The 144,179-nt window shown below is 38.8% G+C and overlaps 1 protein-coding gene across 1 annotated transcript; it reads left to right on the top strand.

The window, feature by feature from the left end:
• The first annotated feature begins 36,126 nt into the window (after positions 1-36,126).
• LOC149297769 (neuronal acetylcholine receptor subunit alpha-7-like) lies at positions 36,127-125,427 on the top strand. Its single transcript, XM_089488263.1, has 10 exons — positions 36,127-36,142; positions 42,822-42,964; positions 98,273-98,317; positions 100,194-100,303; positions 111,530-111,609; positions 117,865-118,032; positions 119,144-119,338; positions 122,661-122,747; positions 122,957-123,066; positions 124,909-125,427. The coding sequence occupies exons 2-10, from the start codon at positions 42,947-42,949 to the stop codon at positions 125,425-125,427; spliced, it is 1,332 nt and encodes a 443-aa protein (XP_089344389.1). The 5' UTR covers positions 36,127-36,142; positions 42,822-42,946.
• The last annotated feature ends 18,752 nt before the right edge of the window (positions 125,428-144,179 follow it).

Here is a 144,179-nt window from a genome sequence, read left to right as displayed (position 1 = left end):
CCCATGATCCCTTTGATCATGGGGTTAAATTTAGCCAACGGTAGAGGGAGGCAATTTTTGAAATCCTGATGAACTGCAAATATTATTAAAATCAGCCATTTAGCCTGTGCGGTACGTGAGTAACCATCTCATCCCTGGAGCTCCTTGCATTTTTACTGCAAAACTTATTTTTGCTGTAAAAGTGATTTTTTTTTCTCCCTTTATTATCATTTCTTTGGGATTGTAAGGGGAAAGAATGGTGTGTGTCCTTCTGTGAGTGAATGTATGGAAAGTATGGTGTGTGCTTCTGTGAGTGAATGGAAATATGAAAGGTGTGTGAATGATCAGTAATTAGGGTTGAAGCCTTGACGTGGCATTACTGCTCATGTAGGAAGTTAAATTATGGCACAAAAAGTACACATTTGCAAGAACTACACCCCTTGGCGCATCAAATGAGGGGCTGTATGTGTTTCTAGTACAAACCTGGAGTGCGCTAGACACAAATGAACATGTCGCTATGGATAGAAAAAATATATTTTCTAGCCAAACGACATATTCCATCATTATTTGTGCACTCAACTTTTGTCCTCGAAATACATGTAGCCCCTCATTTGAAGCTCCAAGGGGCGTAGTTTTTTAAAATGGATGAATTGTCTGAATGAGGGAGAGCATGAGTTAATGTGTGGATGAATTGTCTGAATGAGGGAGAGCATGAGTTAATGTGTTTGTGTGTATCAAAGATGTATAATTGTGGAAGGGCAAAGATGGCACTAGCAGGATGTTTGAGCCATGGGGACCGAGATGGCACAGGCAGGGTGTATATGGGACAAAGATGGCAAATCGTATTTGTGTTATCTGGGTGCTGGCCAGGTTCTATGTGGACAGTGTGGACGCCAGGGCTTGCTTTGGGGTGTGCAACCTGTGATCTATGCCTGTAATTTAGGGGGTTTTAAATATACCTTTAATGCTGTGTTTTTATGTGAATTCCAATTGATCTGTACCTGCAAAGCTGGGTTTCTGTGTTATTCTGTAGATCCATATCTGCTATGCTATGTTTCCATGCATTATTTATGTATACCTGCAAATACAGTGTTTGTATGTCTTGTTCAGTTGATTAATACCTGCAATGCTGTTTCCATGTATTTATTTGATCTATACCTGCGATGCTACGTTTCATATATTATTATTGTATACCTGCAAATACAGGATTTGTATGTCTGATTCTATTTATTTGATATATACCTTCAGTGCTGAGATCACAAGTGAATTTCAATTGATCTATACATGCAAAGCTGGGTTTGTGTGTTAATGTGTTGATCTATACCTGTGTAAGGTTTGTCTTACCAGAAGGAATCCGATATGCAGGACTGGAACACACTTGCTCAAAAACAGAACACACGCAAGGGGCCTGGTGAGGATAACAGGGCACTTGGTGGTGTAACTGTAAGCACGAGTGGTCAGAGGGCAACCGTTTAGCAGACCAGGGTCGGGACGCCAGAGGTAAACGTAGTCGGGTCGGATAGCCAAGGTCAGGATGCCAGAGGTACACGTAGTCGGGTTGGATAGCCAAGGTCAGGATGCCAGAGGTACACGTAGTAGCAGGGAGAGCCAGTGTCAGGAAACCAGAGAAACACAGGAAGCCGTTTAGCAGACCAGGGTCGGATACCGGGAGAACAGGAACAAGATATATATATATATAGGATACGGGAGGAGCTCACGTAATACGGACAGAACCAGTATAACTGAGCACTGTGGATATTGTGCTCGAGGTTTAAATAGCCCGGGGGGGCGTTCCCCGACGTCCGGGACGTGATCGCGTCCTGCGTCGCCATAGCGACGCAGCGGAATCCAGCCGGCGGTCAGCTTCATGAATATTCATGAAGCAGCCGCGTGCGCGAGCGGCTGCTTCAAGCTCCAGTCTGCGGTGCCGGCGTTTCTGCCGGGGAGGAGAAGAGGACGGCCGGGAGCTGCTTAAGGTAGGTGCCTTACAGGATCCCCCTGCAAGACGCGACCTCCGGGGGCGAGGATGGCCTGGCTTGAGAGGATGCAGTTTATGAAACTTTTGAACACATAATGGAGCATGAACTTGACTTGCCGGTTCCCAGGTCCTTTCTTCTGGGCTATATCCTTTCCATTGTATAAGGTATTCTAGATGCCCTCGACGGATCCTGGAATCTACCACTTTTTGTACCACGTATTCTTCAATCCCGTCGATGACCACTGGTGCAGGAGGAGGAGGTACCCGGTCAGGAAAAGGATTGGCCACCCAAGGTTTGACCAGCGATACATGGAAAACCGGATGAATCCGTCAGGTAGAGGGAAGTTTCAATTGCACTGTCACTGGGTTGATGATTTTCGTGATATTGTATGGGCCAATGAACTTAGGTCCCAGTTTCTTGGAAGGGATCTGTAGGCGCAAATGACTTGTGGACAGCCAGACTTTGTCGCCACAATGGTAAGTAGGGGGACTGGAACGGTGGCGATCTGCATATGATTTGTAGGCCTTTCTGGCCTTGATTAAGTTTTGCTTCAGGACTTGAAATTGTCTTGTTAGCACAGTGACTCGATCCGAGATCCCGGGAATCGTAGGTTCGGTTGGCAGACCTGGAATCATGATAGGATGGTAACCATAGTTTGCGAAGAATGGAGACATCTTTATAGATCGCTGTGTTTGATTGTTGTAGGTGAATTCTGCGGAAGGGAGAAATTGGAGCCAATCATTCTGAAGGTGCGTGGTGTAACATCTTAAGTAATGCTCTAATATTTGATTTAGACGTTCGGTCTGACCGTTGGTTTGCGGATGAAAGGCCGTGGACAAAGTGGGACGAATGTGCAGCTTGCGGCAGAACACCTTCCAGAAACGAGATGTGAATTGCACTCCACGGTCTGAAGTGATAGTTCGTGGTAATCCATGAAGCCGGAACACTGTATCCAGGAACAAGGTGGCTGTGGTGGAAGCGGAAGGAATGCCAATTGTGGGAATAAAATGTGCCATTTTGGTGAATCTATCGATCACCACCATGATTGTGTCGTGTTTCTTGGAGGGTGGTAGATCGACAATAAAGTCCATAGAAATTTTAGACCAGGGAACCGAAAGAATAGGTAATGGGCGGAGAAGGCCCGTTGGTTTTCTACGGAGGGTCTTGGTACGAGCGCAGGTAGTACATGAACGGACAAACTAGGTCACATCTTGGTCTAGCGAAGGCCACCAGAATTGACGTCGAACGAGGTCTGTAGTCTTCTTAATGCCCCCATGTCCGGAGAGGAGAGAATCATGGCATGCTTGTAGAACCTTTAAACGGGCCGGGGTCGGTACAAATATCTTATCACGGTAGTATAATAAGTTTCGGGTACGACGAACCGGAGGATTAGTTCTCGGAACTACGGCTCTGCGGGATAAGGAGCGAATGAAGTCCATGAGAGATGGTTGGTGTGTGAGGAAGAGGCTGGAAGGAAGAATAGTATCCGGTTGAGTCTCGGGACAACTCGATACAGTAGGTAACCGAGACAAGGCGTCTGCTTTGGTATTACGGGATCCAGGGTGATACGTGATATGTAGGTTAAATCTCGTGAAAAAGAGAGCCCACCGAGCCTGTCTGGGGCATAGACACCGTGCGGAGCAAAGATACTCCAGGTTCCGGTGGTCAGTATATACCGTTACTGGATGTTGAGTCCCTTCTAGCAGATGACGCCAGGTGTCCAGAGCCTGTTTGATGGCCAGTAGTTCTCTGTCCCCCACACTATAGTTCATCTCGGCCGGGGTGAGTTTACGCGAGTAGTAGGCCACAGGATGCAAATTTTGTTTCTCCCCATGTCGTTGGGACAGAACTGCTCCTACCGCTAGATCCGAAGCATCCACCTCCAAATGGAACCGTTCCGCCACCATGGGTTGAATAAGGATGGGAGCAGTGGTGAAGTGTTGTTTGAGAGCGTCGAACGCATTCTGTGCTTCCGGTGTCCAGGCAAAACGGGAGTATTGACGAGTCAACTTGGTGATGGGCGCGATAACATGAGAGAAGTTTCTAATAAATTTGCGATAATAGTTTGCAAAGCCAATAAAACGTTGGACCCCTTTTTTATCAGAAGGTACTGGCCACTCCAAGATAGCTGACACCTTTTTAGGATCCATCTGTAGGTTTCCAGGCGTAATGATGAATCCCAGGAATTCTACCTGATCAGCTTCAAATTGGCATTTTTCCAGCTTAGCATAAAGGTGATGTGTGCGTAGACGGTCGAGAACCATTTTGACCTGGTCGTGGTGATCAGATAGGTTTGACGAGAATATGAGAATATCGTCCAGATAGACCACCATAAAGACATCCAGATAGTCCCGAAAGACGTCATTTAAAAAATGTTGGAAGGTAGCAGGGGCATTGCAGAGCCCAAAGGGCATGACAAGATATTCGAAATGTCCATATCGACTTCGGAAGGCGGTCTTCCACTCATCTCCTTTACGTATGCGGACCAAATTATAAGCCCCTCGGAGATCAATCTTGGAAAAGATCCGCGCAGTTTTGAGTCGATCCAGGAGTTCAGGAATAAGAGGTAACGGATATCTGTTTTTAATGGTGATCTTATTTAGTTCCCGATAGTCTACACATGGTCGCAGACTCCCATCTTTCTTTTCTACAAAAAAGATTCCTGCGCCTGCTGGAGAAGTGGAAGGTCGGATGAACCCTTTAGCTATATTTTCTTGGATATAGTCCTTAAGGTGCTGTAATTCCCGAATGGGATGGGAGCGCCAGGGAGGAGATCAATGGGACAGTCATAAGTCCTTTGGGGAGGAAGTGTATCAGCTCCCTTCTTGTCGAAAACATCACGGAACTCTGCATATTGTTTAGGAATACGTGGATCAGGAGGAGGAGGCGAACAATCAGGAAGCAATAGAAGTGTAGGGTGGTCTGTCCGGCATTGATTGCGGCAAAACAGGGATTGGAAGGAGAGGGTCCCCTTGGACCAATCAATTGTAGGATTATGGAGTCTTAGCCAGGGTAGGCCAAGAATTACTGGAAACATGGGTGACGGAATAAGGTCAAAGTTCAAGTATTCCGTATGATTATTCCCCAATAGAGCATGAAGTGGTGATGTTTCGTGTGTAACGGGTCCAGTAGACAGGGGGGACCCGTCGACCACTTGTATATGTATGGGAGCTGGCTTAATTGAAGTTGGTATATGCAGTTGCTTGGCAAAGTCCTGGTCCATGAAGCAACTGCTGGCTCCAGAGTCGATGATAGCAGAAACGGTGGTAGAATTATTGGTCCACTGTAAAAACAGGGAGATGTACAGGTGAGGAGAACCGTCCTTAGGGAAGGAACTTAGGCAAACTTTATCAGGTGCAGGCTTACCCCTGGGAGGGCGTCGCGGACAGGTAGATATCAGATGTCCAGGTTCACCACAGTATAGACACAGATTGTTCCGAGATTCCTTCTCGGCTTCTGATAGTGGGCCACGTGCCACTCCGATCTGCATAGGTTCTTCTGGAGGGGGCATGATCGCTGGAAACTGGAGAGGAGGACCGGTAGGAACCGTAGGAGCAGTATGAACCGTAGGAGGGAAGTGGCGTCTCGGGGTAGGAATGGCTGAAGCTGCGCGTTCCAGGCGTCTTTCCCGAAATCTGCGGTCAAGCTGTATGACCAGGTGTATGAGGTCTTCTAAGGAATCAGGAATGCCCACGCGAGCCAGTTCATCCTTCAATCCTTCGGCCAAACCCAGACGGAACTGATCTAACAGTGCTGGTTCGTTCCACTTGCTTTCCATAGCCAAGCTTCGGAATTCGGTCACGTATTCCTCTACTGGCCTCTTCCCTTGTCGTAAAGCACGTATGGCAGCATGAGCAGAGGTAGTGCGAAAAGGATCGTCAAATAAAGTGTCCATAGCGTGACTGAACTCGGTCCATGAGTTCAGGACTGGATTATTGGTGCGCAGTAGATGGTGAGCCCAGATCTGTGGTTCCCCTGATAATAAAGAAATCACAGTTCGTACCTTCACATGATCAGAGGCGTAGGTTCTGGGTTGGAGAGAGAACAGGATTTGGCAGGACGTCATGAAGGTACGATAACTGGCTCTGTCTCCTGAGAAGCGCTCGGGAAGAATAGCCTTGGGTTCAGGAGTAGCAGCAGCAGCAGAGGCCCCCTCCATTGGTGGAAGCGGAGCGGGAGCAGGAGATGGTGCCCCAGGGCCAGGGGGGTTAGTTTGCAGTTCATGAAGCTGGTGCTGCATATGCGCATGGCTGGCTTGGAGGTCCTGGAAGGAGCGAGTAAGTGCAGTAATCTGTCCAGCGATGGCTGCAAGAGCATCAGAAATTCCTGCGGATTCCATGTCGAGGCTCAGTTATTCTGTAAGGTTTGTCTTACCAGAAGGAATCCGATATGCAGGACTGGAACACACTTGCTCAAAAACAGAACACACGCAAGGGGCCTGGTGAGGATAACAGGGCACTTGGTGGTGTAACTGTAAGCACGAGTGGTCAGAGGGCAACCGTTTAGCAGACCAGGGTCGGGACGCCAGAGGTAAACATAGTCGGGTCGGATAGCCAAGGTCAAGATGCCAGAGGTACACGTAGTCGGGTTGGATAGCCAAGGTCAGGACGCCAGAGGTACACGTAGTAGCAGGGAGAGCCAGGGTCAGGAAACCAGAGAAACACAGGAAGCCGTTTAGCAGACCAGGGTCGGATACCGGGAGAACAGGAACAAGATATATATATATAGGATACGGGAGGAGCTCACGTAATACGGACAGAACCAGTATAACTGAGCACTGTGGATATTGTGCTCGAGGTTTAAATAGCCCGGGGGGGCGTTCCCCGACGTCCGGGACGTGATCGCGTCCTGCGTCGCCATAGCGACACAGCGGAATCCAGCCGGCGGTCAGCTTCATGAATATTCATGAAGCGGCCGCGTGCGCGAGCGGCTGCTTCAAGCTCCAGTCTGCGGTGCCGGCGTTTCTGCCGGGGAGGAGAAGAGGACGGCCGGGAGCTGCTTAAGGTAGGTGCCTTACAACCTGCTACCGGCAGCAGGGTCTAATATTTATATATATATATATTTATATTTATATATATCGGCAGCAGGGACTAATATTAATATATATTGGCAACTGGGGCTAATATTAATATATATGGGCAGCAGGGGCTAATATATATATATATCAGCAGCAGGATCTAATATTAGGCCCTGAAATCATTTAGTGCAAAAGTTAAGGTATTGTGTTGTTTAAAGGATTTCAAGGATTAATCGTACTAAATTGTGGCTTCAGGCTTCCCATGTTGAATGATCAAGTATTGTATTGTCCAATAACAAAAGTATCATTCCATAGCACATTACTTTTGGCTATATATATATATATATATATATATATATATATATATATATATGTTTTTTCAGTGGTATGATTTAATGGTGGGAATTATTAATGCCCCCCCCAGTTTGACTGTGGTATCTTGTGTGCCCCCCTATATACTGTTTCTAGAGTCGCCACTGGTTAGATTCAAGAATGACCTCAAGGCATCGGGCCTGGTTAGTAGGAGAGATAGTCATGTTGTTAATGGTGATAGAGAATTCAGGTAGTGGAGTGGAGATGGAGGGAGGGAAGATAATGAGTTCAGTTTTAGAAAGATTAAGTTTCAGGTAGAGTTGTGACATCCATGAAGAAATAGCAGACAAGCAATTGGTAATACGGGACATGGGAGATGTAGAGAGATCAGGAGAAGAAAGGTAGATTTGGGTATCATCTGCATAATACATACATTCTAATAGTAATACAATTATCTTTGTTTTCTGAAATTTACATTGGTAATACGGTTTTATTGTCTTTATTGAAGGGCAGTAAAGAGTGTGTAGGACAATTCAATTTACCCTATGAATGAGACTATTTCCAAGCCCAGCTTCACTAACAGTCTACATCCAGCTCCACACTGGAAGAAATTCTAGGGAGGCAATACGCTACATTTTAGAAAAAACAGCCCAAAACAGCTTATCTGGTGGCAAACATGTCAGTGTCCCCAAACAGCTGACCTTTGTCAAACAGATTGTCAATGCCGTGAAACAGCTGCCTGTTGCATTTTTGCCACCAAACAGCTTGTCAATGCCCCCAAACAGTCAATCTGTGTCATCTTTGAGAGCAAACAGCCTGCATGTGCCATCTTTGCCGCCAAAACACTAACTCATTCATGCTTACACAGAAATGCTTACACACAAATGCCCACATATACACATTAATTCTCATAAACCCTTACATATATACAGTATATATCCATGCCACATTACAGATCTCTGGTAAGTCCTGACCTAGAATATTGTCTACACTCCTGGGGATCACATATCCAAAAGTGATTTGCAGGATAACATCAGGAAAGTCTAAAATATCTTAATATGTATAGCTTGAAGGATAGAGGAGAGAAAGAGGATATAATGGAAATATTTAAATACTTAAAAGGGATTTAGCAAAGTACAGGAGGGAAGCCTACTTGAAAATTAAAACTAGAGGGTCAGAGGCTTAGATGTTATATAAGAAAGATGTACTTTACAGAAAGGGTGCTAGATCAATGGAACAGTCTCTCCCAGCAGAAGTAGTGGGGCTAATACAGTGAGGGCATTAAACATGCATGGGATAGGCATACAACTATGTGACAGGACCAAGGATTGATTGGGGTTTGAGTCCTTACATGAGGAAAAATGAACAGACTAGATGCACAGAATCTTATCTGACTTAAAATTCTGTTTCTTTGTAATTATATAAAAAATATATCCTTATTTTTGAAAGAAAAGCATTTTTTCCATTAAAACATAAATTGGATCATAAATAGATATTGTTGATGTTGTAAATTATTATTGTAACATGAAACAGCTGATTTTTCTTGGAATATCTTAATTGTGTACAGAAGCAACCATCACTCCTATGTTCCAAGTGGGCTTCGGATAGGGCACCACTGAGCCAGCAGGGTCCTCAGGCAGGGCACATGGCAGGCAGGCCTCAGGCAGAGCACACGGCAGGCTGCCCTCAGGCAGGGCACACATAGTCAGGCAAGCAGGGTCAATACCAGGAAATTACAGGAGTAAAAGCCACATCGGAAGCTGAGAAAAAGGTCAGGATAAGATGGGTCAGCACCAGGAGATCACAAGAGTCACATCAGAAGCCAAGATCAAGGTCAGGACAAGCCGTGTAAAAATGGGTAGATTCCAACAGGGAACAGCACATGAGCATGTAGCAGAGAAACAGTAAATGCCCACATTGAAGGGAAGTGCAGATTTTAAAAGGACAGTGCTAAAATCCAAATAACGTGGCTGAGCTGTCCCAAAGAATAGAAAATGGTGCTCCTGAGAGGGAAGGGTGGCCACTTGTGGCTGCAGGTAGACAAAACAATGCAAAATTATCACATATTTTAGGCTGGCAAGGTGGAACCCTGACATGAACAAAAAAGTTTCTTCTGGAAGTCGTCAGTCTATTCTTGTTTTGAGAAATGAAGGCTATTTCATGCGATAAATTGCCAAGAAACTGAAGATCTCATAAACCGTTGTGTAGTGCTCCCTTCACAGCACTGACAAAACTGTCTCTAACCTGAATAGAAAGCGGAGTGAGAGGCCTGGTGCACAACTAAGCAAGAGGACAAGTATATTAAAGTGCCCTGTTTGAGAAACAGACGCCTCACAGGTTCTTAACTGGCAGCTTAATTAGTACTTAAAATAGTACAAGCAAAACAACGATCTCAACGTCAACCGTGAAGACTGGCCAATAAAAAGAAACAATTAGATGGGCAAAACAACACAGACACTGGACAGAGGTGTCTACGTTTCAGGTGTTCGGATCACAAGGAAGAACATTTGTGAGACGCACATCAAATAAAAAGATGCCATCTGTCAAGCATTGTGGAGGCAATATGATGGTCTGGGGGTGCTTTGGTGGTGGTAAAGTGGGAGATATGTATAGTGTAAAAGGGATCATGAAGAAGAAAGGGTATCACTCCATTTTGCAAGACTATGCCATAACCTGTGAATAGAGCTTGATTGGAGCCAATTTCCTCCTTGCACAGGGGCACAAGACATATCTGGGGTAAAAGATGGGGGGTCAGATGTGCATAACTGGGGGGCAGTTTGGTAAATAAAAGAAAATATAAACAAGGCTTTTTTCTCATAGTTTTTATTGAATATGAAAAATAGTTAACATATTAGTTAATATTTACTAATAAACATAGTTTGAGAAACACTGTATTTGGGTTCTTGTAGCTTTTATTATTATGTCAGTAAAATAAAAAGGTGAATAGAGAAATGCCATTGTGATAAAGAGATGAAAGTGTAAATTGTAAGTTTTTTATAACATTATTTTAAATTAAAAAATTTGCATTTTTTTATCCGATTAATCGATTTTTCAAAAAAAATAATCGGCCAACTTATCAATTATTAAAATATTAGTTAGTTGCAGCCCTATTAATGTGAATATTAAGTACTGAAAGTACAAAAAAGGGAAGGAAGTTGTGTCCATTAAGAAGAGGATGATGGTGTCAGTCCTGTGGGTGTCACATGGTAAATGAACACATTAGGTGCAGCTTAAAAATGTTCTTTGTAATGCCGCAAAAAAGAAAGATGAAACACATGGTGAAGTTTTTGTGAACGTAATAACTTTTTTGGTTTTGTGTTTAGATTCAATGTTTGGTTTCAGCTTATTAGTGATTCAGTAGGCAGGGTTTAGCGTTAGGACCCACCGAATACAGGCAAGGAAACTGAAGCAAAGCAAGGGAACCAGAGATGAGCAACTCCGCAGCCTGAATGGGGCCTGACTTTAGAGCGGCCTTATAGTATGTTAGGGCAGTGTATGTGTATATGTTTGTGAGCAGGTGTGTGTAAGGGCAGTGTATGTGATTATGCGTGTGTATGGGCAGGTGTGTGTAACAGCAGTGTGTAAGGGCAGTTGTGTGTAAGGGGCAGTATATGTATATATGTGTGTTTATGGGTAGGTATGTGTAAGGGCAGTGTCAATAAAATAACCTCTGTAAAAAAATTGCTGAGGGTGCACAATTTTCCAATCTTGTGTCGGGCGTAAAAAGAGCCAGCTACAGATCTGCTCACAGAAACCGCTCTGTCTCTGCACTTTAAACTGCACTGTAAACTATTAAGAAAAGCTTTCGATACTTTTCTTGTCTTTCTCAGGTCTGAAGCAATACCCGAAGAAGACAGATAAACTTTTGACAGCCTAATACAATTTTCTGTTACCTTCAATAATTCAACTTTTAAATATTCCCATTTCTCCTGGACTCCATTTAAGTGGCCTCAGTCTCAGTGACTCCTTTCTAAAATCTAAAACTTTTGTTTGTGCGTGGTATTAAACCACACAGACTGATGATCACTAGATCCCAAACTCTTACCTACAGTAACATCCGTTAACAAATCTCCATTTGTGAAAACTAAATTTTTAAATTAAAAAATTTGCATTTTTTTATCCGATTAATCGAAAAAATAATCGGCCAACTAGTCGATTATTAAAGTAATCGTTAGTTGCAGCCCTATTAATGTGAATGATAACATCCCCAATTTTTGGTTACTTCTGCCTATCAGTCATTGATATGTACCCTCCCACACACAATCCCCCCACTTTACTTAATCAACGAGTGCCTTAATGGCTTGTAATGGCGCCACAACGGCTTGTAACGGCGCTGGCTACATGTCGCGACTGTAGCAATGTTATACAAGCAACCTGCTGAGGGTGCCGGAGAGTTCAGTGTGAGTTTTAGCAACTGGAGTTTGGAGCTAACTAGCTAAGCATGGCATTTGTATGTTATGTGACAAAAAGGCCGGTACAGTAGTGGATGGGCGGTATATACGCCCTACTCTGGCTAATTTTGTGTGTCCTTATGTGTAAAATTAAAGTCCCAGGGAAAGATGTTGTTTGACTACAAACTGCATTACTGGCAGTTTGCAAAACATGGTAAGGGTCCCTGGGGCGGAGCATCTGGAAGAGCAGGGTGGGCCAGTGTTCCAACAGCACTAATTGCTGTATTGATCCAATCCAGAGTCTGCATTCTGGACAGGAGCTCCACAGGTGTGGACTAAGTAGCAGCTCACCTGTGGTTGATTAATTAGCAGGCAGAGGGTAAAAGGAACTGAGCCTGATTCAGAGAGAGAGGCCATTGTTATTCCAGCTGGGAGAGCTGAGGAACTGAGGAGTGGTTTCTCTCTGAAAAGCCATTTTTTATGGAAACTTATGACTTGTTGGAAGGTGAATGTTTGGAGCTGTTTTTTACTAAGTCAGTGCTCAAGCAAAGACTGTTAGCCTGTGCTGCTTATAACTGCTGTTGTTTCTTCATGTAAAATAAACATTGAAACTGAGCTGGATGTATCCTGGGCTTCATTTACCCTAGAAGACTGTGGTAACAACCAAGATCCTTGAAAAATCCCAAGGAAAAGGGAGGCCTGTCGCATATGGTGGAGAATGCAGGCATCCACGTAAGTCTGTGGGTAGAAGCCATTTACAGCTCACCATGGAGGAAGTTATTAAAGCACTGATCCAGTCTACTTCTGCACAGCAGGAAGCTAATAGGAGAGCTGCAGAAAATAGTGCAGCCCTACAGCAGCTGGTGCTGGCTCAAGCAGAGAATGCTATGATAATGGCCAAAGCACAGAAGGAAAGCACTGATACCTTGGTACAGCATATTGTTATGACACAAGCTGAGGCATTCAGAGTGACCCGTGAGGAACAGCAAACCGCTACCCATGCGCTACAGCAGGAGATTCACGCTTTGTCTGAAAAGCTGAACTGGGACTCTGAAGGGACCTATCAAGGACCCAAGGTGATTCGGGCAAGTCACTATCTTCAAAAGATGACTGCAGTAGATGACACTGAGGCATATCTTCTGGCTTTTGAACGCACAGCAGCGAGAGAAGGATGGCCGGCAGCTGAGTGGGCAAGTATACTGGCACCGTTCCTGAGTGGAGAACCCCAGAAGGCCTACTATGACTTGGAGCCAGTACAGGCCAGTGACTACAGCAAGTTGAAGGATGAAATCCTGGCAAGGCTTGGAGTAACCTCAGCAGTACGTGCACAAAGGTTCCATTCATGGTCATATTCCTCTGACAAAGCTGCAAGATCCCAAATGTTTGACCTAATACATCTGGCCAGGAAGTGGTTACAGCCGGAGGTCAACTCAGCTAATCACATTGTGGAACTCTTAGTAATGGACCGTTTTTTGCGGGGCTTGCCTCCCACTCTGCGTAGATGGGTTAGTCAAAGTGACCCTCAGACAGCAGACCAATTAATTGCTTTGGTGGAGAGGTATGTAACTGCAGGAGAACTTGCACGTCCTGTTTCAACTGAGCAATCCCGCAATCAGAAGATCCAAGATCCTGGGAAAGCTGGTAAGACTGTTCATGATTTAAGGGGTACTGAAGAACGGCAGGTATATGCACAAGACACCAGAGACGCTATTCCAGGAGTCAGAGCCGCGTTCAGACATAACAAACCTGGGAAAAGAACTAATTGGGGATATGACTATGTTATCAAATGTTATAAATGTAACGAGGTTGGTCATACAGCCAAGGACTGCCCACTCAACGACGAACGTATGGAATGCAATATGGGGGAAAATCCATGTTCTCTTTATCAATGTGTTGGTTCTGCTAATAATGATAATTCTCATTGGTGTTATGTGAATGTAAATGGGAAAATGTCTAGAGCACTGCTAGATTCAGGGAGCATGGTCACTTTAGTAGCCGAGTCGATAATACCTGAGGTAGAAACAGATCATGTACATAAAATGGGAATTATCTGTGTACACGGTGACAAGCGAGAATATCCCACTGCTGAGGTGCAAATTGAAACTGAGTATGGTAATATAAAATATAGAGTAGGTGTAATGCCCAGTTTAGCACATGATGTGGTGATTGGACGAGACTTCCCCAACTTTCTCCAGCTGTGGGGATCCACAGAAAACTCAGGCCATGCCTCATTAGGAAGCAGTCAAACTGGTGAAGGGTCTGTGTTTCCCTTTTCTGATGTTGATTTGGAAGACGATCTGGATGACATGAGACAAAATAAATGTAAAGCTTTCCACCCTTTACCTGTGTTAGTAGGGGATAATACTGTTGGAAACAGAGAGGAGGCTGGTACTAGCACAGAGAAGGAGGATGATTTCCCAGAGTTAGGGATCAGTCCGGTTAATTTTAAATGTACTCAATGGGAAGATCCTACATTAGTTGCTGCTAGAAATAATATTCAAGTCACAAATGGAGTTGTTAATCAGCCAGAAAACAGATTGCCCAATCCCTACTTTGAAGTAATCAATGATCTGATATATAGAGTAGAAAGAAAGGGTGTAGATACCACTAAACAGTTATTAGTTCCCCAGGCTTTCCGAAAAATTGTACTTAGTCTTGGACATAGCCACATTTTGGGTGGACACCTGGGAGTAGAAAAAACACGAGAGAGAATTCTTAGACGATTTTACTGGCCTGGGGTATTTGCTGCAGTAACAAACTATTGTCCCTCTTGTCCTGAGTGCCAACTCAGAGCCCCTTTCAAGGCTTTTCGTAGCCCACTGATACCTCTACCTATAATTGACATACCCTTTGAAAGGATTGCTATGGACTTAGTGGGGCCATTGGTTAAATCAGCTAGGGGACACCAATATATTTTGGTTGTTATGGACTATGCAACTCGTTATCCGGAAGCAGTTCCCCTACGTAATATGTCTGCAAAGTATATAGCAAAAGAGCTCATGTTAATGTTTAGTAGAGTGGGTATTCCTAAAGAGATACTAACGGATCAAGGAACCCCGTTTATGTCCAAAGTCATGAAAGAGTTGTGCAAATTCCTTCAAGTGAAGCATATTAGGACCTCAGTTTACCATCCCCAGACTGACGGTTTAGTCGAGAGGTTTAATAAAACACTAAAAAGTATGCTACGGAAAGTGGTAGACACTGATGGCAAAAATTGGGACTTTTTGTTACCATACCTAATGTTCTCCATTAGGGAAGTTCCCCAATCCTCCACTGGCTTCTCACCCTTTGAGTTATTATATGGGAGACATCCTCGTGGATTGTTAGACATAGCTAAAGAGACATGGGAGCAGGAAACCACACCTTACCGAAGTGTGATTGAGCATATAGCACAGATGCAGGACCGAATAGCAGCCGTCATGCCTGTAGTCAGAGAACATATGCAGAAAGCTCAGGAAGCACAGAAAAATTGCTATAATCGTAACTCTAGGATCAGGGTATTCCAACCTGGGGACAGAGTACTAGTGTTGGTTCCTACAGTGGAGAATAAGTTTCTTGCAACTTGGCATGGCCCCTATGAGATCATTGAAAAGGTGGGAGAGGTTAACTATAAAGTAAGGCAGCCAGGTAGGAGAAAACCTGAGCAGCTCTATCATATCAATTTGTTAAAACCTTGGAAAGATAGGGAAGTCTTAACCGCTTCGAAGCCCCCAGAGCCTCCCATCCCTGATCCTGAGGTAAATATTCCAGAAACACTCTCAGGGCATCAGAAACAAGAAGTCAGAGATTTTGTCAGGAGAAACAAGGACATTTTCTCTGCAGTCCCTGGAAGGACTAGTATCATCAAACATAATATAATAACAGACCCCGGGAAAAAGGTGAACTTAAAACCATACAGAATTCCCGAAGCTCGGAGGAAAGCTATAACCTTGGAGGTGGAAAAAATGTTAAAGCTGGGGGTAATTGAAGAATCACATAGTGAATGGAACAGTCCTATTGTGCTGGTTCCAAAACCTGACGGCACTATAAGATTCTGTAATGATTATCGTAAGTTAAATTGCATTTCAAAATTTGACACATATCCGATGCCTCGCGTTGATGAATTGATAGAAAGGCTGGGGAAGGCTCGTTACCTGACGACCCTAGATTTAACAAAAGGATACTGGCAGGTCCCACTCACTGAACAGGCAAAGGAAAAAACTGCTTTTTCAACACCAAATGGTCTTTTTCAATATACTGTATTACCATTTGGGTTACATGGGGCCCCTGCCACTTTTCAGAGGATGATGGATAAGATTCTAAGGCCTCACGTCCGTTATGCTGCAGCATACCTCGATGATGTTGTTATCCATAGTACAGACTGGGAATCTCATCTCCCTAAAGTTCAAGCTGTACTTAATTCTATTCGCTCTGCTGGCTTAACTGCCAATCCTGCCAAGTGCACTATTGGCCTTGAAGAGGCAAAGTACTTGGGCTATTCGATAGGGAGAGGGTTGGTTAAGCCTCAGTTGGCAAAAGTGGAATCTATACAAAACTGGCCTCGACCACTCACAAAAAAGCAAGTGAGGGCATTTTTAGGGTTAACTAGTTATTATAGAAGGTTCATTCGTGATTTTGCTACTATTGCAGCCCCTTTAACTGATCTTACAAAAGCAAGATCCCCGGTTTCTGTTAAGTGGTCTCCAGAAGCTGATCAAGCTTTCCATACTTTAAAAGGAGCTCTCTGTGCTCAGCCGGTCTTGGTAACTCCAGACTTTTCTAGAGAATTTATGGTACAAACTGATGCTTCTGAGGTTGGCTTGGGGGCTGTCCTTTCCCAAGAGTACCAAGGTGAGAACATCCTGTTTTTTATTTGAGCAGAAAACTAAACCCACAAGAAAAGAATTACTCCATAGTAGAGAAGGAGTGTCTGGCAATTAAGTGGGCTTTAGAGGCTCTTAGGTACTATCTTCTGGGGAGGAAATTTAGATTAATTACCGACCATGCTCCTCTAACATGGATGTCTCAAAATAAAGAAACAAATGCAAGGGTAACCAGGTGGTTCCTCAGTTTACAACCCTTCAATTTTACCGTGGAACACAGAGCAGGTCTTAAACAAGGGAATGCGGACGGGCTCTCCAGGGTACACTCCTTGATATCCATGGTCGCTCACCCCTGTAGGAATGAGCTGGGGGGGAGGATATGTGACAAAAAGGCCGGTACAGTAGTGGATGGGCGGTATATACGCCCTACTCTGGCTAATTTTGTGTGTCCTTATGTGTAAAATTAAAGTCCCAGGGAAAGATGTTGTTTGACTACAAACTGCATTACTGGCAGTTTGCAAAACATGGTAAGGGTCCCTGGGGCGGAGCATCTGGAAGAGCAGGGTGGGCCAGTGTTCCAACAGCACTAATTGCTGTATTGATCCAATCCAGAGTCTGCATTCTGGACAGGAGCTCCACAGGTGTGGACTAAGTAGCAGCTCACCTGTGGTTGATTAATTAGCAGGCAGAGGGTAAAAGGAACTGAGCCTGATTCAGAGAGAGAGGCCATTGTTATTCCAGCTGGGAGAGCTGAGGAACTGAGGAGTGGTTTCTCTCTGAAAAGCCATTTTTTATGGAAACTTATGACTTGTTGGAAGGTGAATGTTTGGAGCTGTTTTTTACTAAGTCAGTGCTCAAGCAAAGACTGTTAGCCTGTGCTGCTTATAACTGCTGTTGTTTCTTCATGTAAAATAAACATTGAAACTGAGCTGGATGTATCCTGGGCTTCATTTACCCTAGAAGACTGTGGTAACAACCAAGATCCTTGAAAAATCCCAAGGAAAAGGGAGGCCTGTCGCAGTTATAAAGCTATGCATAATAAAGAAGCCTGTTTTACACTTAACTGAGGTAAGAAAACAGCGACCAATTGACAAATCATGATGAATTTTTATAACTTTTCAGTTTCATCAGAGATGGTCGTCGTTTTCATTGCTTTGTACAAACGCACAAAACAGGCAATTTTTGTTAAAAATAACGTTTGTACGAAAAGGAATGCACAAGTCTAGACAACACAACTATATCACCAAATTAAAACAGTTTTTAGAGTTTCTCCGAAAACATGCATTAATTTAAATTGGAAAGAATACATGTAACACAAAAGTTATTGTTACTTCTGCTTTTTTAAATGAAAAATATTGTACTGAAAGTACAAAAAGGGAAGGAAGTTGTGTCCATTAAGAAGAGGATGATGGTGTCAGTCCTGTGGGTGTCACATGGTAAATGAACACATTAGGTGCAGCTTAAAAATTTTCTTTATAATGCCGCAAAAAAGAAAGATGAAACTCATGGTGAAGTTTCTTGTGAACGTAATAACTTTTTTCTTGCTTGATGGATCATTGTATGTCAAAGGTAAGTTTTAATTCTCAAAATGCAACATAATAATATAACATTACACATTGTTTCCGTTGTATTTTAAATTACAATAATGGAAGATGTGTAGGGGCATTAGCTAATGAACCTCCATTTTTGGAGTCGCTTGGCTGCTAAGATATAATTGTAATTGTATTTTCACTGTTCCTCTGTTGTGATGGAATCTGTAGCCACATACATGTATAGTATGTAATATTTAAGCCACTCTTAAGTTTGTTTTTTTCTTGCCACTCCTTTGCTTTGCTGAAACAGTGGTGAATTATGAGCATTTGATAAGAAATTGATGTTAGAACCGAAAGGAAGATTGTTGGGAACATAGAAAGTGGCTGCAGATAAGAACCATTTGGCCCATCTAGTCTGCCCAACATCTGAATACTTTCCTTAGTTCCTGGCCTTATCTTTTATCTAGCTTAGCCTTATGCATATCCCATGCTTGCCTAAACGCCTTCACTATAGTAACATCTACCGCTTCTGCTGTAATAAGCTGAAACCAAACATTGAATCTAAACACAAAACCATGCATCAACTACCCTTTCAGTAAGGTAATATTTCCTGGTATATGTGTATATGTTTGTGTATCTGTAACCAGGTCTGTGTAAGGGCAGTGTATGTATCTGTGTGTGTATGGGAAGGTGTGTGTGTAAGAGCAGTGTAGGTATTTGTGTGTTTGTAAGCTGATGTGTGTATGTGTATATGTGTGTGTGTGTAAAGGCAGGGGTGTGTGAGTGCAGTGTATGTGTATACATGTGTGTGTATGGACAGGCGTATGTGTAAGGGCTGCTCTAAGTCAGGCCCCATTCAGGCTGCGGAGTTGCTCATCTCTGGTTCCCTTGCTTTGCCTCAGTTTCCTTGTCTTGCCTCAGTGTTTTGCTGTAATCCATTCCTGGATTTCCATATGCTCTGGTCTGTGCTTCTGATTCCTTGATTCCAGTTCTGCACATTGCTTTAGCTCTGTTTCCTTTATAAGGTGTGCCCCATCCATTTGTTATGTTTGTCTCAGTCTGCAGTCTAAAGGTATGTCCTTGGTTTTGTGTTGAGATTCAATGTTTGGTTTCAGCTTATTAGTGATTCAATAGGCAGGGTTTAGCATTAGGACCCACTGAATATAGGCAAGGAAACTGAAGCAAAGCAAGGGAACCAGAGATGAGCAACTCCGCAGCCTGAATGGGGCCTGACTTAGAGCGGCCCTTATAGTATGTTAGGGCAGTGTATGCGTATATGTTTGTGTGTTTGTGAGCAGGTGTGTGTAAGGGCAGTGTATGTGAATATGCGTGTGTATGGGCAGGTGTGTGTAAGAGCAGTGTGTAAGGGCAGTTATGTGTAAGGGGCAGTATATGTATATATGTGTGTTTATGGGTGTAAGGGCAGTGTCAATAAAATAACCTCTGTAAAAAAATTGCTGAGGGTGCACAATTTTCCAATCTTGCGTGGAGCGTAAAAAGAGCCAGCTACAGATCTGCTCACAGCCACCGCTCTGTCTCTGCACTTATTTGTAAACTATTAAGAAAAGCTTTCGATACTTTTCTTGTCTGAAGCAATACCCGAAGAAGACAGATAAACTTTTGACAGCCTAATACAATTTTCTGTTACCTTCAATAATTCAACTTTTAAATAATCCCATTTCTCCTGGACTCCATTTAAGTGGCCTCAGTCTCAGTGACTCCTTTCTAAAATCTAAAACTTTTGTTTATGCGTGGTATTAAACCACACAGACTGATGATCACTAGATCCCAAACTCTTACCTACAGTAATATCCGTTAACAAATCTCCATTTGTGAAAACTTATATGGCCTCCTTACTACTTGTTTTACCACTCTGGGCACAACCAGCTACTTTGGTTTTCCTGTTCACATCAGAAAGATTAAAGTCACCCATGATTATAACTTCACTTATAGTCATTTCTTTAATTAGTAGATTATCCAACTCTTCTACTTTCCTGGAGCAATGGGGGATCGGGGGGGGGGGGGGTGTTAGATGCAGGCATGCTCTGGGAGTAGAAATAAATAAGTTCCTGGACATGCCTCTTTATCTCCTTAGTTTCCAAGAGGGTTGAGCGTGGCAGCTCTTCATGTGTGCAAATTGCGTCAAAAATGGTCTGAAGCTTCACAGGGTAAGTGAGCTGCGTGTGTAGCTGCAAAATGGACAACACGAAAATATAAAGGGAACATGCAACTATGGTCCCTTTAACAAAACCATTATCTGGCTGAAATTCTGTGGTTGTAGGTCATTAGTAATAAATAATGGAGGCCCGCCAATTACGAATATACTGAATGTCTTTAAAATGTGCGTTATTGGATATATTCCATCCCATGCTTTTTTGAAAGATAAAAAATTACTGAAAATTTTTTGGTGGCTTGTTACTGGAGCTCGATGGACTCAACACCAAATTCTAAGGCTCAGATGTATAAGGAAATGTCATATCTTTTGAGGAATATATCAGATTGATTTAAGAAAACTTGATTCTATAAAATTTGCTATTCATTATTTCAGAGGTTGGGGAACATGCCTGAGTGGAGATCTATGAGGGGGATAACATAGTTATAGGCATACTATACATACTTTATGGAGATCATAGAAAGGTACAGGCCACCATCACTGTTTTTAAGACTCTTGCACGAGGCCCACAATCATTTCGGATGAATTTTTGGTTTTTGGCTCATTCTTTTTTTATTTATTTTCTAAGTTGGTATTTTGGTTGAGATTTTTAAAGATATAATTAAAAGCTTAGTTTTAGAGTGATTGGAGGTAGGAATTTTTAAGGATAGATATCACAGGCATTGTAGTGGTTAACTGATTATTGTAGTGAGGGCAGTGCTGCACACTTAAAATTAAATCTACATTTAAACATATAATATACTTTTACATTGGTGTTTCATTTTTTTTATGTTGTTAATTTAAATTTGCTCATTTGATAGAACTATGCTTCTGCATACTACACATTATGTGGATGTAGACATTGTTTTTCCCCTTTTTCTTAATGTATCAAACTATAATGTTGGAAAATCAATTAACATTTTATTATAACAAATGTAATGATTGAATGGTTCTGTCTACCTGCCCATCAGTACACATTGGCTGAGGACTGTAGTTATTTATTTATGATGTATTGTTATTCTTTTAGAACAGTTACCTATGCAAAGAGTGACGTCTAGTGGCTATGTTGGGGATCACATGTGTGGTTCTATGATGTGAGTTTACTGACCTAGATTTTGTCAGAATTTAATCATTTTTAATAAAGATTAAACCAATTTTAATTAGAATGTATGTTCTATTGCTAAATATACAATTTTAAATATTACCCCTAAACAGAATATATGTTGTAAAACATGTTGTATCTTATGTTGTATCTTTTGAAATACAGAACAGGGCTTATTCTCTGAAAAGAGGTTAGAAGGAGAGTTTACAGGAATTTTACAGGGAAATTAGAGATTATAATAGCCTTGGTGCATATATAATCTAAATTTTAAGAGAAAGAAATGACATCATTTGGAAATGCGGTGAAAGGAAACTAAAGCCAGAAGCAAAGCAGGTTTGGCTGAAAGCTGTTCCCAGAGAGAGAGGGGATGAGATAATTGAGCCTTGCGAAAAAGACGGTAGACCAGAAGATGCCTACCCAGGGAAGCACCCGAGACCGGAGTGTGAGAAGCCGAGATGGCTGATCTAAGACATTCAGGGTATGGTAAGACGTCCCCTGGGAGAAAAGGTTAGAAAGTTGAGAACAGCAATTACAGGGGCTGAGAACGGATCATCCTGCCATTCCAGACACCAAGACACCCAGGACCTCCAAGCATTACCGTAAGCTCATCTGGTGCTTGGTGCAAGGGTGTCTCGGAAAAGCATGTGATCACCCTCTAAAAGTTGGAACAAATCTCCAGGTCGCTGGAGCGTCTCCACGCTATCAAGGATAAGCGATGTTGAAGGATGGGGGGGGGACCCTGACAGTTTTGGACATATATGTCACCATTGGGGGGTCTTAAGACATGGGCACTAAGTTTGTACTGGACCTCCCTCTCCACCGGGTTCTGGATCCATTTGGCCAAGCAAAATAATGATAATAACGAAAAATCAATAATAGAAACAATCAATATAGGAAAATTGAATGGATAGCTGATCTGACCTATTGGTGGTAGCAGCAGAGAAGAGGAGGAGGAGTGGCTGTCTTCAGGCTTTATAGTCCCTGTTTTATGTTGATTGGTTATACATACCACTCAACATTTCAAAATGTGAAAGAGGGACACTTTTTTTCTCGCGGAACTCACCGATTCAAGCAATTGCACTTTAAAATGTCCACCATAATGCTGGCTGAGCATCATTGGAAGAGTAGTCCATAGCAGCAGAGATTTTTTTTTAATTAAAAAAGGCTAATGTTAGCCTCCCTCCCAGGACCCCTACACACTGCCTTTACACACACCTGCCCATAAACACACATAAAAACATACACTGCCTTTACACACACACATATACACATACACTGCCCTTACACACACATATAGACGTACACTGCCCTTACACACACACATATACATGTACACTGCCCTCACACACACACATATACACGTACTCTGCCCTTACACACATACATACACTGCCCTTAAAGAAAAATATAGACACGTACACTGCCCTTACACACACATATACACTGACACTGCCCTTACACACACACCTACATGTACACTGCCCTTATATACACACACACACACATACTTGTACACTGCCCTTACACACACACACACACACATATACACTGCCCTTACACACACATATACATGAAAACTGCCCTTTGATTTTGGAATCAAAACATTTGCTACTGCAAAAAAATTTAGATGAAAAAGTTCCATTTTATTCAGTGGAACAAAACAGTGATCACATTACCTCTGCCTCCAGAAATGCCTTATACCCTCCTATATGCCACTCTTCCCCATGATATGCCTCCAGAAATGCCTTATACCCCCTATATTCCACTCTGCCTCCGGAAATGCCACTCTGTCCCATGATATGCCTTTTAACCCCCTATATGCCAGAGTTAAAAGGCATATCATGGGACAGAGTGGCATATAGAGGGTATAAGGCATTTCTGGAGGCAGAGTGGCTTATAGAGGGTTAAAAGGCATTTCTAGAAGCAGAGTGGCATATAGGGAGTTAAAATGCATTTCTGGAGGCAGAGGGGCATAAAGGTGGTTAAAAGGCATATCATGGGGCACTCCAGAAAAGCCTTTCTAACAACCCCCCCAATTTACCATTGCTTCTGACTCCCTGGTGTCTGGTGGCGGCAGCAGGTGGAGCGTGGCGTTCATGAAATTAAAGGCTGGCGTGCACGCACCGCGCCACCAAATGGCCGTGCCTCAGCACTTCATTCCACGTTTTAAAAGGGGTGGGACAAAGAGCTGAGGTACGGCCATTGGGCGGCGTGGTGCATGCACTCCAGCCCCTTTAATTTCATTAGGCACCAGTGGCCGGAAGAGGCTTTCAATCCTGCTCACGGCCAATCAATGGCTGTTTTTTAATGTTAGTCTGCCGGCCGCCCGGCCCAAGGACCTGCCGGCCCACAGGGAAATTTCCAGGTATCCCGGTGGGCCAGTCCGGACCTGGCCTCACCCTTCCTCTGCCCCTGCAAAGTGGGACAGAGGAAGGGATAGGCGGGACGGAGGGACAGAGACCCAAAATCGGTACTGTCCCACCTAAATCGGGACAGTTGGGGGACATGGTTATATATTTTGATGTTCATGTTTGTCACTTTGCTGCTATTGGTGGTAGAGTAAAGATGTTATGCAAATTATAAAGCCTCCTGATCCCTTTAACTTTTTTTGTGGTGTTCTTCTTGGAAATGGATACAGAGATTGTACAAAATCCTACCATATGTATTCACCTACGCCAATTTTTCCCCACAACCTTTTTTTCATACAAGCGTTATACTAAAATACTTACGTAATACACTTCCAATCAGTTCCACTGCTTACTCTGTGAATACTGTACGTAGAGATCTGTTCAGATCCTTCTGTTAACGCATTGAAAGCAATTCCATTAACTCCACCAGAGAAACCAAAGCTATTTATAATATTTAATGGCTCTTTTTATAAAAATAAAAATAACTTATTATTAAATGTCAATTAATATAGTGGTAAAGCAGAACAACATGTTTAATTCAAATCTCACCTGTTTTTTTCTCTCTCTAGAAACACTGCATTATTAGTTTAACAATCATTTTTTATTTACAGGGCAGGAATATGCACTATTTCAAGACAACAATAGCATCGAATGCAAATTGTCAGATCAAACAAAAGAATATATTCAGTGTATGGTGTATGGTAAAGAAGGCTTATCTTTTACTAATGTTGAGAATATATCACAAAATTATTGTGTTTTTGCATGTCATCAATATGATCATAAGTCATTAATTAACTACACATGCCATGATATATTCATCGCCCTTTCAATACAAGGTATGTAAACTATTTATATATTATCCACTAATAAATGTTGGTCAACATGTATGTTAAAGTTAAAAATGTGAGCTAAACACTGATATACCGTATTTGCTCGATTATAAGACGACCCTGATTATAAGACGACCCCCCAAAATCTGAATATTAACTTAGGAAAAAAGAAAAAGCCTGAATATAAGACGACCCTAAAGGAAAAAAGTTTTACCAGTAAATGTTAATTCATGTAAACTATTTTTTTTAATAAAAGCTATGATTGAGAAAAATATTTTTTTTGTTTTTATTTCTTGTATTTTCCAGCCTGTCCCCCAGTTACGCACATCTGCCCCCAGGCTTGCCACACCAATATGGCACTGTGGCCCATGATATGCCTTTTAACCCTCTATATGCCACTGTGCCCCATGGTATGCCTTTTGACCCCCTATATGCCACTCTGCCTCCAGAAATGCCTTATACCCCTATATCCCATTCTGGCATTTAGGGGGTTAAAATGCATATTATGGGGCAGAGTGGCATATAGGGAGGTATAAGGCATTTCAGGAGGCAGAGTGGCATTAAGGGAGTTAAAAGGCATTGTATAGAGCACTCTGCCTCCAGAAATGCCTTATACCCCTATATGCCACTCTGGCATTTAGGGGGTTAAAAGGCATATTATGGGGCAGAGTGGCATATAGGGAGGTATAAGGCATTTCAGGAGGCAGAGTGCTCTATTAAATGCCCCCTTAACGCCACTCCAGAAATGCCCTATGCCCCCATTTAACTAACACACACACACACTCTCTCCCCCCCCTCCCCTCCCCTCCCCTCTCCTCTCCTCTCCTCTCTCCTCTCTCCCCTCTCAGCCCTCTCTTACCGGTGCTTCCAGCCGGGGCAGCGGGTTGACGTCGCCTTCTGCTGCAGCCGGAAGGAGGTGGAGTTGGCAGCGGGGGTTTGTATGCGTCCGTCGCGTATACTTTCCCCGGCTGTCAGAGATCAGAGATCTCTGACAGTCGGGGAAGGTCTACGCGACGGACGCAGACAACCCCCGCTGCTAGCCACACCTCCTTCCGGCTGCAGCGGACGTTGTCTACGCGGATCGCGTAGACGTCAACCCGCTGCCCCGGCAATACAGCAGGAAGCACCGGTAAGTGTGTATGATGGGGGGGGGGGGTGAGACAGGAGGATCCAGGTCCCCTGCAGCGGTGCGGGGGATCTGGATCTTAGTCTCCTAATCAGACTCTATTTGAGGTCTGATTAGAAGACGACCCCGATTAGAAGACGAGGGGTATTTTTCAGAGCATTTGCTCTGAAAAAAACCTCGTCTTATAATCGAGCAAATACGGTATTAACAATATGATACCAAGCTGCACTTGAGGGTAACCCACAAATTATCAAAAAGTAGTAGCAAAAGTAATATACCATTAAAATATAATGTACTATTATAAGATAAAAGGGGACCAAAAAAAAATAACAGAAAAAAATCAATAGAATGTATAGTAAACCAAATAAAATGACTGCTTAATGACGCAGTCTAAACACGTCAGATGAGTGACTATAAATGGCATATGGGATTTCTACGCTATCAATTGTTCAACCACTGGTAAAAAATAATAATCTAATGGGTAATCATAGATGTAGTTGAAAAAATGGCAACCCATTGAGTGTAAAAATCCCATTTCCAATTTCCAGTCACAAGTTTGAGCCTGCTATCAGTGAGTAATGCCTCCTAGAAAAAATTCTCACTCATTCACGCAAATCATTTACACATATTCATTAATGCATAGAAGCTATGCAGTTTTAAAGTGTGTGTGTGTGTGTGTGTGTGTGGTTGAGTGTCACATACAGGATCTGCCCCAGGTGCCAAATATTCTAGGTGCGTCCCTGATTATTACTGTATCAGGCAAGAGTTTGCTGCCAGGTTTTATCACCCAGCGTATTAGGACTGTAATAAAGTGCCTTGGCTACACATCCTCTCCCTATGGGCTTCTCCCACAGATAACGAAATGTGAATTCTTGTAAGAAACGGAAGGAAAAACTTTGAATTTCCCCTTAAATTTTTGGACATAGGACTGTATCATCTGGAGATTCCCACAGATAGCTGGAATGATCATGTTAACCTTTTTGATTAAATTGGGTTTTTATAGAGTTTGAGTGGAGCAGATTGTTATCAAAGCCTCCTTAGCTATTTTGAAAACCTTAAATAAAACTTGGCAGTGGCAGCGAATAAAGTTTTGGGGTGGTGGGGTGAAAAGGTTGGGAGAGACAATGTTCTCTAAACAATAATATCTATTGCTTCAAATAAACCGCATATGATTACTTCTTTTTTTTAAAAAAAAATTCTTTACCTGAAAACATGCTGCGTCAGGTGATCTGTATTAAGTAATATTATTGAAGGTGGGGGAGTGGAGTTCCAAATTAGAACTTTTGTAAAATTATCGATTGAGCTTTGCATCTAGCTGAAGTCAGTGGAATGACCTGGCAATTTCAGATGGAGTCTTCATCTTATTACCTAAAGATCAATAAACAAATCACAATATCAGCTGTAAGCCTACAATTCCATGCCTCACTCAACAGGAACTAAAGTAAATACTCTATATTTATTTTGGTGGTTTGATAAAATTCAGAGCTATTGCTAATTTTTATTACAGTAAAAGTATAACCTATTGTTATTATTCATCTTATAGTTTTACTAGTAGAGACTGTAGCCAGGTAAGTGATCAAAATATATGTAAATGTTACTTAGCAGTAACCGGTGTTTGCACTGATTTTATTTGGTATGTTGGTATTTGTCAAATGTTCTTTCCTTTTTTTAACACAGATAAAAATACAAACAAAGCAGAAATATTTACTGGAACAAAATTACTAGAAGAACATGAAAATACAACAATTTCCTGTCACTTTAACAGAGCCAATTTAGACTATGTTTTATTTTGGATTGTTGTGTATCCTAACTGTTCTAATCAGTGTTTAGCATCAGTGGAGCTAGACAATGAGACTTACAACTCTACTCTCAAAAAACTCTGTAATGACAGTCGAAGAAATGTAAATGACAAAAGCAAATCATTCGGTGAACCCACTCACCAATATGAGCTAGAAATTAAGGATCTAAAACCATCTGACAGTGGAAGATATTTGTGTATTATACATATCCTTTCTAAAGGCCAAGGAGAGTGGAAATTGGCAACAAACATGTCACTTACAGTAAACAAAATTAATTCATCTGCCAAAGGAGGTAATTATTTTCACATAAAAAGTAATAATTACACTGCAAAACAGGTAATATTTATAACGTAGAGCAAATGAAAAACATGTATTCTTTTTTAAACAAATGTTAGTAAAACCGGATCTTATACAACTCTATATTGTTCTTTTGTTTTTTTCTGTTTTAGCTTAAGTTTTGTGTTGATCCCCATTGGGTCTTCTCTTTGACTCCTTTTATATATTTCTTAGTTATAGGTAAGACAGGATGGCATGTATTAAAACACGTATGGGGTAAAAAATATTGTAAGCAAGCACCTACTGCATCAAGGGAAATTCAGACCTACCTTTTACACCCTTTGTTTTCATATATTTGTTCTATCGCCTGTCGTTCCATTTATTTGTTTTCATACTCTTTGGAACTGTTTAAACAGTGTTCTTTTGTTCCGGTTTGAACTAAATGCCATTTTGTATTTTGGCCAAATGAAGGTGCATAGCGAACCACACATTTCTTCTGTCTAGCATTTTTTCTCTTTGACTTGTTTTTCATTGGGCAGGCAAAGCATTACAGGGTAGAAAAGTTGATATTCTTTACTGGTAGTTGTGATTTCTTATTATTTGAAAATACAGTGAAAATATTAGTAGTATTATTAGGAAGGGCAACAGAATACCCAATCACTGTTTTCATTAAGCTACACTTAATGACACAGGCAACTTTAACAATAAGCATCTAATTAGGATACTGATCATGAAAGCTTTCAGTTCCAACCAAGATTGATTGATTGATTATTGAGAACATTAAACTAAACTATTCCTTCAAGTGGGCCTGCCTCATCCTTAAGAAAATGCTTTAACATGCTATACTATCAAGATGCTATATAGTGAACAACAATTTTGAAAATTACCCTGTTTTAGAAAATCTATTGAATGGCAGAGTTTTATGGCCTTAAAATGTGTACACTGGAATTCAAAAAGATAACATGAAAAACGTAGAAACACAGAAACATAGAATTTGACGGCAGAGCCGTTCGGCCCACCTAGTCTGCCTGTTTTTTTCCTGCTTTAAAGACCCAAACTTTAATCAGTGCAAATATATTTGTTTTTTGGCATGCTCCTCCGTACATTTCTGACCTCATTAGCAAATACTCTCCTACTCGATCCCTACGTTCCTCCCATGGGCTAAGGCTCTCCTCCTCACTCATCACCTCTTCCTTTTCCCGTCTACAAGATTTCACTCGAGCTGCCCCATATCTCTGGAATCTACTCCCAAGGAACCTTCAGCATTGTCCCTCCCTCCCAACTTTCAAGAAACATCTAAAAACCCACTTCTTCAGAGAAGCATACCATCTTAGCTGCTAGAACTTCCTTGTCATCGATACAACCCCCACAATACCTCTCACCCTTTCTCTATGCCTTATGTTTGTCACCCCATTTCCCTCTAGATTGTAAGCTTGCGAGCAGGGCTCTCTCCACCAAATGTATCGGTTTGTCTTAGTCTGTCAATTCTTGTCTTGTCATATCCCTTGAATTTATGTATTGTATTAAGCGCTGCGTAAACTGTTGGCGCTATATAAATAAAGGATAATAATAATAATAATAATACCCTTGGAATTTTGGAAAAAAAACACTTTTTCAATCATCTAATGTATTAAATATGTATTAAAAAGTCGCGATTACCAAATTTTATATAAAACATGATCATTAAAATGTTACAAACTGATAACATTTTTGTTTATATTTTAACAGGCCAAAACAAATTTATTTATGTAAGAGCTGGAACAGTTGGTGGAATTATTATTTTAATTGCAATAATATTGCTGACTGTATGCTGTATCAAATCAAAAGGTTGGTTGATCAACAAGAAACCTCCATCTTTTCACAAATTTAAATTCTAATGATTTACATTTTATGTCATTTTTAGGAAAGCAGATGGAATCACGTCCTAGGTAAAACACTTTTGAAATGCATTTAATTTGGGCAACAATTTTGACAACATATGGAAATCATGAAAATATTTATGATTGCAATCAGTTTCAAAAATTAAATATTAATAATATTGAACATAATGTACATTGCATGTGTAATATCAGACCTGGCTTTGCACATAGAAGTTACGTATGAACTAAGCTGACTCACCATCAAAAGCACCAACTTAAACAGGGGAAGGAATGCTGCTTATTATCACCTCCTTCCCCCTACCACAGCGGCAAATCAGGTTTCTCCTGCATTGACATCTTTTAATTTTTACAGACAGTCCGATGCTGTAGACCATCCAGATAATGACACATGTAAGTAATATAATTTGTGTGACGGATTGATATACAATCCAGTAAACCATGTTTAATAAATAAATATTTCATTATAAGAAAATGTTAATGTAACTCAAAGTTCATCTTTAAGAAACACTTGTCAAAATAAATCAAATCAATTATTATTCTTATCAAAATGAAAATTAACACATATGAAATAACTAACATTATAGCAAAAAAGATTAAATAAAATTAAAATGTGAGTATCAAACTGAATTTCACTAAAACATATTCTGCTAAATTATGGACTTTTCACACAGGCACACCATATGCAGTGAGTAATAGAGCAGACTTAGAGGAAGACCCAGGAACTCTGTACTCCATTGTACAAAAACCAGAGCAGAAACCAGACCCAGGAACATGTGTGGCCTATTCTGTATTAGAACTACAACACCATTAAAGCGACTTAAACATAGCAAGTGGATCTTGGAAACCCAGCTGTTGAGTAAAGCATCCAACCTATCTTCTTAATGCATTCTGGAAAGAAACCATCTGTTCAACCAACCTCCAAGGTTTCCAGTCCAAGATGTCTCCCAGCTTCTGCCTCATCCCCCCTCAACCTCATAATAGACTGTAAGCTTACAAGAGCAGGACCCTCTCCTCCTTCTATACCAGTATGCCTTATGTGAATTCATGTTATTGTTAATTTTACATTCTCCCCATTTCAATATCTATATAGAACAGGGCTTGGCAAAACCACCTTCAGGTTGCCATGGTGACTAGAAGCCACTTCCTGGCTCCCAAAGTTTTGCAGCTCTGCCATCATGAATCCAGTGTATTGTCACATAATGCACGCTACATGACACCGCTGGGTGCCTCACTTCACTTGCTTTACCGCGCACCCACAGTGTGCTGAATTCATGATGGCAGAAGATAGACACCGATGTGGCAGGCAGGAGGTGGGGTAATGTATGTGAGTGTGTGTATACTATAGGGTCGTTTAATATAGAAAAACTAGGAGACACAATCAGAGTCATATGTAGTATTGGTCAAACAAGGGGATATCAGTTACCAAAGAGAGATCAGGCAGGTAGTTACATGTGCCAGGAGTCTGCAACAGAAACTAAGCAGCGGGTTGAACAGGGCCCGAGACAGGGAGAATATCATCTGTTGATTGGCTGAGATAACAAGACATTGCAATATAATAACACAAAGGGTCTCCTCCTTTGTCAGATTTCACTTATAGATACACACCTAATGCAACCACATTCTAAGCACCATGTTACATTTTATATACACACGTGTAATTGACCACATTGCTAGTTCTTTTTTACAGAACACAGCCATGTCCTCAGAAAGCTGTGCAATGCTCATTAAGTGGAATTGTGTAAATGTTAACAAACAACATCTTATGGTGACAAAACATTATAATTACCTACTGCACAAACCTGCAGAATATGATGGTGCTAAATAAATGGATAAGGAAAAATAGTAATAGCAAAATTCAACTGTTTGTGTATAAATTCCTATAATGTGGCGATCTAAGATTAAAGGACATTAGTATAACTAACTACCAGACAGTAGCAAGATTCCGGACACAAAATGATTCCCTTGGGATTCCAGACTGGTCCCTATAAAGTAACAAGCCTGTAAGCTCGTTTGAGCAGGGCCCTCCTCACCTGTTGTCTCTGTAAGTGAATTTACTATGTCACATACTACTTATTATGTCCTGTCTACCCATTGTACAGTGCTATGGGATTTGATGACGCTATATAAAACAATAAATAAACAATAATTGTATAATGTAATACATATTTTGTGATATAAAGTTAGCCTCTATAAGGTAATTAGTTTCTTTTTAATGGTCAAACAGTAAAAGGAAGGATATTTGTATACAATGCTTCTAGTGTGGAAGGGTAAACTATAGGCTAAAACATGTAGGCATTTGCATAAACTTTGTGTATAAAATACAGTTATCACATAAAGCAAATAAGACTGTTTGAAACAGGCACTAGATGTCAGTATTGAGCTTAGAACTGATCAGTAAGCCAAATGCAGGGCTGCAATCAGGGGGCACAACCAGTACTGTTGTACTGGGCCTGACCACCCTGCTGTTGCAGCTTAGAGAGCAGGGAGACCAGACCCCCATGCTTGACCACAGGGAAGCAAGGCCCCTACAGGCCCCCAGCACCAGCTCCCCCAACCCCCAGGGCACATACTGCTAGGCTGGCACTGGAAGACACTCTTCCTCAGTCCCAACATGAGCGTTGGTAAGTGTAAGGACCTTGAGGGAGCATAAGTGCTGGTACTGGCCTACCCCTTCCTTAGCTAACAAAGTTGTGTGTTTAAGTGTGTTTTAAATGTATGTTGCAGTATGTGTGTGTGTGTTGGTGTGTAAGTAAGGATGTTAGTATATGTAAGTATGTTACTGTGAGTGTCTAAGTGTTATACTGTGTGTAGGTATGTTACTGTATGTGTGTAAGTTAGTGTGTATAAGTGTGTTAGTTCATGTATTGGTATGTGTAAGTAGTTCCTGTGTTTTTGTGAATAGTTTAGTCGTTTGGCTAAGTTTCTATGTCAGAAATGATGAATGGCTTTTTGGCTGCAAAGTCTTCCATGAAGACCACTTCTGACCACACTTCTCCTGGATGATATAGTAAATCCACTAGTATTGAAATATCGAGAGTGCTGATGTACCAAAAGAGACAAACTCCACAGTGGTGTTTTTGAAGAATAGCATTCTGAAAGATTGCAAGCAATTTATTTCTGTGACTATGTCGCTTGTAAAATACACTGGGTCTAAGTATTTGGTAAAAGAAAAACTTCAGATACTCTGTCTAGGAATCCCAGGAATCTCTGTACAAATAAAAACCATGGAGCATCGGTCATGCTGGGCGAGTGCATAATGTAAAGATAAAAAGAACAGCTTCCAATCAGAAGTGGTAGATGCTAATACAGTGAGGGAATGTAAACATACATGGGATGGGCATAAAGCAATCTAAGCAGTGGCGTCGGCAGGGGGGGGCCAGAGGGGGCCATGGCCCCCCCTAAATCATGCTGTGCCCCCCGGTGTGCCCCCCCCAATTGAAACGCCGTCTTTTTTTTTTTTTTTTTTAAATAGATCCGGAGGAGAGAGAGAGAGGCGCCGAGCGGTCGCTGAGGAATAAGGTCTCAGCGACCGTTCGGCGCCTCTCACTCTTTTCCGCGACCGCGAGGCCTCTGCCTTGGTCGCAGTGCCGGCATTTCAAGCCGAGCGCCGGTATATGATGTCATATCCGGCGCTCAGCAATGAAGCCGCGCACACTGCGGCAGAACCAGGAAGACAGAGACCTCGCGATCCCGCCGCTGGACTTCTACAAGCCCAAGGTAAGTGAACTTCAAAGGGGGGGGGAGGAGGGTAGAAAGTTAGGAGGGGGTTAGAGAGTGAAAAGAGGTAGATAGGAAGTGAGAAGAGGTAGATAGGGATACATTGGGAGGGAGAGAGGGGGTAGATAGGATAGATTGGGAGGGAGAGGGGGTAGTTAGGATAGATTGGGAGGGAGAGGGGGTAGTTAGGATAGATTGGGAGGGAGAGGGGGTAGTTAGGATAGATTGGGAGGGAGAGGGGGTAGTTAGGATAGATTGAGAGGGAGAGGGGGTAGTTAGGATAGTTTGGGAGGGAGAGGGAGATATTAACATATATTGGCAGCAGGGGCTAATATTAATATTAATTGGCAGCAGGGTCTAGTATTTATATTCATATTGGCAGCAGGGTCTAGTATTTATATATATATCGGCAGCAGGGGCTAATATTAATATATATTGGCTGCAGGGGCTAAGTTTATATATATATTGGCTGCAGGGACTAATAATATATATTGGCAGTAGGGGCTAATATTAATATATACTGGTAGCAGGGTCAAATATTAATATATATCGGCAGCAGGGTATAATTTTTATGTATATCGGCAGCAGGGTATAATATAAGTATATATCCGCAGCAGGGGCTAATATCAATATATATCCGCAGCAGGGGTTAATATTAATATATATCAGAAGCAGGGTGTAATATTTCTATATATTGTCATCAGCAGGGGCTAATATTAAAGAATGAGAAATAACTGCCTAACGTGTGTGTGTATATATGTGTGTATATATATATATATATATATATAGTGTATATGTACCGTTTTATAATTGGCCCCCATACTTTGGTTCCTGGCCCCCCATGTGCCCCCCCTAAATATGAAAGCTGGAGACGCCACTGAATCTAAGATGAGACCTGTAACATACAGTAAGCATCCCTTTAAGGGAAGAGGACTCTGGACAGGAAACAGGAAGTGGGGAATTGGCTTGCTGGGAGCTGGGACATGGAAGGAGCAATATGGTGATGTTAAGAAAGAAAATAAAGAAAGTTGCTGTTAAAAGTCATCTCTGAGTGTCTGCAGTTTGACAATATTACAAGACCAAGGACTGATGAAGGACAGACAAAATAGGCAAACTGGATGGGCTGAATGAGTCTTATCTGCTGTCAAATTTTGTATTTCTATGTTTTAACACTTATTAATTAACACATGATTTTGTGCGGCCACTTTCCTCATTTGGGTTTCCAGAAACGCATACATTTATTAATAAGTCTCCCAAACCATTAAGCAACATGTCATTGTCGGGGAGTTTGGAGCAGAAAATTGGATAATTATGTGGTTGGTTGAAATACTAATTTAGTAGTTACACAGGCCTAACCCAAATGTCTCAAGCAAGTGCCTGTCTTCCAAAGCAGAAAATATAAAATTTACATAAAACCAATAGATGCTTTTGCTTTTGAGTTAACCTAGAGTATGTCTACAATTAGGCATTTTCTACAGCTGTTGGAATTAATAAATTGTTACTGAGCAGAGAGCACCGTCACTTTATATGTGAAATATCTCTTGACTTGATTTATTGTTAAATAAATGTTAATGAGAAGATTAGCATATTAGATGTTTTAACTGACACCGAAACCGTCATATGCACAAAATGCATATAATCACTGTTCTTTACCTTTACATTACAGCTTTTTCCCATGCAAATTCATGAAAGGATTCATCAGAATCCCGTCTATTTCAATCCAGTCTATTTCCCTGTCCCAGCTCCTAGAGAGAGGCAAGTTTTTATGATGTACGGAGGTTCATTTTAAAGGTTAAATTGGCATAGATTAAAATAAAAATCTGGGCACAAACCAAATGACCTATTTATAACATTTTGGACATTGCTATGCGCCACAGCAAAGTTCTGTCCTTGTACACAGAGACCTGTCCAGTTTTATGTTTCAAATGAACCTACTCACGCGCAACAAAGCAATAGCCTCATGGGGTGAATAATGCATTCATAGGCAGTTTTAGTTCCATTACAAATGTAATGTATCTGTGACAGAATGACCTGTCAGACAGGGCTCCCAAGGTACTGATGGGGCCGCTGTACCGGAAACAGGCTCTAATCACCTGAAACTAAAATCGGACAATATGGTTCCAATAACCCATCAGGTGTAGCTTCCAGAGTCATGGAGCACTCTGCTATCCATCTTCCCACTCCTTGTTTCGTTATACTGTTTTTCCTTGTTTTGGGTTTCTCCGACCCTGAAATGCTAAAGATAGCACAGACAGGAACTCCATTGTATAAACTAATCCCGTTAATAGGATTGCTGCCAGGGGGAGCATCATTAAAACATTTTATATTTCAAGATAAATATGTATTAATTTATCTTATTTGAGTAGGATGAAAAGGAAGTCTGTCTCTGGACTAAAGAATGCCTTGGCCAAAAATGGGAATGGTGAAACATTTGCCTTTACTCCCAAATCAAGAGGATGGGAATCTGGAAGATAGGGTCTCTAAACTCATTGCTCCTTCAGTACTCTTGTAAGCATGCAAGCAGGGCCCTTTTTACCTAATGTATTATTTTCTTTTAATCTGCCAGTTTTAGTTTTGTCCTACCCTATTGCAAGAAGCCATAAATTGTTGGTGCCATATAAATAAAGGATTTTACACCAAACAGCCATAACATTATGACCACCTGCCTAATATTCTGTAGGTCCCCCTTTTATCGCCAAAACACAGCCCTGCCCCGTCAAGGAATAGGCTATACCAGACCTTTAAAGGTGTGCTGTGGTGTCTGGCACCAAGACGTTAGCAGGATATCCTTTAAGTCCTGTAAATTGAGAGGTGGGAATCCATATATGCATCCTGGTACCATGTGTTCTCCAAGCAAATTGGGCTCTCTCTGCTTTGTTTTCATTTGTTTTGTTGGGGGTCCCTCCTTGTTTTTCTCGACATTTGTAGGGATCATTGAATTTTCATTAAAATTTGTGCAAATCTGAATGCAAAAGTCTGATATACACTACCGTCTAAAAGTCTGAAATCAATTAGAAATGTCCTTGTTTTTGAAAGAAGAGCAAATTTTGTTAATTAAAATAACATCAAATGGATCAGAAATACAGCGCACATGTTGTTAATGTTGTGTGTATAGAGGGGTAGTAAAAGTATTATTAAACACTCATCTACAGACACCAGTCAAGCCAGAAGGCTTGTTTTTTCCCTCAGAAATCTCATGGTGCTGCCACAACCATAAGGGATTCTGGGTAGGCGCATGCAAATAAGGTCAACAATGATCACCTTTTGCCTCTATATCCACTTTATACATGGATCCCTTGAAAGTAATTGCCAGCTGTACAAGACGGCCTTTAGACAAAACTCGAGTAAGAGGTGCAGTAGCCAGATCACCACTCATGGACAGCTGTTATTTATAGTCTCTGAAATTCACTCTTTTACCACTAGATGGCAGCACAGTAATCTGCATGAATACCGAGTCATCTGAGGAAAAGCTGGTTGGTGTGTGGATTACCTAAAAAATATGACACATTCACAAAAACGGAGGGTTTATAATGTTGGTGTGTCCTTAAGTTCTACAGTCACAACCACAATTCAATAATTCAAAAGGCTATTTCAGAAAGTGATTTTCAGTACCACAGTAGAAAACCCTTACAAGTAACATCTTAGGAAACAGATGACTCAACTCCAACAGAAAGTCTGAAGAAGAGACATAAGTTACCTTGAACTCTTGCACACTAATTCTACTAGCCAGCAAAGGTATCACCCAGACTCTACTTGGATCTAGCAGTATGTAGAATTCATACACTGTTTTCAATATGTGTGGAGTGTATGAGCTTTACATAACATACCGATGTTTTTTTCAGACCTGTAGAATTTATAGGTGTCGGGTTTTAAATGGCTGAAGTCCAGATGACAAAAAATATTATACATGACTGAGAAACATAAAAACATCACGAGTTAAAAAAATTAGTAAGAACTTATGTCGCAACTAGCATCCTATCCTGCATTGTTTAAGTGGGCCCTTACAGCAATGAGCGTTACAGATCTTTATAGAGTGACCAATATTTTCCAGCATACATATAGTTTAACATATTGCAGACTAGTACAAGTAAAACGCCGCCCTGCCTTGTGTGTGAAATGTTTAACAAAGTAGCTGTGTGAAATGTTTAACAAAGTAGCTGATTCCCTTCTGGGAGTATATAAATCCCACATACTGCAGGGGGAAGCACTTTACACATACTGGTCAGTTATATGTGAAATTGTGTCATGGAAAACATGGCTATTGTGGTCCCACTCTAGTTCATTAGCATGCCCAACACAACATGCCCATTACCGATTACACAAAAATCATACAGTAAAATGATTCACAGAAATGGGGGCAATCATAGGATTAGCATGATGGATCTTCATACATTGTGAACATTGAAACTAGTTTTTCCGTATAAGATGATAGCTTGCCATTTATTTGTACTGGCACATTGTTCACTGGATTGGTAATGTATCTGACACAATAGCAATCACAAAAATAGCATAAGTTCATATTTAAAATAAAAGTTTAGGGCTGTCAGACAAATTGGACAAAAAATACATTGCCATCCTTTACTGAAAAACCAATGCAGTATTATGGATATAAATTAACATAAGTATCACTAATGAAGGCAGTGATAGGACAACCCTGGGTAAGAAGTCTAATTCCTACAATTCAGAGAATTTTCAGGTGTTAATCCATCACAGACAATTTTAAGATACTTTGATCATTTAGCAAAAGCAATGCTTAACACAGGTTGGCAGTCATTATGCCCGCAGGAAGTCGCATGGATTTGCTGAGTCAGATCAAAGTAAGAAGAATTATCCAAAAATAAATATATTCAGTAGTGTGAATGAATTAACCACTTCTTCTTGCCTCCGGCTGCTTATGTATTCACTGAACAAATCACTTTTTCCTCAAAGAATATAATGCAGAGCAGGATTACATTACAAGAAGAAGAAGCAGTGAATCCCTCTGTTGACCTGTTCATAGAAATATAGAAAAGTAGAGTTTAATGGCAAATAAGAGTCTTTTGGCTCATCTACTCTGACCATTATTTCTGACATAGATACTCAGACCTTAATAAGTGCTTGATCTTGTCTTAGATTTAGGATAGCTTTATGTCCATCCCATGCATTTTAAAATTCCTTCCCTGTATTAGCCTCTACCACTTTTAATGGGAGGCTGTTCAACTTGTTCTATAAGTCATTTCAGGTGAAAAATCATGGGTACCAAAGTCTGCAGAGTTGGTATTCTAACTTAAATACAACTTTCCCATATAGACTTATGTTAAGTGTTTTTAATGTCAAAATCCAAAACCTCTGATTTTGCTTTAATGTTACATAAAGCTTTGAATGTTTTTTTGACAAATTAATACAGCTTTAAAAGATTTCAGACAAACACCTCCACAATGGATATTTATCCGCAGAGCTCCTTATTAAGGAATACATGTGTAGAAATATAGGCAATGATGCACTGGTTTCAACTGAAAAATAGAAAAGTCACTACTTTAAAGAAAAAAATAGTACCCGCAATGACTCAACCATGACTAATTCTTTAATCAACTCAAACTTTCTGAAGAGTTTACGATCAAGGAGAAAAAAAGATTTGCAGTTGCTTAGTGGAAGTTAGATGGTAAATTAACATTTCATATATCTAAATGCTGATATAATCGATTCATCTAATGAAAAAAGGCATTTGTTTCGTACCATGAATACATGACACTCAAGAAAATTAAAGTCTTGAGTGTTAGGGTTGGACTTGAAAAAAGCATGCAACTAAACATAGTATATTTCATACTTCAGTACACACAATGGTTAAATAGTTCAGAACCTGTGGTTTTAAAAGTTAAAATGTTGACAGTATATAGTTGAGACTACCTACATCTAAGTCCGAGAGACGAAACGCGTTATTACGGTTTCGCTGACACACCATGCACTATGCGGTATAATCCTGCCGCTGAACATTTAAATGGAAACTAATAAATCTTGGATTGATTTAAGCCAGCTGTTCATGAGCCCGCACTGGCCACTGAGTGGAGGAGGAGTTGGTTTGTTTATTAGTATATAGTTGAGCTCAATATTGATATGTAAAATACTATTGACATGATAATGTATATTAATATATGTGTATGTATTTTGTAATTTCTAAGATCATCATTAAAAAAACTATCTACCTGTGGTATTAAAATGTCTCTAAAGTCAAACAACCCAGTAGAAATGTTTAGTTTTAAAGTTAACTTGGTAGCTGTATGTCAGTGGTAGGATCCTTGGTCTGAGATGGCAAGGCAAGGACTAAGAAAAAGGTTTTATAACAGTTAAGTGTCCCTTTAGTTGAGCCAAACTGGACTAGTTTTTCTAGGAGAAACCAAACTCAATGATCAAGCCAAGCTGAATACCAAACCACGTTAAGGTCCAATAATGCACCCATTCACTCAAAGGATCATCAACAAGGCTCACTACAAGGGCAAAACGTTGAGGGAACAGCTAGGTTTAAATAGGACCAGAGTCACAAACAGTGGCAACATAATGATACTAAGGCACACATAGAGTGGCTCAACAAGACACCACAAAAGCCTGTTTTTTTCCATAAAACTTTAATGAATCGTGTCAGTGTGACAAATGTGATTACTGCTACCGTGTTTCCCCGATAGTAAGACACCCCCGATAGTAAGACGTATCGGGAGTTTCAGAGGGGTCAGCTAATATAAGCCGTACCCCGAAAGTAAGACATATGTCTTACTTTCGGGGAAACACGGGGGATTTGCCTACGGCCTACGGCCGCATTAACGCAGGGCATAAGGGGCGCCTGCCCCTTAGGCCCGCCGCACCTGCGACCGGGTCCGCCACTCTAAGGGGCCGGGAAGTCCCCACCAAGGCCGGCCTTACGTGTCTGCGGCCGCACAGGATTTAAATTAAAACATCGGGGTTTTTTTTTTAACTTTATTTAACATCCTCCATGTTAAATAAAGTTAAAAAAAACTTTATTTAACATGGAGGATGTTAAATAAAGTTTTTTTAACTTTATTTAACATGGAGGATGTTAAATAAAGTTGAAAAAAACCCCCGATGTTTTTATTTAAACCCTGTGCGGCCGCAGACCCCTAAGGCCGGCCCCTTAGAGCAGGGCCGACCTTTGGGGTGTGCGACCGCACAGGGCGCCACACTCCAGGGGGTGCCAACCTGCGGCACCCGGCACCCCTCCAGAGACGGACAGTAATGTCCGCCGCTGGAGGAGCAGGCTCGCAAGGGAGCGGTATCGGAGGTCTTTAACAGACCTCCGGCTCCCTTGAGTGATTTTAAGCCGGGTTCAACCCGGCTTAAAATCACTCAAGGGAGCCGGAGGTCTGTTAATGACCTCCGATACCGCTCCCTTGTGATCTGCGCGGCAACAGCTGTTGTGCGCCGGGGTTTCTTGTCAGATCCCGGCGCACAACACTGAAGCCGCGCCCACCGCTGTCCGTGCCCTCTGACCCGGAAGGAGACAAGAACTGGCGAAGAGGAGGAAAAGAAGCTGAAAGAAGAAAGGAAAGGTAGGAAAGCATTAAATTCGAAAATTTTTTCCCAATATAAGACATACCCCGAAAGTAAGACATAGTGGGGCTTTTAGGGATAAAAAGAAAGTAAGACGCTGTCTTACTTTCGGGGAAACACGGTAGGACAAGATCCAATTCAGTGACAAACACAAGCTCATGTTAACAAGGAAATTAAGTAATTATGACTTAGGGAATAATTTCAGTTTGTAAGTTTCACCCAATCAGGCTTGAACACTGGTCATTGTTTATTTCTTAGGCCACGTTACCTTAACTGCACTAATTCAAGTTTTGGTGCATACCAGAAATGAGGCGATGTACACAACTGTGGTCACCATCTATTGTGTTGTAATTTTTCAGTAAGTAGAATAAAGAAGTAGTAAATGAATAGACATTTAAGAAACATTATCTGTGGATAATTAGCATGTTTTGTGAGTATTCCAAACCATATCATTGTTTAGTCCTACTACAGAAGCAAAGCAGAATGGAAAAAAAGCTGGCGTGCCAAGGATAGGAAATCCGTGAACTTCAGCTCATAGCAAATGAAGTTGCAGAAGACAAATTTTATTACAAGCTCTTAGAAGCTGCATTTGATGATGTTGTAGATCTGCCAGCCTGCATGTGTGTCATTACCATTAATTGGGGTAGCTACATGTCTTGGAATGTTTGGGGTAATTCTATAACCTATCAATTAGCCAGTGTTCTGGAAGACAGGCTAGACAATAATTAAAAAAACCCATCATTATTTTGTTTCTCCTTTTCTTCAACTATCCTTTTGTTAAATTGTAACATTTTGCTCGTACTGGGAATATTCTTAGTTGTTTTTAATCCAATATAAATACTAAATATTTTTTGGCAATATAGTTTTAAAATGCTAAATATTTATTTATTGTTGGGATTTAATTTAAAAAACAAAGTAGTGTGTGTGTGTGTTGCTGCTGATGCCACTGCAGGAATTCTTACTTGTGATACACTACCAGATAAATTATTCATGATTTCATTAAACTACTCATTCACAACCACTGGGATACTGAAAGAGTTAAATAAATCACCCTTTTACAATCTGAAAGCATGGAATGCTGGTGAACACATCTGTAATATGCATTTGCAATCAATACAATGGTTAAAAAAAAATCCAAGCAGTGAAACTGAAATATAAAGCAGTAGAGCATCTCTTCTCCCTCCTCCTAATCGAAGGTGTCGTTTTTGGAATGGTATAAAATGCAAAGCTGGGGTGAGAGAGTGGATCACAAGTCAGCTTCGTGTGTTGAGGATCCGGATGGAGCCATTACCCAGCTGCTGCTGCTGCCAGGACTGAGCACATCAGCTCATGTCTATCTCTCTCTCTGCAACAAGGACTGATAACTAACCATCATCATGGAGCTTCTGGGATATCCCCATTAAAACAGAGGCCACCCCAGCGCTATTATTAACCTGGGTGATCACAGGTTACAAGCTCTGGATTTGTGATCTCCAGCACTTTAAAAGCTAGCTGCCTCTGGACTCACCATACCCCAGCCTGCCTGGCTCTGTACACAGCTGGGAAGCTGCACTGATTTTACAGAATCTTGCTCATATTGTATTATTATTATTATTTGTTGTGATCGGATCATAAACTTTTTTAACCCTCGCTGGGAATTTGAAGATAGGTTGTGTTGAGATCTCCTACGATGGGAGCTGGGGAGTTCAATGTTTGGATGATTATAACAGCCTGCTTCATAAACGGTAAATTGATCATCTCATCACCCTCCTTTCTACCCTAATTAATCAATTTAGGATTTCATAACAACTACCCCATCCAACTCCATAATTTGATATATTTGACACAAGGACATGATATCAGAATGTAGCATGCAATGAGCATCCTGTGATTTATCTCATATAACTTATTTAACGTTGCTTATAATGTAAATTTGTTATTGCAGCATTAAATAATGCTTGTGATTAAATGACCTCATTAACACACTTTTCTGTTGATTTTAAGTGTCCCTGCAGGGAGAATACCAAAGAAGGCTATACAAGGAATTACTAAAGAATTATAATCCCTTGGAGAGACCAGTGGCCAATGATTCCCTTCCTCTCACTGTCTATTTTGGATTAAGTCTCATGCAGATCTTGAATGTGGTAAATAAACATTTTATATTTATATATTATGAGATCTTTGCCTGTTCCAGTGGGGGTAAAACATATACCAAAGGGATGAGGTGTCTCTTTTATGATTACTACAATGCTGTTAAATGTATAATGTTCTGAATGTAGAAGAAGTCCTAATGATGACCCTCTGGTCCAGAAAAAGAGAGAACAAGATGCTGTCATGCCTAACAAGTAAATAAGTAATGAATGAAAATTATCTGTGACAGTGTGTCTCTTATACAGAATGTTGTAAACTAACAGGGTAAACCCATTTTTTGTTGCATGGCAACTTGGCAAGTCCTTCTACTAGCCAATTTATCACCATATAGTGGCATATAATCTATGGAAACACTTTGTATTATTATCTGTTGATAGGAGCTGAAGTTCTAAATAGGCTATGGGTATTTTTATTTTGGTGCTAATATTTATGGATTTGGACAAGAATATAAAGTGGACTATGTTTTCCCCTTTATACTTGATAGCCCCTTAACAACAAATGCTGACTTTGCTATAATGACTTCCTGTCACTACAATATTGATCATATAGTATAGACCATTATTGATATCTTCCCTGATCACTTGTGTTACTATTGAAGAACTTGTGTATAGATAGCTGAGCGGTGACCATGGTACCTGGTCTGTAGGATGCAAAATATTGCTTGTGGTGCTGATCCTGTGCATTATTTATTTATGTTTATGTTATTTTATCTCACAAAGCCAGGTTTTCTGGCATGCCTTGTTAATCCACAAATTATATTTTTTATGTATTATCATTTTATAACGCAAGTACAAAGAATAAAAATTCTGAATTGCAATAAAATACAAAGTGGTTCTTACAACTATATGGAGGGTGTGCTTCCAAAGGCAGGCAATGAGGCAAAACTTCAATAAAACTGTATCTACTGTTACAACTGATGGTTTAAGGATTTTGTTTACTTGACATATGAATATTCAAATCCAACAAAACATGTAACTTTTACATTTACCAGTATTTAGTAGCTCTTAAAACTCTGGATTCCTCAACGTATTCGACTGTCAGATCTATGTAAAAATATGGCAATAAGAACCTAATAAAGATCCACTACTGAATTGAGTAACAAAGTCTACATGTTTGTGGAAGAAATAATGTATTTTCTGTTTATCATTAATCTCTACAGTCATTAAGTGAAATAAATTGAAGTGGAGGATCAACATTTGTGTATATTTCATAATAAAATGTATACAATAAAATCAAGGCTAATTTATACTTTTTCACAATTAGAAACTGAAAGATTGGGTTCTATAATTAGAATTTAAATATGAGATGACCCCCAAAAAGATGAATTACTTGAATCTAATAAAAAAAACCCCCACATTTGGTCTGTGGTGGCTTTAAGTATATGTTTAAGGGCATAGCCTATCAATTTTTACTAGTGTAAGATGTAAAAAGATTTCAAAAATATTATTTTTGAAAACAGTCCCAGTTTTTGCATGATATAATGCTTTCAGGCAGCTGAATCATACCGCCTATAGTAAATGTTAGAATCACTCAGCTGCATATTCTGCCTAATGAAAGTCTATGGAAGAATGGATTTTATTAGGATCGCCATAAAGAATTAGCTCAGTGTGCTGTTTGAGTGGCGAAAGTCATTTAAAATATGCCTGACAACACTGGCAGCCTCCAAGTCTACAGATAAAAAAAAAACTTTATTGGAAAAAAATAAGATAAAACCAAGTGTTTGTCTATATTAAATTACACTACAGTGTACAACACTCCATTCCCCTTAAAAAATAGAAGAATGTATGCTAACCTGCAGAGTGAAGTTAGGAAATTGTGGACTCGCTCAATTCTTCTCTTAAGGCATGCTTTCTTACTAGTATTAAAAAAATGTCTAAAAAATATAATAGATACCAATTCAAGAAATAATTATAAAGTGGAAGCCGGGTATATGTTTGATAAATATTGTCGAGTTATGTTCCGCAAATTTAATGTAATGAAAGTACACATTACTTATGTATTTCTTAGAGAACAAAGTAAAAATGTTAACACTGCATATGGACATTTTAGTGCCATGATTTCAACAAATAAGGGATCCAAATTATTGTGTTGGATGTCTTATGAGCTATAATGAAAACCATCAAGGTGTGCTAATTCCAAGAAATAAAATAAACAATCTCAACTCAAGATGCTGGATCTGCCACTTTCCTAATCCTACATTTTATCCATTAAAAAAGCTGCACATTACAGTTCTCTAAAAATGTACAATATATGTCCATTGAAAAGCCACTTTATTTATGGGGCAAGGTATCTTAGCATTTCTTCTCGGGCTATGCATGATTATTCCTCCCCCATTGATTTATGTCCATCATTGCTGTTGATGCCCTTTGTAAGGTGGATGAGAAAATGGGAGGTCATTTTGGACAGGGAATAGAATTGACATGCTGATTCAGACAGATCCCAGCAGAAGTTGTAGAGGTTAATACAGTAAGGGAATTTAAACAAGTATGGAATTGGCATAACGCTATCCTGAATCTACAGCAAGATGAAGGACTGATTAAGGTCTGAGACTCATATCAGGAAATACAGGCAAAGTAGATGAGCCGATACCTCTTCTCAGATTCGGTTCCTATTTCAGTTTTTTATACCACATATTCTAAGAATAATTACACCGACTGATAAACCAAGGACACAAACTATAGGTTGTGTTGGTAAATGCATTTATTAATGCTAAATGTTGTCGTCTTGACATTATCTGTGTTTGAAATTAATGTGTTAACAGGCTGCTAACTTTTTTTTTTAAAACCAAAAGTATAGTTGTATGCCTGACACATTTGAGACAAAGTAAGTCTTCTAGACATCAAGATTTAATGAATTAGCAGAGCATTTGAAGTCTGTAGTAAAAAACAGTTATTGAGTTCCCACTGTACTTATAAAGTGTATTTAAAAGCCGTGACATGGCTTTATATTTGATTGCAAGGTCTTACACCATCAAATTACAATCACAGGTATGTCTTTTATGTCACTACAAAGCGAGTCCTCTGTATATTAATTTAGAAAAACCAATCTTTGCATAACGGTATCTTATCTGATCCCATTTAGTATATGATATGCAGATATACTCCTTTGGTCCATTTTTCACAGTTTGGGAATCTGGGCATTTAGAGCTTATACCAGATATTTCTATTTTATCAAACATATTACAATCATGGTGTGAGAAGACTCATGAATTTGGTGTGGATATATAAAAATATTTTGCTCTTTACTGTTTGTAGCAGGAGTTGACTAAGCATTGAAATAGGCTGGTGGACTTTTACCTTTTACACACAGAGACTTGATCAGAAAAACCCCAGAGTTACACAAATGTAAGAACATCACTTTGAATCAAATGGTATCCATGTGTATTTACCGCAATAAAACCTGAAAGTATAGCCATGAAGATGCTACACCTCTTTTAAAGAGTATGTAATCAATCTACGTCTTTTTTAAACCCGGGGGAGCCCATGCTATATGCATCTGAGGATTCCAGATGTTCCGGCCCTATTTGTGTGAACCCTGAAGAACCCTTTTTAAGTGCATACTAAAATTTTAAATTTATAAACAAGCAGTGGCTCTGAGCACAGAATTCTGTATTCACCACTAGAGAAGGCAGAAAAACCCTGTTCTCATGTTATTGATCATGTAAAATACACAGGTTTTGCAGTTTTTGGTGCCTGTTCTTATTTTCTAAAGTGCTCCTGTAAAAGAAAAAAACAACTTTTGGGCTTCAATACCATGTTTCACTATAACCTAGCCTACTTTCTATTAAATCCTTTTTATGAACTGGTGTATTGGCATCATATTATATATATAATAAAATATGTGTACTAACATATTTTGTCAACACATTTTAACGTAATTTACAAAATGTAACATTTATTTAAATACATGGCATATTGTTAAGTAGCACAAAGGTAATTTAAAGTGATCCTCTCTTAAAGTCAAGAGATGAAATATTTAAGACAGAAATGTAGGACTTTCAAAATTCCCATTGCCACAAAGGTTGGGGATATTATCATTAAACCATGAGATTGTTAGACAGCTGTGGCATTAAGAGGGGCCACAACTTTTTTAACAGCACTTGAAAAAAATCTTGAAAGGTAGCATTTTAATGATTTTAAGGCAATGATTTTAAACCGTAGCTTAAGCAAAGGCCAATATTTTCCCTAAGCTTTGTCACGAACACCATTATGGACACTTTGTTTGTCCTCAAAATCTTGAAAACTACTTTTATGTATAATAACCAGCCTTTTTATTTTATATGGTCATCATTTTTATTTATTATATATATTATTATATACATTTTAAGCTACTCCAAAAATCAGTATGTTTTCTTGTCTGTCATATGCTAGTGTCCCAAGTGTGAAGCCACTTTGCCCCTCATGCACATACATACCATAGATGTCTTGGAGATATTCATCGCAAATTGTGGTGGATTCTGTTACATCTCTCAAGTACCAGACCAGCTTCTACAAATTGGGGCATTTTTTGTGGTGAAGGTCAGCGCCCTTCTGATCCAGGCACCCTGGGCAGCTGCCTGACTCACTTTGCACAAAGACAAGCCCTGGTAGTGAATCATTGTCACATGCATTGTTTTTTAAGGTAATGTTTTAAGGTTTGCTGTAACACTTATTTGATCTAGAAAAAAGCAATTTCAAACACCTATGTAATAGTACATCTTACATTGGAAAATGTTTAAAGGCTTACAGGTAGTTGTCTACGTACAACAACAACTCAAAGATAATCTGTGAGCTAATATTTTAAGGAAATAATGGAATGGCTGTGTGACCCTTATTATAATCAAAAGCATAACATTTCGAACAATACTGCAAAGTAGCAAAATTGTGTTTTTTAAGATCCAGGTATTGTGCAATGGTGCCACACAGGACATTTTAAAAACGACAGTAAGATAAATGTGTTTTTTTTTTTTAAGATCCAGGTATTGGTGCCACATGGGATATTTTATAAACTACAGTAAGATAATTCTTGTAATAACTTACAAAATATAACCCCTGTAGACCTTTTAATCATTGTAATTACAGGGTTATGTCCCACTGCATCAAGTTCTAGTTTTATTATTCTGATTATTGAACTGTTTCCATTAGCTCCTACAAATTTCTGTCCTCAGCAAGGCAAAATTTATTTAATATGATTGGGCTCTGATTATTGATTATTGTATTTACTAGTGTTATAATATATAAAATCCTGTAGTATTTCAATAAGGGTTAAATTCCTACCTACTTTATCTTAAAAAAAGGTATATACATTTTTGTGTTTAAAAGATCATTAGTGATTTGTGCAGAGACACAGGCACTGCGGTATTTTTATTTAAAGGATATTTACAATGTGAATACCAGATAGGCAATTTATGTACAACAAGGGTATATAAGTAAGGACCTGATTTTCTTTGACTGTTCCTTTGTGCTAATTTTAATATGCTAATGAAAAAAATAATACGTTATAGCTCTGTGCAAGATGGAAAAGGGTTATAAATTAAGATAATGTTCACTTCCAGAAAACAGTGTGTAAAACCAATATTAAGCAGTTTCCCTTACAGACCATTGGATTAAAATAATTTCTACCTGCTGAATATCAGCATGGAGAATATTAAATTAACATTCCCTGGTGTCGGGAAAAAGGTTCACTAATTCCGATCTCTTCACCCAGCCAGGGGCTATGTATTTCTGTGGGATCGTTTTCCAAAACTGTTGCTGTATGATGGGTGCTGTTTTTATATAATATATTCTCTAATATATCATTTATATAAATAATGTTCTATATATTATGAAAAATCTGTGTATATTTAGATTTAAGAACCATTTGACCCATTTAGCCTGCCTAGTTTCTCCTGCTGTAAAAACCTCAAACTGTATTTGGTCTCCAGTCTTGGTTTAAATTCAGGATAATCTTATGTATAGTACACGCATGTTTACATTTCATCACTGCATTAACTTCTACTACAACTGTTAGAAGGCCCATGTGCACCCCATTCACACCTGGATTTTCTCTTCTAGTCATCTTTTTGGTGGCAGAAATGGCACAGCCAGAATGTTTTAGGGCAAAGATGGTGCAGACAGGCTGTTTGGGGGCACTGACCAGCTGTTTGGGGACAAAGATGACACAGACAAGCTGCAAGCTGTTTGGGGCAGCAAGTAATGATTAAACAACTGTGGGCACATATAGCACTGGCAAGTTGATGGGCACAGACAAGCTGTTTGCAGACAAAGATGGCACCAACAAGCTGAGGGCAAAGACAAGCTGTTCAGGGAAAAAGATGGCACATGCAAGCTGTTTGGGGCAACAAATAATGATTAAAGAATACAAGCTATTTTGAAAGAGTTAAACTTTCCATTGTTTTGTAATAAGTAATGTTTGGGGCCACAAAAGGTACAGACAAAGGTACAGACAATCTGTTTGGAGGCAATGATAAGCTGTTTGAGGTCAAAGATGGCACATGCAAGCTGTTTGGGGCAACAAATAACGATTGAAGAACTGTAAAGAATACAGACTCTTGAAAGAGTTAAACTTTCCATTGTTTTGTAATGTTTGGGGCCAGAAAAGGTACAGACAGGCTGTTTGGCACAAAGATGGCACAAACAGTATGTTTGGGGGCACTGACAAGCCGTTTGATGCAAAGATGGCACAGACAAGCTGGTTGGGGCAAAGATGGCACTGGAAAGCTGGAAAGCCTCAGGAGTGGCTACTGAGCTCTTAGCAAATTAGAAGAGGCTTCTGAACTCTCAGCCAAGCAGGAGAATTGAGAAGCCCTGCTTGGAGGAGACCTCTCTTACTCAGAGCTCTTCTCTTACCCAAGGAGGCACCCCAGGAGAGCCAGGCTTGTTAAAACTGTAATGGTTGTACCATTGATGACGGCCCTGATTAAGGGTTTTTATTTAAGATGATATAGACTTCTAGCAAAAGGTATTCGTGCATTCTCAAAATGTCCATGGACATTCAAGTTATTTTACAGGAACAGGTTCATTTTCGAATGGCTACAATGTCCCAATACATTAAAGGGATGTTATAATAGTTTTTAAAATAACATAAAAAAACACCCCAGAGTCACTTGCCTCTATTCTTGTGGGCTGAGGGTATGTTAGCCTTCCTAGTTGGTTAAAGTGCCATTGTGCTAAGCAGGCTACGTTAGGTACATGTATGTAGGTACATTAGTAAACCCTGTTGCTAAGGGAGAAAGTACAGCGATGCAAGTGCTTACACAGGTATGCTTGTTCAGCTTACGTGGTGGTGCTATCTGCCAGATGGTGGGAAACAGTTAGTTTTAGCACAGTTTAAGAGTGTGTTAAAAACCGCCTAGCCCTAAAAATTTTATTTTTCATGGATTCCAATGAATTCTACTGTGTATAAAGTGATGTGTGCATTCTATAGTAAATTAAATTAAAAATGTAGAATGTAGATTTAGTAAATTTAGAAAATCATACTTATGGCCCACAAAGTGTAAACAGGAAGCATTCAATAGACTACAATATGTAGTTAACATAAATATAGGGCTGGGGTGCACCTTTAATACTTCTTTAAAAGAAAATGTTTTTTTGAAAGGTGAAAATTAAATTTTTGTTTGGCGATATCACGTCACCTGAAACTGTCAAAATTAAATGTCACATGGCCTTGCAAATAACTTTTAATTAATATTTGAGTTGTTTCGTGAGTGTTAGCAACCACAATCAAATCTGGTTATTGGGATACATTTTCACTAGATTTGTGAATTTCACATGAGGACATCATTATTATTATTATTATTATTATCTTTTAGTTATTAAGATCCAGCAAATTAGGCAGTGCTGTACAATTTGAAAGGGGCAGTTTACACATACATAACAATATATACATTAATACATACAGGAGATTAGAACCCTGTCCATGAGCTTGCCATCTAGCCTTATGGTACTTTTATACAAAGTTCATGGCAGGAATGGTGCGTTGAGGTCCATTCTCAAGAGCTTATAATATAAAGGAATGCAAATTTTCATTGAAATTGCATTCACTTGCCTGAAAACTGTCAAAATGTAAAGTTGCACGCACTTAAAATAACATTCATTTTCGTAAATATGGAGCCTGGGTTGGGTTAAGTCAGTCAAGTTAACGTAAACTGACACTTGACATCTTAGGGAATAGAGCCAAAAGTCACAGTAGAATTCTCCATGGCAGTTCTACCTGGCTCTACAGGCTCTGCCATAACCTGGTTAAGAAACTTTAAAGCTTTAGGTGCTCCATTCCAGTAACCATCTGAAAGTGATCAACAGACATTCCTTACACATCTAAATCTTGGTAAGTCCATCATAGACCGTGGTGCTAAAATTGCCTTGCCCTGCAAGAAAAAGGGCTCTTCTACATATATCCACATGGTAGCATTGCAAAGCAGTTAGCAGTAGCTCTTTAGAAAGAATGTGTTTAATGTGTTTCCCCATATTGTAAAAAGATCCTGAGCTCCTCTGTTGTTCTATACATAATAAATAATGTCTCTCACTTTACAGCTTAGAATTCATGAGATAAAATAGTAGTGGAACATCTCCTTTTAGAATAAAGCATTACAATACATAGACATAGTCATCACATTTACTCCAAAATTAGATGGCCGCAGTAACTGTTCTGTACTTAGTTACTTATAATTAAATGGTCAAATAAGAGTTGCAGTCAAAACAATGCAGTCTAATAAGTACAAAGAGAAAAGTGTGTACAATAAAGACAACATTATGTGAAGACCCTTTGGGCGTGTATATTGTAAGTAGAACAAATTAATACACAGAGCATAATTTGTTGATTAGCTGGGCTTGAGCAACATGACAACATATAATCTGAATAGACTACAATAGTAAATAAGAGAATAGTAATCAAACACCACTGCTATGGCACAGATAGTAGGATATTTTATTATATACATGCATGTTTTTACTGACAAACATTTTCTAAATTGAAAGTGTTATTCTGTTCAGTGTCATGCTTTCATTGTTCATGGCACACATGCAATTAATAAATGATTCAGTGGTAGCAGCATATCAAAAAACAATTAGCAATCAGGGTTTGTGAAGAGTAGAAATGTACTGTGTCACATGTGTGTCACCTCTCCATAGCCTACAAGCTCACATAACCATCAATTCATTAGCATTTATTTCACATAACATTTTAGATTGCTTCAACTTATTTGAAACTCATTCTTATTCACAGCACTGGCATTTTAGCATTAATGATAAAAAAATATATAGATTTTTTCAAAGTACTATGTTCCTTTAAACAATAAACTGTTGTGTGTGTATAGGGATAGGCATAAAATATGGAAGACAAAGACATACACTAGACCTTTAGTTGTTGCTTTACCATTTTTATAATTTCTGGCCGAAAGTCACAAGTGTATACAATCAGCACACATATTATTATTTATTGTTTTATATAGCGCCATCAAATTCCGTTGGGCTGTACAATGAATGGACAAGACATAACAAGTATGTAACATAACAATTTGAATTACAGAGACAACAGGTGAGGAGGGCCCTGCTCAGAGGAGTTTACAATTTAGAGGGATTTAGGGTGTATTACACAATAGGTAAAAGTGCCGTTGTTGGGGATGGACCAGCCACACTAGTGAAAGTATAGCAGATAATGCTAGAAATTAAAAGAGAGGATAGAAGGAGACCATTGGATGAACAGAGAGACCAGTTAGAAGTGTATTTAGAGATGAGTGAGGAGATGTAGGGAGGGGAACCGCTGTGAAGGGCTTTGAAAGTAAGAGTAAGGATTTTGAAATGAATCCTAAAGCGCACAAGCAGCCAGTGAAGAGACTGACAAAGGGGAGAGGTGTTAGTGAAGCGATGGAAGAGGAAGATGAGTCTGGCAGCAGCATTCGTGGTGGACTGTAGAGTGGTGAGACGGTTAAGAGGGAGACCAGCTAAGACAAAGTTACAATAATTAAGGCGGGAGATAATCAGGGCATGGACAAGAGCCTTAGTGGCATACTGTGTTAGGAAGGGACGGATGCGGGCAATGTTTTTAAGATGGAGACGGCAGTTATTAGAGACAGACTGACTGTGGAGGTGAACGAAAGTTCGGAGTCAAGGGTGACACCAAGACAGCAGGCATGAGGAGACGGGGATAAGATAGCACCATTAACATTGAGGGAAACTGATGGGGGAATCTTAGAGTTGGAGGGAAGATGAGAAGTTCGGGAAAGATTGAGTTTTAGGAAACGTGCAGACATCCAGGTAGAGACAGAGACGAGACAGTTAGTTACAGAAGGAGAGAGATCAAGAGAGGACAGATAGATCTGGGTGTCATCAGCATACAGGTGGTATTGAAAGCCAAGGGATGCAATTAGTTTGCCAAGTGAGGAGGTGTAAAGAGAGAACAGAAGGGGTCCTAGAACTGAGCCTTGGCGTACCCCAACTGAGAGGGGGAGGGGAGGGGAAGGGTTATTGGAGACAGAGACGCTGAAGGTACGATCAGAGAGGTAGGAAGTGAACCAGGAGAGAGCAGTGTCAAGGAGGCCAAGAGGATGAAGAGTTTTAAGGAGAAGAGGGTGGTTCACAGTGTCAAAAGCAGCAGAAAGGTCCAGTAGGATTTGGATGGAGTAGTGGCCCTTGGATTTAGCAGTTAGTAGGTCAATTGTAACGTTAGATATATATTGTTCATAGTTTTTTAGAACAGAAGCATGTAAAATGATGCCTTGCAGTTAAATATAAATGTTAACAATATTGCACATAACAGTGTATTTGGAGCTAAGCAAACAAAGCTTTTAATTCAGAAAAAGGAAATGTCAGGACACCTCACCAGCCACTTGCCATTCCAAGAAAACCATAGCAGTCACCACATACGCAACAAATTCTTGGTCTCTAGTTAAAAGTAAACACACAATGATAAATTATAAAACTAGTTTAATTTATAAATTTAAAATGATTAACATTCAATTGTTAATGTGTTTTGTGATCATGGACACATTAAAATCCCATGTGCCCCTACCCACAGAGACTATTGCTGCCTTAAACTCTTGTAAGAAAAAACATGGGTCAGAAATCCTCTAGAATTAGCACAGTCAAAATGGGAGGCACATAGGAAATAACTGAATTACCATAAAACCTCTCTGCTTTTGCTTAAAAAAATGATGAGGCTTACATGACTAATGTGCCTTATTATATATAAATCAATAATTATTAGTAATAGTAATAATTTGGAGTATGGGCTGGAATAGCTGGAAAAGTTGAACCTCCAATAGGACCGATATGCAGTTGTCAGAAGACAATATCTACCTAACTCAGCCCTACTAAGGCTGTAGTTATTTATTGTGAATATGCTTTTCATACTGTACAGCTGGTCCTTGTGAGTTACTATGGATACAAACATACTGTATATGACTAATTTTATTCCTGAAAATTCAAGTTGCACACTACAAAAGGCAGGTGGCAGAAGAGACCACCCTTTATAAAAAAAATAAAAATAAAAAATAAAGATGTTTATGAGGTGGAGGGATTTATTGCTATCCCAAACTGTCAAAACCCAACAGAACTGAAGTATAAATACTTAGAAAATAATTAACTGTACTAATGTACTTACTTCATATTGACTTCTAATAATGATGATAATATTAATTAGAGTATAACATGTTAATTCATTTGCATCACTCATATTTATAAGATCGAATAAGCAAGATTAATGGTTTGTCTGTGTACCACATTCACCTATGGAATAATATGCCCAGGCAGCAGATCTGATGAGAAATTTGATGAACTGATTTGTAGGTCATTGATTAAAAATGCATTTTTTTTTTGCAAAATTTAAATTGACAATACTAGTAAAAATGAAACGTATGTTTTTTTTTACGATTTAAGATGTGTTGAATGGTGTGTGGTTTTATTCACAATTTGTACTTTATCTGTTCATCTGTTTATTCATGATGGGGCAAGGGAAGCAGATGCCACCTTATGCTTTATAAACAAGATTATCTTGTTACATTAGTGTGCGATGTCACATTAATATATTGCAAAGTATCCCTTATGATACATTTAACTAGGGCACTTCCTGTCTGTAACTTGCCCCAGGGTTGAATTAATTCTAAACATGGCTCTGAGTGTTTGGTCATTAAACTAATTGTATTATTTTAGAACTGTCTTAAGTGGATTTCCTGCTGGCTTTAGTTTTTTAAGTCTCACCTAGGAGGGCTTTAATGAACAACCAAGACAACTTGTTGGATAGCGGTATAAAGGCATTTCATGACGCCTCATTGAACGGTGATAAACCTAGGTTTTATTGGCAAATTAACCACCTTTTCCAACTCTTTATTTTCACTTCTAGGTTTGCAGAGTGTCAGCGTATATGTGTGTTTGATCAAACAGACAATGGTTCTAGTTTAAATTAGACTGATAATGGATGGAGGAAAGATCCATAGGGTCTGGGCAATCAAATATGTAATATGACAAGAAGTAATCAACTATGTAATACGGTAGCTTGTGGTATAGTGATGTGGAAAATTTGTTCCACTCAAATCAGGTGATTGCAGTTTATGCAGCATTACATGTTGAAAGTAATGTTAAAAGATCACTGGTGTTTGAATGCAGTAGTATGTGACATTTCTAGAAAAAGACAGTCCAGCAATTATGGTACATATTCCTGTTTTCTATATTGGTAAATTGAATGAAAATATATAAGTAATATCCTTCTTGATGTTTCACAAGAACAATGAAGAGGATGGATATTTGCACTGTTTCCGCCATGGCTAATGGATCAGATAGGAGCCTGGCTTCATGACCAGGATAGTACTAATTGCCTTTGCACAGGGCAACTATTCCCACTTCTGAAGAGCAGAGTTCCTGGCTTTGAGCCTCCATATGCAGGAGCATTAGCATTTGCTCCTTGAACTGTAGATAAGCAAGAAGGGTTAAGACAAGCAGTGTAAATTCATAATCTGGTGCAGGCAAAAGGGTTATGCCAGCCGCAAGTCAACAGTGGTCATCGTTAGGTTGGTTATCAGTCAGGCAGACCAATTTTAGTCAAAAAACAGATAGAGTTTAAAAACCCAGGATACGGAAATTGGGGAAACATCAGTACAGAAACAGCACATAAATGTAGTCTGCAGGTGGGATCAAGACAATGTGGGTAGGCTGTAGATATGAGTATGAGTATAGCCTTCCACCATAAAAGCCAATTAAGCACCTGCCTAAGAAAAACAGCTGGTAATGGACTTCCATGATGGCTACGTTAGCATGCAATTGTGTGGATGAAAGATCACTGGGATCACAGTCACTGGGATGCCCTTTATAAGGACATGAACATTAAAATCAGGATGGATGGAAATCAGAAGATTGCTGGTTTAAAAACCTCAGAAACCAACATCTCATAAATAGCTATATAATCATAGACATGCATATCATTACGTAAGCACAAATTTACATGCCCAGTGTGTGGCATTGTATAGCTTTTTTCCGGCCCAGATGTTTTACTCATGCATACTTTTTTAAGCAATGAGATTTTGGCAGCCCTATTAATATGGGCAAACAAAAGGGTGAAGATAAACCAAGAACAAAAATGGTATAATGGAGGTTATTGTGATACCTTCCGTGTCCGCCGCGGTCCCTCGCCGGTCTGCCGCTGGTGGGTCGGCGCTTGCGCGCTCTCGTCCTCTCGGTGTGACGTGCCCGCGGCACGTACACTGAGAGGACGTGCCGCGGGCACGTCTTCTCGGTGTACTGTGCGCGCGGCACAGACGGAGGGGCGCGTCGATGTGGCGCGCCCACGATGGACGCATGATAACATGCGAGCCGCCGTGGCACGCCCACGACGCACCAGTAGTCATGAGCGAGCCGCCGCGACGAGTCGGCGGCACTCGCAGGGTTATGAGCGGGTTGCCGCGACTCGTTCGCGGGGCTCGACTTCGGCTGCATCTGCCGATGTGGCACACCCGCGGCGCTCGCGGGTGTAGCACACGTAGATGCCGGTTTGTTTATTGGTTTTTTTTCGCGCCGACGCCATTAGTGTGCGCCGGTCGCGATGACGATTTCCTATTTTGTTTCTTTTTGGTTGCTATGGTGTTTCCCGCCCTTCTTCCTATTTAAACCTCCTGTCCCATTAGTACATTGCCCGTTCAAAGAGTCACTGTTGTGTATCTCTGGGTTATCGTGAGTTATTCTGATTGATCTACGTGTTCCTGACCTTGGCTTTGTTTTCTGACTTCGATTCTGTGCTGCCTGCCCCGACTTTGGCTTGTATATTGACCTTGATCCTGTGCTGCCTGCCCCGACTTTGGCTTGTATATTGACCTTGCTCCGGTGCTGCCTGCCTTGACCGTGGAACTTCCAATACCCGTTGTGCTGTGCTACGCTACCGTCTCTGCATTGTGGGTGCATAATCCGTGTTGTCCTAGGTCCCGCTTAACAGTTATTAGAAATTTGCTTGAAAAGTCAAAATTTTTTCTTACCTGTTACAATAAATGTTGATGTTTGGCAATTGTCTTGAAAAACTTTTTATTTTTATTTTAAATCTTCTGTATATAACATCATAGAGGGGTCTCTCAGCAGGTCATGTTTGCCTTTGTTATGAGCCTTGGTTTATGATTTTCAAGGAAGGACCAAGCTTTCTTTTTTTTCAGATGCAATGTATATCAAAGGGACACACAAGACTTTGATATCAATATGTTAGATGTGCTTGATATCTTTCCATCCAGTTACTTTATTTTAGGGGTATATGCTTCATATATGGGAACAAGTTATAATGCAAGTGAGAAAATTGACAATTGTACATTGGAACGGTGACATAGAAGGTTGTCAGATATTTTATGATAGAAAACATGTATTCCATATATTCTGTACTTTACATGTAAAAATTAAATCAAATGATTTAAATGGTATTTAAAGATAATGCTATTTTCTGTTAAATGTTCTGTATTAAGCTTAATAAGGACATTTCTCAAAGAGGCACTTTAAATGTAGCATTCATTAAAACAAACCGACTAGGAAATGTCCAACAAATCTTTGGTTATTGTTATAAATGAACGTCTGATAGAATGGTTCATTTTTTTTATTGTAAGACAATGGAATGCTGCATTGTACAGAGATAACAGGGACCTTGATTCAAGTTAAAAAAACCCTGCCTTTTTGTGATAAATTAGTTTGATAACATAGGGTTACGTGTGCTTTTTCCTATTGATAAATTTGCCAAATGGCATTGCTGTCATCTTGATAAATCTCAAAGCATTCCATTAACTGGGGGAATATGATAAATTGAAGTGTAATCACACAGAAACATTTTACATACGTTTCTGGATAATATAAAACGGTACCCACTGTTAATACGGGGCCATGTTTACCAATGAGGCAAACGGAGCAGCTGCCCTGGGTGCAGGGTTACCTTAGGGGCCCACAGTAGCTGCAGCTTGGGCTCCATAAACAGCCACCATAGTCTGGTGGAAGTCTGTGCACCTATCTGCACAGACCTTTGCTAAGGCTTCCATCACGCCCTGTGCACGTCTTACTGTTTGAGTGGGACAAGGATATGAGATAATATCCATTGCCTAGCGGCAAGCAGCACAACCCAGCAGAAGGTTCACGTAGCAGGAAGCATCAGTGGAGAGGTGGGAGCTGCGTAGACCTTCACCGACATTTGGGCTGCGGAGCACCTGACTCCATAACGTCTAAGGATGGCCCTGCCAATCTAATCTATCTATCTTACTTGCACTGTTCAGTTTGTGCATTGAGAGTCATATCCTGGTGCTCCACTCTACAAGGAACCTATGTGCTTGGTGTGAGATTCTACATAGTCTAAGTAGGGTGGTTACAAGGGACACAAGCGGACTATGGCAGTGGTGCCATAGCGTGATCTGTCCTGGTAATGCAGAGCTGGGGCTGCGGATACCTAGGGCTGCCACCCAAGTTGTAGTTGTAGTTTATGCCCCTGTGTAATGCCCTGTGATTCTGTACATACTTAGATCACAATATCTATGATTAAATCCAGGGCATGAGCTCACACTATAAAAATAATTTAACATCCTTTGTATACGCTTTAAACATTCTATACATTTTGCATTTTTTGTCTCTAAACACTGAACTTTTTATAGTAGACTTGGGGCTTCAGACCCCATACCCTACCCTTAAAACTCATTACTTTATTTTTCTGACCCTTTATTGTTAGGTTTTTACATCTAGTGCAGCATCTTTCATGTAATCTGTTTACGTCCATGAACATGAACCCATTCACATTCTAAATATTTAGTACCCTGAGATCTTTCCACATTTTTGTATTTGCTAGACCTCAATTACGATTCGGTATGATAGCTTGAAACTTCAATAACACAGGAGTCAATTTAATTAAGCTACAAACGCTCTCCTTTTTAGCTAACTGAAAACAAACCTTGAATGTAATACAGTTATATCTGAGATATTATCACAAACATGATTATCAACTATGCATTATGTGTTCCAGGACCATTAAATAAAATTGAGCATCCCAGACTGTTTGTTCCAGCTTTCTTGGTTTTATCAATCAGCTCAATATTAAATATAGTAGTGACATGTCGTGATCTCATAATGGGCTGTGTTCAGCTCAGCAAGTTAATATTTACTCCCCTCTAATAGACTTTATCCGCAATCTAAACCTTTCCTTGTATTATTATTTTATGCATAAAGTCAGTGACATGTAAACCTATCATTAGCTTAATGTTTAAAGGAGTAAACAATCACGGAAATATAATAATCAGATAAAATACTAGTTATATAAAAATATACACTATAAAAAGCATTATTGTAATTACATTTATTTAAAAAACTACTGAGGAGTAAACAATCACGGAAATATAATAATCAGTTAAAATATTAGTTATATAAAAAATATACACATTAAAAAGTATTATTGCAATTACATTTATTTAAAAAACTACTGACTCATTGATGTAAAGTCACTAAACCTTGAGTTTCATGTAAAGATACTTGGTTGTCCAGTGGTTCTTGAATTGCCCTTGGGTAGTACCTAAATAGGAATGCCTGATTAAAATTATTATTGAATTATATTTATTATTATGGTTATTATATGTAGGCATTGCAAGGTGTGAATTATGTTATACAGATGTCACGTTTTCACCCTTCGCTGGCTGGACTTGTTCATTCTTTGTGTGGCTCATTCCCGTTTTCAACCACTAGTGGCCGCCCTTGCCACTCAGGACCACTCTGGCTGATTATCATGTCCAGGTGCACCTTGCTACCTAATTATCTCAGCCTTTATAAGCCTGCCCAGCCCTGCAGTCAGGGCCTTTGCATTGTAGTGTTATGACCGCTCTGCTTTGGCCTTGTACCTGAACCCTGCCTGTACCAGAGCTACCTGCCTGTACCTCAGCTACCTGCCTGTACCTGAGCTACCTGCCTGTACCTGCCGTCAGCCCTGCCAGTGGGCCTCCGTACCCGTCAGCCCTGCCAGTGGGCTTCCTGCCGCCAGCCCTGCCAGTGGGCCTCCATACCCGTCAACCCGGCCAGTGGGCTTCCTGCCATCAGCCCATCCAGTGGGCCTCCGTATCCGTCAGCCCTGCCAGTGGGCATCCTGCCTAGAGACTTTCTGCCTTTACTTGCTGGTCATATCACCTATATCAATACAGTACCTTTCCACGTATTCTGTTTGTACTGTGTTTTATTGCGCCTGTCCGTACCACCCCACTTACCGTCATGCACCGTGGGGTACAAACGGAACCCTTTGTATCCCCTGCTACTGGGCTCCTACCCGACCTGCTTACCTGGGTCGTGAGAACAGACCATGATGTATCTATGAACATAAAAATTTTTCTTCTACACTCTCAGTAGAATCTGTGAACATCTTGTTTGTAATAATGTGTGTCATGCAAATTTAAACATATAAACAAAGAATTTGACGGCAGATAAGAAACATTTAGCTCGTCATCATTTTTTTCCGTGATGAAAAGTTAATTTACTTATTTGCAAACCACAAAACCATGCTGAAATAATCAAAGTTTTAATGTATATTGTGCTCAGAGGCAAAATGCTAAATCAATGGACACATTTCTGAATATTGAAACTCTGACACGATAATAAATAAACTTGTAATTCACTTTTTATTGAATTCTATTAATTCTAGAGTTATGAGTTCAGAATAAAGATCTGTTTTGTACTTTTTTTTATTGTTTTAGTTGATAAATCTATAAAAAATGAAGGTAGGTTTGGTCGGTATTCATTTGAAACTTTTGGCACTTTCAGCTTTGTTCCAAATTGTAAATTCTTGTTCCAGAATGTATATGGAAGAAATATGCTATGGAGAAGGAATAATTTGCACTGTAAGGCATTACCTGCTTATATCGAATACACAGCTGTCATTCACCTTAATTAGTCTGGCATTTTCCTAAATCTGTTCCACTCCTAGATTGTCAGAAATTGTAAAATTGGCTGTGACCTTAAATCACTTAACAGCCCCATATTAATAATTCACAAGGTAGGATTTACGTAACACAATACAAATTAGTTATTTTCTTCACTAAAGGGTTAAGTACCAGCAAGTAAGATCCAATTATCAAAAAGATAAATGTATAAAAGGTTGCCAAAGTAGAATATGAAGTACATACTGCACCTCCCAACATTTCAAAAGGGCAAATACGAATACTTGTTATGGGGGTAGTGTTAGAGGCAGGTCCAGAGCAGGGCCGGCCTTAGGGGTGTGCGACCTGTGCGACCGCACAGGGCGCCATGGTTGCAGGGGCGCCTGACCGGGACTTAGATTAAAGCATCGGGTTTTTTTTTGTGTTTTTTTTTTAAACTTTATTTAACATCATTCATGTTAAATAAAGTTTAAAAAAAAAAAACGATGCTTAAATCTAAGTCCCGGTCAGGGGCGCCGAGCGGTTGCTCGTGAAGTTCTCGGCAACCGCTCGGCGCCCCTTACTCTCCGTGACTCCGTCGCTGTGCCGGCATCTCATGTTGAGCGCCGGACTATTCCGGCTCTCAACATGAAATGCCGGCACCGCGGCAGAGCGAGAAGACGGATGCCTCCCGCTCTCACCGCAGGACTCCGGCAACAAGGTAAGTGGGGGGGGGGTAGTTTGAGGGGCGGTAGTTTGAAGGGGCATGGGGGGGTAGTTTGAAGGGGCAGAGAGGGCGGGTAGTTTGAAGGGGTAGTGAGGGGGGGAGTCCAGAGGACAGGGATTTACTAAGACCTTATGAGCCTTTATGTCCTTTTTAAGAGAAAGACAGACATTTAGGATATTTCTGTATTTTATTTACACAATTTTAAAATATTGTTAGGTTATCAGCAGAAGAAGAGTGACACGAGGAGCAGTTTCCATTTTCCATGGACATCCTTGAAATGCAGTATATTAGACGTGCGCCCATGTCTTGGACTGATTATATGCCCATGTATGCCTTCCTCTGGTGATTCAGTACACCGCTGGGGCCATTTGGGGCTTAGTTAAAGTGTTAGATTTCAGGAGAGGTTACAAGTCCCAAAAGATCCAAGCATGCTTCTAAATTGCCAAGCGTAGGATAATAGTTGTACAGTTGTAGAGGTCAGGGCAGACGATAAACATAAAAAATTAACTAGCCCAATGACCAGGGTAACAGACTGCAGCTTTATTATATACATTTGTATTTTAATATCTTTTCTCCTGAAGAAGCGTTGAGATCGAGTTTGTGCTACATGGACATTCTTTACCCGTTGGACTTTTGTCCTTATATTGCGCTTTTGCATAACATTACCGTTATGCCAACTTATTTGTGAGTTGATCCGCTTTTTTCTTATTAAATATTCGTTTGACAATACTGCACCATTTGTGGCTTTCTAATTTGCATTGCAGACCGTATGAAGAAAAGCTTTTTTCTGATGAGCCTCTTTTTCAAGTTACCTTTGTGAGTGCAATATATTATTCACTACACAAAATTTTTTTAACTTATTACACTATTGTATTTATTTTTTCCACATGTTCATGCGCCCCTTCTGTCGATATAACAGGCAATACGCACAACGTCCAGAAGATCAAGCTGAGTCCAAACACAGAAATTGGGAAGGCATCGGGGATGTTAGGTAACAGCACAGGGGCTAGAATAACCAAGCACTCACTGAAGAGTTAGTCGGGGTGATATACGAAGTTTGACTGATATGCAGCTGAAAGCAAATTACTGTGCCAAAACTAGTCTCGCAAAGGTAAGTTTTTGGTGGAAGTTTCCCTTTTAGAAGGTCAAGAATATGATTTAAGTGTGTTTAACCTTCCCAACCAGGAAATTTCTAGTCGTTGCCACTCTCCCAGTTGGGTCTTCAAACTCTCTAATAAAGTCGTATAATTATAGGTTATTATGTCTTCTAAATTATTATAAATTTTAATACCTAAGTAATCAATAAATTCTCCTCTCTCTAGGAAGGAGAACTTATCCTTTAAAGTCAGTAATTTGGGGATATCCAAATTAAAAACAATTGTTTGTGTTTTATCTATGTTCAGTTTATAGTTTGAGTATTGACCATATTCTTTAATACATTCCAAGGTTTCCGAAATTGAGGTCTCTGGCTCAGTTAAAGTAAGCAAGATATCGTCTGCATATAGTGCTATTTTGTGTTCAATTGGGCCCATTGATACCCCTTTAATTTTAGACGAGCGACGGATGATAGCCGCAAGAGGTTCTATGGAGAGAATATATAATAATGGGGCTAACGGGCAGCCTTGTCTTGTCCCGTTATTAATGTTAAAAAAATCGGAGTCTAAGTTCATACCTATAATTTTAGCTTGAGGATTTTTATAAAGAGCCAAAATGTTATGTAGGAAAACATCCTTCATACCAAAAATCTTAAGGGTTTCTTCTAAAAATGACCAATTAACCCGGTCAAACGCCTTTTCGGCGTCTAGGGCAATAAAAACCGCCGGGGAGTTAGACTCATTTAGTTCATATATAAGATTTATAATCCTTCGAGTACTATCCTCACCGCTCCTTTCTGAAAAGAACCCAGTTTGGTCAGAATGAATTAGAACCCGTATTACCTTTTTTAATCTCTCCGCTAAGATTTTTGAAAAAATTTTGATGTCTAAATTTATCAAGGAAATAGGACGATAATTCGTCACTTTACTTAAATCCTTCCCTGGCTTCGGGATAGGGATTATCGAAGCCTGAAGCATTTCTGGTGGAAAACTTTTTAATAAAGGAATCTGTATGAACAGTTTCAGCAACAGTGGAGAAACAATCGAATTTAGCAATTGATAAAAAGGGGCCGAGAACCCATCTGGGCCAGGAGCTTTAGCTTTTTTTAAATTGCAAATAGTATTATTTATCTCGGAAAGCTGGATTGGGGCATTTAAGATGTCTTGTTGTGTTTTAGTCAATTTGGGGAGATTCAGACTATTAAAATAGGTTCTAATCTCATTTTTATTTTTACTTAGATCAGGGAGATTGTATAATGAGTTATAATACATCCGGAAAGCTTCCCCTATTTGTTTTGGGGTTAAGTAAGGTTTGTCATTATAAATAATTTTATTAATTCTATTTTTACTGGTTCGACTTTTGATCTTATTTGTTAGCAGTTTGCTAGCTCTATTGTTACTATAATACCAGTCTTGCTTTAATTTTGTTAAGATTCTATCAGACTTCTCAATTAACTTACTTTTTATTTCAAGTTGGATTACATTTATCTCACCAGCTATCGATTTTGATGGATTTAACTTATTGATTGATTCAAGTTGTGCTAGCTTGATATAGAGATCTGATAAAATCAAACCTTTAGTTTTCTTAATAGCTGCCCCTTGTTGTATAATAAACCCCCTCATAGTACATTTGAATGCGCACCACAAGTTTGTTTCCGAGGTTTCTCCATTGTCATTGTTTGTTATGAAATCTTTGGCCAAATCCACAAGTTTTTTTTGAAATAACGGAGATATTAACAATGATTCATTAAGTCTCCATTTAGACCTAGATTTAAAGTCAGCCTTATTTTTTATTTCTATTGTTACCGGGGCGTGGTCCGACCATGTCCTCACGCCTATAGAGGCAGAGCTACAAATTTCCATTGTGTTACTATCAGCCAAGAATGTATCTATTCTTGAATAAGATTGATGTACAGCAGAATAGAATGTGAAATCTTTTAAGGAGGGATTATTTGTCCTCCATATATCAAATAGGTTATTTCTTGCTATACATAAAGAGAATGATTTGGCCAAAGTTTTCATTTTTGCATCAGGAAAATGTCCATGTTTCATACTTTTATCCATCCTAACATCTTGTATGCAGTTCATATCTCCCCCTATAACCACATAACCCTTTGCTATTTCATACGTTCTATCAATTACTTTTTCGATATATTTCACCATCGAAGTATTAGGAGCTTAAATATTCACAAGGGTATAAGTGACATCATTCACTTTGCATAAAAGGATCCCATATCTGCCTTCTGAATCACACTCATAATGAATTTTTTCAAATTTAATTTTTTCATTTATGATAATTGCAACCCCCCTTTTCTTTTTGTGTTCCAGACTAGACTCAAAGATATTTGGATATTTTTTATATTTCCATTGAAGAGGGGATCCTTTTATCCAGTGAGTTTCTTGTGCAAAGCAGATATCAATATTGTCATGAATCAATAACTCATATAAAAAGCTTCTCTTATGAGGGGAGTTTAAGCCTTGGCAATTTATAGACATCAATTTAAGTGTCATCTATACTGCTTGATTCCCTCGCTATCAGCCTGTTATGCCGTCTGAACTTACAAACATATACACAGAAACAACCATTCATACATTTAATACACGCAAGAAATTCGTGTATTTTTTGCCCCATCATTATAAAGGGCTAACTCATGCGTAGGTGCCGACCTGGATCAAAAAAAATAAATAAAAAAAAATAATAATAATAAAAAAAAAAAGATATAGAGTGCATGTATCTTACTTAAAAGTGATTTGTGTGAGAGAGTCATGTAGATTAATATGTAAATATAATAGTTAGAAATTGTGCAAACATATAAATGAGGAACACCTCATTTCCGTATTAAAATGTGTAGCAGATAGATATAAAATTATCTGATGTTTGTATTGTGAATAAAAAATAATTAATAATTAGGATTCTTATATAATAAGATGTGGGAAAATATGAGGAACCCCTCATTTAATATTCTCAAATGTGTATAATTAAGTGTAAAGATATCTAATATACATGTTTAGTATAATAATAATATATTGAATATATAATAAAAGTTATAATTGTATAAAAAAAAAAAGTCTAAAGAAAAAAAAAAAAAAACAAAAAAAAAAAACACACTTAAATCATATATAATACCTAAACTAATTTTCTTATTTAGAACTATCCCATTATTTGTACCTCTTAAGATTTTAAATCAATTTGATAGCATATTTTCATCATTTGTTTGGCTAAACAAGAAGGCAAGAGTATCACGCTCTATACTGAGTAATAGCTATGCTCGGGCTGGGGTGAACTTCCCCAATATCCAAAATCTACATAAAATCTGCATGCTCAGTCACTTCTTAGCCTGGGATATCAAACGCGACCAGGATCTTCCTTGGTACAATTACGAAATATGGAAATGTAATGGTTTTGATCCATTCCATCTTTTTTGGCATAATCCAAAAGTTCTAAAGCATTTAAATATTGTTAACCCTTTAATTTTAAACATTTTAAAAAATATGTTTGAATTTAAAGAAAAATTTGGTTCTGTAGAATCTTGGTCATTGGATATGCCCATAGAAGCGTTACATCTATGTATCAAAGATATAGATTTTAAATCTTGGAAGGCTTATGGGATAATAAAAATAGAAGATATTTATTCTTCAGGGGCTATTAAATCCTTCTCAGAAATACAAGAGAAGTTCTCTCTTCCAGCTAGGGAACAATTCTCCTTTTTAAGATTTATAAGTTTTATTAAAGCTAAACCCTTGAAATCAGCAACTACTTTAGATGCATTTGTGGAAGCTCATTTAAAAAAAAATCTAATATCCAAAATAGGTACATTACTAGAAAAGCAATCATTAACAGAAAAATCCAATACTATTTTGAAATGGGAGGCAGAATTAGACATTTTTTACTCTCCAGAAGAATGGCACTCTGCCTGGATTAAAACAAGGAAAGCCATTCATTGTATAAATCTCCAGGAACAATACTTTAAGATCCTCCATAGATGGTATTACACTCCCACAATCTTACATAAAATGGTGGGATCAATTCCAAATGTATGTTGGAGGTGTAATCACGAACTGGGCTCTATGGCTCACATTTGGTGGGAGTGTAGTAGTTTAATTGATTTAAAGACTAAAAGTATGGATCTGTTCCAAAAGATGTTTGGTACGCAATGGGAGTTAACTCCTCAAGCTTTCCTCTTTCATATCGATGTACCTTACAAAATCAAATTAAATTTGGATTTAATTATTAATATTTTAGCAGCAATAAAAATTTGTATGGCCCGATGTTGGAAATCAGAAGTTGTACCAGCATGGCCACAAATTATAAATCAAATCGAATACCAACATCTGATGGAGAAACATTTTTATAGAATACACAACAATCTAATAAAATATGAGAAGATCTGGTTACCCTGGCGAAATATATCATTGCCTATGGTTCAATGACGCCTTTTTTCGTCTCCTCCTATTGTTCTTCTATTTCTTCCCTTGGCAATTTATATCTCTAGTCATACTTACTCTATAGAGCATATCCCTCGAAAGCCTTTCGCTCTGATTAAATCTAGGGCAGTTGTTGTTGCCGTCCAGGTTTTGAATGTTGACAGTTTGTTTCCATACATGTATTATCTTCACTATGTTACTCATCTGTGCGGAAATTTCCTGTGAGTATAGGTTGAAGAACCTTACTCTTTATTTTCAGCTGAAAGAAATACTGTCTGTAACGAATGTACAAACATTTATTAAAAATTTATAAATAAAAAAAAAAAAAAAGAAGGTCAAGAATAATCCGTCTATCAAATAACCTCATTGGGGATGGCCCTTTTACAATGTATAATTGTACTATGAAAAAATATTTTTATTGTCACTGTAACTTATTTGCAACTCACCATTGAGTGAATAAACACAATTTGCTTCATCACAATTTAAATTTCTACATAAATTGATGGACAGCAGCCTAAGACCTTGACAATTTGCAAGAACATTATTTTCCATGGTAAACATATCTGCTGTTCAAAAAAATCCTTCTCATAATAGAGAAATATCCATAAGGGATACAAACATTGTTTGACCAGATTTCTACTATTTGCCTTTCAATGTCATTGATTGTGATAATTTTTAAAGAGCCTTTTCATGTTAAGTCTTGTCAGTGACCAGCTGATGACCTTGTGCAATAATGCTCATTATCCTTACAAAGTCCTCCCTTCTGTCCATGCCCTGCCATATAACCGACCTCTTATAGAAATACCTTTTTGCAGCAACTCAATATTCCATATCATAATTATACTAAAAGCTAAAGTTATTGTTTATCCCGGATAGCTGATGATGGTCAGTGGTACAGTTATTAGACACCATGAGGAGAAATAATGGCCACAAAATAAGACATTCTAATTCTTCATGTTCCATTACTTTCTGCTCAATTATCTATGATTTTTGGCAGTACAGAAATTCAAATTAATAACACTGGGAAGCAGGAAAGAATCAATGTATAAGACTTTTGTATCTTGTTCTTTAAAAATGATTAAACATGATCCACTATGTTCAATTATGCAACAGCCACTTACTAGTAGAACATTATTTCTATTGAAGCCATCTATAAAACATAAAACTTATGGTGCTTCACGGAGGTTTGCAGTCATCATTATAAAAGGCAGAACCTTTCAGATGCAGAGAAGACTTATACATTACCTCGATGCACAAATGTCCATATAGTGGATGACTAAAGAGTGGGTAATTATTTTTGACCTATATAAAAATTATTATGCATGCTCCAAGGGACATTGAAACCTTAACCTGCGCCATCCCACTGAGAAAGGGATGGGTGAAGCACTTTGAGTGAATTAGTGAATATGCGAGTTGTTTTGCGAGTGGTAGCATGCAAGAGCACGTGACTGCGGTCAAGTCTGGACAGTCAAGTTAACCCTCTCCGTGAATAGTTTACCCAACACTCCACCACTTCTGAAGTGTAACAATTTTGACAGAAGCTGGTTTCTATACCCAGATAGAAAATATCCAATCAAATAATCCTTGATGGGGCTAGTCAATCCTCAGGAGTTCAGGAGCAAATCAACAGCCTCCAGTGCACAACAAGGCTAGTGAATGGCACCCGTGTCCCTTTTTGCTGACCAAGTATTCTTTAGATTCGAGCAAATACGGTATACATATATATATATATATTTTTTTCATTGAATGCATGCAACTGCTAATATAGATGAGGTTACAACACACTTATTATGTTATTATTTCGTAATTACTACTACTAATTCATAATACACTAAATTTAATTTTTTTGGATTGCGTTACTTTTAAAAGGTTAAAGCATTGCAAGGTTTATTTTTAAAACCCTTCTTTTTACAGAATAATGTGTACAATGCTCTCCACTACTATTGGCACCCTTGGTAAATATGAGCAAAGAAGGCTGCAAAAAATTATCTTTATTGTTTAACCTTTTGATCTTTTCTTAAAAAACACACAAATATTATCTGCAATCATGGATATCAAACAACTGCACACATAACACAAGTTTAATATATATGTGTGACATATGTTTGACTTTTCCAAGATAACTGTTCTGAGTCTTCTCCTATAATGCTGATGAGGTTGGAGAATACATGGCAAGGGATCTGAGACCATTCCTCCATACAGAATCTCTCCAGATCCTTCAAATTTCTAGGTCAACGCTGGTGGACTCTTCAGTTCACCCTAAAGGTTTTCTATGGGGTTCAAGTCGGGGACTGAGATAACCATGGTAGGCCCTTGATTGTATGGTCAATAAAACATTTTTGTGTTAGTTTTAATCTGTGTTTTGGATCATTGCCCTACTGGAATATCCAGCCATGGCCCGTTTTAAGCTTTCTGGGAGAGGCAGTCAGGTGTTCATTTAATGTTGATATTTGATACTAGACTTGGGCACCAGGGGGCTCTTCGTGCTCGTCTTCGGCAAAAAAAAAAACTTCGTATTCCGCGAATATTCGCCTGGTCTTGTCTTCTCTTCGGGCGAATATTCGTGGACATTCTTCGTGTTTGGGTTTTCTTCGTTTTCCCCGGTTAAGGGGTTAAAACGGGGTTAAAGCCGCTCTGGCGCCAGGAGTTTAAATGTCCGGATGAGCAACTCTATTGGTCGTCAGCAGGGGGCTCGTCTGCCATTGGTTGATGGCAGACGAGCCCCCTGCTGGCGACCAATAGGGTCGCTCGATCAGACTGTTAAACTCCTGGTGCCGTAATTGTCCGGCAGATCCCGCTGGTCTCCCTGTTCTATCATTTATTAACTGATAGAACAGGGAGACCAGTGGGATCTGCCGGGTAAGTTGCAGCATTGGGATTTTAAAAGTCTGTACGAGCGACTCTGTTGGTCGTTCGTACAGACTTTTAGGGTCCTGGTGCTGTAACTTACCCGGCACATCCCACTGGTCTCCCTGTTCTATCAGTTAAATGTCCGTACGAGCGACCAATGAAGTCGTTCGTACGGACATTTAACTGATAGAACAGGGAGACCAGTGGGATGTGCCGGGTAAGTTGCAGCATTGGGGTTTTAAAAGTCTGCACGAGCCACTCTGTTGGTCGCTCGTGCAGACTTTTAAAACCCCAATGCTGCAACTTACCCGGCACATCCCACTGGTCTCCCTCCCTGTTCAATTAATTAAATGTCTGTACGAGCGAACAATAAAGTCGCTCATACGGACATTTAACTAATTGAACAGGGAGGGAGACCAGTGGCATCGGCAGGGTAAGTTGCAGCATTGAGGTTTGAAAACCCCAATGCTGCAACTTGCCCTGCAGATGCCACTGGTCTTTAACTAATTGAACAGGGAGGGAGACCAGTGGCATCTGAAGTGTAAGTTGCAGCATTGGGGTTTTAAAACCCCAATGCTGCAACTTACCCGGCACATCCCACTGGTCTCCCTCCCTGTTTAATTAATTAAATGTCCGTACGAGCAAACAATAAAGTCGCTCGTATGGACATTTAACTAATTGAACAGGGAGGGAGACCAGTGGCATCGGCAGGGTAAGTTGCAGCATTGGGGTTTTAAAATCCCCAATGCTGCAACTTACCCTGCCGATGCCACTGGTCTCCCTCCCTGTTCAATTAGTTAGTCTGTGCCGGGTTAAATGTCCGTACGAGCGACCAATAAAGTCGCTCGTACGGACATTTAACTAATTGAACAGGGAGGGAGACCAGTGGCATTGGCAGGGTAAGTTGCAGCATTGGGGATTTTAAAACCCCAATGCTGCAACTTACCCGGCACATCCCACTGGTCTCCCTACTTGTTCAATTAATTAAATGTCTGTATGAGCGAACAATAAAGTCGCTCGTACGGACATTTAACTAATTGAACAGGGAGGGAGATCAGTGGCATCGGCAGGGTAAGTTGCAGCATTGGGGTTTTAAAACCTCAATGCTGCAACTTACCCGGCAGATCCCACTGGTCTCCCTCCCTGTTCAATTAGTTAGGGATTAACTTTATTTTTTAAAGGGTTAAGGGGCCGTGCAAGTGAGCCTATTGGTCGCTTGCACGGCCCTTTAACCTATGGATTTCCGCTCCCGTTAACCCCTTCGATGCTGTGTTAGATAACGCAGCATCGAAGGGGTTAACGGGAGCGGAAATCCATAGGTTCGCTGGCAGGGGTTACAAAGACCGTGCGAGTCACCTATTGGTCACCTGCAGGGTCTTCCTCTGGCATCAACCAATTGGTTGATGCCAGAGGAGGTCCCTGTAGGCGACCAATAAGCTCATTCGCACTGCCCTGTAACCCGTGACGGCGAACCTGCGGATTTCCACTTCCGGGAACTGCCGCGAAGCCGCAAAGACAAGGTAAGTTAGAAGAGGGGGGGAGAATGGTAGACGAAGACGAAGACAATCACGAAGATCTTCGTGGTGTGTGTCTTCGTCTTCTCCTACGTTTTACCGCCGCCGTCTTCTCTTGGGCGTGTCTTCGGAACGAACACGAAAACGCACTCTTCGTGTTCGTTTCCATGTTCGCCCGAAGACGAATGCACAAGTCTATTTGATACAGCCCATTATGCCATGTCACAGTGTGTTGAGACAATATAGATATCACCATTATATTTCTTTGTCTTACTCATTGTGATGTATGACTTATTGAATTTGGCCAATGTCTACCTCTGTGAAGCAGGAAATCATGGTTGAACAATTTCCTGTTCCTAGTCACCCAGGTGTACTAAAAATGTGAAATTTCAATGGGAATATACACCAAACACATTTTCCTCATATGAATTCTTACAGGTGCCAATAATTGTGCCACACATTAACACTTTATTTTTCTTTTGTTTGATATCCTTGAGAGAAGAGTATATTTTTTGTATTTTTTGAACAATAAAGACAGCTTTTCACAACCCTTTTTTGCTCCTATTTACCAAGGGTGCCAATATTAGTGGAGATTACATGGGTACTCGCTGATTGCATGGGGAGATCGTGTTGAGGTTTCATATATTTTTCGTCTCCGTTAAAACCAATTGAGGTTTAGATGGGTCATTGAATCTGACCTATTATTTCTTATATTTTAGTTCTGAAGGAGATTAATTTGGAACATTATTTTAGGAATTTTATACTCGGTATGCACAGATAGACTTATCCTTCCATAGCTACATGATCAATATTATTTAATTGTGTTTTGTATAATAATACATTTTTTTTTCAAAAAGATAGAAATATAGTTTAGATGGAAATCACAGTTTTTGTGACTGCATCAAATTTGTAACACTTGGTTTTATAATGTATCATTTAAATCATAATTACTGACTGAATACTAAACAGAAAGTTTTATGTTACTGGCGCCCCCAGGAAAAAAGAATGCATATTAAAGTACTCCATATTCTACCTGACCTAGAAACTGCAGTCTGGTTACTGCAGCTGTCAATTTGCAAATGGAACAACTCATAAAAAGGAAGGGCCCACAGAGCTATCATATGCATTAAAAGGCTGGGGTGTCCATTTAAGATAAAACTGTAACTTTAAGATCAGTGTCTGTATACCAGAATCTATCCAGTCTCTGTCCTTCAAGCTGTGTATATAAATTTTGTTTGGCGCGTGTGAGGACCTTCATAACTTTGTTGTCCTTGGGTCTATGAGCCAGAACATCTTTTAGTTCATTCAGTATATCACTTGATCTTTCAAAATTTGAAATGTCAATGCTGAAAAAGGAATCACATTCCTCATTACTATATGGAGTAGTGATAATGACTGAAAGAACTTCTCCTATTGTGCAATGCTGGACTGATTGTCTTTAAAATATTTAAACTTCAAGGTCAGCAAAATCCTGATACGTTTGAGATAAATGTTTTTCCTTCTGGGTTCTTTTCTTTTTTTTTTTTTAAACTACACAGGTTTTTCTAAATACAGAAATTAGAGAGAGATTACATTTAAAATGTCGGTTTGGAAATGTCACTTAAATCTACTAGCTTCAAAATGTCCTATAAAGAGATAAAAAGAGGATGATGCTTGGTCAATTTAAATACTTTAGTTAAAATTAGTCTATATTAGCATTTTATGTAGGAAAAGTTATCCTATCAAAAAGATTGCTTAACTCATATATTGTCTCCCTTACCTACCAACATTAAGGAGACATCAAAACATATTACCTGGATTTTATATCTCAAAAGAGTACTCTGAGATCTTCACAGATTTTTATTTATACACATTTATATTTTTTAACACTGATGTAAGATCTGTGGCTACTAAAAAACAGTATTTTTTTCATAATTCGTCAGTGTAAAAAGCATTTGAATTCTAAATGCTTCTTTAACACTAGAGATTTCTTGTATTTGCTCTGTAAAGCTATTCTCTTTCTAATGCTAGATCAGCCATTTAAATGTTATTTTCAAAATGGACAACTCATTAATTGAGCTCTCTGGTATGTTTAACAGATCTGCCACTTTATGTTTTACATCTGGTGGTTTATTCACTTAACAATAACACAGAAGCTTTTAAGATGTTTATTTTGTTATGGGAACAACCTTTTCATGTTCGTTTCAGGAGTCCTTGAAAAATTACGAAATAGGCAAACTATTCCATGATTAAGGATTTATTTCTGGTAAGAGTTTGTACATTTAACAACAATAGAAACTGAAACCATAAATAGGTACTTTAAAATGTAAATTTTGGCCGCACAATGTGTATACAACACAACAGATAAAGTTTTTTAATAAATTAAAAATAAATAGAAATGTGTCTAGAATAGGGATAATTAATGCAAACAATTATTCTTCAAGTGCTCCACATTCCATATCTGTGTCGTTTTTGGTATTAAAATACTACATCCTAGTATGTAACAAAAGTTATTATTGCCTGGAATTGGAAACAATCACATAAATTTACATGGGCACAATTACAGAAGCAGAAAATGTTTCAAGCAAAAATTGAAAAGATCATATACAAAATAAACCATAACCACATGAGAGATGTGCAGTCCTGGCAGGAATGGATTGAGAAAAGCTAGAAGGTTTGATGGTTCTTTGAGGATAGACTATAACAATTTCTCCCTGTGACCAGATTCAGATAGAGGGGTGGTACAATGCTGATGCACCTGTAGCGTTGAATGTTTTTTTTTTCAGTTTGTTCTTTTTATGAAAACAAAAAATTACTTCATACTATGAATGCTGTAGTTGGTGTTTTATTTTATGGTTGCTGGTGGACACAGTTGGAGGAATGAATAAAATGTATATTATGGTAAGTCATTATTGTGTTGACTGATATGTTCACAATCACCGTGGAGTCTCGAAAAACAATAGGCTAACACTTTAATCAGTTCCTAAATGTAGAGATTCCTATCTGCTGAAGAGTTGTTGGAACTGTGGTGCTGTCCTGAGATGATGACTGTTGTGGCTGCCAGTGTAAGAATCAGGGCCTACTTTAGTTTTAATTGCTGGTGGGACCACCACCCAGTAATACCTACCTTCCTGACATCAGGAGGGAGGAACTGTACATAATATTAACTGACAGCATGTTGTGGAATACTTTAAACATCACAGTAAAATGGTTGACCAAAAAGTAAACATTTTCTTAAGAGGGATACTCTCCGCAAACAAGCAATTCACAATGTTTGCCTCCTTTATCACGTGAAATTCCCTACTCTTTCTTTTTGACTTTTGATTTGCTATAGTATATTTGATTGCTTTAAAGAAATTCTATGGCCGTAGGCATCTCATTTATTCTTGCAAATCAGTAGACAAATATAAATAAAATACAGTCTAACCATAAATTCAAGAGTTTTACAAGACTACACCGGCAGGTATACAAGAGTTTTTAAAGATGTGCACACAGCCAAAACCAATTAAATAAATGTTTAAGTATATAAATATACTACCATTCAAAAGTTTGGGGTCACTTAGCTGTTGTCAAGGAAAACAAGGACATTTCTAGCTGTGCTAACATCATTAGACATTATTGGAGAGCCCTTTTGCAATTTAAACAATGTGCTATTAGAACACAAGAGTGAGGGTTGCTGAAGCCATGGTCTCCAGAGATGGTCATAGTTTTCTAAATGAGGTCACATTATAAGCATTGTAGTATAGTACATGTTTTTTTTTTCCCTGCTACCAATACGTTTTCCCATACAATTTAACAGTCTACTGGCTTTTCCTTCTGTGTCAATATTCTGCCTGTTTAAGTTAAGTTTAGAAGCAACAAACAGACAGTCAGAGCCGGCCTTAGGTGTTCTGGCGCCCTGTGCGGACTACTCCTCTGGCGCCCCCCCATCCCAAAAAAAGAAAGGAATAAAAACTTGTAACTACGCCAAACATTGATGTGGTCTAGGCCTACCACTTAATTGTCTGGCTTAGTAGTAGGGATGCACCGAAACGGATTCTGGACTGAAACCGAAAGTGCAGCATTTACCTGGCCAAAACCGAATATGACCCCCCCCAACACCATAAAAAATCTAACACTTTTATTTAAAGTAAGTAACACACCAAAATAGGAGAAAACAATTAAATAATATTATATATATATATATATATATATATATATAAAGTCCAAAAATAGTTACCGGCACTCCAGGGACTTTCCAAATAACCACACAAACAACTTCGGTTTTCAAGTCTATATATATCATATATATATGATTAACAGCAATCACATTCCTATCATGCCCAGGCATACCCAGATTCCAGGATTTACTCGCAGACTTGGCATGATAGGAGTATGATTGCCCTATCTACCCCTTCTCACTCTCTTCTGCCGTATCTACCCCTTCTCACTCCCTTCTCCCTATCTACCCCCTTTCCCCTGTCTCACTCCCTTCTCCCTATATACGCCCTCCTAACTATCTACCCTTTCCCTCTTTGAAGTTCACTTACCTTTCAGGAGTCCTGCGGTGGTGGTGCAAGGCCTCTGCCTCCCAGCTCTGCCACTGTATGGAACAGTATAGAATGATGGGAGTTATGATGTACTTTTAGAGCATAATTAGATCATGAAAAAGACATTGGAAATGGTACAGCATAACACCCATCACTCTCACACATTTACCAATCCACACATATACTAATCCACACGCATACCAATCCACATGTATACCAATCCACACGTATACCAATCCACACGTATACCAATCCACACGTATACCAATCCACACGTATACCAATCCACACGTATACACTAATCCACACATATATACCAATCCACACTTACCAATCCACACACATACCAATCCACACATACTAATCCACACATATATACCAATCCACACACATACCAATCCAGACGTATACCAATCCAGACGTATACCAATCCACACGTATACCAATCCACACGTATACCAATCCACACGTATACCAATCCACACGTATACCAATCCACACATATACCAATCCACACATATACCAATCCACACATATATACCAATCCACACATATACACTAATCCACACATATATACCAATCCACACATATATACCAATCCACACACATACCAATCCACTCTCACTGAATGCTTTCCTACCTTTCCTCTTTTCTCCTTACAGCTCCTTTTCCTCCTCTTCGTTCTTCTTCTTCAGTTCTTCTGTCTTCTTCCGGGTCATAGGGCACGGACAGCGGTGGGCGCGGCTTCAGTGTTGTGCGCCGGGATCTGACAACAAACCCTGTTGCCGCGCGGATCACAAGGGAGCGGTATCGGAGGTCTTTAACAGACCTCCGGCTCCCTTGAGTGATGTTAAGCCGGGTTCAAGGGAGATCCTTGAACCGGCTTAAAATCACTCAAGGGAGCCAGAGGTCTGTTAAAGACCTCCGATACCGCTCCCTTGCGAGAGTGCTCCTCCAGCGGCGGACATTACTGTCCGTCTCTGGAGGGGTGCCGGGTGCCCCCCTGATGAGCGGCACCGGGTGCCGCTCGCCCCCCCCCGCTAGGTACGCTGCTGGCGGCAGCGGTACGCTACGGTGGCGGCGGCGCCCCCTGGAGTGTGGCGCCCTGTGCGGTCGCACAGGTCGCACACCCCAAAGGCCGGCCCTGCAGACAGTACCTCTGTGTCTGCTGTCTACTGTGTGAACTCCGAAACTGTATACAACCACTCGCCAAAACATGGAGAGCATAGAGGAGATTACTTTATCAGTGATAAAGGAACAAGCCTTTCAGAAAAGAAATTGACTTGGCCGCTCCTTTAATTTCAAATGCTCTGGTCTTGAATGGTAGAGAGATAGAGATTAAAAAAAATCACATACAGTAAGATTGATATAACATATAAGAGTATATATCATGACAAACTTACCTTAGGTATTATACTTTGTTGGCTTGTTTTATTGGTTTTCATGTGGTAAAAATAATTAGCACCAACATAAACAAAAACAGAATAAAATCCTTAATCTACCAAGCACTCACTTAATATTTTTTCCTAACTATACTTGGGCGCCTTTTTTCTTTTAAGGGAAAATCATCAAATATGTTCCACCCTAGGGATGCTACATACGCAGAATAAAATAAATAATAAATCTCTTTTTTGACTCTGCATCTCCTTGGAGCTAATCAGGCTACATATTCCCTGCAATATTTGAGGAGATAGAGACAGTACACAATTTCTGGGACTGATATTATCTTAATTTGAAAGTAGACTTTTAGCCAATGTATTTTAATGTTCAATGTTGGAGGCAATCACTAAGTCTAATACGTAATATAAAAGCAATACATTATGTCTACCGCAGATTTCTATTAGGATGAATCTAAAGTGCTTTGGAAAATAACTTTGTATAGTATAAACATTGTGATTTCATAAAATCCAAAGCTATTTTCCCTTTTATATGTATAAAATACAATTAAGCAGAATATTTATTGCCATCCTTATGAGATATAAATGGGATATAAATGGGAACTTAATCGGTGTTTGCTAATTTTTGTTGATTACATGTGGAAAATCAGCTTGTTATAATTCCTGTACTGTCCTTTATAATATATGTAAATGTATGTTTTGTTACCAGTAAGCATCTCTATACAGAAATCATTTAAGTACCAGGGATGAACAATGCCTTGCAGCTGTATACAGGAAGGTGATATGGCAGCAACAGCAGTAGTAGCAAGGCACTGAGTGTAGGTAGATACTGGCAAATATCCTGTCCCACTGTACAGGACATTGAATTTCTCCCAGCCGAGGGAGAGCAGGGCACGAGGCAGGCAGAGGCAGATAGACTGAATCCTCCCCTCATATTAGAAACAAGAAAAATAATTAGGGAAGGGCATTGAGGCACAAGGGAGGGCACACAGCAGGATAGGCCAAGCACTGTCAGAGAGTCACATCCAGCAATAAGACTGATCCTTCTCCATATTACAACAAACAATTGGTCCCCCAGAGTAAGGAAAAGCATTGAGGGCACAGTCAAGGCCAGGCACTGGCAGATAGACACATCCAACCACAAGACTGATTTTACCTATATATTAGTAAAAATAAGAACTGATCACCCCAGATTTAAGAAGGTGAGAGAGGAGCAGCAGTAGTAGTACTAGTAGGGCAATAGGTCTGGGTAGGCACTGGCAGATGCATATGCAGCCCCTTGAAGTAGGACTGAATATTACACAAATTAAAATAACTGACCACTCAAAGTAAGGACGGGGAAAGAGGAGCAGGAGCAGCAGTAATAGCAGGGCACTGGGCAGACACTGGCAGATGATAGGCACATGCATTCCCTATGAGTAGGACTGAATTTTCCCAATATTATAGAAATTTAAAAAAAAAACATTTCCCCCAGTGAAAGGGGAGCAGCAGTAGTAGTAGGCCACTGGGAGATGAAAGGCACATGCAGACCCTTGGACCAGCAATGAATGCCCCCAATATTATATATTTTATATATATTATAGTGCCTGGTTTTGTCACCAATATTAATTAATGAAGAATAATATATGAGAAGACAGAAAGATAATACAAAATATTTTGTGTTGTCCACAAATTAGAGGTTTGGCTAATAGCATAAATGAGCAATTGTCTTAATTATTATTATTATTATTATTATCCTTTATTTATATAGCGCCAACAGTTTACGCAGCGCTTAATACAATACATAAATTCAAGGGATATGACAAGACAAGAATTGACAGACTAAGACAAACCGATACATTTGGTGGAGAGAGCCCTGCTCGCAAGCTTACAATCTAGAGGGAAATGGGGTGACAAACATAAGGCATAGAGAAAGGGTGAGAGGTATTGTGGGGGTTGTATCGATGACAAGGAAGTTCTAGCAGCTAAGATGGTATGCTTCTCTGAAGAAGTGGGTTTTTAGATGTTTCTTGAAAGTTGGGAGGGAGGGAGAATGCTGAAGGTTCCTTGGGAGTAGATTCCAGAGATATGGGGCAGCTCGAGTGAAATCTTGTAGACGGGAAAAGGAAGAGGTGATGAGTGAGGAGGAGAGCCTTAGCCCATGGGAGGAACGTAGGGATCGAGTAGGAGAGTATTTGCTAATGAGGTCAGAAATGTATGGAGGAGCAGTATTATGGATGGCCTTATATGTCAGTACCAGGATCTTAAATTTAATTCTAAAGGTAATTGGGAGCCAGTGGAGGGTTTCACAGAGGGGGGAAGCAGAAGAGGAGCGACGTGCAAGGAAGATGAGCCTAGCAGCGGCATTTAGGATAGACTGTAAAGGAGAGAGTCGAGACAATGGAGTGCCAACCAGAAGAGTGTTGCAGTAGTCAAGACGGGAAATGATAAGGGAATGAATTAGTGTTTTTGTGGATTCTTGGGTGAGGAATGGGCGGATACGAGAGATGTTTTTTAGGTGCAAGCGGCAGGATTTGGCGAGGGACTGAATGTGAGGGATGAAGGAGAGGTTTGAGTCAAGGATGACCCCAAGGCATCGGGCCTGGTTAGTAGGAGAGATAGTCGTGTTGTTAATGGTGATAGAGAATTCAGGTAGTGGAGTGGAGACGGAGGGAGGGAAGATAATGAGTTCAGTTTTAGAAAGATTAAGTTTCAGGTAGTGACATCCATGAAGAAATAGCAGACAAGCAATTGGTAATACGGGACAGGAGAGATGGAGAGAGATCAGGAGAAGACAGGTAGATTTGGGTATCATCTGCATATAGGTGATACTGGAGGCCAAATGAGTTGATTAGTGTGCCAAGAGAGGAAGTATAAAGAGAGAACAGCAGAGGGCCAAGGACTGAACCTTGGGGGACACCAACCGAAAGTGGAAGGGGTGATGATGTCTTGCCAGAGAAGTTGACAGAGAAGGAACGGTTAGACAGATATGAGGAGATCCAGGAGAGAGCTGTATCTCGAATGCCTATAGAAGCAAGTGAGTGTAGAAGAAGGTGGTGATCAACAGTATCGAAAGCAGCAGAGAGATCCAGTAGAATTAGAATAGAGAAGTGACCTTTTGCTTTGGCAGAGAGCAAGTCATTGGAGACTTTTGTTAGAGCTGTTTCAGTAGAGTGAAGGGGGTTGAAACCAGACTGTAGAGGGTCAAGGAGGGAATTAGAGGAGAGGAAGTTAATGAGGCTGTTGTACACAATCCGTTCAAGCAGCTTAGAGATAAAAGGAAGCAGAGAGATAGGGCGGTAGTTAGTCAAACAGACGGGATCTGAGGAAGGATTCTTTAGAATTGGTGTGATTAGCGCATGCTTGAAGGCAGATGGTACAGTTCCAGATGATAGAGAAAGATTAAATAGGTGGGTAAGTGATGGACCAAGGGATGGATATAGAGACTTTTAATCAACTAAATGCTACTCAGGAACAAAATTTAATAAACAATTAAAACATGCTATGTGCTAACACAGTCAAATGCCTAATTTGTTGTGTTCACCAAAAACTCAAGGTTTTGCCCTAAAATAAATTTGTAAAAAATGCCTGTAAATGGTATATATAAATTATATAGATACACTACAGCTTCTTCAATCCACTCCACACCAGTACATTTTCTGCACTAAAAGTATTACTTGATTAATTAACTTGCAGTATTGTATATGAGCAATGAGTATCAATCTCAGCCTCTGCTAATTTCGGCACTTCTGCAATTAGATTTTGACAGTATCGTCGGGGTCACCCTCATTATAAGAGATTCGTACGGATGCAAAAAACAGGCAATTTTCGTTAAAATAAGAAATTTGTATGAATTGAAATGCTCAAGTCTAATAGTTATGCTCTGTTGTGGCCTCTCATAGGGAATATGTTTGATATATGAAAGGTCAAAAGAACCCATGTTATAAAAGGGGGAAATCCAATCAGATTTGTTTTATGTAATGTTGGATATTGAATGGGTTAAATCGAAGCAGTAACATGATCTCAATTACTTAAATACATACATTTATTAAATTGAGCAACATTAAGTGAGCAGTATTCATTAAAAAAATCATTAAAATAATCGACTAGGACAATACATAGTCAAGACAATCACTTAATAGATGGAGCAGGGAGGTACAGGTGGGCTTCAATGTACTCTTTGCAGCTGCTCCCTACAAATTACCATTAAAAAAGTTCAAAATGCTCAAACATGATTAGGTGTTTGACATCCTATATTTAGTAGTGCTGCACCTGGAACAAAAAGTGCCTACAGCTATGCTAACATTGTAATTTTGCATAAGAAATGAATGTAACCTTTCATATGTTCTGAGTAGCTGCTGTACCATTTGGAGCTAAGTAGATAATGACTACGTACATTGCTATTCCATTTGAGGAGAATATGAATGCTGCGTTTTAACTTTTTAAGGCGCTTCTGAAAGTTTTTAGGTGTCTAATTTTCTGTATGGAAATAGGTATGATTCATTGATGACTTTCTTTAAATGCACAATCATTTTTTCAAAATGAGAAGTGTTTAATATAAATATTAATATATATATATATTAAAATATTTTGAAATTATATATAGTTGTTATTGAAATTATAATTATATTCATTAGGTAAACTTTTAAAAATAAAATTCAGGAGCGAGGCACTTTTTCTGGGTATGAGACTACAATACATGGGCAAAAATTTTAGTGGGTCGTGGTGGGTAAGACATACCCTACAGGTTTATTCTAATTAATTATTCTATATTTATAGCTAAAATGTATTGCTAATGATAGGGCCCTGTGAAGGTTTGTTTTTGAAATTAAAACAAATCTTCAATTTTTTTATTTTTCATTTAAATATCATTTTTTTAAAAAAGATATATTTTCTTATTGTAACTGAAGTAGTGCGAAGGTCTGACGGTTGGATGACTATGATTCAGGGTTCAATTTGAATCAAACAATTGTTTTCTCATCTGTTTTTGAATATGATTTGGTCTAGAAGTCTTTTATTTGCCATCTTAGGCCTTACAAGTGCTGTTCCACTAGAGTTTAATAGAACATTGGTACCGCTTACCAATAAAGCCTTTTCATATTTGATGTTACATCTCTGCAAGCAGTCCTCCTGTGGTCCACCTACAATCACTGTAAGCATCTATAAATGGGTGGGCATTCAAGAATAATGGGATTTGTGAACCAAAATGAGGTTTTCCCAAAAGGAAAGATTTCAGTCTTAATTAATTTTTATTATATTAAAGTAAATATTAGTTTGAAATTCTGGGTAAAAAGAATTATGTGGAACACATTTAAATTGGACACATACAGTTTCACACAAACAACCAACAGCAAGGCAAAGCTCATACTAACTGTACTCAGTTTTAGCGCAGACAAATAATTTTTTTGTGTAGCTTCGCTAATGGTAGACAGTAAAAACATTTATTAAGTAAATTAAATATTGTTGATATTTTGATTACTATTGCTGTAGCATAGCTGTTATTTCTCTATTAACCCATCAACAAACATACTGTCAGCACAATGTTTAGGGACATAGATCACCAAAGCACGAACAGGCTCTCCTTCCAAACGCCATTAACCTGAGTAGCCTAGATGAAGACAAGGCCACCCAAGCAGCAGCAGAAACATGAAGGCCATAACACAGGAGCGCAGTACAGGGGGCAATAGACAAAAAATGGCCAGACAGTCCAGAGGCCAAGGGTAGACGGCATCAATATCAGAAATGTTAGGCAAGCACGGGTCAAAGCTCGTAACAAATATCAGGGTCACTGTCCGAAGGTCAAAAACCATAGGCAGGCAAAGACAAAATGAACTTATATGCAGGATATGGGCAAAGGTGACGGCAAGACACTACCACTGGGAGGCTGGTATAACCAAGCAATTATAGATTTGCATGGTGCACTTTTATAGGGTCATCCTAATGGATGACACTTTGCAAGTTCTCATGCTTTGTTTTCTATTGCCTGTACTGGTAATAGGCAAGTTTGCCCGGTTCCATGAATGACGTGATTTAACAAATATCTCCATACTAACTACTGTACGCATTAAACAGGTCTAACTCATTTCTTCTTGCTGGACAAGCTCACTTGGGTTGGCTTATGTGGGTGGCAATACAGATGAACCTAACTTAAGTTTCCAAAAGCTTTATGTAAAACAGAACTTTAATCTTAGCATGTTCAAAAACAAGACTTCTACTGGCAGAAGGTTGTTGGCCCAGAAGGGTCTTTGCAGAGAGTCTGCATTGTCGAACAGGAGCACTGAGGTATATATATATAAACTGGTATAGCTTTTTACATGTGTGTTATGAAGTCTTTGTCCTTGAAATTATAAATTGGCCAACTGTTTACCTTCTGCATATTTACTTTTCATATCATTTTATATTATACACAAATGCATTATGTGGTAAATGTACCATTGATAAAAACATTCCCCTGCCTAATTGCTTCATTACTCTTGGATTCAAACTCTTTATGAAATAGGTTAATGGCTTGCCTCACCCATTGCCTGACTTTGTCATAAACATGACTTTTTCTTTAATTAACTAAAAAAACACATAATTACTTAATTTGCTTGTTCACCGAGTTTTGCTTATTATGGCATTATAATTAACTTTAAAAATGAAAAAACAGTGATGAGGGACGATGTTTAGATTTTATGTTTAATATAAGTTTGAGTTTTAATTTATTTTGCATTCAAACCATCAAATTCTCAAAGGGATTTTTACCTAATACTTCACTAGGCTGTGATTTACTTCTGAAGTGCACACAGCTTAACATTGCTTTGGCTTTTATGATCTTTTACACCCAGTTGCATAATTTAATGCTAGTCTGTGCAGACAAGAGCCAAAGCTCTGCTTATTTTTCCAGAATATGTTTTACCTTTTTTATTATGGATATCATTCACATGTTCCTATATATGATATGCCATGTAAAACCGGAAATATATTATACATGAGTGTGTTAATACATTATTTATTGATTTATATAATAGCACTATCATTTTTGTATAGGGAGGCGTTCTTGCATCATATTCCCTCTGTGTAATGTTTCCTCTTTTTTTTTTTTTTTTTTTACATATAGAGCATTCGATTCAGTAGCAAAAGTGCTACATATGTTGAGATATAAGCCTGGTTGCTAGGGCATGCCAGCAAATTTTGGACTATTATAAGTTATGCTTTAGAGATAAGGTAAAAGGTTGGAAGGTTATAGAAAGACAAGTTAAAGCGGTGGCTAAACTACTCAGGTTCAGTCAAGGCCAGCTTAAGGAGGTTAGGGCCCTGGAGTAGTTTTAAAAAGAGGCCACTCATGTCAACTGCGTAACTGCTTTTTTACATCAATTTACAGTACTAAAGGAAAAAATTATTTGATCCCCTGCTGATTTTGTATGTTTGCCCACTGACAAAGACACGTTCATTGGTAGGTTTATTTGAACAGTGAGAGACAGAATAACAACAAAGAAATCCAGAATAACACATTTCAAATTAATTATACATTGATTTGCATAAGTATTTGACCCCTTTGCAAAATATGACTTAGTACTTGGTGGCAAAAGTAATTAAGGTTTTGATGCTGATGCTGAACTCGAACCTTCAGCTCCTTCCACAGATTTTCTATGGGATTAAGGTTTGGAGACTGGCTAGGCCACTCCAGGACCTTAATGCGCATCTTCTTGAGCCACTCTTTTATTACCTTGGCTGTGTCTTTGGGTTATTGTCATGCTGGAATACCCATCCATGACCCATTTTCAATGCCCTGGCTGAGGGAAGGTGGGACTCACCCAAGATTTGACGGTACATGGCCCCATCCATAGTTGTTTTGATGCTGTGAAGTTGTCCTGTCCCCTTAGCTGAAAAACACCCCCAAAGCATAATGTTTGCACCTCGATGTTTGATGGTGGGGATGGTGTTCTTGGGGTCATAGGCAGCATTCCTCCACCTCCAAACACGACGAGTTGAGTTGATGCCAATTAGCTTGATTTTGATCTCATCTGACCACAACACTTTTACCCAGTTCTTCTCTGAATCATTCAGATGTTCATTGGCAAACTTCAGACAGGGAGGGGGACCTTGCGGGCGCTGCAGGATTTCAATCCTGCACGGCGCACTGTGGTAGCAATTGTTTTCTTGGTAAGTATGGTCCTAGCTGCCTTGAGATCATTGGCAAGATCCTCATGTTTAGTTCTGGGCTGATGCCTCACCATTCTCAACATCATTAAAACTCCAGGAAGTGAGATCTTGCATGGAGCCCCAGACCGAGGGAGATTTACAGTTATTTTGTGTTTCTTCCATTTGCGAATAATCACACAATATGTTGTCACCTTCTCACCAAGTCTTGTAAGCTCATTCCAGCCTTGTGTAGGTCTACAATCTTGTCCCTGACATCCTTGGACAGCTCTTTGGTCTTGGTCATGGTGGAGAGTTTAGAATCTGATTGATTGCTTCTGTGGACAGGTGTCTTTTATACAGATACCAAACTGAGATTAGGAGCACTCCCTTTAAGAGAGTGCTCCTAATCTCAGCTTGTTACTTGTATAAAAGACACCTGGGAGCCAGACATCTTGCTGACTTATAAGGGATCAAATACTTATTTCACTGATTAAAATACAAATCAATTTATAACTTATTTGAAATGCATTATTCTGGATTTTGTTTGTTGTTATTCTGTCTCTCACTGTTCAAATAAACCTACCATTAAAATTATAGACTGATCATAGACTTTGTCAACGGACAAATGTACAAAATCAACAGGGAATCAAATCATTTTTTCCTTCACTGTAATTAATGAAGAAAAAAGTTTAAAAACACCACAATCTGAACTTTCATTAGTATTCATTACTCTTTTTATTGTGCTTAATTACAGCTTCAGGCTAGGAAGGCCCTGTGGCAACTGAAATGCTGTGTCTGGTTAATGGTATCTAGCAGATACTGCATCCAAAAACTCATTTTATGCAGCAAATAGTGGCACAAGTGGCCTTTGGTGTCCATCCCTGAGCAGGGCAACCTGGAAGTGCATCATATTATACCATGGAATCATCACTGTAAATGTCAAATTTGTATAACTGTAAATGTGAATAAGCACAGATAATTATCAGACCAATAAACAATGAGACTGACAGCACTGTACAACTTATAATACTTATAAGATGGCTGCAAGCTCTAATTATACATTAAATTACTTGCTTTGGCCTTTTTATGTAAATCCCCCACAGGAAACAAACATTTAACTTTAATTAGGCAAACTCTAGTAGTCAAAAAGTGAGGATGAGTACATTGAAGTCTAGCCCAGATAGGAAGCTACATAATGAAAAGAACAAAACAACTTTTATAACCCCAATTACTATAGCTAATTAGAGAGAACCGTGAATCTCTAATATTCCGCTTTGTTACAGAGAAGAATCTAACATTATTAGACAGAAAGTCTTTATGTCTTCATCAGCAAAGGAATCTTTAGTTTTAAAAGGACACTCCAGGCAGCCTCCTAAATAAAGAATGCATGTTGAAGTACTTTGTAAGTATGTTAATGTACATTCACTAAACCTGCCATGTTTTACTGAAATTTTGCTCTGCTGATGAAATCAATTGAAGTGCTTCCCGTGTATATGGAAGGGAAGAGCATGGGCAGGAGAGCTGACTATTGGTAAGTATATCAAGCAGTACGAGATGTGTTCACTCAAGTTGTGCATCTTAGAGCTATGAATGTGAAAAGGTGAAAATGCATATGGGGGTTCTGCAGAATCTCTCCATGCCTTTACAAGAGGGACACCATGGCAGTTTAAATAAAATGTACCACATTAAGGAGCATATGATGGCTGGAGTATCCTAAAAGAGTTACATGTGGCAACATTCTCAAAATATATGCTCTCTATCTATCTAGCTATCTATCTATCTATCCATCTATCTATCTATTACATTACATTTATTTATAAAGCGCCAGCCGATTCCGCAGCGCTGTTATATTCATTAGAAGAATTTATAAACACATACAATAACACATACAATAACAAACTGGTGCAAAGGAGAAGAGGGCCCTGCTCTTACAAGCTTACAATCTAGTCGGTGGTTGAAGGGAGTGAGACAATAGGAGAGGACAGCTTGGATAGGGATGAGTTGATCTGGTTGTGATGATGTGTTGAAGCTGTTTGTTCCGATGGCTTTGATTAGGATGATAGTTGGGAGTACTGTAAAGGAATGTTGTACGCTTCCCTGAACAAGTGAGTTTTCAGAGAGGTTTTGAAAGTCGCATACGAGGCAGAAAGTCTGACAGAACGGGGAAGGGAGTTCCACAGGAGGGGAGCGGCGCGGGTGAAATCCTGAATACGGGAGTGGGAAGAGGTAACAACAGTAGAAGAAAGCAGCAGGTCATAAGAGGAGCAAAGAGGGCGGGTAGGGGTGTATTTGGATAGGAGGGTAGAGATGTAAGGGGGTGCCGAGTTGTTGAGGGCTCTGTAGGTCAGGGTAAAAAATCTATCTATCTATCTATCTATCTATCTATCTATCTATCTATCATCTATCCATCTATGTACTCTATGTTAATCACTGCACTTGGTGTTCTATGTACTTTTAGAAGTACCAGACAGAGCTTTGCAATCATCTTACTTGTTTTTCTAATCACCTGTTCTTGCAAAATAATATTCAGGGATTATTTGGCAACCTCAGTAATTTTCATTTACTCTTTGGCATAGGATCAGAGAAAGAAATCACAGTATGCAATGTTTTATTTCAAAATAAAAATATCAGTTTAAATGTGGGTTGACACTGAAAGAGCATTATGAGGCTGTATGCATTGAGGATGAGCAACTATTTTGCAATTGGCATATATCTACATATATTGTTGTCAGCCTAAGGCCGGTGGGGGCAGGTCTAATCAAATTACCCATTGCACCACCAAATCAACCCATCATCCATGCCCATCTTTTCCTGATTTTCATGAACACCTGAAGCAACAATTTGGTGCCACTAATCCTTTTTAATAAGATATGCAGATTGAAATAGAGTAAATAGCACAGAACCTTTATTTTTCCTCTCACTAATTTCTTATCCTCTGAAGCGACTACAAATTCACGAGGGCGTGACACCCAATCACACACACCAGGACAGGCTCTGCCACACCGACACCCATTCACACACATCAGGACAGGCTCTGCCACACTAACACCCAAACACACATACCAGGACAGGCTTTGCCACACTGACACCCAAACACACACACCAGGACAGGCTCTGCCACACCAACACCAAGACACACACACACCAGAACAGGCTCTGCCACACCAACACCCAGACACAGACACCAGAACAGGCTCTGCCACACCGACACCCAAACACACACACACCATGACAGGCTCTGCCTATGCCCCTAGCCTGCCCCTCGCTTTACAGTTGATTTATGTAATGGCCCCAGCTGCCCCCCTTGTGTATTGATGCCCCCAGCACAGATGAAATGCTGCCCTGCAGTATGAGAGATGTGTATCTGACCAGTTAGTTCCTTCCATGAGTCTCTTTCCCCCACTTACACATCCATGCTATCACACACATATTCATTTGTTCACTCACTCACAGATATTCATTAATTCACAGATATTCGTTCATTCCCTCAATCATGCATACTCATTCATAAACCTCCCCCTTCCATGAACTGCAGAGCTCTCTGCCATTGTAGACTTCCACATGGGCCGCTGCTTACCTTTGCGTTGCTCGCACTCTGTGTGAACAACTTCTCTTGTACAGACCAGGGGAAGCAGGAAAGGAGCAGGATCATGTGGCGTGATGTAAATTCACGTGACTCCACTGGGTTTCTGCTTCCCCTGGGCGGAACAAGAGCAATGCACAGGTAAGAATCAGGGCCGCTGCGGAAGTGATTTTGACCCCTGCGATTGCGGTTGCTGCAGGCTTTTGCCCCTCATTAAAGGCAGCCTTGGCAGTCCTGCGGCCGCATGGGCCACTTCAGTGCGCGGCCGGCCCACCGGGAAATTCAATTTAGGGCCCCTGGTTGTTGTTTACCTTTTAAAACATACATTCCTTCTCTTGTTATCCCCCTTCCCTTCTGTCCTTCTACAGCCATAACTCCTTTTCTTTTTTTGTTTACTTTAAAATGTCTGCTTTCGTATTTATCTTTCTCTTCTGGCTTTTTTCCCCCCTTCTGGCTTTTCTGTAACATCACATAAATGAAGAATACTACTACTACTACTACTACTAATTTCCAAGTCAAATGGCATTAAATGGCTTTATAAGAACCTCCAGAAATAATTTAAAGTTTTTTTCCTTAGTTTAGAATCTGTCACCCCATAAAGCTATTCACTTTTACTTTTCATTGATAGGACTTTTAAAATTACATATAAGGCTTAAAAATACTCATCTTCCCCTGTGTTTAATTTTCTTGGCATAAAAGACAGATATGTTGAAAATGTCAGTATTCAGTAAAATGGGACTTTTCCTATTTTTGCCCTGCTTTTATTCCTATTTTAATCCATAATTTAATTCATTTTTGAAATCCCCATTTTGCATTATGTTGATATTTATGCAGCTCCATCCAAAAAGTTCATCCAGTATATACCATTAATATGATCTCACCATTTTCAATTTGGATGTGTATTATTGGAGTTAATACATCAATATTTGATTGAATTTTTTAGTTAACGGATGTTTTAACCAGTGTATCAATCATCTTCACAAAAAACATTCACATAGACACACACATATAGTGCGGATATGCCATAGATGGGTCTATTCAGGTTACTTAAAGTGCAGTTTTACTAAAATGTGAGATGTTTGCATATACCTGTGAATTTCAGTTTAGTGAGTTTACAGCAAGGGAGCAAGTGGGGGGCACGGATTTGCCCTAAAGTGTTCTGTTTTAAGATTAAACCCTCATCCTAAATGAACAGTATGGGGGTAAGGAGAGGCACTGCTCACTTATCTGGAAACTTACATACTAAAATGCAAACTTGAGTACAAAACACCCACTCATTCTAACACCATACACTTACACATAAACACATTATTTCCCCTCTTCATCATCCAGACATGATTAACCATAAGCTCCCCCCTGGCACCCAAAAACCATAAACTGACTCTAACACCATACATTGAAATCTACACCCAAGCTAAAACCAAATGGTAACATTGCCACCTTTCCCAAACATACCTCTTTATGTCCCGGAATCTACTTGGGTGTGTGCATGTCTTACAGTGTCTGTGTATGAGTGTCTCGGTGTGTGTTAGTGTGAGTGTCAGGGTGTGTGTATGTTGGTGTCAGTGTCTGGGTGGCTGTGTGCATTAGTATGAGTGTCTGGGTATGTTTTAGTGTATGAGTGTGTGTTAGTGACCTAGGTTGCACTTGTTTATCTATGGAACCTTTCTGTATCCATGTATTGTCCTTGTCCTTAATCCTTACCTTTTCTCCCTTATGCAGCTCAGGTAAAGATTTAACTCTTGAGTCGAAATAGACTTTCTGTTTCTCCTTCTGATTCTCTTTAAACTGTTTTACCTGTGTATCAGTCCTTGTTGCAACTAGGTCATCCTTCATAGGTAGATTAGTACGCAGGCATCTTCCCATAAGAAGTTGTGCAGGCGAGTAACCACATACAAGTGGCGCACTGCGATATGCAAGCAGCGCTTTATAAAACTCACTTTTGCTGTCTTCCACTTTCTGCATTAGTTTTTTGACAATTCCAACAGATTTTTCAATCGTTCCATTGGACTGTGGAAAATATGGGCTTGATGTCATATGTACAAATTCCCATTCTTTGGCAAACTTTGTGAATCGGGCATTGGCAAATTGTGGGCCATTGTCAGTAAACACTTCTCGAGGAATTCCATGTCTAGCAAAGACTGATTTTATGTTTCGAATCACATTCTCTGTCGAAGTTGATCTCAATCCACATACTTCTGGATACAAGGAATGGTAATCAGTGATAATGACAAAATCTGTGTTACATGTAAACAATTCAACACCAACCTTTTGATATGGCCTTTCTGGAACTGGATGTGGCTGCAGTGGTTCTTTTGCATTGCACACGTGGTACTTTAAGCATGCATCAGAGGAAGATACTATATCAGAAATGTCTTGGTTCATTTGTGGCCAGAACATTACTTTTCTTGCTCGTTTCCTGCATTTTTCAATGCCTAAATGACCTTCATGGATTTTCTCCAGCATGAGTTTGCGGAGACTGTGAGGAATCACAATCTTACTGCCTTTAAAGATTATTCCATTTACGACAGTCAGTTCAGCTCTGCAGTTCCAGTATTCTTGGACTCCAACTATGTTTGACATCAGGCCATCTGTCCAAAGTAGAATCTTTCTATGTTTCTTGATGGATCATCTGCATCTTTGCATCTATAATACGCATAGCTGAGGTGACCATATCCACGTAAGCTTGAATTTCTTCAGCTACTTTGTCGTCTTGACCAGCTGTTTCATCCACTGCTCTGGACAATGCATCAGCCGTATACATCATTTTGCCTGGTGTGTATGTCACTTTTAGGGTATAACGTTGCAATTTGATCATCATTCTTTAAATCCTAAAAGGACAGTCATTGAGAGACTTTGTGAACAATGCTATCAACGGTTTGTGATCAGTGTCCACATTTACCAATTGTCCTGAAATAAATTGATGAAATCTGTCGCATGCAAACAAGATACTAAGATGTTCTTTCTCTATCTGAGCATATCTAGTTTCAGCACCAGACACGGAGCGGGCAGTATATGCTACTGGTTGCCAGGTGCTATCATGGTCTTGTAGTAGAACTGCTCCTATTCCATTTTGTCATGCATCAGATTATATTTTAATGGCTTTAGCAGGATCATAAAACCTTAACACTGGTTGATGCGTAAGCACTTCCTTTAAGTGTTGCCACGCTGTTTCTTGCTCATGATTCCAGTTCCATGCATTCTTCTTTTCTAGTAACCATCTCAGCGGAGCTATTTTCTCTGGCAGGTTGGGTATAACCTTTCCCATGTTGTTTATGATACCTAGAGACCTCTGCACATCTTTTACGTTTTGAGGTTTCTTTATGTATTTTATTGCCGATATCTTCATGAGATCAGGTCTTACCTCTTGATCACTGATGATGTCTCCAACGAACTTCAGCTCTTTTAGTCCTAATTGGCATTTTTCCTGAGACGAGAATCATGTTCTTCCTTAGTAGTTCCCCATATGATTATATCATCCATGGACAGGCCCAGACTGGGACAAAAAATAGGCCTGGGCATTTAAGACTGAGCAGCCCATTTTTATTTATTTATTTAATGTTAAAGCCCACCCTTCATGTACCATCTTTGCATTTCCCCAAATCACTTAAACATTCATGATAGACACAAACACTTACTCGCTCATTCACACAAATCATTAACACATACTCATTAATGCAGTCTCACAAATCATTCATTCATCCACACATGAATTCATTCATTCTCATACGCATTCTCATACGCATTCACACAATTCATCCACACATTTACTCATTAATTCTTGTACGCATTCACACTACCCCCTCTCCCGATCCCCTTCTTATCTGCCCCTTCTAACTATGTTCCCTCTTATCACTATGTACCCCCTTCCCCATTTCTCAATATGTACCCCCTCTCACTATCTATCCCCTCTACCCCTTTCTATCTAACCCCTCTCCCCCCTCTCACTGCAACCCCCCCTTACCCTACTTACCTTGTTGCCGGAGTAAGCAGCAACTGTGACTGGGTCCGCCACTAGGGCCGGCCTTAGGGGTGCGCGGCCGCACAGGGCTTAAATTAAAACATCGGGGTTTTTTGTTGTTAAATAAAGTTAAACAAACTTTATTTAACATGAAGGATTTTAAATAAAGTTAACAAAAAACCCCGATGTTTTAATTTAAGCCCTGTGCGGCCGCACACCCCTAAGGCCGGCCCTGGTGGCGGACCCGGTCGCAGTTGCTGCGGGCTTAAGGGGCAGGTGCCCCTTATGCCCTGCGTTAATGCGGCCGCATAGGCCCAGTCAGTCCGGTCCTGACTGAGCCTATTTTAAGGTAGGGGCCTGGAGCTGCAGCTCCATCAGCCCCTACGTCAATCCGGCCCTGGGCCGCCCGGCCCACCGGGAAAATGCCCGGTGTGCCCGATGGCCAGTCTGGGCCTGTCCATGGATGTGTCCATACCTTCAATGTGCTCATGTAGCATGTGAATAGTTTTGTAATCTGTATCTGGCATATGGTGAGTTGAACGTACACAACTTTGAACTGTCTTCATCCTACTTCAATTGCCAAAATCCAGAGGAAGCATCTAATACACAGATACATTATATTTACCAGGAGATTATTAACATAGTATTGGGGCAGCCCTTTCTTTTTGCTGCCTGCTGGTCTGTTCTAAGCTTACCAGTCCAGCCTACCTAACCTGTTTCTTGCACTGGCTATCCTACTGTGAATTGATACAAACTTTTATTGAAGCCTACCTAGTAAGCTATGTTTGTCTATATATATTTAACCCCTTCGTGACAAAGGCTGATTTTACTTTTTGTACCCTTCGTGACAATGGCCGTTTTAACATTTCTGCGCTGCTCGTGTTTAGTTGTAATTTTCTTCTTTCCCGTTTACTGAACCCACACACATTAGATATTGTTTTTTTCAGGACAAGAAGGGCTTTCTTTAGATGACATTGTTTTGATTGTATCATATTATTTACTACTAAAAAAAGTATAAAATATGGTGAAAAATTTAGAAAAAAATGACTTTCTAACTTTTAGTTGAAAAATCTTTTACTCATCTATAAAAGGTAATGAAAAAACCTGCTAAATGGATTCTACTATTTGTCCTGAGTTTAGAAATACCCAATGTTTTTATGTTTTTTTGCTTTTTTCTACCCATTATGGGGCAATAAGTACAGGTAGCGTTTTGCTATTTCAAAGCCATTTTTTCCAAATCTGGTAATTCTTCCCCTCATGTGCCATTTCGGGTATCTTTGAACCCGGCCAATGCAATTTACCCCATCAAATCATATATTTTTGAAAACTAGACAGCCCAGGGTATTCCAAATGCTAGTATTTTAACTCTTTCCATGCACCATATCTACCACCAGTTTTTGTCAAACTTTGTGGTAGTCATTTTTTTGCATTTGGTTTTCCACACACATTTTACTTCAGGTATGAATTAAAAAGTTCTCGTATATGTCACTATCACAAAACACCCCAATATGTGTTCAGCAACATCTCCTGAGTACAGCGATACCTCACATGAAGGATTTTGCCTGGCCGTTTGGGGGCAAAAGGGCCACATTTGGGGCATGCGCATTTTTCAATGTTGAACTTTGGCATTTGGGGATCTACTGCCCATGCCCTATTTGGTACATCTTTGAGCCGGGCCATTTCAGTGTGCCCAACAAAACCATATATTTTTCAAAACTAGACACCACAGGGTATTTTAAATGCTGGTATTTTAACTCTTTGCATGCACACATTTTACCACCAGCATGTTTTCAAAGTTTGCAGTAGTATTTTTGTGTGTGTATTTTTCCCACACACACCTACTTTATGTATGAATTTACAGCTCCTGGTATATGCCGCTGTCACACGACACCCCATAATGTGTTCAGCAACATCTCCTGAGTGCAGTGATACCCCACATGCATGGGTGTGTCATTTTTGTGGGAACTAAAAGGCCACATTTGGTACGTGTGCATTTTTCTAATTGGAAATTAGGTGTGTGGCCATCCTTCCCCCGGTGTTAATTGGGACGTTGTTGAACCCGGCCAATTCAATTTACCCCATCAAATCATACCTTTTTTAAAAGTAGACACCCCACGGGCATTTAATATGCCAGTATTTTAACTCTTTCCATGCGAGAATTGTTTTAAGCTAATATGCTAATTTTAGGACTTGCTCACAAAAATATATTTTTTATATATATATATATTTTTTTTTCTTTTTAAAAAATTTTTTTTAACATTTTTTTTCAACTTGGAGGTTCCCCTGATAGTGACATCAGTGGGAAATGATTTTTACATTTTACTAGTTTTTTACTATTTTTTTTCTAATTATTATAAATTTTATTTTATTTTTTAATTTATTTTTACTAAATCACACTGTGATTAGAAAGCTGGCTTCCATTGACTTGCATGGTGAATGCAGTACCTGTATTCAACCTGCAAGTGGAGCCAAAGTTCTCTAGATGGTCTGGACTGTCTAGCGAACTTTTAAAATTTGTTTGTTCCTGTTACAGGGCAGCGGCCATCTTGCTTGATGGCGAAGATCATCGGCAGCTGCGGCTGTGACCGCTCTCCGGAGCGGTCACAGCCCATCGAAAGGTAAGTGTTTGGTGTCGCTGGATGCCTCCTGATCGAGGCATTCCAGCGACACCATTTAAGTTTAGGAGGCGATCGTCGATCGCCTCCTAAACGCTTTTAATACGGGCGTCCGCCGCCATACAAAGTATGGCGGATGTTGACGCCCCGTGGAGGGGCCAGAGATGGCCCCTTCGTTCCGATAGCGGCGTTGCTGAATGCCTCGAGGTCGAGGCATTCAGCAACGTTTTTTGGGTGCAGAAAGCGAAAACAGATCGCTTTCTGCACCCGTTTAAAGACGTGCCGGTCCTGGCACGTCAATTGTCGTAAAGCACATGCTTTTCCGTGTCGTGCCAGGACCGGCAATTGTCGTTAAGGGGTTAATGAATAACCAGAACGAGGAATCTGCACACTCCAGGTGCTTAACTGTGCCAGGAAGGGCCAGCTCCCCAGTAAATCCAGAAGGTAAATAAAGGGTCCAGGCACTCAAGAGTTCCAGCTTCAGGCAGATTTATTGAGACAAAAAAACAATGTTTCGACCTCACAATGAGGTCTTTTTCATCTTGAAAGGCTTTTCTGAGTCAACACCCAAATCCTCTGGGTCTTGACGTGACTCACTCCTTGCCCATTTCCCCTGTAAATGGGGGGGTTTCCTCTGACATCAGAGGGACAGCCCACCGACATCATTGGGCAGTCCTGGCCGCGTTTCGCAAGGGTAGGCTCCGGGTAGCCGGAGCCCACAAGTTCCCAGGCATGATTATATTATGCAAAGAAAAATAATTTGTGAGTTCTTATTTAACTTGAGCTTTACTTTGTTTTAATTAGTTTTTTACTATTATTTTTTAATGTCTATTCCTTATATACAAACTACATTTGTTAATTAATATATTATGCTGGATATTTTTTGGCAAATGGAGGGGGCAGGAGTTGGCCCGTTGTTTCAGAGTCCCATGGTGAATTATCTAGTCACCAGACACATAAAATATTTAGGAACAATTTCTTTAAAACAGTAAATACAGTTCCTTTTATGCTTCAGTCTGTACATATTTATAACTATCACACAATGTGTTTTCAAATTAAAAACATTTATCTTAAATTGTTAGTAGCCTACTGGAATCAAATTTGAGAACACCAAGGATTTGCTTAAATCAATAAAATGTTAACACTTCCATTAAAATCTCTTTTTAATGCTAATTATTTATTTATTGCTTTAAAAATAAAATCATGAATTAAGACATTAGAATTTTATTTCTGCCAATAATGTAGATGGTTGCCGTAAAATCTCTGGTTTAATTGCTAACGGCTATGCTCACCACTGAGCAAAGCCCTCTCTATCATATCCCGGTGGTGGGGTTGATGGAGCGCTGGGATACAATGACCTTTCCTGTGCGTAGACTGTGAGGAACAGGAGACCAGATGCAGTCCTGGTTTAACGTTTTTAATAATCTGGTTCTCTTGAAAACAGGGTAAATTGTGCATATTATACTCCAAGATTTTATGGTAACTGTTTCGGTCTCTGCAGAATACACATGACCAAATTTAAGGTTATGTAAGGACTGAGGCTTCCAAATTGTATTATGGTTGGTGGATATGCGGGGATATGTCCCTTTGGTATATGGTTTGCTGGATCTATTAAGTTATAATAAAAGTTTTGCTAATTAATTATTGTGTTTTTGTCTTTTTTTGGTGTTGCTGTAGTTTAGATACAGGTTGTTTGCATATCTTTTGGCTCTTCATAGTCCATAAATTCAGTGGAACCCAAAGTTTACTGTTTATAGACTAAATTCAAAATTCGGAATTCTCCATGTACTCCTAAGACTGTATATTGATTAATGTGCATTTTAGATATTTGTGTTTAGGTTTAAGAGGCACGTTTACATATAGATATTATATTTTGATTCAAGATGAAGGTTTAACTTGATCGTAGACATGTATAGTCCCCACAGATTATATGCAATAATGTTACCCTATTGGCTTTTTTGCCATTTTAGCCAGTGACTTTTTCATCTGATAAGTAAACATATTTAAGTGCTGTAGCAGAATATACTTTACATATGAAAGAAATCCTTCACTTTTGTGCAGAGGCATCAATAGTGTTCCTACATACTTGTCGTTATAATAAAATGTTCAAATGGCTGGTGCCTTGGGAGAAATCTATATACTTGTGGAACAAAAGAATACATTGAACTTAATTGTGGGAAGTGCATTGCTATCTAAACACATTTTTCTCTTTTTTTTTAGGATGAAAAGAATCAAGTTTTAACTACGAATATTTGGCTACAAATGGTAAAATAATTTATTCCTATAGATTAGTATAAAACAGGACACTGAATATATGTTTTATTATGGTTGTGAAGAGTGAAAAAAAAAACCCAGTAGAAATCATCAGCATAGCTGGTACTATAGGACATCAATACACTTTGTTGTCTCATTTTCTCTTAAGTAATGCCAGACTCTCTAGATTACCTTACTTATGGTTACTGCAGCTAATAAGACAATGTATGCCACTGTGCAAATGCTTTCTAAACAGGCCATGTGCATATATGATATGCGCCGAGTTTAGGCCAACTGAAACGGTCAAAGAAGAAGGGCCAGTCAGCATCTTCAAAGCCTGAACGTTTATTGTGTATGATAAAGAAAAGTATCTCTTCATCTATAGTATTATGACCAAACCATTGCCTTTCTTTGATTGAGTGCAAGATTGGAATGAGCAAGATGTTATCTGGTCTTTCATCTTTGGCATATTTGTGGGTGTAGAAAAGCCCCAAACAATTCTAACTATATAACTAATAGGTTTTTCATTTTCTTACTGTGTCACAGAGCATTACACAGATATATATATATACACCGATACTATATCAGAACCAGTAATGATTAGAGGAAGGGTGATCGACAAAACTAAGATCAAAGTAAAAGAATTAGGTACATTGTGTTCAAGACATCATGATTTTGTCTTGGTCATTTGTGAAGTGAAAAAAAGACATATTGCTGACACTATAAATCAATCATATGCCTTTGGCCTGATGGATCTCGTGACCAACTCAGGTAAGCTCCCGAGGTTTTTCAAGAATTGAGGCAGTAACTATACTAATCTTGCTTCTGCAGCCAGTATATATAATTAATTACCTTAACATGCTGGTCATTTCAAGTATAATTTCCTTTTTATTTCATGCCAATAAAGTATTTATAGACTTTTGCATTATACTTGAAGTGCCATGATTATTTGATTTCATTCTCGTTTTGCTTCAAATTGGAAGTTAACATTCTTTTTTATATCTCACCTCCATTTCTCCATTCTGAATCATTATCTACTCTACAGAGTAGATAATAGACGGAGGGATTTTAGGCCAAGGTGGCCAGAAAAGAACTCTGGGGCTAATTCTCAAGGAATTTAAGGGCCAGCTCTGCTTTCCTTGTAGATTAAACATGCCACAAATCTATCAGGTTAAACTCGGCCAGAACCTATAGTATTAAGTAACATTTATCTAAGGTGGGTCATGAGCAAACTGCCTCGATCCACAGGATTTCAGATAAAATGTCAATATTCCAGTTCTGCAGATTGGTTAGGTAATAACACTGAAGGAAATGTTTACACTTAGACAATATTTTATGTATTGAGCAATTGCCCTATAACAAATACCATCTTCAGCTTATATGCACTTAGTATTGCTTGTTATTTTCACCATTCTGTCACTGTTCTAAATGCATGTAAGAGCACACAAAGGAACACACATTTTTAAGAGAGCGACATAACATGATTTCCAGTTTCTCTGAAAAGAGGCACAAGCACAATTTGACATTTTTTAGATGACCGCAGTGAAAAAAAATTTCTGACAAAAGGAACAGTTTCCGTTATACTCCTTGAAAGAAATGCAATCAGCGTTATTGTACCAGTCTTCTAAACAATCAGTGGCATTACAATTGTATGTTCTATGCAGTGTGTAATCTAACATGCAGGGACACTGTATTATTGGCCATTTATAAGCTTTTTTCCTGCAGTTAGATTATGACCTCTGACTAAGATCCCAAGCTCCCTAATGGTATTTTAAAGGTAACTAAGCCCTCTCCTTTCATTCATTTCATTCTCTGTGTGCTAAATAGTCCCTGTTTGAATGACAGTTGCAAGAAAAGTGCTTTTAATACACTTTTTTTCATATGTCAGTACTGGACAGATTACTATTTACAATGGAATATGTCTGAATACCCTGGGGTGAAAAATGTTCGTTTTCCAGATGGACAGATTTGGAAGCCAGATATCCTGCTATATAACAGGTACGTGTTTGATGGAAATGGCACCCTTTATTGTTCATTTGCAGGAAAGGGTTTTTGGAGAGATCACAAAATGGCCAGGGATGCTTTTATTATCATTATTTTATATAGCGCCATCAAATTCTGTAGTGCTGTACAATGACTTTTGTATAAGATACACATCAAGATCAGTAAATATTACTCTATTAATATTACATGGTGTAAAGATTATTTCTTATATAAAAATAAGGAACTATTTGAGATTCCTGTTACATTGAACAACACATGCGTTTGACTTTAGAAAACCTAATTTCACTCTCCTTGGTAATCATTACAGCAAATCACCTAATGGCAGGTTTTCACAGGAGCAAGCTGACTAGCAAAATGTTGTTACATATGTACAAATTTTTTTTTTTTACATTTATTCAAAATATAAGAGAATTATCAAGTCTAAAACAATGGTGGGATCAATAAAAATACAAGAATGCATTTATTAATAGGTGTGTACAAAATAGGTGTGTACATAAAAAGGTGTTAAATAAGCAGATGCAAAAATAGAAGTATGGGGAAACTGATTATTATATGTGGGATAAGTTACAACACCCATGTGGGAAAAACTTTGGCAAAAAGATCAAAATTTTAATAGAAAAAAGCTTTCAAAAGCAACCATACTTGGAATCTCATCTTTTTGTTTTACTTCTTATCTGTAGTATTATATATGTGAGGTTCCCAGGATGTATTGCCCAAATGCCAGTTTGCTTCTGCAGTCTTAATTGAATATTATAAGAGGTATTGCAGAAGACTAAATGGACCATCAAGGGGCCAGATTGCCTGGTTTTGCAACATCCTTGGGCCTGCTGCCACAACCAGTGTCTGTATATCAGCAATGATATTAAATCATGCAGCTAAAAGAGCTGAGAACTTAAAAAATACCAATAGTATATATATTTTTTTTAAATTACATAATATGTACATTTATGTAATTTTTCTAAAGCCAGGTAAGTATATAGCATATTTTACTTCCCTGAAATATGCACTTTTTTCATGGGAATATGTGGGCATGCTTCAAACTAGTAAGAGCTTTCTACTTAAAAGTAGTCTCTGACTTTAATAGATTATTTTTTTGTTGGATAGAATTCTAATTTTACAGCAGACTTCCTTTTCTCTAGCATAGTTAAAAACTTATATCAAAAACTAACAATAATGAATGAACTATAAGCCTGAATTAGATATAGCAAGCATTCTTGCTCTTAGCGTCATGTGATCTCCTTTATGCTCAGAACAGCAACCTCTCAGAGTGAATTTGGCACGATAACATTAATGAGTAAATAGCACCAGTAAATTGTCACTTTCTTTACCTGCAGAGTTATGTTCTCAATTCAGTGCACAGGAAAAGATGGACCTGATCATCTTTATTGCTTCCCATAGATCGCTGCATGAGAACAAAATGCAGAGAATATTTACTTATGCATTGCCATGTGAAATCTGTATGGGTCTTATAGTAATTGTAGTACTTACGGATCAGATGAAATACGATTTAGATGTTATTTAGTAAAGACAAGCTGAAGATAATTTAAAGATGCAAAATATATTTAATTCGGCATATAATTAATAGTGACATCAATACTAGGGAACATGAATAAAGAGAAGTTTTATTTCATTAGGAGAATAGGAGTAATTGAAGCAAAATTATTTTCTTTACAGCAATAGATTACTCCCCAGTGTAAGTAAAACATTACTTTTGCAACAAGAACACTTTTATACTTACCAATGTCTTGGCATCCAACATCTACAAAAGGGTATCTAACGTCGCCTCAGAAGTCTTTCTCATGCAAGGAAGGCATCATGACACTGCACTATACACTTTAGAAATACTCTGTAAGGCACATGAAGCATCTGGGTAATAGCTGTCCATTAGTGTAATTATATTGTGAATCAAGAAACCTGAAACACCTTATAACCAAAAGTATGTAGACACCTGACCGTTAAAACATTTGGGGTCATTAAAAAAAATCCTTGTTTTTGAAAGAAAAGCTAATTTTGTCTATTAAAATAACATAGAATAGATAAAAAATATACTGCAGACATTATTAATGCTGTAAATATATATACCGCTTAAAAAATCTATTGGGATGCTCAGATATCATTTGTCAATGCCGATGTAAAGCTCATTAATAGGTACCATCTCTGGAATGTTAACAATTATCAGTACAATACTTTGTTTACCAGCAAGTGCGCATTCAAACAACTGTCCCCAATCTATTGTAGACATTAAAGACATTTTTGTGTGAATGACTGAATCTTTGTTAAACACAAAAACAGATTTTTGATTACTGTTATTTAGAAAGCTAAAAAGCATGCAAGAACAATTTTAAAAACCAAAGCAAATAACATAATAATGTAAATAAACAGTTTGACTATTTCTATTATCAATTCCTGTAGCATACACATATATTCAAAACAATGTCCTTTGCGAGTCCTTAAAAATATAAGACACCAGCCTTCTGTGCTTGTTTAATATATATATATATATATATATATATATATATATATATATATATATATATATATATATATATATATATATATATATATATATATATACACACAGAACAAAAAAAAATACAGCGCTGACATTGCTCATATATATTAAATTATATAAAAATATGTGAATCAAGTGTGAAAAACCCACTATTATTCAAAAATAAGTAGTGAAATCAAGTGATAATTACCAATCTTATCTCTATCAGTGGGACTAGTGTGAGGAAAAAATTGTAGATAGTATTCTATATGTAGATATTTGCAAAGAAAGCAGCTAGTCCTGAAGAGATATGGAGTTCCACTTGGTTAGGAAAAACCTATAATGACAAGGAATAAACTAAAAGAAGACAGCGCTCAATCAATATATGAAAATATTTATATTTTATTATAGAAAAAACATATTAAAAATACATTTAGATCAAAACAATATAGACAAACAAAAATAAACAATGTGTACAGAGATGTAACTACTGGGATATGTATATCCAAAGAAATCCAAGACTAAAATAAAGACAATCAGCAATAGATAAAAGGTTTAAAACTCACTGTTGAGTAAGTTATGCCTGGCCAGGCTGGCGCCAAGTGAAGGACGTGTTTCGTTCTGTGACTTCCTCAGCTTCAAAAACAGCGCATCCTCATGTTCATCATGTTCAAGGCATATCAGCCTCCTCCTAGTATTAACAAAGGCACATCATCCTCCTTGTAGTATTTGCAAAGGCACATCATCCTCCTTGTAGTATTTGCAAAGGCACATCATCCTCCTTGTAGTATTTGCAAAGGCACATCATCCTCCTTGTAGTATTTGCAAAGGCACATCAGCTTAGAATTAGTGATGGCACATCAGCCTACACCTAGTTTTAGTGAAGGCACACCGTCCTCCTTCTAGATAAAATGAATGAAAAGCCAGTATCTATAAGAAATAAATGAAGTGATGTAATAAATGGCATGAATTAGCTGGAATTAAGTGACATACTGTAATAATTGAGATGTAGTAATCGGCACAATGAAGGAAAAATGAACATGAGGGAAGGAAGTTCTTTTCAGTTTAGTTGTTTAACCCCATCTGCCCTACCATACCTCATTCTGTGCCCATGACTGTATAGCAAGGAAAAACATCACTGGGCATTATCATAACTGCTATCCTTTGGGATTGTTATTAAAGAGATAGTATGGCAGGTACACATACAGATCCGGTTGAGTGTCTAGGTATCTGTGTTTTAGTCTGATTTGCCAACCTCTTTATTTCATTAACTTTTTTCAGTGTGATACTAAAATGTCTGTTCTTGTTCTTCTCTCATAAAAGCAAATAAATACTACTTTCTCTGTTTGATTTCTCTGTGCTTTCCGAGAGAAAAGATGATTCAATTACCATAACATATTTTTAAACCACAACCAGGGCCGGACTGGCCCACCGGGATACCGGGAAATTTCCCGGTGGGCCGGGCTGTCCGTGGGCTGCTCCGCCGGATCGTGCGGCCGTAAGTGTTGTAAAATCGTAAGACAGCCGCTAAGCGGCTGCGAGGAAGCTTCAAAGCGGCCATTGCGCGGCCGCCAGTCCGCCTCCACTGGCCACTGATGAAATTAAAGCGGTTGGTGTGCACACAACTCGCCACCCAATGGCCTTTCCTCTGCTCTTTGTCCCACCCCACAAAAGGGGTGGGACGAAGGCCATTGGGCGGCGCGTTGCGCGCACACCAACCTCTTTAATTTCATCAGTGGCCGGTGGAGGAGGGCTGACGGTGCCACATCTCTTTGTCCCACCCCACAACACGTTCAACACAGCCGCTGTGGTGAGCGGCTGCAGCGTAAAGACAGCCGCTGAGCGGCTGCTAGGAAAGTTCAAAGCGGCCATTGCGCGACCGCCAGTCCGCCTCCACCGGCTACTAATGAAATGAAAATGGCTGGTGTGCACACCAATGGCCTTGCCGCTGCTCTTCGTCCCACCCCACAAAAGGGGTGGGACAAAGGCCATTGGGCGGCACATTGCGTGATGGCCGCGAAGTGGCCGCTTTGAATTTTGCTTGCAGCCGCTCAGCGGCTGTCTTACGCTGCAGCAGCACGGCGGCTGTGTGGAACGTGTTGTGGGGAGGGTCGAAGAGCTGCGGCACGGCCATTGGGCGGCGCGGTGCGGTGACACTCAAGGGGGCGGGCTTAGCCTCACAGAAGTAAGTGTTCCTTACAGAAGGATTGTCACGTCGTCAAGGAGATCAAGAGAGCAGGACAAAAAAAAAACAAAAAGTACCGGTAGTATTACCAAAATATAGTTATGGGTTAAAGGGGAAAGCAGACCCATATTCAAGGGAGGGGGGTTTGCCTTCATTAAATTTTAAAATTAAATAATACAAAAGGAGGGGTTGGCTGGGGGGTAATACACATGGCAGTGGGGGGCATCAATAATAGACAAGTGTGCTTCACAAAAGTGTTAGGGGCATCAAGGGAGGGGGTTAGCTGGGGTATCACATAAATCAATGGTGGGGGTAATAAATGCACAAAGGGGGCAATACCCAAGGTTGTGTTGTGAGGGGAAGACAGTAATTAATACTAAAGGGGGACCTGGCTGGGGCATCAATACATAAGGGGATTAATGACAGGGGGAGTTCATGGCAAAGCAGTGTAGAACATACATGTTTTATGCTTCAGTGTGGCAGAGGCTGTCTGGGTGTCGGTGTGCACTGTACTTACTGTAGAAATAAATTGATTTATTTAATGGTTACTTATCCAGAGATAAAACGCCCTCCTGAATTTGTAATCACTTCAGAGGACAAAACTTTCTAGGCCCAGAAAAGTAAAGGTATTGTGTTATTTACTCTTATTTTAATCTGCATATTTTATCACAAAGGATTAATCACAGAAACTTGAATGGCGGTTGGGATCTTCAGAGTGAAACCCAATTTAGTTGTAAGGACTAATTTCGTTATTCCTGTTGGTTTCACAGTCCTTCCCCCTTAAGAGAGGACCTTTTACATAAACATACTGGCAGACCACTTTGCACCATGAACTGTGTGCATAAAAAAAATAATAATAATAATGTATCTGGGATGAGGTATTCATTGGATGATGCAGTGCTAGAACAGTTGTGGCCAAAAGTTTCTTACAAGAATATCGTGAAAAATTATGTGATCACTGTTTTGTTCCACTGAATAAAATGGAACTTTTTCATCAGTAGCAAATGTTTTGATTCCATTATGTCTAATGTATTTCATTTATAACTTTTAACACTTGCTTTATAGCATTTTAATACAAATAATGTGACAAAAATAATGTTTTAAAGCTCTTTGGATGGCAAATAGTGTGACTCGGGTATGTATAAGGGGTGCTTGAGGGTATAAGCGCTCGACCGCGAGATAAACTATATGGGGCCGGTCTCCAAATGTTTCCAGGGCTGCTTTTCAGTCCCAGTCCGGCCCTGACCACAACCATCTACATATACTATGCTACATTCCGGTAGTTTGCATATAACTAATTACTATAACTTCAGAGATTGAGTCGCTAAATTAATTTTGCTTATGACCTCTAAAAACCTATATATGTTCCCAAGTTGTCCTGTAATATGGTCACCCTACCCTAAGGCCTATATCCTAGCACAGGAAAGAAGGAGGAAAATACTGAGGTTATTGACTCAAGAATTAGAAGTAGCAATAATTTCCTTAAAAGGTTAATTCTTTACTGTTCAATTGTAAGCAAATTGGCAGTGTGCGGTCAACGTAGGGATATTATGCATTCATCTGATTGCTTCCTTGTGGGGCTATTTTTGTTACTCACCAGAGTGACTTTAATTTGATGGGGAATTTACTTCAAAGCATCCTCCTCAGGTTCTAATACATTTGTTTTTTTTTCCCAAGAATCTGTCTTTTTAAAGCTTTTGTTATTGTAATTGTACTGTTAACAGTTTTGAGAACGACAGCTCTGAAGCCTGTTAATATTACGGTGATTACTGTGCAATACCTAAAGTATATGCTCTCAAAGGCCTTACCCAATTGTTTCAAAAGTGCTCTGCACTTGCATTGAGGGTTTTAACACTTTTATAACTAAATACAACATTAGAAACAGTTTTAGTATAATTGAATTTCCAAACCCTTGCTGCAAAAAGTAAATTTTTGTCATTATAGCGAATGCTGAAAATGCTTCCTAAAAGTTTCTGTGTTGCTTTTGTGTTATTAAGCTGTTCGCAACCCTTAGGACGTACTGGTATGTCCTTAAAAGCTGCGTCAAGACGCCCATTAGACGTGCCAGTACATCCTGACTTTGTAGCAGCGGCATGGGCATCTCCCTGCCACTATACAGATGACACCCAGGAAGTTCACTGGAGGACAGAAGAGGCTTAGTAGGCTCTTTCTAGACCATGCAGGGATCTTCAATTGTATACTCATATATTGCAATCAGCAATGCAAGGCTAAGGATCCCTGCTTGTGTGACCAGCACATACGGATTTTCCCAACATTTTAAAAAAATAAAAAATTACAACAAAATTAAGGGAAAAATTAAATCTAAATAAAAATAAATAAAATTTCACCATGACATCACTGGCATATGGCAATGAGCCATACTGCAGTAGGAACAGTGCAAAAAAAAACAACAGAAAAAGGGAAATATAAATCAATAAATAAAATAAAAAATAATATTTTTTGTAAAAGAATGCTTCTTAGCCCTACCACTTACCTACAGTAAAATAATAATTAAAAACAGGTAATATAGGATAATATAAAAAACAGAAACTGTCTGCGCTTCTTACCCTAATAAAGTTGGCAACAAATACATAAACATAATATAAATGAGAGGTTTTGGTTATATGAATTGGCCAAAGCATAATTAAGCTCACCCGCCACGTCAAGGCACACTCTCAATAGGGTGAGAACCTACTCTCACCTCCTACATAGTGGGCACACAAAGCAGTTTTATACTGCTACCAAAACCTTATTAATGTGTTGGGGGAGGTGCAATTAAACCTCCTCCCTATTAACCCCTGGACAGCAAGTTGCAACCAGACTGATGAGGAGCCAACAACCTCAAATATGTGCAAACAGGGAAAATAAAATGTCGGTGCGCCGAGCTAGTCACAGGCTCAAATAATACAAATGTATAATACGAGGCCTACCAAACAGGTGTAAGCATGCTGCAAAAACAGTGTATTGGCTGTACAATGTATACAAAAAACAGAAACTGTCTGCGCTTCTTACCCTAATAAAGTTGGCAAAAAATACATAAACATAATATAAATGAGAGGTTTTGGTTATATGAATTGGCCAAAGCATAATTAAGCTCACCCGCCACGTCAAGGCACACTCTCAATAGGGTGAGAACCTACTCTCACCTCCTACATAGTGGGCACACAAAGCAGTTTTATACTGCTACCAAAACCTAATATAGGGTAATATATAAAGGACGGATGTGGCCCTCTTGAACACAAAAAAATCTTTGTCGGGAATGACTGTATTAGGATTATTGTTGCTAAATATACATTGGGTTATTGTTCAGCTGTGACACCTACAGTATTTTTTCAAAATTGCAAAAAAATAATGTTTTTCTTATTTTAGTATCAGATGTTTATCTATTACTAACAATTATTATGTTTTATATATTTCTGTTACTTTAACTGACCGATGTATATATTGTGTGAGGTCATCAAATATGGAAAAGAGGAAACATGATTTAACATATGGTATAAATGACAAAAAAATCTGGTCCTTAGGTTATGAGTTACGCATTTAGAGGAAAGAATAAAATATCAGACCTGCTAATTTCAAAAAATACCACATTTTTTAAGTAACAGTATGAAAAAGAAAAGGACCCTGCATCTTGTTGGCACACTTACCTTAAGCAGCACAGCTGGGGCCGGGGACTGACTTCTAAAATGACGACAAAAACCCAAAGGTTGCACGTCCCTGCTGTATGCCATTAATTTAAAAACATAATTGTTTTTAAAGTATAACACAACTTTCAGAAGTAACCTGGAGATGATCAGAGTTTCAATGCGACTGTAGTCAGAGTACAGAGAGGCTGAGGAAGTAGGCATTGTAGTGCCACACAATCCTACTACTACCTAGCTGTTTTACAAAAAAAATATGGTTTATTTTGATGTCATCCATTTACTTAAAGCGGTGATATGCCTTCTTTTAAAACTTTTAATACATTCTTCAAGTTGAATTTATTTGCTCAGAAAAATAGCAAAGATTCCAATAGTCTACTAACTTTTTATAGCAGCTTTAAACTTTGTAAAGCAAGCATCACTTCTGATAGCAGTGAAATGTCACAGCAAAAAAAAATAAATGAACATTCATCAATAGGGCATTGAAGACTACTGGAGTGATTGTGAAAAGTTTGAATGTCATCTTGAAAATACTATTTTCAGACAACAAAATAAGTGTAATACTAGCTTTTGTTAATTCAGAGTTTTATACAGAGTATATATAAGCAAATTCACTCCTAAAATGATGCTGTAGTGTAAATTTAAATCTAAGGGAAAACCCAGTCAAGATTACTACCCCAGTATCCCAAAATAAATTTGGTAGGCAACATAGACAGGACTTTAAGCGATATAGCAGAGAAAATGCATGTTCATGATGTAAATGGTGTCTTGGTTACATAAGACACTTTTGATAATGGTATCAAATCTAGAATTTAGAGTAGGTCACGGCAGTTGCTCGCCTGCCCTCCTTCAATCCCCTTTTCTGATCTACAGGCTCAAGCCTCTGTCTAAATGGTTCCCTGCCATCATATGGACGCTAATTTCCACTTATAAATTGCAGTGGAGTTGGCCACCCACTGCACATTAATATGGTAAAGGATAATTTGGGGGTTAGAATACACGATTGGACCTAGAAGAATTTTCATGGCGTTAATGGAGATATACCCTAGATAATGACGATTTAGTTATAGGCAAGTGAATATGCATGTAACAATTGCAGTGGCTTTATGCCAAGTGGAAAATGGTTTCAGATTTCAAATCATATATATTTTAGCTCTACTGAATTGCATAAAACCATTGGCATTTTTATTAAATGAATATGGGACACACAAAATATAAAATATAATAAATGCCAGCCTAATTGTGTGTCATAACATTATAAAAATGTCGTAAATCAAACACATAAAGTCATGTAATACAGATACAGATGATATGACACCATTTATACTTGGTTTTTGCCCTAATCAGTGTCGTATGGCTTTGCCTTTTATTGTGGCTATATAGTGAGATTTTGTGCTGTAGCCACAGGAAAGCATGTACTACATTGTCATTCCAGGCATGTGTCTTCAGTACTTAGGCTTTATTATTGAGTATTGATATTCTTTTTACTTCTAATTAGCTTTTTGAAGATCTTAATTACACTTTTCTCTAAAACCTTTTTTTTTTTTGCATTTCTATACAGCCTTTATTGTTGTATATTTGGTCCACAGTTGAGGGAATATACACCGATCAGCCATAACATTATGACCACTTGCCTAATATTGCATAGGTCCCCCTTTTGCTCCAAAACAGCCCTGCCCCGTCGAGGCATGGATCCACTAGACCTCTGAAGGTGCGCTGTGGTATCTGGCACCAAGACGTTAGTAGCAGATCCTTTAAGTCCTGTATCTCTTTATTTAAAAAAAATCAGTTTCCAAGTTAATAGTTAATATCCCTACACAAAAAAACAAAAACAGGACAGTCTTTTCATCACTAGATGGCTAGCCAATTCTTTACCAGTAAATAATTTTGTGGAAGAAACATATTGGAGAAGTTTCATTTCAGGCAAATGTTCAAATTACTTCTTCCATTTTTATATAAATTTTCACTTTATATATAATGGACTCGTTTTGAATCAGGCAAATTACTATGTTCAATTAGCCGTCAAAGATTTCCCATTTTGGGCTTTTTCAGAAGTGTAATAAAGCTTTTTGGCTGCCATAGAGTTGACCTTTAAATCTTCAGCTTCCTAGACAATGTTGTAGCTGGGATGTGATATTTCTTTCTTAACTCTCATGCTCTTGACCTAGCTAACTTTGATGTAATTGTTTAATCTGCTATGTCCAAGGTTCAAGATAAAACTCATCATATATAATGAAAAATTAAAACCATGTCTGGTGTGTCTACAAACATTGGCACAATTTAACCTTTCCATATGTGTTATTCCTCCAGTATGGGTTTACTTTATTTGTTTTATGCATTAACCCTTTCAGATCTAGTGAACTGTACACAAAAACACCACTTTACAGGCACATGTGTTGGGAGTGTTATTATCAGGGGTCATGTGACTACACAGATACAGTAGCCTAGACACTGCTACGGATCAAATTCCAGTGGTGGTAATGTATTCATATAATCCACTAAAGCATTCATGGACTATAGGAACATGCCTAATGAGTAATCCATTTCAGCTTCTACAAGTAACCCAAAGGGTTAACTGGCAATTATATATTAAAAGCATGAAAGCACATAGAGTTGGAAGTAGATCAATTTGGAACACTTTATAAGACGTCATCATTCTATGTATAAAATACTGTAGATTAACGGAATTTATTCATCCTTATAAACACCTATTATTGAAAATGAAAAAAGAGACAGGAAATCTTTTGGCAATGATATGTAGTATAACATTATATTTAATATATACTGTAATTCAAACCTTCATTGAGCAGGTCTTACATGTGAAATGATAACCTTGGCTAGACACAAAATGCTTTCAAATAATTTGTTGCCACTTTACATCTGTTTATTCTTTGTTTCTGTAGTGCAGATGAGAGATTTGATGCTTCATTTCATACTAATGTGTTAGTGAACTCATCTGGATACTGTCAGTATTTACCACCAGGTAAGATGTTAATTTTTCTTTACATATTTTAAGTTTCCATGTATTTATTAAAGAAACTTTCTCATTTCTTTTCTTATACCTTTGTGATTGTATTTTTTTATTATAGTGAACTAGTTTGTAACTTAATTAATGCCGCTATATAGCTTGTTTACCCATAAACTGAAAACAAAACCTAACACTCTTTGGGATATCTTATAAAAGTTGATCTGGTGACTTAACCTCCTGATTTATGCAATAATAGATATAAGATATATGACTAAAATATATAAAATGGGCCATCTCAACTTTTCTAGTTCGTAAGGCTCAGGGTTCCTGTTCTGTACTGTAGTAGGTATATGCAGTATACTATTAGAGGAAGAGTCTTTTACTTTGCTGGAGTATGACAAAGTGTTTGCAGTAAAATAAATCATCAGCCTAATGTGTTTACAGAAAAGGGCACATTAGTTATAGCCATGTTAAAAAAAGCCCTTTGATGTTTCTGGCTGTTATAGTGAAAATAAGTTATAATATTATAGCCTAAAACCTGCAGCAAGGGGATGGAACTGTAAACAGTGGCATCGGCAGGGGGGGCAGAGGGGGCCATGGCCCCCCTACATCAGGGGGGGCAGAGAGGGCCATGGCCCCCCTACATCATGTTGTGCCCCACCATGTGCCCCCCCTAATTGAAACGCCGTAATTTTTTTTTTGAAGCTGCAAGGGAGGAGAGAGAGGGGCGCCAAGAGGTCGCTCAGGAATAAGTTTTCAGCAACCTCTCGGCGCCCCTGACTCTCCTCCGCAAGGCCTCTGATTTAGTTGCGGTGCTGGCATTTCATGCTGAGCACCGGAATATGATGTCATACGCTCAGCAGTGAAGCAGCATGCACAGCGGCAGAGGCCTCGCTCTGCCACCGCTGGACTTTTGTAAGGTAAGTGAACTACAAAGGGGAGAGGGTAGATAGTAATAAAAGAGGGGGGAAGGGTAGATAATGAGAAGAGGGGGGTAGAATTGTCTGAATGAGTGAGAGTATGAATGAATGTGTAGATGAATTGTGTGAATGAGTGAGAGAATAAATTATTGCGTGACTTAATTATGTGAATGAAAGTGTGAATTAGTGAGTGACTGAAAAAGTGTTTTTATGTATCAAAGATGGCACAAGCAGGGTGTTTATGGGACAAAGATGTCACAGGTAGCATGTTTATGGGACAAAGATGTTGTACGCTGGGCTGATTGGGGACAAAATTGACTCATGCTGGGCTGTTTGGGGACAAAGATGGCACGTCCTATGTGTGTAATGTGGGTGCTGGTCAGGTTCTATGTGGACAGTGTGATCCTGCGTTCTATGCCTGTAATATACGGGGTTTTATCTATACTTCTAATGTTACGTTTTTATGTGAATTCCAATTGATCTATACCTGCAAAGCTGGGTTTTTGTGTTATTCTGTTGATCCATATCTGTTATGCTATGTTTCCATACATTATTTATGTATACCTGCAAATACAGGGTTTGTATGCCTTATTGAGTTGATCAATACCTGCAGTGCTGTTTCCATGTTTATTTGATCTTTTCCTTCAGTACTGAGTTTACATGTGATTTCCAGTTGATCTATACCTTCAGTGCCATGTTTCTTATTATTGTATACCTGCACATGCAGGGTTTTTATGTCTTATTCAGTTGATCTATACATGCACATGCTGTTTACATGTGTTATTTCTTTGATCTATACCTGAACTACAGGGAGTAAGTAAAACAGAGGTGTGGCTTAGTGAATGAGGGGACAAAGGGACTATATTCCCCGATATAAAATATATTGGCAACAGGATCCAATATTTATATATATTGGCAGCAGGAGCTAATATTTATATTGGCAGCAGGGTCTAATATATATTGGCAGCAGGGGGTAATATATATTGGCAGTAGGGGCTAATATTAGTATATATTGGCAGCATGGGCTAATATTAATATATATATATATTGCCAGCAGGGTCTAATATTTATATACATCAGGGTGTGATAATAAAGAATGAAAAATAACTGCCAGATCAGCTGTTATTTTGTTATTATATTTCAATCACAGTGTTTACTTCAAAGAGATAAGCACATATTATGTAGCTAAAAAATCATGTCTAATCCATTTATATATATATATATATATATATATATATATACTTTTGTCATCACCTGGGTTGGCCCTTCTGGCATTGCCCTTGGCGGCTGTTTGGGGTGTACCAGTGAACCATCAGATAAAGCACTTATGAAGACTACCTTTATTTTGAGAATTTACATTGGGTATAAAATACGCAAATCTTCGAAATATACATGAAATACAAACTCAAATTTAAATTATGTTGTAGTTTCATTTTAGTAACATAACCAGATATCCTCCTTTTTTCTTCTTCATGTTTACCTTAGATTAATGACAAATAGACTAATCTTTATTTCCCATTAAAGCACTGCTTGAATTATATAATGCTGTGTTATCTTTCTTTAATATTGATAATTGTTGACTATTGAGGTATCAAACAATTCACAAAGCTTTTATCTATGTCTTTATCTGTTGTTTGAAGATGCCACATTTCAGGTTAAGTATTTTGCTGTTTCTTTAGCCAGAACAGGAGGTGGTGTACTTATGATTTTATATTATCATACTGAATCATATCATACAAATTGATCTGTGATATTTCTATGCACTAAGTGGTTTTTCTTTACTTGAGTGATAAAGCAAACAACTGATAGGAATTTTCATTTTTTCCTGTTTGTATGTGCATTGGCAGTAATAATGTACTTATGCCAGTGGAGTATATATGTGGGGAAATGCCAAGTATATAAAAGTAGGGCACTTATTGCCAAATAGTTTAATCCCAGATGGGATGCAGATATCTCAACAGTGCCACCAAGCTAGCCGATCAATAGGGTTATTTGCTTCACCTCCAGGAGATCCCCAAAAAATTCCATTTATTGTTCCAACTTGGGACAGACAGACAACATTTCAACCTTTTGTGGTCTTTATCTAGTCTCATAAGGCTAGGTTTCCTATTCTGCATGTCCTCTGAGATAGGGTCTTCTATTCTGCAGCACTGAGCACTATCGATCTGCCTCAGTAATATAGCACGGGACCTGCTACCCTAGTCGTCCGAGGACAGAATTATTATTATTATCTTTTATTTATATAGTGCCGCTTAATGCAATACATATATTCAAGGGGTATGACAAGACAAGAATTGACAGACTAAGACAAACCGATACATTAGGTGGAGAATGCCCTGCTGATTGTAAGCTTTCGAGCAGGGCTCTCTCCACCTAATGTATCGGTTTGTCTTAGTCTGTCAATTCTCGTCTTGTCATACCCCTTGAATATATGGATTGTATTAAGCGCTGCGTAAATTGTTGCCACTATATAAATAAAAGATAATAATACACCAACACCTCATGATAAATTTTAATAAAGAAGGATAGCTTGTGCATAAACCGAAGCATTTCTATACAGTATCCTTGCATTGGAAGCCCACACCTAGCTTTGCTTATTTAGTTTTTCTGGCACATTTATAGCCTCAATAGCCTCAATGTATAACAACATTTAATGTGGCAGAATTCCCAGACAGTTACTGTAACAACTTCATCCAGGGTCTTCCCAAACCAAAGTAGCTTTGCATAAACTCAGTCTCAGAAAATAAAAATGCATGTGATATAATGAGCAGGCAGCAGAGAATTTTGAAAAAAAAGTTATGTTTTTTATCCTGTGTCACTTATTGACAATGTGAAACACAATAAGAAATATGATAATAGGTAAGTTGCAAGAAAAAAAATGCCACCATATATACTGTATATACATATATGTTGTGTGCCTCTGTGTAATGGATACTGTATTAGCTCGATTATAAGACGACCCTGATTATGAGACAACAACCAGTTGTTTTTGTACACTTTGTGACCGTGACATTTTTGCGGTGCTCATGTTTAGATAAAATGTTCTTCTTGCTCTTGTTAATGTACCCACACAAGTTATATATTGTTTTTTTTTTCAGAACATTTTATTTTATTTATTAAAGAAAAATAATATGGTGACAAATTAAAAGAAGCACCTTTTCTCACTGAAACATCTTTACTTCTCTACAAAATCTAATGAAAAAACCTGCTAAATAGATTCTAATATTTGTCTGGAGTTTAGAAACACCCAATGATTTTTGTTTTGCTTTTTTTCGCAAGTTATTGGGCAATAAGTACAAGTAGTGTTTACTGTTTCAAAACCATTTTTTCAGATCTGGTAATCCTGGCCCCATGTCCTATTTGGGACATATTTGAAGCAGGCCAATTTAATTTACCCCTATCAAACCATATATTTTTGAAAACTAGACTATTTTAAATAAAATAAATAACTAGGCTTCTGCCTTACAGTAGAATATGTCACAATACCGAAAGAAGAAATCTAGAGACAAACTGAGCTCCTTCTTTGTCTTTAAAAGCTAGAAACCTGTTAAGGCGGCGGCCGAGGAGGAAAGCTGTAAATCAAACAAAGTTTAGAGGAACATGAATCCAAAACCAAAATTGTAGGGCGCTTGTGTAAAACTGGAAAAAGTATAGAAGGTAAAATAAATACGATAAAAAAAATTACAATCAAAATCAAAATAGATACTTCACCTAAAAAAATACTACTGGTAGATATTGGAGAGAGTTTTTTGTGGGTTGCAGCTGTGTTATGGCTGGGAAGTAATAATATTGGTTGATATATTCACAAGTATACAATATTTTTTATGTTTCGCATGTACAGTCCATTACTAACAGCTTACAGTGTGACATTCAAGCTCTGTCGGAGAGAAGTCCTGAAAAAAATGGACGAGATTATTGATGCACACAACACAGAACAGCACATGACACTCCAGCAACAGATCACTTCCCTGCAAATAAAACTGGCAGACCCAGACAGGTCCAGACAGAACAATCTCAGGTTAAGGGAGATAAGTGTAACGCTTCACCATGCGCTGGCTGGACTTGTTTATACTTTGCCTTATTCATTTCACGTTTCCTGCCACTAGTGGCCGCCCTTGCCATTCAGGACCTCTCAGACTAATTATCAGGTCCAGCTGCAGTGGCTTACCTGATCAAGTCAGCCTTTATAAACCTGCCCACCCCTGCAGTCTGGGCCTTGACATTAATGTTTGAGGACTACCTGTTTGGTACCTGCCTTGTTCCAGAACCTGCCTTGTTCCAGAACCTGCCTTGTTCCAGAACCTGCCTTGTTCCAGAACCTGCCTTGTTCCAGAACCTGCCGTGTGCCCCGCAAGTGGGCTTCCAGCCGTGTGCCCCGCAAGTGGGCTTCCAGCCGTGTGCCCCGCAAGTGGGCTTCCAGCCGTGTGCCCCGCAAGTGGGCTTCCAGCCGTGTGCCCCGCAAGTGGGCTTCCTGTTGAGTGACTTTCTTTGTAAATATTGTTGTACCACCATATTACAATACAACTCTTAAATCCTGATCTTCTGTCTGTGGATTATTCCTACGCCTGTCTGTAACAACCCCCAGGCCATCATGCATCGTGGGGTACAGACAGAGCCCCTCGTATCCCCTGCACCTGGGCTCCTTATCAACCTGTGTTCTCAGCTCGTGACAATAAGAGGTCTCTAACAATACAAGATTTCTTTAGATTTGGTCTCCCAAATCCTACTACCTTAGATTTAACTATAGATAGGACCCTTAAGGTTCTTAAAAGCAAGGCTACACCTATAGATGTTCCTAGGGTGCATTACTTTCATGTCAAAGAAGAAATCTTGCAGACTCATCTTCAAGTTAAACATTTTCTGGAACAATATGTCAACAAGGTCAAGGGGGTTGCTCAGATTAGTTTCAGTTTATCTAGTGATTTTTCATTTCTAGGTTTTCTCTTGTTTCCTGCATCTTGCACTAACCCAGGCGGATAGAGGAACTAGTTATCTTCCCAAAACCTATTATTCCATTCCATTCCCCCCACAGAGTCAATACTTTAATTGTGCTTCGCACAGATGGATGGAATATTTTTAAACATGGACTGTGAGCTATAAAGACACCACACTTGGCTGTGCCAACTGATTGACTGTATTGTGATTAATCTCTTGTAGCTGCAAATGTTGTGCAATATTGTATTGTTTGGCTTAGACTGTGGCAGTAATGTACTTGCTGTCCCAGTGTTATGTACATCCATGATTGACAGAACATTTCTGATGTAAGTCCATATAACCTACAAAATAAAGAAAAATAAACTAAAAAAAGTACAGTAAATGATTTTTCTTCCTTTTGCTTACAAAAACATAGGTATTTTCAAGAGCTCATGCTACATAGATGTGCGATGGTTTCCATTTGACATTCAAAAATGTAAGCTGAAGTTTGGGTCTTGGACATATGGAGGGTGGTCTTTGGATTTGCAAATGAGAGAAGCAGACACATCTGAATATATTGCAAACGGAGAGTGGGATCTTGTAGGTATGTGTTTAGACATTGTTTGGTTTTAATATTGTTAAATAAACTGAAGGTGGATCAGTGGCATTTCCTTTTTGGCAGATAAAATAATGAAACAAAATATGAGTTTTACGTAAAAGCACATCACATTTTATGGGATGATATATAGCTAGTTGATAATTGAAGCATATGTGAAAAATGCATTGATTATATGTTCATTAGATTAACCATTAAAACTAATAGCATTGTGAGCCTTGAGGACTACATTGAGCAACCTTGAAATATATGATTATGGGTAAAGACAGATCATGTTTAGTAACTAATAGTACTTATGTGATATATTTACACATAGTTGCATCGGTACTCTGGCCCTTGTGTCTACTGGCTGTCATCACATATTTTGAATAATGTAAGAAGATCCCACTGCAATTTATTTGTGTATTCTGATTACTATGCATTGGTGCATATAGGGTGTGTTTTACTAAAAATTACCCTTTTCGTTTTAGTCTTTCAATGAAAGAGTATATTAAGCACAACTATGTTTTTAATGATCAATACTTTGACTCATATTAAACAACTGTGATAGAGACTGCTTTATACTATATATATATTCCTGCTACCGTGTACGTGTAGGGCTGTTTTTTTGTGTCAATATGACAACATGCACTACTAAACTTTTGTGATCAGATACTCAAGCTTGACAGGAAACACTCAAGACTGAATTTGAAATATGGTGTATTTATTCTTCTTTATTATGCTTGTCAAGACTGACTATTATCTAATGGGGTACCTGCAGGGGCGCTCCTGTTACTAGCTATCCTGCCCCCTCACATTCCCGTAGTCTTTCCTAACACATCGACTCCTGGGAAGCCAAAGAAAGGAGATTTGTCCCAACGGAGTCACATATCTCAAAGCTAACCTAACAGACCACAAAATCAGCCACTAGATTCAAGCTTTGCTTTGCCTAAAAAAAGTAGGTTGGGAAAATGGGCCCACATTTTTCTAGCGTATGTACCAGCTAGAATCATCATGAATAATTGTGATAGCTTTTTGTGTGCTTAAATTGTATTTGTATTTTGTATTAATTAGAAAACCATTTTAAGTTATGATAATTAAATATATTTTTACTCTACAGGAGTGTCTGGAAAGAGGAATGAGAGTTTTTATGACTGTTGCAAAGAACCATACCCAGATGTGACTTTTACTATAACCATGAGGCGCAGAACATTGTATTATGGGCTAAACCTTCTTATTCCCTGTGTACTGATATCTGCGCTTGCTCTGCTTGTGTTCCTTCTTCCTGCGGACTCCGGAGAAAAGATCTCACTAGGTAAATTGGTAGCAGCTTTTACATAAAATTGACATTCATAAAATCTCAAAGCAACAGACTTGTGAACTGTACATTTGAATACATTTGGGTGATGACACAAAGCACAATTATTATTGAGTTTAGTGATTCAGGATACATAAATTTTATTATTCACTACAATAGATGCATCATGGGTTATTTTTTAAGTTTAAATTACTGCTTTAAAACATGTACCAAGACACATTTAGGTGTAATAGTTCAGTGTTTAGCTCATAGCTGGAACCTGCAATTAAGTTTGATGATCCAGAAAATCAAGACAACCCTCCTATTTACTGGTACATTCTTGCAACCTGCAGTTTAAGGGCAGACAACTGGTATCTCATCAAATATTATTGAGGAACTTCTGATGAGCCAGCTTCACAGACAAAAAGTGTGGATATTGTTAATCTAAGTAACCGATGGAGAGCTACCTTTTGGTAGACCATCACTGATTTTAGGTTACGGAGAATAAACAGATTACTTATATGTTATTGTATGTTCTTTAATGATATTTATTTGTCTTTTTCATAGTAAGATTCACACTAGTACTTATGGACTGACTGTTAACACTGTCCTCTTGTAATAGTCTTTTTATTAGTGACTACAATTTTTTTTTCTTTTAAATGTGTTGAATATCATCCCGTTCTGGTCCGCTGGAATTAATTATATTGAGGAAAGAAAGTTATTAAGGTAGCATTAAACTGCTCCCTTTTCCATCAGAAGTGTATGCTAACAATTATTTTTTAGCTAATAAATCACCCCGAAATACTCATTCAAAAATTATTATAAGTGTTATCTTAAGGTTTATATATTAGATAATTAAATGAATGGGGAAATAATTTCTGAATACTGAGAAAGATCCAAATGTACAAGCTAAACTTCTTGTAGCTAAATACATTTCTTACATGGTTGTTTTTAGTGGCACTAGGCTGCTAAAATAGTTTACACTTTTTTGAATTAAGCAAGTTATTTTTAAGATGCACTTAGATTTTGGAAAAAGCAGTTTATATGCTTAAGCCCTCTAAGGTACCATTCAGGTATGGTGGAGTCAACCATGGTATTAGATGCAGCAGGACATATTGGAATTATATTTCCTAGATTGTTGCTCAACTAGAAGACCAAAAGCCTTAAAACGTTTTTTTTATGATCCTCTATATGAAATGAAATGTCCATGTGTTATGCCAGTAATATAAGAGAAACAAGACTCACTATTGATTTTTAATGGTATTTACTTGTGACCAGTGGTTGGGGGCATTTGCCCCCTAGGCTTGTTCAAAATCTTTAACAAGGGCCAGCCCAATGTGACCAGTAAAAATAGGCTGGCCTGATCTGGCAGGTGGATGCTTAGTGAAGTTCTAGAGCATCAGAGAGGAAGACTAGACAAGGTAAGGTGTAACTGAGGGTCCTGTGTGTGAGAGAGGAACTGTGTGGGCCAACACATTAATTCAGTTAAAGCAGAAATCATTATGAAAAAACATAGAAGTATAAATAAAAATACACAGGAATTAAATATTAAACGCGTGAGTTAATGTTCTCAGCTTTCCTGGCATGCTGTAGTTTTTAATGAAATCAGTCAACATGACTAACACACAAAACCAGATCTATTTACTATATTGATTTGATTGGTCTTCATTTGTACGGATGCCTATTCATCCTGACTGTGACTAAATAGTTGTGCATGGATGTGCAACATAAGCAGAACAGTATGTTCTTTGCCAACAGCAAATCAATACTGGCTATTTGAAGAGTGAGCACATTAATTTGTGGTGAAATGTGAATTGAGTGAGACAAAAATTGACACTTACTTTACTATAACTTCTACAGTGTGTGTAGACAGGCCCCAGGCTACCCAACGTCTTGGTTAGCCATGCTCTAGATGGCCAGTACAGGCTTGGTTGTAACCATCACTGTATGACTCATTATTAATATTTTTAATATATATTGCTCATGTTTGATGATTTTACTTTTAGTCTAGAACAGTTTTACTAATATCAAAGATGCTTATCATAGTAACATAAATAGACAACATTGCATTTATACTTGGAAACAATTAAACAACTGATTTTAGAGAGGGAATGCGTAAATACCGTATTTGCTAGATTATAAGACGACCCCACAAAATCTGAATATTAATTTAGGAAAAAGAGAGCCTGAATATAAGACGACCCTATAGGAAAAAAGTTTTACCAGTAAATGTTAATTCATGTAAATTATGTAAACAATTTTTTTTAAAATAAAAGCTATGATTGAGAAAAATATTTTGTCTTTATTTCCTTTTATTTTCCAACCTGCCCCCCAGTTATGCACATCTGCCCCCAGGCTTGCCACTCTGCCCCAGAAATATCTTATACCTCCTATATGCCACTGCGCCCCATGATATGCCTTTTAACCCTCTATATGCCACTTCCGCTGCAGCCGTTGTCTGCGTCCATCGCGTATACACCCTCCGGCTGTCAGAGAGAATTCCCCTCACCGCTCCTCTCTGACAGCGGGGGAAGGTCTGCTCGATGTACGCAGAGAACCCCCGCTGCTAACGGCACCTCCTTCCGGCTGCACACCAGGGAGTCAGAAGCACCGGTAAGTTTGGGGGAGAGGTGTTAAATGTGGAGCATAAGACAGGAGGATCCAGGTCCCCTGTAGCGCTGCGGGGGATCTGGGTCTTAGTCTCATAGTCAGACCTATTTGAGGTCTGATTATAAGAAGACCCCAATTATAAGACAAGGGGTATTTTTCAGAGCATTTGCTATGAAAAAAACCTTGTCTTATAATCGAGCAAATACAGTAATTATTGTATTACAAGATACTACAGTTACTGTTTCATAATTCCTACCTAGCAAAACAGCCTAAAATTCAACTGATAAAATGTCTCCTTGTTAGGGGGTAGAACTTGAGTTGTTGCAGGGACATGCAACGTAAACAAGCCAGCTACCCAAAGCCTATGATCTTGTGGGCTGGGCTAGCCCCAAATGCTTTACACTTGCATGAGGATGGGATGGGAACATTGCTCTAAAGGTATTTTTGTTTGGTTTTTAGAGAATATATCTACAGTGTGTGTGTGTGTGTATGTGTATATATATATATATATATATATATATATACTTTTCTAATACAAAGTTTGCAACCAATGAAATGGCCCTTGGTTGCTATTGTAATAAAACCGCTTTAGTTATACTGGAGTGACTTTCCTATACATTGTTTCACAAACTATATGTTTCATGGTCTAAGGCTGTAGACTTTATAAGTTCTTACTACAAACTTCTGCTTCTTATGTGTGGCTTATTGATTTGTTCCTTTATCATTTTAGGCATAACAGTGTTGTTGTCACTTACAGTATTTATGTTACTGGTAGCAGAAATTATGCCGGCAACCTCAGATTCTGTCCCACTAATAGGTAAGCACATGGTTAATATCAATTTTGGCAGCGCTGTCATATGCGCATTTATGTAATATGTTGACATCTTTATATAACTACAGACACAAGGATCCTTTATCTGCTTATATTACAAGGGTTTGAAACAAATCTCACTGCCTTGTCTATCTGTCTTTCTCTATCCGTTTCTTTATTTACTTTATTGTATATTCACTTTTTATTTTTTACAGCACAATATTTTGCCAGCACAATGATCATTGTTGGACTATCAGTGGTTGTAACAGTTATTGTTCTACAGTATCATCACCATGATCCACATGGAAGCAAAATGCCAAAGTGGGTAAGTTTTAACAGTATCTATGCAAATTTTAGAGATTTCAGAGCTAGAATGGGATACCGCTGCCATGGTTTGAGGAAGACCATAGTGGCTTGTTTCACGTACTCCCCCAAATAAAACAATGATAACACAACTAAAGACAGCACGTGTTAGCCTCGAATTTTGAGCCAATTATAGACTCAACCCTGCATATATACTTTGAGTACACATGATGAAACATATTGATTTACTAATGGGCCTATTATGCAGATAAAAGACTTTCCAAAGGTCAAAATGTCAACTATGTATGAATGTGAGCATTAAAACCTTTGAATATTTCTACATTTAAATGCTAATCTTAGTTCCACTGCATGATCTGAATTATAAGTGTTTTCTTTTGCATCTTGGATCTTGGGATGTTATGCCATATAAGTTATGTCTTTGAAAAATCAGTGGATCAATAGTGTGGAATAAAACCATTTGAAGACAGAATAGTTTAGGAGGGAACAAATAGTGCTTTGCTTATTTGTTCCCTCCTAAACAATACAGCATTTAGCTTTGAAGCCTTACTGAAAAATTTAGAATAACCAAAATTTACATTGTCTGCCATCAAATTCTATGTTTTTATATAAACATGCATGTTTAGGTTTTTCCATATTAGAACAACATTAAGTTGGTAATTGAATAATCAATAAGTTCCCAACCTGCTGCTGAATAGAATCACCATTTCTATAGTAAAAAGTATAATACATATATATGTAAATGGAAGTCAGAATGCTGGGGTGACATATGAATAATTTTTCATCTTAGGGAGATCCTGAGTTGCTCCTTTTCATGCCATTTGCCCAGAAGTCCTGATCTCATAGGACATGAGTGACATCACACACACAGGACCCCATAATGCTAACAGCTTATAGTTCCCAACCTGCTGAGTCTAAAAGGAAACAACTTGATTACATTCAGCTTAAGATGCATGAACACATAGTCCATCTGGGCTATTTACACAGAGATAAATTGAGAAAACAATCCGAATACTTAAGATGAGTTCAACCAGGCTGATTCCTGAGAAGCCAACCTGTGTATGATGATCTCGTACCTTTTTTTTTTTTATAGTTTTTTTTTACACTTCTTGACACAGTCACAACTACACCTCTTTTGACCTTTATTATTCTAGTACCAACAAAACATTGTATCTAATAGTATGCAGAGATTAGTTACAGTTATCAAAAGTCTTCTCTAGAACCTTAGTGTTTTAACTGTATTTTAGATATTTTTATATTCTACAAAGCTTTTAAAAAACACGCTCAAGTAACTTCAGCTTTAAACTGCAAGACAAAAGAGAGATAAGGCAAGACTATGAATACTTTCCATCTCAACAATAAGGCAAAATATGTGCATCTTTGGGCCTAAATTATATATATATATATAGTATAGTAGGTTGAAAAAAAGACTTCAGTCCCTCAAGTTCAACCTTTCACACATACCCACTTCTAAAGTTCTTAAGTTGATCCATATAAGTTGATAAGTTAAAATCCCGCCATGCCATGCATTTTTTAGATTTATTGCCATGCAATTTGTGTGTTCTCTTACGAGGGATTGGCATACATTTAGGTTGAACAGACAAATAGTAAATTTAGTTTACAGCTGCTAAAGACGATAGTACCAGGTTGATATACATGTTCCAAATTCTGCTCTAGACAAACCTTATTGTTATTTATAATGTTTACTTGTATTGTCTTTTATAAGTGATGTATTCTGAAGCGCAATGTTTTTGAATAAGATGCTTGCATTGTAGTTTAAGTGTATGTGATTGAAAAGGCATGTTAAGTTGTATGATCATAATAGACTGTTTTTTTCTGTGTGCAGACAAGAATAGTCCTATTAAACTGGTGTGCCTGGTTCTTAAGAATGAAGAGACCTGGGGAAGATAAGGTCAGACCAGTTTGTCAACACAAGCAGCGGCGCTGTAGCATGACAAGTGTGGAGGTAAACACTGTCAGCGGCCAGCAGTCCAGCAATGGGAACATGTTGTACATTGGCTTTCGAGGATTGGAAGGCATCCACTGTACACCTACCACAGACTCAGGAGTAATATGTGGCAGGATGACTTGCTCCACAACAGACGATGAAAATATTATACACAATGTGCATCATTCTGAGAGTGATGCAGAATTGAGCAAGATTCTGGAAGAGTTGCGCTATATAGCGAACAGGTTCAGAGACCAGGATGAGGATGAATCCATATGCAACGAGTGGAAATTTGCTGCATCTGTGGTAGACCGCTTGTGTCTAATGGCCTTCTCAGTCTTTACTATAATTTGCACTATTGGAATTTTAATGTCGGCGCCAAATTTTGTAGAAGCAGTATCTAAAGATTTTGCTTGACTTCTCCTCGGAGTATTAGGGGTACTTTGGAAGGTTTGTTTTTTTCCATCAAAGGGAATTTTTGTAATCAAGTTATGGTATTTATATAGTCCCCAAGTGTTATACATATACATATATATATATATATATATATATATATATATATATATATATATATATATATATATATATATGTGTGTGAAAACGCCATTTTCACACACTAACCAATTTTATAACTACAGCCAATAGCTAAAACAAGTACCCACCCCATCAGTAACCAACAGCTCATTGTGCAATTACATTTTTCCTGATATTAATTGACACTTAACCAGAAGCCCCCATTGACTTTCCAGTTCACGCTAGTATAGTTTTTTCACGACATACTTATATGCATATAACCCATGAGATATTTTAAAATATAGGACTATATGTTTAAATACTCCCAAAATTGACTGCCTTTACACTTGACCTCACCTCAAGTTTTTCCATTTATTTAGTCAAATAGGTATTTTACAGTATTATAGAAAAAAATGACTATCTTTTTGTATATTGTGAAATTTTATTCAATGAATCCCGAAGTATACATAGAGAGAAAAGAAACTAGGAGAGAGAAAAGTTTGCATGAGAACGTCTACTAAAAAAAATCGGTTGGTTTGTATTGACTGTGAAATATCATCACTGATACTATTTGAACATTTTGTGTTGTCTTCTAATGGAGAATGTAGACATGAATTAAGTGATAAAAACTTGGTAATAAAAAAGGAGTTCTGGTTTAAATTAAAAGGTAACCATTATGCTCTCAAAAATATACATGCTTTGGGTCATTTATGCTGATGGTGCAAAAGTTTGAAACGGTTTTTATGTTATATCAGTAGCTGCTCATTTCAACATAGGGTAACCTTCACAAATCATCTTCGCACATCAAGATGGGGTAACCAAAAAGGACCAAAAGCCACACATATATATATATATATATATATATATATATATATATATATATACACGGTATATACTACTAGGGTAAACTTAATTTACAGATGTTTTTCACAACTATTTTGTAATGGTATCATATGTAAATTATATTGTAAATAAACTATATAGTGTGTGTAAAGTCGTTTAATTTACCATATCTATATCCTTAGTGTGTACGTTTCATTTATAAGATTGACAGATATTATTTTTAATACAACATACAGATCAAATGTGTGAATGCATGCTATTTGTCTGTCATTTAAATTAAGTGGATATAGAAATTACTTGAGACACTGGGCCATTTCCTAATTTAGGAGCAAAAAAGGAGTGCGTGTATAATCATAGTATTATTGTCATAAAAGAAGATTAAGTATTTGCTTAAGCCCCCTGTCATGGATACGAAGGCTTGTGAAACAAACACCTCAAATGTATACATTTTAAAAACAAACTTCACATTGTACAAATTTAATTTCTTGGCTTATATATAAAAAAATCTTCTCATGATTATAGTAGATCGAGCCTTTCTATATCTTTTTGCTTAAGGTCTCTTAAAAAGCCTAGTCACTCCTGATAAGATATACACAGAAATTCCAAAGGCAGCAGTTATTTACATAAGAAAAATAAAGACTTTTTTTTTTTTACAATAACTGTTTGTAAGCCTATACCATGTATTTGGTGGTATAGCTATCTTGTAAGCTTTGTTTATAATGTATGTAATACATCTAAAAGCAATTTACTATGTATTTTTTAGTTATTGTCATATGATGTATTTCAGATCTGTGTTTGCGTTAGGTCTCTTAGTTCCAGTGAAGGGTAATGTTAATGCCACAGTGAAAGGTAATGTTAATGCCACAGCATACAAACATTTTAGACAATTTAATGCTTCCAACTTTGTGGCACTAGTTTAGGGAAGGTAATTTCCTGTTCCAGCATAACCGTGTGCCTGTACAAAAATCAAGGTCCATAGACTTTATATGATGGGTTTGGTGTGGAGGAACTCAAGTTTCCTACAGAAACACTCCTACAATGTGTGGAAAGCCTTCCCAGAAGGGTAGGAGGGGCAACTTCATATTAACGACCATAGTTTTGGAATGGGAAGTCCAACAAGCTCATATAGGTGTGATGGTCCGGTGTCCACATACTTTTGGTCATATAGTGAATATCACATGAAGTTTCCCTTGAACCTTTGGTATCATCACTGCGGATTACAGATGCATAGTGCTTTATTTATTTTAAGGAACACCTCTGTACTTGATAATATGGTGGACAAGGTTTTTTTTATCTACCAGGTGCTATGACTTCATAACTTTTATCACATGGCGATTTTCATAAGCTCATGTCTAGCTGTACATGATCCAATGGTCTATGCCAAGGTTAGACACTAGATTATATAGATTTGTTCTAAATCAGTTAAAACACATCAAACTCAAAGCAAATACTCTTTTTTTGCTAAGGTTGCCATGCTGTATATTTGAAGAGTGTAGTTTCTGTTTGAGAAGAGAATGTCTATAATCTTTTCCAGCTGCACTATTTTAATTACTACAAAGCACTGTACATCTGCACTGAGCTGATTTATGCTGGATTCAAACTTCAAATGTTTCTTCGATAACTGATGGAAAACACACAGCAGTAGCTTTATCAAGAGGAGAAATGGTAGAGAATAAACTATTATTCTACAAATGCCCATATTCAGACTGTAGAGTGAGATTTATAGGGCAGAACCTTTTGCTTTTTGTATTTTTATCTGTTTTAGTTTCTGCATTTACACATGTATAGAGAACTCAAGAGTTACTATAACCAGGAAATGGTAATTGCCCAAGAAAAAAAACAATAATTTGACCTATCTATCTGCATATTTATATATCTTCTTATTAATTAGGTTTAAATGAAAAGTAGGTTATTATATGTAGAAAATATTAAATGATTGTCATTTGTTGTATTCGTGTATACAAAAACATAATACCAATTATATGTGAACTGATTAAATCAATCTAGATTTTGTCAATAATAAGTATTGTGGGGAAAATTAAAGGGAGCAGGTGGTGCACTTCTCTGACAGGATGTTAAAGGGACACAGTAGTTATTATATGCACTTTTTTTGATCCCTTTAAATTCTAAAGGCAAATGCAAGGGAAGAGTTCTGCAGAATCTTCACATATACAATTGCCCTTTACTCAAACCCCAGCTATTTGCTGTGCAGGAAGTGTGTTCAGCCGCACACCTCGCCTGACATGTGATAAGCTCTCCAACAGTCAACTTTGCCTCAACCGCTCACTTGCCCGAAATGTACGACCACAGGGGGGGTGTTCTGCTGCACCTCTGGAGTCACAGCTTCTCACTAAAGTAAGTTAGATGTGCAAATAGGCAAAAAAGATTTGAACAAACTTTTGGTTTGTTTTTGGCCCATACATTTGCGGGCAACAAATTACATTCCTTGCCAATTCAGTTCGACCAAAAATTCGGGGGCATTTTTGATTCAGGAACCAAATTTGTTACCAGGTGCCCACATTCACTCTCATTCTCGTTCACTTTCTCTCACATTCTCTAAATGTTTCCATACCTTCTCTGCCGACCACAAAGTTGGAAGCATAGCATTGTCCAAATTGTCTTGGTATGTCCCCTTCATCATACCAAGGGATGTTAAGACGATGCTATGCTTCCAGCTTTGTGGGAACAATTTGAGAAAGCCTCTTTTCTATTCCAGTATAGCTGTGCCTCAATGCTCACAGCAAGGTCGATAGAGACATGGTTGGATGTGTTTGGTGTGAAATAACTTGACCGGCCTTGACAGAACCCTGACCTCAATCTAATCGAACATCTTTGGGGTGAACTGGAATGTAGATTGCAAGCCAGGCCTTCTCGTCCAACATCATTGCCTGACCTCATAAATGCTCTACTGGATGAATGGGCACATGTTCCCCAGAAACACTCCAAAATCTTGTGGAAAGCCTTCCTAGACGAGTGGAAGCTGTTATAGCTGCAAAGGGGTGACCAACTTCATACTGATGTCTGATGTATTTTGAATGCTATGTCATAAAGTTCCTGTTGGTGTAATGAGGAGAGAGGAGAGAGAGAGAACAGACACGATAATGCCGTGGTTTCCACTAATTGTCTTTGATGCTTTGGTGCTGTATAAATCCAGGAATACTTTAAACGCAACAAGTTTAGAAAATATTCACTGGATTTAGTGGAATGAGACAGAGCCGTAGCTAGCTCCTTTTGTGCCTGAGGTAAAAATGGAATACTGTGCCCCGCAGCTATTTTTTTTATAGAGGCTATTTTATTTACACTTCCTTTACACACATCTGCCCATAAACACACATATACACATACATTGCCCTTACACACCCCTGCCTTTACACTCCCCTGCCCATAAACATGCATATACACATACACTCCCCTTACACATGACTGTCCTACACTACCTTTACACATACCTGCCCATAAACAAACATATACACATACACTTCCTTCACACACACCTGCCCATACGTGCTGCCTTTACACATACCTGCTCATAAACACACATATACACATACACTGCCCTTCCATGCTGCCTTAACATACACCTGCCCATAAACACACATACACTGCCCTTACACACGACTGACCATACACACTTCCTTTACACATCTTTGCCCATAAACACACATATAGACATACACTGCCCTTACACACGCCTGCCCATACGTGCTGCCTTTACACACACCTGCCCATTAACACACACATACACTGCCCTTCCATGCTGCCTTAACATAAACCTGCCCATAAACACACATATACACATACACTGTCCTTACACACGACTGCCCACACACACACTGCCATTACACACACACATATACACATACACTACCTTTACCCAAACATGCCCATAAACACACATATACAGATACACTGCCTTTACACACACCTGCCCATAAACACATATACACATACACTGCCCTTACACACGACTGCCCATACACACTGCCTTTACACACACCTGCCCATAAACACACATATACACATACACTGCCATTACACACCCCTGCCTTTATACACATATGCACATACACACAACAGCTTACAAGAACACAAATACCTACACTGCTCTTACACACACCTGCCCATACACACTCACACAAGCTTACAAACACACATGTATACACATACACTGCCCTTACACCCCATGTCTTCTCACCTTCCATCATCCCCTTCCATGCGCCGGCTATAGATGCAGAGCACAGGGATGACGTCATATCCCGGCACTCTGCATCGTTTGCCGGTGTTTAGTGGTTAGGCAGCATGGAATCTGAGGTCTGAAGTGACTGACCTCGCTCTCCCGTATGTGGGCCAGTTAGAGAGGGATTGTGATCTCCCCAACCAGTCCTGCAGCTGCTGATTGGGCGGTTGTGTACCCCCTCGCAGCTGCACCTGAGGCGAGTGCCTCTCTCTCCTCACCCTTCCTACGGCCCTAAATATAGCTTTATTGCAGAAAGTATAAAAAGAAGTAAGATTTTTTTTGTCTTAGATAGGATCACAGAAATAAAAACCAATGTATTGGTGCCCCATTCTTCACTGAGAATTTTCAATGTTTTCTTAACCTACATAAGAAAATTATTGTACTGTACAGAGCAGACCCTATTATTTATTCATATCCAATGTTTGGCTATTTTATTACATCCAGTAAAGGCTGACAATTACAGATATTAATTAGCACTTGCTACAGATCATAGATAAAGTATGATTTACCAGAATTTATGCCAGCGTTTTTTTGCTTGCAATCTAAAATACACTATATAAATTTAACTTGTAAGACACACATTGCTTTCAATGAATGGGGTATTAATCTATGAGTGAAACTATATGTACTTGGGAACTGGATATCTGATATTCATCTCTAAAGAACTCCTTGTACAAGTATCCTGTTGTGTGGGATTTTAATAATATTTCAAGCGTCTTCTTTCAACAGCAATATCCCTTTTTTTTAAAACAATACATTCATTTGAAACGTCTTACTTATAAATAAGATTATAAATAACTCTGGACACAGGACTGGTTAGCTAACTTTTGTATCATATGGTGGACAATTTTCTTGTAGTGCATTGCTCTCATGCTGTTTACAGACACCATGCATTCTTGAGATGCCTAGAAAAACAGGAACTGCAAACAAGTGACAATCAAATTCAAGTCAGCTATTTAATACCAGACAAGAAACTTTGATCAGATTTTGCCCATACCACTAGTTATCATATTTGAGTATGAATTCAAATAATAATTTTGCATGATAATATCTGTCATTCATAAAAAATATGTCAATATTATCTGCTCCTGCAGAGAATAGTAAGTGCAAACTCAGTTAATAAAATTGGCTTAATTTTTTTGTTGGATTTGTAGAACAAATCTTTCACAAGTACATAACCAGTTCTTACAAAAAAACTACTTTTAGTGAATCTAGTATTACATAATAAAGCCTTGTCACTGTGGGGATTGTCAGTCACGCTGGGTGTGGCTTAAAGTAAGGTTCTGTCAGACTGCACATGCTGCACTCTGATTGGTCCTTCTACTGCTCAGCATTTGAATTCCCACGAGAACAAGCGCTCTGTTACCTTACCTGTTCCCCTGCCCACCTATCCTATGTGCTTGTTACTGTCCCGCACCCTCCACTCTCACCCACCCCCTCCCAATCCCCCATTATATGCTCCACTCTGCTCTCATTGGCCCCTACAGCTCCCCTCTGATCCTTTCCCAATCTGCTCTGACCTGCCCCCCCCAAAGCCCCGCTGAAAAGGAGAGAGATAGAGAGAGAGAGAGAGAGAGAGAGAGAGAGAGAGAATTGAGCACATGGGGAAGAAGAAGGAGAGGGAGGAGAGAAGGATGATAGGTAGATGAAAGGGGTGGTGAGAGAGAGAATGGAGAGGAGTGAATGGGAGGGAGAAAGAAGGAGAGGAAGGAGATAGAAAGAAGAGGGGGATATCAACAAGGAAAATAGAGGAAACAAGGAAAATAGAGATAAGATTGGGTGATAGATCTGGTAAAAGAGAATGGAGAGAAGAGGCGAAAAGACAGAATGGGACTGAGGAGAAAGGTTCAAAGAGAAGAGGTTTTTGGCCATGGCATTTCATGGGCGGGCATATATGTTATATACAAATAATCTGGGAGCTACTGGTCTTGCATTATGCATAGTTAAACTGGTGAGATGTCTTTAAAAAGTCCTGTCTATTTTAGCTATGCTTTGTGCAGGACCAGCTCACTAGGAGAAATTCACTGGTGTTGGTCCCTTATAATGCTCAGCAAGTTGAAATGTTCAAGTCTCCTACAAATGTTCAGCCCTGGGTGAAAGCATTGAGCAAAGGGGCACATGACTGAGGGGACGGCAGGCAGCTGTTAGTGAATGGGGCAGCTGTCAATCAAGGCAAAAATTGACTGCCAGGGCTATTAGGTGGTAGGTGCAGAGGTGACTTGACAACCCATGTTTGCGGGGAGTTATGATATATACTTAAGCCCACCCGACCTAGAGCCTTAATTAAAATTGGCTTTAGGACGGCATTACCTCCCCCCGGCCCTTTCTTTTTTTCCAGTGGCGGTTGAGTCTTGGGCTGGGATGAAGCCAGGGCTAATTTACCACCTTGAGGTGTGGCTCAATTTGTGGTACACAGGCTTTTGGCCTAAGTGCAGGACAATCCTTGGGCTTGTGTCTTGGTAAATCCAGTGGTGACAAGGGCTGCCATGCATGAGATGCCAGTGTTTGCAAGAGTTTTACAGTTTCACGCCTGTGCCAGCTGTGTCGGTGTAGTTAATGGGTAAATACGTGGTTGGTTATGAACAGTTCAAGGTTGGCATATAGTAGCTTCCTCATGAATTATAGTTAACATTTACCAGTTATTACAAGGTTTTCATATGTTCCATGTGTAGGTCATGTGGTATATCATATGCATTGTCACATTATGTCATGTTTTATTGTGTGTTTAAAAGTGCTGTATCTGTATATGGTAATAAAGTTATTTTGATATTGTTATCAATAGCTGACCTGTGTATGTCATACTTTGGGGAGGAAGAAGCGTGCTGACATTGAGGCTACCTAACTAGCCCAGATTGTCCATACGGCAAACCAGGCAAATGCCCGGTGGACCAATGTCAGATAGGGAAAGTCACTTACCTTTACTGCTGCTCAGGTGTCAGATTCTGTTCTGTATGTGTGCTAGTGAGTAATGTGTGGACTTGTGTATCCAGCTGATGGATGCTGGTGGACACTAGGACATCATTTAGTGGCCACAAGCCTTAAAGCTTTAAGGCTGTTTTTCTTTCAGAGTCCAACCCTGAGTGAATGTATACTAGCTAACGAACAGGCATTGTGAATGGCATAAAATACAGACAGTCACATCTTGGCCAAAGTGCATTTTTAAAAGAGCCACTACTTGGGTACTTTTTAAGATCAAGGCTAAAAATGCTCTATTGTTATTTGCGTTGAATAACATCATCAGTTTATCCACACACACATATATATTTAAATAGCAAGAAAAAACATCTTCCCTTGTTTTTGCATATTTGCATTTTCATACCTATGCTAAAGCTCAGTGAAGTGCAACTACAAAAAAATATGCAGGGATACTTTTTCACAGTACTGTAGTATTAATTTTTAAGAGAACATGGAACCACAAATTTTGCGAGTTGCAGGTGAGGATGTGCAAGTCATGATCACCCGCTCATGATCTTGAATGCCCTCTCCTGTAACTTGCACAGTTTGCACACAGGCAAAACAGTTTTTAACACTATGGCTGCTGGTGCACAGGAGTATATAAACATGCTGTTGCCACTAGATGAAGATGGATTAATTGTATTCATTTACTGGTATTTTGCATCATATTTTTCTTTCTTGTCTGGTATTTTTTAAAGTGTAATCTTTTTGATGGCACTTTACCTGAAAATGAAGTTCTTCGTAGATAATTGCTGGTTGGGCCCTTAAAATTTGTTTTTTTACTTTTTAGTGATTTATTTTTGTCTCTTCCAGTTGCATGCTTTGAGTGCCATCCTTGCGGCACCCAAAAGGTGCATGGATGGACCTCAGGTAGTGGCATTTTATTTTATTTTTAACCACCCCTATTCGTCAGGACAAGGCACTGTATGTGGTCTGTATCACTCAAAAGAGACCTACATTAATTAAACCCCCTGGCCCCAATGAATTGCAACTTTTTGGTTCATATAGAGCAATGTTTGTTTCTCTTATGTATTATATAAAATAATGATGGTATGGATGTTCAAAACAGACCTTTTCCAGTCAACAGCGTATGGTACTTAGCAATCAATCAAAATACTAGCAGTCTCTAAAATTAATAGCGTCAGTTTATATACTGGAAGCCTCAGTTTATACACCTTGTAAGTACCTCAGCCTGGCCTAAGATTGATACTTTAGCTGTATCAAAAACAGACAAACATATTTTGCAGTAGAATGTACTCTGCTACAGGTAACTTGGATTAAATAACTGTGTGCAAGAAGAGTGGGTTTAATTACATATCCCAGTACCATTCTGATGCTTAATTATCTGGCTAAAGTTGCTTCATCCCCATTTTTTAAACAGGGTTTTACCTTAATTAAAGGAAGCACCTCAGTCAGTAGCAATTTAGTAAGGAAAATCAATTGACCATGTTTACAATAATAATTAACACAGAACACATGTGCCATGAATGGATTTTTTCCTACAGCATTTGGCAGATGATCCAATAACAGAAACTATACTACTTAACTAAAATGTTCTATATAAAAATATAAAAATGCAATATTTTTATATGCATACATTTTTTTATAATCCTAGAATTCCTTTTGCATACATAAATTTACCTGGGGTAGTACTTCAGAACAGAACAGGACTAGCAGCAAAATATTACCCACCAGATGTTGATGTATGTACTATTATATTTGTTGAAATCTATTGTATTCTTTGCTATATTGCTGATTTTTTGATTTGCTGTATAGAATTGATGAACAGAAAATACCAAGAAGCTTGATTCCTGTTCATCTGGTGAAGGCACCATCTGGCGAAAGCAAAAAATGAGTGGCCACTTGGGAGTGGGTTATTTTAACCCCTTTTTTGTTTTTATTTTTTGTACATTATTTTTATTTTGTCTGTTTACAGTAAGCAATGCCCTATTACATTAAATATACAGTTGTGCTTGAACGTTTGCATACCCTTGGAGAATTGGTATTAGTTGTCTATGAGGCCCCAAATTTTTGCAGGTGGTATAGCTGCCCATTCATCATGGCAAAATGCCTCCTGGTCATGTAAAACCTTTGATCGTCTTGCATGAACCCTACATTTGATTCCCAGAGTGGCTTGATGATATTAAGGTCAGGAGACTGTGATGGCCACTCCAGAACCTTCACCTTTCTGCTGTAACCACTGGAGGGTCAACTTGGCCTTGTGCTTAGGGTCATTGTCGTGCTGGAAATTCCAAGAGCGTCCCATGCGCAGCTTTTTTATGGAAGAATGCAAATTGTCTGCCAGTCGTTTTTGATAACATGCTGCATTCATCTTGACATTAATTTTCACAAGACTCCCTATACTTTTAGAGCTCACACCCCCCAAAACATCAGTGAGCCACCACCATGCATCACAGTGGGCATCGTATTCCTTTCACTATAGGCCTTGTTGACCCCTCTCCAAACATAGTGCTTATGGTTGTGACCATAAAGCTCTATTTTGGTCTTGTCACTCCAAATTACAGTGTGCCAGAAGCTGTAAGGTGTGTCAAGTTGTTGTCGGGCATATTGTAACCGGGCTTTTTTGTGGCACTGGCGCAGTAAAGGCTTCTTTTTGGGAACTCAACCATGCAGGTCATTTTTGTTCAAGTATCGTCATATTGTGCTCTTTGAAACAACCACGTCGTCTTTTTCCAGAGCTGCCTGTATTTCTTCTGAGATACCTTTTCTTTGTATCCTAAACAGTTCTTCTGGCAGTTGTGGCGGAGATCTTTCTTAGACTACTTGACCTTGGCTTGGTATCAAGAGATACCTGAATTTTCCACTTCTCTATATGTGATTGAACAGTACTGGCATTTCAAGGCTTTGGATATCTTTTTATATCCTTTTTCCGTCCATTACTTTGTTGCGCAGTATCTAGTCTGCTCAGTGAATCCATGTTAGACCTAACACATTAATTTGCTATTTATACACATACACTAATTGCAATTTAAGAAGCCACAGGTCTGGGAAATTAACCTTTTTATTGTGATTTTAACCTGTATCACCTTGTGTGTCTGTAACAAGGCCAAACATTCAAGGGTATGTAACATTTTGATCATATGATCACTAGCCTTAAATAAAAGACAGTTATTTGCATGATTAGTCAAAATTCCAAATCAATGCCAACATTTCACAATTTTTGCCAGGGTATGTAAACTTTTGAGTACAACTGTAAGTACAAATCTCAGGGGTTCTGTAGAACTTAAGCTTCCTTTGTTGGAAAGTTGTTCTACATACCCACCGCTTTCTCATCATAGTAAGTGTTCCCTAAGATAAGTAAAACTTTATTACATTTAATCTTCAGATACCATTATTTTGATCGTATCATCTTATTTACTATAAAAAAAAATAAAAAAAACATGGTGAAAAATTGAAAAAAAACACATTTTATGACTTTTATTTGAAAAATCTTTTACTCACCTAAAAAAGCAAGTAAAAAAACTAGCTAAATAGATTCTACTACTTGTCCTGAGTTTAGATGAGACCCAATGTTTTTATGTTTTTTTGCTGTTTTTTGTAAGTTATAGGGCAATAAGTACAAGCAGCGTTTTATGATTTCCAAATCTTTTTTAACAAATCTGGTCAGTCTGCCTCCATCTCCTCTTTGGAATATCTTTGAAGCCGGTTAACTCAATTTAACCCATTCAAACCATATATTTTTGAAAACTAGACACCCCAGGGTATTCCAAATGCTGTTATTTTAACCCTTTCCATGCACCAATTATAGAACTACACTTTGTCAAACTTTGTAATAGTAAATTTTTTTATTTTTTTTTTCACACAAATTGTACTTTAGTTATAGATATACAGGTTCTGGTATATGTCACTGTCAAACAACACCCCAATGTGTGTTCAGGAACATCTCCTGAGTGCAGTGATACCCGACATGCATGGGTTTGTCAGGTTGTTTGAGATTTAAAATGCCACATTTGGGAAGTGCGCTTTTTTTCTCCATTTTGGTCAGTCTGTACCTATACCCTATCTTTGAGCTCGGCCACTCCAATTTACCCCATCAGCCATTTTTTTTATATATTAGACACCCCTTGGGTATTTGAAGTGCTTTTATTTTAACTCTTTGTTGAGATTTTTGAGAAATTTTAGCACTTGCTCAAAATAATAAACTTTATTTTTTTATTTTATTTTTTTAATACTTTTTTTATAATTTTTTTTACACATTTTGCTGGTACTGGATGGTTCATCAAGTGACATCACTGCATAATTATTTTTAAATGTTAGCACATTTTTTTTATATTTTTTTTTCCATTTTTAATTTTTTTTATGAATATTTTACTAATCACATAGTGATTAGAAAGCTGGGTTCCATTGACTTGCTTGGTTGAATGCAGTACCTGTATTCAACCTGCAAGTGGAGCCAGAGTTCTCTAGAGGGTCTGGAGACCATCTAGCGAACTCTTTCTTCTTTATTGTTTTTTTCCCCGGGCCGCCGCCATCTTGCTGATGGCGAAGATCACCGGCAGCTGCGGCTGTGACCTCTCTCCGGAGCGGTCACAGCCCATCCAAAGGTAAGTGTTTGGTGTCGCTGGATGCCTCCTGATCGAGGCATTCCAGCGACACCATTTAAGTTTAGGAGGCGATCGTTAATCGCCTACTAAACGCTTTTAAAACGGGCGTCCCCGGGGAGGGGCCAGACATGGCCCCCGATGCCGATCTCGGCGTTACTGAATGCCTCGACATCGAGGCATTACAGTAACGCCATTTAAGCGAAGAAAGTGATCGTTGATCACTTTCTAAGCTTATTTCATTTTTTGACGGTTCAGGACCGTCAAAGGTCATTTAGTGACCTTCTTGTCATGACGGTCCTGAACCGGCAAAGGTCGCGAAGGGGTTAAGAGACAGTGATTACACGGGCAGGCTATTTGGAAGGCAGAGGTGACATAGGCAGGGTGTTTAGAGGGATGTGGTGGCAAAGTCAGGATGTTTGGAAGGCAGAGATGGTACAGGCAGGCTGTTTAGGGGGCAAAGGTGGTATGGGCAGATTGTTTAGGTGCCAGAGATGGCAATGCCTGCTGTTTGGGGGCACATACAAGCTATTTGGGGATACAGATGGCACAGATGTGTTTGGGGGAACAGATGGCACAGGCAAGGTGTTTGGGGGCTAATGTGGCACTGTCGGTTATGTTGCTTGTGAAGTTAGGGTGCCCTGAGGCAATTTACCTCACAGGGTCCTGTGTTACACCCCTGGTGTGGCATGTGGGCACATGAGCTCAACCATGTAATAAAATATATGGGTCTGATTTCCAAATATTTCCAGGGCTCCTTTTTATTCCCAGTCTGGCCCTGCTAGTTTAACCTTATATGAACCTTCCTGCCTACCTACCGACCTCTGCTAGTTTAACCATGTATGAACCTTGCTGCTTGCTGACTGACCTCTGCTTGATTGACCATGTGTATACCTTGCATACTGCCTTGGACCTTATTCCATCCATTTAGCAGGGGTAGAGTGCAGGGGGCACAGACAGGACTAGGGGACAGGGATAGACTTTTTTGGGCCCCTGATTTTGTTCCCAAATAAAAAAAAACCATCTGAATTTTGTCTAAATCAAAAGGGCAGGAAACAAATTGTCCGAAATTATTTTAGGCCTTGTGCACAAGTGTAATAAACAGTATATATAAAATACATCTGCATGTATCCAGCACTATACACTGTATTTCCAAACAGGAACACTCTTGTCGTTTGCGGCCTTGAGTGTCCAGCAGGTTGCCACACTCTAACGGAGTTGGTGGTGGTGAAGTTGAGCTAGAAGAAAGGGGTAAAAGCCTGAAAGCCGGTTGCTTCCTTGCAGCATTGCACTGTAATGGAGGTTATATACATTCAGCAAGATCTTGAGGTTTGTACTGTTTGACTTCCACTGACGATCCCCCTTCATATAATAAACATGTTGATTCTGACTTTATATTCTACTCAGGTTTAAAGAATAAAGAGTCTATACATAATGTAATGTAGACGAAATTAGGGGGCTATTTTTTCTGGGATGTTACCCTAACTTAGGTCATAAATACACCCTTGTGAGTATTGGATTTCCAGATAAAGAGAGTTTTCAAAGTAAAACTGACATAGATAAATTTCCAATCTAAAATTACATCTAAACAAGTGTTTGATTTAGATGTTTTTCAAGCAGGATAATACATTATGATCTTGACATTTTATTATGTAGTTGCGTAGTGTCTGGGGAGCCATAAGCAGCTGACTTCTCCTGGTCCAGTAGCTGCATACATTGTGAGGATTAATTCTGCAATCTTTCCAGATGACATACAGTCAGTAGGTATTCATTCCCTAGAAACCTCCTTGATAGAGCTTCTGCAAATTACAGTTCTCCACAAACATTACTGGAGCCAGGGATGTGTCAAAATGTGTGTACATAGTAAACATTTGTTTTAGTTAGTAGAGTATCTTAAATGACATGGTCAGGCAAGCAATATAAAGTGGTGTAACTGAAAATATCCCTGATATTATATATATATATCATTAATTATGAATTATTAATATTTATGAATTATGTATTTTATGTAGACTGAAAACATATTTGCTGAAACATAGATGATTTGTGTTAAATTTTACTGTTACATTAAGTTACAACAATCAATAAAATAACCATGACAAAGAATCCAAATCTTTTTCGCATGCACAAATAATTAATAATAATAAAAGTTTACGGTTAATTATATCTTAATCACAAAAGTAAAATAATAATACCTGTTGATTATCCTAGTAGAATGGTAGATTAGAGAATGAGCTCTGTTTGCTAAAATCAATATTAGATTGTAATGCATCCAGCTAGTCATCTAAGTGATCCACTGCAGCTTGAACCAGTGCCAGCTACACTGTAACATAAAGAGAATTTAAGATTTAAAGTCTGCGATTTACTACTGCATATGATTATTGCTGGCAAAACAATACCATTAAACTACACCATATGAATCTGAAATTTAGCCAAGATGCTCTTAGGTTGAGTTATATTATGTTTATTCCAGAAAGGAAATAATAAACATTTATAATTTGAACTGCCTTTTGAATTTATTGGTAACTACAGTCAGAAAATCTAGTGGTGCACCTATTTACGAACAAAATGAGAGCTATAATGACCAGCTCAAAGTTCTAGAAACAGTTTGATTTTTGATATCCAAACGCCAATCACATTTAAAAATCTTTGTGCCTCACCGGAATCCTGTACTAGATGAGCAAGTCTATTCAGCAATGAGTTGCCAGCTGAGTTACGGAGCACACTCATCTGTTCACAACTTGGTCATTGTAAATTTCCCATTAATTTGAGTCCAGTTGTTGTTTAGTTGCTCCTGTGAGTTGGATTGCTTGTTGTTTTTTGCAGTTTATTATGTATTTGTTTATTATACTACTCATGTAAATGAAATGTGTCTACTTTAAAGAAGTTTTTCAAGATTTATGTGAATAGACATATTGCTATCATGTAGATAGCAACTTAGATCCTATTTTAGGTATTATGACTTGTGCAATACTTTTTTTTAATGAGAGCTGACTGGATAGTCGTATAAGTTATCATCTGATATTCTAATCAGGGTAGTATGATCTCATAATAGATGCATGTACAGTGAATGTATTTTGTATTATATCATTTGGTAGCTGTTCTGATGAAAATGTCTGGCATAAAAAGGGCATAAAATTTGACAACAGAAACAAACTATTAGCTCATCTAGGCTGCTCATGCAGACAGTAAAGGCCTCAAACATTATTTGGTCCTTGCAATAGTTCATTTATTTTTGATGCTGCCCTAGGCCAAACCCAGGAAAACTTAACTGTCACCCATCCAAACTGTAGTCCTTAATGCTGAGTGTCAGAATATGTCATAATATCCCAGTGCTTTTTACAGTTTGACATGTTTTATTATTTATCTTGCTTGCAGGTGAAACAGCAAATGATAACATGACAACTGTATAATTTCGATTCTACAGGTAAAACTTGTTTCACGTGTTAATGTTTGTAAGTGCATATAATTGGTGTTTAAGAAATATTATAGTGTCAATACAGAGGTTCATTAACAGCATGAGATATTGGAAGCAATCTGACATGTATTGCACTTTTGTTTTCCCCCAGGATACCGCCAGTTTTCTCTATCTGGTGTCAACCTTTAACATCAGGGCAATACTTTGTGCTGGAACTGCGTAAGACTGTCATCATAGCTAAAAACATCATTAAACTTCAATTTAACCTGGGTCGATCCTGTTTAATTTTCAATGTCCAGTGCATGTGTAGTGCTCCACTTGTTAATGACACCCAGCACACCCAGTGGAAGGAATGCATGGAGGCTGTGGTGGCCCATCAAAAATGTCAATTGGCTCTATTTTAAGTGGCTAAGGGGGTGCCACCCCCTGGACCTGCTGCCCTAGGCATAATTAGCATAGACTAAAATACACCATAGAGTCCTTGGTCTTGTCTTATACTCAGGCATGTCTTATATTCAGTATGGTCATTAACCTCTACCACTTCTGCTGGGAAATGTGCCTATTGTTTCCAAAACTTCTGTGACTGAGGTGGTTCTTAGTTTTCTCCTGAGCATCCCTTTCCAGCCATTGAATGGAAAATAACTTAGGGGTCCTCCACCTCTCTGGACATCTTCCCAGCTCTACCATCTTCTTCTTTACTGCCCCACTTTGTAGTCACCTTTCTTAAAAGGACTGCATTCATTACATCCTCCACCTCCCACAATACCCCCCCTCTGTAAGGCTGCACTCTTTCTTTTTTCTTCCTTGAGGAGGACGTGATCATATTTATAATGACCATCTTCTCAGCATCATGCTTCTCCAAAATGTGCAATGATGTCATGGGTTAAGACTGTTGGGCTGCCTATTTACTTTACTTAGGACTGTACAAGACCGCCTGTATCACTGGCATTTCCTTCCTTGTATCTTTTAAGCCTGGCACAACTCTGTTCACATCAATCCTTTGGTCTGTGTCTTTTCACCTTGCAAAGCCTAGTGAAATTTGTATGCAGTGTCCCTGCTATGACTTAAATCCTCTGGTCTCTCACACTACCAATCCTGCTCAGTCCTATAGCTTGTAAACATGGGTAAAGTCTAACAGTTGTGCAGGTATTTATATACTTTTTTTGCGATGCATTTGATTGACTGGAATGTGCATGTACTGCTGTTACCTGTCCAATAGCTATTTTCTTACAATAATGCCCTGGTGAATCATGTTAAGGAGGTGGAAAAGCTAAATTGGGGTTTCCCCTTTCTAGATGATTGGCTTGTTTGTTGGGAATCTCAGGCTAAGTACCCAGCATAGCTTATGATTCTGTACTTTGAAAAGACTACAAATGTGGAATCAAGGTTAGTGGTCCCACTTAGCAACTCATAGCTAGTTATCTTTGCTTGTTGTTTTTAAAAAAAATAGTACTAAACCATAGGACTATCACTGAATAGACTTTATTATGTATCTCAACCAAATTAAAATTGAGCAGAGATTTGGACTTTAAGAAGTTGAATTTTAATTAACGTGGTTACCATAAGTGAACCCATAACTCATAAACCTTCTGCTATCTCATTACACAGCAAGTGACATCACTGATTTACTTGTGTGGCTCCCTCTTAGTGTAGGAAACATTGCATGTCATGTAATGGGATGCCAGTACGAAGGTTATTTATTGGTTTCAATTATAGTGCACAAGGATAGCTAACAATGGTTCAGCGATCTCCACTTCTTCTTCTCAATAACATAACTCAAAAACTGTTCACTTTTAAATCCAATCCAAAAAGATATATTATAAAAGCTTCTTTCTGGCAGAGATTTTTAATGAGCAAGATTCTATTGGGTGTAAGCATACTTTAATAATTTTCTCTCCATCTATATGAATATGTAATTTATTACTCTGAGGATGTTAAAATTGAAACAGATCCTTAAATGCATTTCCACCATGTCCAGATGTGTTTAACTACTTAATGCTAAGAGTATGGAGAAATTCTGATTATTGTTTTACTTCAGAGGGGTACAAAAGAAAATGGTAGAAATACATCTAATTTGGAACTTTAAGCTAATATCATTGCTGCACTGCTCTCAAACACATTGGATATTGGTGTGCAAGATACATATACTTAAACCTCAGAGCATAGCTGGAGCCAACATTGTGGAGCTACATGCACCATTAGTAACATGCAGGATGTACAATAATAATAATAATATGATGGTGATGAATATTAGTTAAGAAATTCAGTTAGAGTCAGCAAAATGTGGATGAAGATGGTCACTGCTGTTATGGGGTTTTACCAAATTCTTACACATCAATAGTCTGAAAAAGGATATTTTTCAGAGCATTTGCTCTGAAAAAACCCCTTGTCTTATAATCGAGCAAATACATTATATCACAAAATAGCCACAGGTGACTACTACTGCTTCTGGACATTTAGGATACACTATGGAAAATGTCACCCATTTCATTTTATTTTGTTAAGTAAAGCAAATCTTGATAACATACACTCCCAATCTTGATATCATATAATCTTAACATGAAAGAATAAACAAGACTGTGGCATTTTATTGGTTCAGAGTAGCCAGCTGTTATGGAACTAAAATAATTATTTTTAGAAT

Source organism: Sceloporus occidentalis, unplaced genomic scaffold, assembly GCF_023333645.1.
Source record: "Sceloporus occidentalis isolate IW3139 unplaced genomic scaffold, rSceOcc1.0.p SCAF_37, whole genome shotgun sequence".
Classification (NCBI taxonomy): Eukaryota; Metazoa; Chordata; class Lepidosauria; order Squamata; family Phrynosomatidae; genus Sceloporus; species Sceloporus occidentalis.
Note: the sequence above shows the minus strand (reverse complement) of the source record. Positions and strands in the feature narration are given on the sequence as shown.

What these genes read in the sequence shown, in the direction of transcription:
- LOC149297769 (XM_089488263.1), top strand. An exon ending in CTGTCAGTATTTACCACCAG is followed by an intron (nt 111,610 to 117,864) that starts GTAAGATGTTAA and finishes ACAAAAACATAG; the next exon opens with GTATTTTCAAGAGCTCATGC. An exon ending in CGGAGAAAAGATCTCACTAG is followed by an intron (nt 119,339 to 122,660) that starts GTAAATTGGTAG and finishes TTATCATTTTAG; the next exon opens with GCATAACAGTGTTGTTGTCA.